Below are 138002 nucleotides of genomic sequence, written 5' to 3' on the forward strand. Positions count from 1 at the left end.
GTCTGATCCCCCAATAAAATCCAAAAATGCAGTTAGGTTTACCAGCACAAATCAAACAGTTTTTGTATAACAGAGTGTCCATATTTCTTGCTGTGAGATGGAAGTTACCTTTTCCAAAACAGAGTCAAATATTCCAATATAAAACCTGCTGTTATTGCTAATGAAATACACAATAATACTTCAGTAATATGTTATCTGCCTGAGCTCTCCAGTTTGAGATAAGTGACAAATTTAGATACACATTTAGCTACAATAATGCCTCTTAAAAACCAACTTATGGCCACAGAATATAGGGGATTCCAGGCACCTAGAAAGGGGTGCTGGCCAGTGGGGAGCTCTGAGACTCAGCTCCACAACTCCTGCAAGGAACTGGAATTCTGATCTGCTCTAAAGAGCTGAGGTGGTGCCTGGCTGTCTCTTTGTTGTAAGAATCTGGGAATTTCCTGCAAAGCATGGAATATGCTTGAGGCATCAAGGGGGGGGTTTTTTTTTACATTTATTTGCCAAAAAAAAAAAAAAAAAGTATTATTTGGCATTTTTCCATGGTGACTTAATTCAAGGGCTATGAACAAAATGGAAATGGAAAACACCTTTCAGTTACAAAATGCCACTCACATGCACTCTGAAGCTTGATAGTTTAAACCACAATAAGCACTGTAAGGACCAAGATAAAATCCCATAGGGATTCATAGGAGTTAACTGGAAGCATTATTAAGCTAAGCCCAGAAGACCCCATTAGTTCAGTGACAATGGGGTCAGAGTGGAGAACAGTGGGGTTTGTCCTCATGCTCTGATTCTGGAAGAAATAACATCCCTGAACCTTGTTTCATCTTCCCCACCACAGGCAGATAAAACATCCCTACCCTGTGGACAAAGAGGAGACAATATAACACATTATTGCATACTTATTTTATCTCAGTTCCTGTGTTTAAAGTTTCTTATTGCCTTTTCTAGGGTTACAGGATTCCTCATTTGGTTAAAAATAAAAATATATGAAAAAACAAAAATTTCAGGCTTCCTTAAGCTGTCAGGAAGGAAACAGAAATGTGGCAACATTATCTAAAAACTAATCTAAGAGTCTGCCTTGCTTTGAACACAGAGATTGTAATTCCACATACAGGAAAAGTAGTTTTGAAATCCCTAAACGAACCACTCTAGAACTAAGTCTTTTAGATATTTTTTTATTTTGTTTCTTTGTAATTTCTTTGTGCTGAACTTGAGATATCTGAAAGTACTAAGAGGAGCAGCAGAGTGTTTAGCTTTTCCCTTTTGTCACATTGCTTAGAACAGACTCCACAAATATGGAGCATTGTTTCTACCAGTAATTTTGACACAAATCTTGGTCCCAACTTCAGTTCATGTTTTAACAGACCTAAACACTGCTAATCTAAATCTTACACTACACCAGGGTAACCTCAGGAATGCTTCTAGTTTGGTACAGTCACCTGTCCACACTCAGGCCAAACACCACAGACAGTCCTTGAAACCTTCCAAAGCTCTTTTTTCTTCACTTTTTTAATTCTGCAAGGAAGGGAAGAGCTCATTTCTCTCTTTTAAAGGGCTACTTTTCCTAGACCACCAGAACAAATTGCTTTTGGGGTGTTTTTTTGGTAGCATCCTTGAGGCTGAAATCACTATATTTGTACTGGATTTAAGTAAAATAATATTAATTAGCTACTTCTATCCAGATGTGGAGGTTTTGTTGTTCAAAGCTGTTGTTTTGAACACTGTTGTGCAGTGTAGGGAATAGGGTGGTCCTGTCACACTCCTTCCCCTTGGCCACCCTGAGCCCTCATCACTTCTGTCCTGTTTCTCAGACTGAGGGTTTCTGCAGAGGATGTTGAGACACCAGCTCTGTGCTCTGGTGAACCTTTCACTCATTTTTTTTTTCATTTTCAAAACCTCTTCTCAACAGGTATAAGTGTCATGAGACAGCCAGAATGCCAGCAGGGCAGTCAGAAGCAGAGAGTAATAAGCTTTTTGGGAAGCCAGGATGGATTTATTACTTGTTACTGCCAGAATTTAAGTGTGAATGTTGTCTTGAGGTGATAGATTTGGAAGATGAAGAGTTCACATGTGGCAATAGCTAAACTGACCAATAGATAGCAAACAAGGGGAGATCATCCAAGATCAAGTAATGCTCTTCCAGTTGCCATTTCTATTTAATTCCAAGTTCTGATATAAGGCAAGCCATACTACCCCATCACACACACAGACAGCCTACATCACTACACAATGTTGTAGCAAAATGCTACAGAATTTTAAATAAACTATTAAATTGCTGTTGTCATTGTCTTGACTTTTATTGTCTTGTATTTCATACAGCCAGCTGATGTTCAAATGTGTTTTGTGATTTTAATCTTCTCCCTTAGGCTTACCCACAAAACTCTACCACATACTTATTCAGCAAATTAACTAAATTATTTCCTTCCCCAAGAAAAGCTTAGATCTTCATGGGGAATGCTGATGGGTTTTGGCAGAAAAGGCTGGAATTATGGAGTCACTAACTAACTGTAAATCAGCTACAACCATGGATCAAGGAAGTGTGGATTCAAAGAAGGCCATAGTGAGACAAATCCTGATTTTGTTTATAATCTGTAACTTCACTGGCATCAGCTGAACACACAATCAGACTCCTTCACAGTGTCATGCCCACAGTACAACCAGCTATACATCTGCAACACAAAGTTTATTTTCACCACCACAACCAACCTATCAGGTCAACTTCATCCCTTTTATGTCATTTAAAATCCAGAGTATAAGCAATATATACTTCAAAGCAGATACATAACTTGTAGGGTCTTTGGAACAAGCCTTGTGAAGTTCAGTACATACAAAAGCCAGAATAATTTCTCAGTCAATATACTAGTTTTTAAGTGCTGAAGACTCAGAGGGGGTCTAATTAATATAAATATATGTATAAATATATGTACAAATATATGAGGGCTGAGCATCAAGAAGGAAGGGGCAGCCTCTTCTCACTTGTGCCCTGGGATAGGACAAGAAGCAATGGATTCAGGATAAAGCACAGAAGTTCCACCTCAACAGGAGGCAGAATTTCTTTACTCTTAGGGTTACAGAGCCTGGAACAGGCTCCCCAGAGAGGTTGTGGAGTTTCCCTCTCTGGAGACTTTCAAGACCCATCTGGATACATTTCTGAGTGACCTGTCCTACTTTTGGTCCTCCTCTGGCAGGGGATTGGACTCAATCTTCAGAGGTCCCTTCCAAGCCAGACATCCTGGGATTTTTCCCAAAGCCATGAGGTACAGCAGGTGAGTCTCAGACTTGGAAGGGAGACACTCCACTGGTCAGCCATGGACATGCCATGTGGGCTGCCTGCTTTCCAGACAGAAGAGCTTTATTTCCCTTATTTCCTAAGCTGATCCCCACTGATCAGTCACATTGTCTGACCTCAGCAGGGTAACCCACTCTTAGTCCTCTAGAAATAACAGGGACCCGTGCTGCTCCCAAGCCAAGGGTGCAGAGCCTCTCAAGTTAAGATGCCCCTTTCCCTGTAACCTCCTTCCCTTTTTTCTCAGACTACTGACAGCTCTGGGTAGGACTTGTGGGACTGGAATGAGCTGCATGAGTGTGGATCACTCCTTCTAGCAGTGGCAGGAAAGCCACCTCACTGCCATCCATCCATCACACACACACAGACAAGGCAAGAGGAAGGATGGGGATGCTGGGGATCACAGAGCTGATGAGACCTCACTCAGTGCTGTACCAGAAGCTCTTGGCTGCAGGCTTGTGCCTTGGATTTCAGTGTCTATTGCTCTGCAAACCTACACATCTCCTGGGTGGCCTTTTAGGCAGATGCTAGAGACTGTCCCCCATCACATATCCCAGAGGAGAGATTGCCTCCCGGGGCAAGCTGTCTGCACCAGTGCTAGGGATGATGATGGAAGGCCTCCATTTCCTTCATTCGTAATGGAGGGATTTGAGTGGGATCTGAATCCTGTCAAGCTCTTCCTGTCCTGCACACACCCTTGTCAAACAGCTCTTTGGAGAATAGAGAAAGAGGATTAATGCTAATAGCTATCTGCCTGTCATTTGAAAAAAATCTCAAGCAGCACTTGCTGGATTTTGCTCATGAATCTCTAATGCACAGTCCTGCCAGGGCACCTGAAAGGAAACTTTGCCAGAAGTACTCACAGCAAGCAACAAGGTGGACAAGTGACCCTGGAGGGGATGAGCAGAGATCATAGCCTAGACACTCAATGTGGTGAAGCCTTTTGGAGAAGGAAAAAAATAGGGTTGTATTTGAAGCAGTTTGGTCATCAAAGAAGGTTTCCCTAATTCATTCTTTTCAATCATGTGCTATAATTCATTCTGCTATGCATTTTAGAAATAGTCACCCTGGGACTGCATTCACTTAGCATAGTTAGTAACTTAACACTCTCCAGGCAGCCCTCTTCATCCAGCACCACTTTTTTTGCCTTGACACTCTGCAACAGACTTTGCATTTCTTAGACCAGCTAAACTCCATTGGTCAGGCCCCAAAGAAGGGTCCAACCTTCATCCTGTAGGAACGATTTTTGACCCTCAGGAATTCTGAATGGGTTTGACTTAAATAAATAAAATCACCAGAGCAGTGGCATAGCCTTTGGAGATGCTGCATGTAATTCTTGGAACAAGGCAGCAGAAGAAAAACACAAGGTGGAAAGAATTGATAAGATGACCAAGAGCTCCCAGGCTGATCGGGCACATTAGAACTCAGCTCTCCAAAAATGAAGCTGCCATCCAAAAGCCCTGTGGATTACTGACATGAGGAGGGAAGGACACCCTTCTGCAATGCTTTGGATTAGTGTCCTTCACTTTGGCAAGGTAGGGATTGTAAGGACATTAATGCTCACCTCTTGAAGAACACCCTAATGATGCAAAAGGAGAAGTTCCTTTGGTTCCAGAAATAATTCCTGTAGAATCTGTACTCAGCCATCTCTTATCTGGAGCTACCTTCCTTTCCCTCATGTTCCTCCAACACTTTCCACACCTTCAATGCTCTTCCCATGCAATTAAAAGTTGTATGGCTTTTGCAGATTGTGCTTTTAAGTGCATCAATTTTAACATGGAAATGCAAGAATATTATAAAAATCAGCATCTCAACAAAGGTGTCAAGAAGGAGAAAATAGTGCATGGATATAATTCTAAGGCATTACTAAAAGTACAAGTTGTACTAAGTAGATCAGTTGGATATGAAGGGGAAAAAGTGACTAAGCATAAATTGTGAAAAAAAAATGGACTATTCCAGCTGTGTCTCTGTAAAAATAAATAAACCAGCAGAGAGCAGAGAAACTGGCTGGGCTTGTAGCTGGGAAGGCCAGTGTTCCCTGCCAGCCCCAGGCAGGCAGGCTTTTACTCTTTAATGGCTTCATGCCCTCTAATTATGGTTTCCAAGTACAATCCCCTTCAACAAATGTTTACATTTGTCTTGTTAATTCCCATTACTTAATAATCTGCAGTTGCCTCAACATGGGGAAGTTGAAACCAAAGCTGTGATCATATCAGGGGTTTTGACACTGAAATACCTGATTTTCAGAAGCATTAAAGTGAACACCTGCAGATGTAAAAAAAAATAAAATAAATGGATGAGCAAAACTGACCGTGCAAATTTAAACTCCAAGTCTGAAAAGACAACTTGTGGGATTATAAACTATGGTAAGACATGACAGTGTCACAGTGTCATGTAACACATTATTTAGTGCTTTCTAAAAAATACCTTGCCTGATTTTTTTCTTTAAAGTTGCCTTTTCCTTATGACAGATGGGACTGGATATTTAGTCAAATAAAAGAGGGCAGCAGCACTTCCCTATGTCACCAGAATGCTGTAAGTGTGCAAACCCTCAAATAGATGTGAACAAGTCAAAGCTGCATTGGGGGAACTACAGAAGCACCTGGATCTAGAGGCAGGAAAGTCAGGTTAGGAAAGCCAGCCAGGGAAAGACCTTCTTGTTCTGCATAATTTCTCTCTCTTGAGAGGGCACTAAAAGCTGTGTCTCTAAGAAGGAGAGCAAAGACGTACAGACAAACCCAGGTATGTGGGAACCACTAACACTGGTTGCTCAATTTTTCATTTGTGAGTTCTTGTGATGCTGGGAAAAAACATTAAAAAAAATAAATCATTGTTTTGCCTACTTTGAATAAAGAAAACCAAACCCAAACAAAAGATAAAAGCAGAGACGAAAGACAAAAGATGCTAAAGGGGATGGAAAATGTGCCATGTCATTGCATGGGTTGAGGGTATGGATGTGGAGCCATGAAATGAGTTGGTCAGAGGGCTGTGTTCCAGCAGATGTGGTAACCACCAGTTCAGACCAAAGCTCCCTTCCATCCGTCCCCTTCCATCCCTTCTCCACAGCAGGTGTAACTTTACTCCAAGTCTACCAGACAGGGCCAAGCTACAGTCTTTTCTTCAAAAAAATCACAACGCCCACTTATGATTTCACTTGCAATGCGTTCTCACGTTTTCCCTCCCTCCCATCTTACACCACACACCTGCCTAGAGCAACGTTTTATGGACAGATATAAAATTTAGATAATTAAGGTTTGCTGTAAAAACCCTGGCACAACTCTTAAAACCATGGGACAAACTGGCACCACTATAATTAAGCAGACACTTAGATGGGCAGTTCAGTGCCATCATTCAGCAGGATGATGACCAGCTGGCTGCACAACTCCTAAGCCATTTCTCAACACCTCATGCTAGCACCTTCTCCAGCTTTCACCACTAAGGAAGTGCAGCAATTGCTTTTGCCAGTAGCCAAAAAAACCCACTGGAATTCTCATGTTCTTCTCACATGCTTCTGCTGATCTTTACCAGATGCACCCCTGGCTGGCTGTCCTTGGCACTCATGACACTGAACAAGTCCTTCCTCTAATAGCAACCTGTGCTATAACTGTGTGTAACACCCCCACCTATTTGCTCCTCCTTCTCCAGAGGGCCTCTTTCCATCTTCTCCAGGTAGGATTTTCTGATTCAGCAGCTTTCAGCCATGCCTACAGTAATTCAGCTCTGCCTGATGCTGGCAAGAATACCAAAGCCCTCCAGATCCCAACACCTGGAGGGCAAGGTGGGCTGGACCAAGAAATCCAGCTCTTCTCCATCCAGCAGGAGCCACAGCTTCCTGGGATATATCAGGTACCAACCTTCTGGAATCTCAGTGCCACCAGCATGAGCAGCATGTGTTATTCTGATGCATTTGCTCTACTGGTTGGAAGAGCTTATTTTGGGCTGATTTATTGGTTCAGTTCTTCCCTCAAAGTCAGACTGCAACTGGTCAGTGATCAGTAAGTCTTAAAATAAAATCTGTGAGGGGTTTTTTTTGTTCATTTTTTTGTTAGCTTTTTGAGGAGGAAGGTTTTAAAGTTCTGAACCAACTATAAAAAAACTGTACGGACTGATTTTATGTTTGCTGGAAGATCCAAAATAGACTTTTCTCCACATAAATAACATTATTTTTCTTACTGAAAAGCTGAGACAAGAAAGAAATTTCCTGGCCTGAAACAATGTCTTGCTTGACTTGCAATTTCTTAAGCCTTTTGACACAAAACCTGAAGCACAATATTTTTGAATGGTCTTAGAAAAAAAAACAAATCCTTTTACAATGATTTTTTTTTAAGCAACCAAAGGAGACAAAAATCAACTCCTACAATACTAACTGGCATCACTGAATTCCAATTTGATGTACACAATGCACTTCACTCTGCCCTGCAAGTGAGAGCAGATGGATTTGCTACATGCCTACATTATTTCCTCCACCAGGTACTAATATAGGTAAGCTCAGACACTCATATTCAGCCTTTTATCAGGTGGATGCTCTAGGGGATCAAACAGGCAACCACCCATCTTTAGACACCTTTTTTTTTAATGCCACTTCTGCATTTGCTTTCTTGGTTGGTTCTTGATGAGCTCTACCACTTTTTAGTTTTGGCATTGTCCCTTTGACTCTTAACAAGCAGCTTCTCCCATCCTTTTCTCTCCATCCTCCTGTATTAAATGCAGTATGCAGCTCAATAACCCAAGGCAGCATATGGTGTTCATAACTTCTTACTGTGCAGCTCTAAATCTGTCCCATCCTCAATTTAACTGTCCTGAACTTTGCAAAAGTCTGAACCATGTGGTAAAGATGCAGCTTCAATAGCAATAGAAAAAACACCCCAGAGCTGTACAGCCATCCAAGAGTCAGAGGCTTCACACATGGACCAACTGTGAAGGGCATGCAGAAGAAAGGATGCCCAGCTTGACTGGAAAGCACTGAGCCTACCCTGTACATGCAAACCAAATTATTCCCAAAGCCAGAAGAGTTGGGTACAGGGGCATAAAGCACAACACAGGCAGGACAGCAAGAATCCCCCATAACACAGCCCCTTGGGTAACACGGCCATGGGAGAAACTCTTCCTTCTCTCTCCTTTGGGCATCAGCAAGGAAGGAGCAGTAACAAAAACCCCCACCATAAGAATAGTGGAAAATATTGTCACTGACACCTTCAGATGAAGGAATCCTCTCCTCAAGGCAACCATTGGGTCTGACAGCTGATTTAATTTCTAACACCCAGAAAGCAGCAAATCTGGCAAGGAAAACAAGGCTGCTCAACCCACTCCCGTGTTGTGCTTGCTGGTGCTACCCAGGTTATGCTGGGAGCTGGATTAGCATATGACCTACATTTTTTAATTAATTTTGTTCTCCTGTTAGGTGTTCAGGGTTGTGTTTTTCTTTCCTCCTGCAGGCAATTGGTGCTATTGTATGTATATTAATATATATCAGCTCTACCATGTGTTTCCCCTCCCCTCCAATGTTTGCAAGGGAGGTTTTAAGTAGCAGGGGGAGGGTCTTCTCCTAATCAAGGTCCAGGCATTGCTGACTCTCCCATTCTGCACACTGCAGCACTCATGTCAGCAAAGCAGCAGCAGCAACTGAGGAGTGTTCACATGGGACCACTCAAAACTCCAAGGACAAAGAATAATCTATTAGAAATGGAGGAGGAGGAAAAAACTAAATGAGAAGGCAGAGTCAGTTAAGGTTTGCAAGGAAAAAATAAAAGGCTATAAAAAAAAAAAAAACAAACAACAAAAGCAAAAAAAAGGAAAAACAAGTTGATCCAAGGTCAGAAGAATGAAAGGCTTCTGCAAGTATATTTAAAAGAGGTAAAGCAAAAAACTGAAAGTTGATATGAATAACAAAAATTAACACACTAGATGCTTTTCTGAAATTGTCTAAAAAGGAGCAGAAGCTTTGAATAAGTGGGGAGTAGCTTTTGATTTCTGTTAATTTATTTTGTAGGCAAGGTTACATATGGAAATACTACAGGCTGGAATGACATTTATTTTAATGGGTTTGGGGAATTATAACATGTAGACAATTAGAGAACCTCTGAGAAACACTTTAAAAGAGCACTTGGGAAGTGGGGAACTATCAGGAGGAAAAGGCATATAAACTACATTTGAAACAAAGAAGAATGAGTGATTACAGCAACTGGCACCCAGAGCACTTAAATTACTTGGTCATTTCAGGCACAAAGAAAAAACTACAGGAATTAATACTGGGTATCAGCCCTAAGAGAAAAAATACCCCCTAGATCAGTACTTCACAGGACACTACAGAAGCTAATAGAAGCTGAAATAGGACACATCCATCAGAAATAAATCTTTTAACTGAAGACACACCCATGCCCCTCCCTATCTGGGAAATGATGCTTCAGGGCACCTTGTGGCACTTGCATTGCCTGTTACCAGCTGTAGAGAATTCAGGTTCTTCATATTGCTGAAATTAATAAATAGATGCTTAAATCATCTTGTTTCCCTTTATTTGGTTTGAGCAGAAGTTATCTGGCTATTGTGCCTCCTTCAGTGAGCCCCAGACAGTGCCAATAACCCTGGTGAGGCATTTTCAAGAAGATGAGGGATGGCTTCAGAGCTGATATTTTTAGGTGCTGGTTGCCTGCAGGACAATGTTCTCCTGGGAACTTGGAATCCTGCCTGTCCTGCTGGGACAAGGACTTCTCACTTTTGTCTTTTTTTGTGAAACAGAGATAGATGGAGTTTAGTGAATAAAGAACAGTCCCATCTATGGAAACCCAAACAGAAGAGGCAATGACACTGTTTGCAGTCTGTTTCTTGCCAAATTATTTAAGTATTTTTTTTAATCTCACATTTACAAATTCACAATTGATTTTTTTCTGAGGATGGAAGAGATTAAAATGTTAACATTGTTAGCATTAGCACTGAATTTAGTGGCTAGCCTATAATCAAGGTATCTGTTGGAATACACTGCCTCTGATAGTCACATTTGTGAGATCTACATCAGGACACCTCCCTCAGCACGTGGCCAGATGGGTACTGCTCACATTTAGAGGTATTCCACCTCAAATTGTTCCCCAGCCAGAGACAGGAAGGTCTGGGTTACAGCTCGTATTAGGCACCCTAAAATGAATGCACATGCTCCATCATATGGCAGCATATGTTCTCATGTAAGCAGTGCTCTTGTTTTGATCAAAGAGGAGAAGCAGGCCTGCCTGCTCCTGTGCTGGGACAGGAGGGAACTTGCAGACTTTCAAGGCAACAGAAAATAAAGAAGCAGGACCAAAGGATTGCTGGCCAGGGAGCCCTGGCACATCAGACCCACCCCACAGGCACTGGGATGCTATTTTCAGCCTACATCCTCTCCAAGTTGGGATGCCCTTGTGACCTATATGGTAGAATTTTTTATCTTCATTTTCTTGCCTTTTTTTTCCCCCTCAATGAAACTTGAATGATGTCCATGTTTTCCACACTTCTCATGGGAACTGGGAGTATTTTCTCTAATTTTTTTTCCTCGGTTTGGATAACTCCAGGATAAATTTAACAAGAAACTCCTTCCATAGTGCCCTCAGGATAAAAAGAAGAGAAATGAGGTTTAAAAGTAAATGAAATATGACAGCTAAATCTTTAAAATCATAGAAACACTAATCTCTTAAATAGAGTATCTCCAAATCACAGGAGTTCACTGATCAGAGCACTCTTTGTCCTTCTAGGTAGGAGAGATTCATTTTGAAAAGTTCCAGTGTGAGCCAGTGGTATTGTACTTAGTGGAAATAATTAAAATGATAACTGTAATCACTACAAAGAAATACTTACAATTTAATTAAAGGCAAGGAATCTTTGTCAGTGTCTAACTACCACTCTCTACGGATGCGATTTTCAGAAGCACTGACATTTCAGAGGGAATAAAGTAATTTTGGTTTTTCTTTAAGTTTCCAATTCAGGAGAAAGGCTGACAAGATACAAGTGTATCGAGTCCTCAGAGGGGATTTTTAGGTCATCAAATCCTGTCCCTTGCTCCAGAAATCAAACACATTGTATAACCTTTTCTGCAGACACATAACCCAAAAATCAGTGATACTACAGAGGTGTCCTTCAGCATCACTGGAGGAGCTGCCTGCTCACAGGTGGTGGTGCTGGGTCAAAGCTGGCCAGTGCCACAGAAGAGGGAAGCTGAAGCTCAGGAAGCTTTACTCTGAAAATCCTCCTTGAAAGCTCTGAAACAAATTGCCTTTCTCTGCTTTGCAACGTCAGGCTCAGCAGTGCAAAGCAGAACAAGCAAGGCTCCTGCTCTCCCCCATTATCATCTGCAGTGCTTGTCAAAAGATGATCAGTATCACTCCTATACAGAGGCCAATTGAGCATTAAACAAATTCAAGCTTTAGGGCTCTCTTTTTTTGCCAGATAACATCAGATATTAGCCACCATTTCTTGCCTCATCACACGCTGATCCCCCCAGTAATCAGAATTTTAATTACACCAATCTGTCTCGGGGTATTTTCTTGCATAACTACTGAGAGGCAGGGGTGTACTGAGATTGTGGCTGTAGTGGCAATGTGTGTGACAGACAAAATACAGAGTCTGGGTGAGGTTTTCAAACTCTCCAAATTTCAGATGTGCCGAGATCTATGGTTTCATCCCAGGGTGTTTGAAGATCTGGTTTCGTGGCTTGCTTTTTACTCTGGAACCCTGGAAAGAGTTTTGGTAATTAGAGACATCTGCATACATCTGCATATGCAGACATCAGCCTGCACTGGATGCAAGGAGATGTTTATGTTGGCAATTTGCAACCCCCTGGCTCTCTCCTTGGAAAGCTTGGTGCAGGGAAAACCTGACAGAGCGTCTGACCTGTGATCTTCAACTCCTGGCAGAGTAACTTCAAGCAGTTCAGAAGTCTGGTTACTTCTGATAAATACTCCAGTCTGATAGCTTAATAACCCCCATCTGGGAAACCTTCAGCCTGAACCAGGCAACCACTTGGGTTCAGGCCCTCTCACAAGTTTCAGCTTTTTCCCATTCACTTCCAAACAGAACTAAAAAGAGCCTGATGCTATAAAAATGACAGATAAACTCAGTTTTGTTGCAGGCAGAGCAGAGGCAGGGGTTTAATCTTTATCCAAGCACAGGGATTTTGCAAATCTCTCTAGAGGGCCTGTGTTCCCATCTCTTCAAGGCAGAGTGGGCTTTTTTATGGAAACATGGACAGCAGCTACTTGGGTAACCAACATCAGAACTTTACTTAGGGTATTGAGATATTAAAGCTTTTCTGAGCCTATGTAAGGACAACAAGAGAGACCACCCATTTCACCTACTGCAAGCATGAAAGCATTGCTGTTCCCCTGCTTCAGCACATGTTCAGATGCTGCTGCCATGAAGAGACACCTGCTTGCTTCTTTTATTTGTATGCCATAGGTGCATGCTGCACAGACTCCTTTCCTGTGACATGAAGGATCATATTAACTTACATTGATTTTTGCAGAGATTTAAGTGACTATGGAAAGACATTAAATAGCGTTTGCTATGGCTGGAGCCAAAATGGTTCCAGTCCCTGAGGCACAGGAGGCTCACTAGCATCCCATAGGAGCAGCTGACAGAATCCTGGGCTAGGAAAAGCCTGGAACAGAGCTGGACTCCAGACAAAAACATGTCCAGGGAAACATGTGATAGGACACAAGTCTCAAGCCCTTCCCACTACAGAAAATTTAGTACACAGATTAACTTCTCTCATTAGCCAGATTTTACTACCAAAGACAATATATGGATTAAATCAAGATCTCTAACAAGATAGTTATACATTACCAAAACCCTGGAACTGAATTAGGATTAAAAGATAGATTCAAGGGATGTGGGGTAGAAAAGGCAGACACCAATGTTTAATAGAGATAAATATCCCTGGTGGCAACTGAGGAGCAGAGCTGGTCACCTATTTTGCTGATAGAACTTGGTGACTTTGGAATGCAGCATATTGTGGTACAGAGAAAACAAATTCCCTAGCTACCTTCCCTTTGCTATTTGCAATTTTTTACACTTTCAGTTTCCATTATTTCTCTTTTCTCCTCCTCAAAGTGTTAAGCTCCTTCGCTTCCAGTAGTTTCACAAGCAAGAGTTTTTTGGGTCTTAACATCTTTAGGAGGGATATTACAGTAGTTGTAATTCCAAAATTTGGAAAAAAAAAAGAAATTTAAAGAGGTGAGGCTTCTAGTTTAGACCATCTGAGTCTCCCTGCTGAGAAGCCTGTTCCTGCATTCACTGCAGGGAGATTAAGCTCCTAATCAAAGCACTTCCAGTGCCTGAAGCCAGGTGATGCAAAACCTCCCTGTTCCAACACCTCTCCTGCTCCCCTTAGCACATCCTGTGTGCAGCACTCCAGGCACCAACTTGGAAGGTCCCAAGGAAAACCTTCAGTTTGCATCCAAAGCCAAGACTTAGAGCAACACTGAGGCCTTGCCAACTTGAAATCCCTGATGGAAAGGCAGAGGGACTGCTGGAGATCCCTCAGGGGCAAAGTTATGGGAAAAGCCTTTCACTGATGCATCTCCTGCTGCAGACACCTCTGCTTCCCAAGCAGTGAGCAAGGCAGAAAACACAACTCCCAGTTCTTCTGCAACAGAGCAGAGCTCAAAAAGGAGACAGCTTTGGGTTGCTTTTAATTTGTATAATATTCAACATGCCCTAGTTAGACACACTGCAGCATCTGACAATTAGACATGCTGAAGGATCATTATTTGCCTGACTCACAACCAAGCATCCCATCTCCACTCCCCTTCTCTCCCCTGAGTGGGAACCATTATCCTCATTTTTGCAACTCACAGAATAGCTGCCCCACAACCATAATTAGCCCACTGCTTGTTTATTTTAATAGCTGTATTTTCTAAACTAAAACTGGCATTCTTTCCTCAACAATCTTGATTATCTGAAATTTTTTACCCGGAATATTCTTTCCAATCATTTTCCCTCTACTTTTACTTTTTTTTTTGTGGGGAAAGGGAGGGGCTTAATTGAAGTTGAGATTGCCAAACTTAACTCCTGAGCCTAGGTATACTACAGGATTATGGCTTTTTAATTTTCAAACATTTCTAATCTTTTGCAAAAAGCAGAAGGGAAAAGGCAGCTGGAGAAAAAAGTATTTGCAGCTGTTGTTTTATAAAGCAACTCTATTATAAGTTTTACAGCTTTTTCCCAAGGCACTGAAACAATGCTTCACCTGTGACCTAGAGTAAAATTAATATAATAGAAGGATCACCAACAGTAATGTATATACAGCCAAATACTTGTAAAATATTTAACTGTTCAGAAACTTTGCCAGAGAGACAGCACGTGTAAAATGCAGCAGACAGAGCAAAATATTATGAAATGCAGCACGTGCAGAATAATTGAGGATGGGCACTGGAAAACTTCTTTTAAATGTTATTTTAAAGGATGTGATTAGTAGTAGATAGTCACCCATATTCATGCCAACCAATCTTCTCATGTCATCATGCAAAAAAAAAAAATTATTTACAAGATCAGATAATGTTGGAGAGACTTAAATTGCTTAAAATTGCTTTCTGGAACTACTTTTTGTCTAAGTCTACACTGGATTCGTTGCCATTAATCCTGCTGTGTGTTTCCCAAATGGCAAGAAAGAGATACTTATTTTGAAAAATGCCTAAAAATGACACTGCTTTAACATCCATCATCTTGCTCCTTTCTAGCCCTAAGGAGCTCTTGTGCAGTCCTTTGGGAGGCTTAGAATACCTATTGCTAGTAGCAGAAATATCCTTTTTTTAGATCTATATGCTTGTGACACATAGCTTCCTAAATCTAATTTCAGTTTATCCCTAAATATTTTTTTTTCTTTTACATCAGCCATTTTAGTATTTAGAGAGGCAGGGAGGAGAAAGAAGAAAATACTCAGGCTACAATTTCTTATCTGGGTAACTAAGTTCTCTTCTGAAGATTTTTCTAGTAAGTTCTGGGGATTTTATTACTGTAAAGGCAACAGTAAAGAAAGTAAAAATAAACTGTAAGCATAATTTATCACAAGAAGTTTTCCAAGCCAGACTGGAATCCACAGAGCATCAAAACAGAGAAGTAACAGCCTAGAAAATTTAGCATCTTTTCCTGTTAATTGAATAACATTAATGAGTTATTGTACATCTTTTGTCTTTGTACATCTTTTCTGAAGCTACCTATCTACTCAGCTCTGTCACTGCTCAGAATCCCTCTTCCTGAAGTCAGACAGAAGTTCCCAAGTTGCCAGAAATATTGTGAAGAGCAGATCAGCACACCCAGCCCAAACAACTCCAAGATGCCTGCTCAGGATACTTTAAAAAAAACCAAACAGGAGTGAGTTAAACTGTGGATTTATTTGGAAAGTTCAGAGCTTTCCTGTCTCAAGGCAGACAAACTATCTCATGCTTTCTGGAGAGCTCAAGAAGTTGGATCTTCTCAGGCAAAAGCTGGTCAGTGTGCCACAGCTGAGCTTAAACAGCTTAGAGCCTCCTTATTTCCTTACTCTGCCCACCCAGGCAAGGCACAGGAGTTCTGGGAACTGAAATCTGCAGGAATTTCTTCTCCAAGCTGAACAATTGTGTTGGTCTGAAGATCTGTTCCATTTTTGCTAACACATTCTTTTGAAAAGAAAATTTGTTGGTTTTTTTCTGTATGACTTATAGCAGTCATATCTGAGCAAAGATATGGTCTCCAAATAAAGCCATAAAAAAAATAAATCTCTAACCATGGACTACAATGGCCAACCTCAGAAAACTACAGCATTTAGTTAAACCCCACCTCCCCTAAAAAAAATAAAAATAAAAAAATAAAAAGAGGAAAAAAGAAAAAGTTCTGTGCACTACCATTGCAAATACCCCAATGGCACCAGGAGTTACACAGCAGCTTCTGGGTCATCCCCAGTTCCTGGGAGCTCAGCAAAGTGCTGCCACTTCCAGCTTCTCAAGGGTGGGGAGGCAGACAGCCCCAAGAAGCAGTCCAGCAGGAGCTCATGGCATCTGTGCTCTTATTTCTCCTCTGTGGACTTCCTGCAGCAGAAGGGAACAGGATGTTCATCCTTCGTTGGCCACCATCTGTAGTTAAAACATCAGATGGCAACAAAATAGGAAAAAGGGAGATGCTATTCTCTTCCAACACTATTTTTCAACAAGATGGGAGGGATATTCAAGACATGAAATGAAAGATGGCAACCATGGCAGAGTGAAATTTAAGTCTGCAGATTCAGGTAGCCAAATGTAGCCAAAACTCTTAGGTGGGCAGTCTCAGGGATGCTCTAGAGCCTATCCTTAAGCACTCCTTGAGAATCAGACACCAGAAAAAGCTGTATTTGTTGGCATATATAAAGTGGACGTTGATTGAGGCAAAATACATTTTTATAGTAGACATATCCCAGAATAAGATATGCAGGCAAGAAAGAAATATTACTAAGTGAGAAACTAATAGTGCATCACATTGAAACATCATTCTGAAGTTCCCCACCACTGAGGATCATAAAAAATAACTTTTTGTGCCCAACAAGTACAGATTTTTTTTTTCCTTAAAGATCACAGTAGCCAGTTCACACCACCATTTACTTGCCATAGGGGTTTAGTAACACAGTTTAATTTTGGGACTATTTCACATATTGGAAAAGACAGAGCAGAACAAACCTACAGAAAATACAGACTGGGTTGTATATTTTAGCCACAACCTGATGTTATCTGTGACATGATTGGATGATACATGTGCTCATGCACTAATATGAACAGAACTCTTCAGCCCCAAAATGAACCAGCAGGAAGACAACCAAGCACCCAGCAGCTTGAGCCCCATGTTCTCCCAATCCTATGCCAGCATCTCAGCTCTAGACTTCACTATGCCCTCTTGGCATAAGGAGGGAGGGCTGAGATGTCATTAATCAGTTTCTGGCCTCCTCCCTCCTGCATCTATCCAGTTGCTGCAAGGCTGCAGCTGTGGATTCACCTTTCCATCAGCAGGAACCTACTGGTTTCCAAAGCCCCATCTCCTGCACCAACCATGATGTCCAAAACCAATGCTTTCTGAAAGCAGCCCTGCCCTTGCCAGCACTCCATGTGCCCTTCAACCCAAGAAGTCCATTATAAGCTGGATAACAAACCTTACCTGAGCTATCCAAAGCCTATAACTTGAGGGAAATGCTATTTTTCCCTCCGTTTTTTTTCTTCTAGCCTGCTTGAGTTGCTCCTTTTTCTGAAAGGGCAACTAATTTGGTGGCTGACTTGAGCCACAGGACCCACACGTCTGCCCCCAGAGGTGGTGATGCCCACACTTTAGGAGCAAACTGGAGACCTGCCTGCTTGGGTGGTCATCCCTGCCTCCCAGGGGCTTTTCCTTCTGTTCTCAGAGCAGAGGGAGGATCAGCCCTTGCTTTCTATCCTTGGGAGAAGAAGCCTTAAAGACAGACTGTTGTGTTGCATTACTGAAAATCTCATCTTTCTGACTGACACACTAAGGTGTTCCTGCTTTCTGTGACCGTCCCTCTGCATGCTCTGTGTTCCACCTGATAGCATTGATGCCCACTAATGAGGACAACCTCTTCCTTTTCCTGGCTTAGGCTCTGGGACTCAGCAGAAGCTCCTGGACAAATAAACACAGTGGGCCAGATCTGCCTTGAAACAAGCATCCCCCTTTGGCACCCTTCTGCCAATGCCAAGGGAGCCCTGATGTGATGGTACATGTGGCTTTATGGTATTTTTGCAGTGCCAGGAAGATGGCAAGGAGCCTCAGCATTAATGAAATCAGGCCCAGTAAGGACAGAAATGCTGGAGTGGTATTTCTGTGGGAACTTTCCCAAAAGTCATCTCCCACTGAAACTCTACTGGAGACTGATGCTCAGTCTGCTGGTCACATGTGGCTTCCAGATCTTTTCTCTCAACATATGTGATGGCGTCTCTTTGTGATGGAAAAAAAAAATAAAATAAAAAAAGGCAAAAGAGAATAAAGGTGGCTCCACTTCCAACTCCACAAAGGATATGAGCAAGCTGTGTATGCTTCTGCAGCCCATGTCACTCAGTCAAATTAGTTCCTTACAGCCTTCTCCCTTGAAGAACTGTCTCTAGCTACACACCAGGCTGCACAGGGCTCTGTTAGAGGCAGGAGGGCAGCAGGAGAATGGTGAGAAAAACTCTGGCTCATCCATTTATGCCATTGCCAGGGCCTTTCCCAAAGGTGGTCACCTCCAAAAGAGAGCAGCAGTGTGCAGGCTGCAAGGGCTATGTGGAGGTATAATGGGCAAATTATCCTCAAGTTATTAAAGTATAAATATATCTACACATAGTGTTTTCTTTTTGTTATGACTTTCTGATGAACTTTTTCAAGCCAAGCACAGGAATAAAATATCTGCACATTCGTAATTATTTCTAATTGCAGATTCATGGCTTTGTTTCACTTGCTGGCTTGTGTTTGAGCTTTTAAGATGAAAGTAAATAGTCCAAGGTTAACCTGAAGAGAATCTAGGTATGCAAAGCTTTTGTTAATTCTGCCTACAGGGAAAAAGGAGGCTGCTTCTCTTCAAACCTTTAAAATAATGTTTCATACCATAATCAGTGCAACAGAATGAAGTGAATGATTGTTTGAGAAGGGCAAGAGGGGCTAATTTTCCAGAGATGGCCAATACTGTCTATGGTGTCTATGCTGAAGATTATAGACTCACAAGCCTTTTATAGCATTGCTGCCAGTCCATGCAAATTCCTTTGCTAACTGTTTATTAGAAACATTCCCAGTTATCTTTTTAACCTCTGTCTCTGTGCCCATTTTAAAGAGGGAAGAAGAAAATGCAGAGATCCAGGAGGCCTTCTATGAAATTTAAACTCCAAAGATGCCAGTTTTGGACATTTGTTAACATTGTTTTCCTTCAGATTACGACAAGTGTTTTAAAAAAAAAAAAAAACATTAGGGAAAAGCCTCCTGAAAGGGTTAATTTTTTTCCCTTACAGCTTCTCTAAGCGGAACTGATATTCTTAGTCTGACTTAAGGATATGGAATAGAAAGGCTGCCAACATCTGTTGTGGTCAGAGACAGATAAAAGAGACTAATTCAGAGCTGGAAGAACCCATGTAGAGCATTCTGTGTTGCGTTACCCTTTGCAGAAAAGCACGCAAGAGTATTTGATAGGATGGGAGATGGACACTCACCTAAACTTCACTTCAGAGACCCAGGAGTTTCACATCTATGTAGGCACCTCACCATCACACAGATGCAGAGAGAAAGAGAGCACAGGATGAAACATTTAACTTCTAACTGGGGAATTTCAGGCTGGTAATATTTCAGAAACACAGAGAATGTAATCAAGTTGCTGTATGATGGGAATGAACAAAAAAAAAAGAGAGTCTACCTGTGAGCTCACAGGTATTGGGAGCAATATTGATTTAGCCTGCCAACCATGGAAGAGTTAGAGCAAATTAAGATGCTGATTAACTTTGGATATGGGTTAGCCCAAACTAGTAAGGTACTCTGAGCAAGAGTACCCACATGGAGACTTGAAGTTAATGTGATTTCCATTCACACCCTAATTCAGTTATTAAACATACTGCATGTAGACAAGCCTTCAAATTACTGCAATCAGCAACTATTTCCAAGGCAGGCATTTGCATTAGAACAGGATATAATAGGCATACAATCAAAACCAGGTCAAAAATCTACAGCCTGCAAAGCTATTGCAGCCATTTGTATTCACTTTTGGGAGGACTCATCTCACTTTGGGAAGGGAGCATCAATATATAAAGTTAATTTCAAACAACAGCTATTTTATTACAGGAAGAGAACATTTTGCAGGCAGGCAGCTTTATTACACTACAAGACTGAAGTGACAGCAAACGTTTAGTGTCTAGATGGTTTTTTTCTGGTGCATCCTCTGCTCTCCTTATTCCAAAGAAGCACCCAGTGAAGTCAGCAGAACCTCTTCCCAAGCAAGGTGAACCAGCCTGCCTCTTTTGTTGGAGAAAAAATTAAATATTTGAAGAATTAAATAAAAAAAGAATTACACCTCATCTTCTGGTTGCATCAGGAGACAAAATGCATGTATGGAACTCGACCTCCCTGGCAGTGGGACCATGGTGTGCACTGCTGCCATGGGCAGAGGACAGAAGTGCTCACAGGGACTGGGAAGGGTAGAGCTGGAGAAGTCCTGCCTTTATTTCTTCTCCCAGGAAGTGCTCCAGTCCTTACCCCAATGGATGACTGAGCTGAGCAGTATTTCTCCCTACCTCTTACACCATGCCATAGCCCTAAAAATTACCTCCCTTCTTTCTGCAGAGGTGCAGAGAGCATTATTGGCATGGATCAGCTACCCCCATCCATTTTAAAAATTCACCTTGCACTTCTTGGTCTCATTAGGTTGGAAAGCCTCACCAACAACCATTGTCTTGATATAATTTGGTTGCAAGGGATCTACAACTACATAGCCCAACTCCTTGAGTGCTTCAGGGCTGCCCAAAAGTTAAAGCACTCCACTAAAAGTTGTCTAAGTGCCTCTTAAACACTGAAGCAAGCACTGACCACCTCACTAGGAAGCCTGTTCCAGTGTCTGACCACCCTCTTGGTAAAAAAAATGCTTCCTAACATCATCAGGAGAGGTAATGTCCTTGACACAGCTTTCTCAGATTATGTAGTGCTGCTTTGCACCCCCATTGGATCAATAATTAGGGATTCTTAACACAAGCACCAGGTTCTTCTCAATACTTGTCATTGTGCCTGCCTTTCACAAAACAGGTGTAAATCTACAAACTGGCTTCTTGAACTCACCCCCCCCATTGCCAAACTTTTAATTAAAACTGATTCTTTCTACTCAGTGCTCAGCTTATGTATTAAATATATAACACTATTAAATCATATTTATTGAGGTTTTACCACTATTAGAGACATATTTTGCAACATTAAAAGCTTCCAAATATGTTTTAAATTATTTATAAGTATTTATTTTGTCATACTGGGTTTTTGGGTTTTCGTTGCAAGTATAAATATGTTTTGAATAAGTGATCTTTACTTTAGATGCATGGAAATCAATTATTTAAAACACATTTTGAGGTTTGAACAACTAGACTATGTCTACCTCTTCCTTAATCTCAGGCTGCATACATCAAAAACCAAGATGCATGCTGCCACTTAAAGACAACTTGTTACAGCTACATGAAGTATCTCATGAAGCTCTTAGATCCCACTGCATGTCTCCCAGCTGTTAAATAATATGCCCAGGAGGCTAATAGCTCTCTTTGTGCAAAATGGGATCCACTATTATTTTGCCATCCAAAACTCACCAGCCTCTAGATCCATATGTCTGTGACTGCCACGGCAGCTCCCTGCAAAGCAGCAGGGTTTGGGCAAGGAATGGGAGGCTTTCATACACACCACACAAGTTCTTCATGTTCCTCAGTCCAAAATAGACTTATCTGGAGCCAATTTACTGGGTGTAATTGAAAGCAGACCCTCACTGGAATGACTTGCACTCTCACGGCTCCTCAGATGTGTATCCAATGGGGAACTGTCACTCTGGAAGAGTTTTAATACAGAGCTCCAAGGATTTAACACAGAGATCCAGGACCCAGAGACACCATGGGGCTTTCTACCTCTCCTTGGGAGAAGCCAACAGCTCAGCAGCTGGGCTACACACATCCCTGGGGCCTTGCAACAGGTACAGTCTGGGCTGTTTTCTTAAGATCTGACAGTGTTCTGCAATAATGAAAGATGGCAAATGGTTCTAGTGAGGTTTTCCGCTTCTTCGGTTTTTTAGCTGGGCTGTTACATCAGGATAGATCTGATCCTCAGAGATTCTGAGCACTTACCAGAAGAAAGGCACAAGGTATATACAATTTTCTTCTGAATCTGTAAGGCCCTGGCTGACTTTCCTAGTGTTTATGAGCATGAAATTCAAAAAGCACTATATAATACTCCTCTCTATAGACTGGGAATAGGACACAGAGAACCTGAGCCACCATTTATGAAGCAACAGCAGTGACCAAGGAGTCTCTGCTGCATGTGAAGGGGCAGAGCTTTGTAAACCATAGACTGAAGGTAAATCTCTGCTGCTCCCTGCAACCCAGCAGACACCAGGACTTGAGCCAACCAGTGCCCACAGCAGCAGCAGCCCAGGCTAAGCAGTATAAAGTTCACCAGGTCACCTCTCTGGAAACACAGAGACCCATAATAAGCAAAACTTAATTTTATTGCAATTATAATGCCCAGAAGTCCCTAAAAAAAAGTAACATTCTGTCTCCTTTTCCTTCCCAATCTTAGGAGCAGCTTTTGTGCGTTTCACTGCCAAGTTTTCTGGATCTTAACATACAGAAATGTGATTATATTCACCTGCAAGTACACCTCAGACCATAATAACATCACTGTGCTAACAAAAGGAGATTTTTAGCAGCCTTGCACCACCATTGTGTCCTCACTATGCCAATTTTTCATCAGGGAGGAGAAGCCCAATGTCACACAGACAATCAATAACCACAGTGATGAGCATAAATCTGTCATGTCCTAGATCACCACTCTTAATTTCTATAGCATCCTTTTAGCTTCAGCAGAAGGGAGGAGCTCTCTTGCATTGTGGGGCCAGCAGTTTCTGAACTGCAAAGCAAGACACTGAGCCAGCAGAAACCAAAATTAAAACGAGTAGATTTTTCATTAGCTAAACATGCAAATGGCTTATGCCAGGTTCATAGACATTTACATAGGCCTAACTAATCTGGGAAGAAACCAGGGCTCTTCCCTGACTATTTTCTGCTGAAGTATGTTTTTTGCCTGAATATTTAATGATAAAGTAGACAAAATTGTTCCAGCATCAGATAGTATATCAGTATTGAAGGCTCTCATCCTGCAAACCCTCAGCCACAGAGTGGTCTCAACCAGCTTTGACATTTACCAGTGATAAAGCTCTTTTAAATCCTCACAGGCAGAAAAAAACAGGGAAATGACCCCAACACCAGGGAAAAGGTAGAAACAGACCACAGAGGTGACAGTGACACAGCCCTGTCACCTGTGCCCTACAAGGCAACAGCAAGACCAGCACAGAGGTCCCAAACCTCCTGTGCCACCCCCATCACCTTCTGGAGCTGGAGGCACAAGCACAGCCCAACTCAGCTTGATGAATTTTAGTTAGTGCTGCTCTTATGTATCTGCTCATGTCATTGGGCACTGAGGAAAAAAACACCACAACCAAACCGCCCCTGGCTCAGGATAAACCTCTGCCTCATGTACTGGCAGCCTGCCCCAGGCTTGCCAGCCACAATCTGCCAAAATTTCCTGCTGGGCAGGAGCAGCCACCCCTTCTCTCCATCACCACGATGCAAACCATGAGACTTGCACTGAACTGCATCTTTTACACCTCAGCAGCCAAGGAGCGGGGCTACTGGTTCCTTACTTCAGCATCTCACTGGTCAGGAGCTCACAGATGCCTGTCCATGCTGAGGGAGATGTCAGGGAACAAGCTTTAAACACAGCTTGAAATCCTTTTCTGAACCCAGAGGGATTCGTGTTTCAGATTTAAAAAAAATGCCTGGTGCTTTACTGATTCAGACATAAAACCACCAAAAAACACCACCAGAGGAAGCCTGGAAGATACCAAGGAGAAAGGACAAGGCTGGATTCATTATTATTTTAACAGCCCACCTCTTTCAAATTATTTGATACTTCTGAAGGCTGTTTTGAGTGGTAGAAATGTTTCTAGGCTATTAAATTGGTGTAAGTATTTACTCTGAATAATATTTTGTGATTCAGCTGCCAGATCTCTTTTATCTGCAGCAATTTCTAGTTAGTAGGTGTCATTTGCACCTTGCTTCACATATATTTAAGATTTTATGGATTAGCTCTGTGTATCCCAGCTTTCCAAGACTCTCAGAGGAGCTGGTTCCACAGTGGGACACAAAGTATCAAATACATCCTGGGCAACAAATAAATATTTTGGTCCTCACAGAGTATCAAAGGTGTACAAACTATGAGGAAACTGGGCTTTAGGAAAATGGTAAATATTGTAAAAATAATATTGTAAAAAATGAGGCAGCAATGGGGAACATGGCTACAGCTTTCTGTGGATTGTCAGCAAACATAAATATAAATAAAGAAATAAAGAAATGCCTTTTCCTTCTCCAGCCCTCACACTCAGGGATTTTAAAGCACTTTTTACAGCCCGCTTCCCTCAGCGCCTCTGCCCGGCACCAAGCAGCCCCAAAAGAGAAAAAATCAGTCTTAAAAGGCTTATAGCTTAAAAACATGAGGAGAAGTTACTTCAAAAAAACCATTATGTGAGATCAATAAACATTATGCTCCAATTTAGTGGATAAATAAGACTTTCTGTCCTAGGTTTAACAAACAGACGCGTGGCCTACAAAAAAAAACCCCGGTTCGAGCAAGGCCACGGATGGGCACAAGTCAGAAAACACAGAGAGTTTGCCTCTGGTATTCAACCACACACTTCAACAACAGCAAAATAATTAATATTTCTAGTAGTAACAGCTTTCTGCTAGCTCAGATATCTTACCTCCATCCTCCTTGAAGGCCTCAGCTTTCTCCGTGATGCCACAGGGCGGGCGGCAGCCTCTGCCCACAGCCCCACTGGGAAAATGGGAGCTCGCTCGCTCCCTCCCTCAGCCTCTCAGTCCCTCAGCCCCTCAGCCTCTCAGTCCCTCAGCCTCTCAGTCCCTCAGCCTCTCAGTCCCTCAGCCTCTCAGTCCCTCAGCCTCTCAGTCCCTCAGCCTCTCAGTCCCTCAGCCTCTCAGTCCCTCAGCCTCTCAGTCCCTCAGTCCCTCAGCCCCTCAGCCTCTCAGTCCCTCAGCCCCTCAGCCTCTCAGCCCCTCAGTCCCTCAGCCTCTCAGCCCCTCAGCCCCTCAGCCCCTCAGTCCCTCAGCCCCTCAGCCTCTCAGTCCTTCAGCCCCTCAGTCCCTCAGCCCTTCAGCCCCTCAGCCCTTCAGCCCCTCAGTCCCTCAGCCCTTCAGTCCCTCAGCCCCTCAGTCCTTCAGCCCCTCAGTCCCGCAGTCTCTCAGTCCCTCAGGCCTTCAGCCCCTCAGCCCCTCAGCCTCTCAGTCCCTCAGTCCCTCAGCCTCTCAGTCCCTCAGCCTCTCAGTCCCTCAGCCTCTCAGTCCCTCAGCCCCTCAGCCTCTCAGTCCCTCAGCCCCTCAGTCTCTCAGTCCCTCAGTCTCTCAGTCCCTCAGCCCCTCAGCCCCTCAGTCCTTCAGCCCCTCAGCCTCTCAGCCTCTCAGTCCTTCAGCCCCTCAGTCCCTCAGCCCCTCAGTCCCTCAGCCCCTCAGTCCCTCAGCCCCTCAGCCCTTCAGCCCTTCAGTCCCTCAGCCCCTCAGTCCTTCAGCCCCTCAGTCCCTCAGCCCCTCAGTCCCGCAGTCTCTCAGTCCCTCAGTCCCTCAGCCCCTCAGTCCCGCAGTCTCTCAGTCCCTCAGTCCCTCAGGCCTTCAGTCCCTCAGTCCCTCAGCCCCTCAGTCCTTCAGCCCCTCAGCCTCTCAGTCCCTCAGCCCCTCAGCCCCTCAGTCCTTCAGCCCCTCAGTTCTTCATCCCTTCAGTCCCTCAGCCCCGCAGTCTCTCAGTCCCTCAGGCCTTCAGCCCTTCAGCCCCTCAGCCTCTCAGTCTCTCAGTCCCTCACTCCCTCAGCCCTTTAGTGTCTGTTTTGCCACCTGGTGTGAGACACAGCTGGGATCAATCTTCCAGAATTGCTCCACCCAAAACACAAAGCTCTGTAAGTCCCCCAGGCTAGCAAAGTGGGACCAGGACCTGACCTGACCTATCTCCCATGGCTGTAGTAATTTTTTTGGTGTTTTCCAGAGCGAGTCCTGCAAAAGCTGCTTGCAAAGGTCCCTCAGAAACTTTTCTGCAAGAACAAGCTACTCCCTCTCCTCCATCACAAACATCTTCCCAGTGATGTGCTGTTCACAGTCCAAATGGTACTGGTGCTTTGTTGACACAGACCTTTCCAAAAAAACATCACAAAACCACTGGAGAGCTGTCAGATGATGGGGAAGTGCCAACATCTCCCCATGGCAAGAGAACGAGCTCTCAGCAGCAGCCCGAAAAGAAAAGGGTTGGGTTTTGTTTATGATACTTGAATGTGAGAGCAAACTGGGCCACCCATTTCGAGCTGGATCCTGCTCCCTGACTGACTGCACAGCTATTTTTAACTTCTCTGTTTTTGTAACAAGCCTGGCTATGAACTTTATGCTACAGTTCCTCGTACAAAGAAAATTCGCAGACTTTCAGCAAGACTGACGTATTTTAGATTAGATGGCAATTTTGTTTGAAAAGTAGCAATGAAAAAAGTGGCTTCTCTTACTTGGCAGATCTGTGCCTTGTGTGTATTTGATTGTAATTTATTCAGGCTGGTGATGAAATACATTCCCCTCATTTTCACCCAGCTCTGCAGAGCTGGTGGAGCTCAGATAGAAAAGAGGACCCAGCTCTCAGGGTTTCTCAGAGCATATCTGTGTGAATCTTGAAGGGTTTGTGTTCATTTTTTTTTCATTTTTTTTTTTAATTTGGCTGGAATTTCCATAGTTAGTAAGTGCTGGAAGATCTGCCCTACGCCTGCTCAACTACTCACGTGTGTCCAGATACATGTCCCACAAGATTAGTCAGCTAGCAGTAGGTAAAACATCATGAAACTGATTATGATATTAAATTTCTGAGATTCTCCCATAAACCCTCTACCTCCAATAGCAAGGGCTTTGAGCAAAAGTTGAGAGATTTATGACAAAAATTACCAGGTGTATAAAAATGCTTTTAGAATTGTTCCTGCAAAAAGGGATATAGAGAGGACAGAGGAGGAGGGATGCTCCCTGTCCAGGGACATGTGGGACAGCCTGGGTTTGAAGACAAGCAGTGCTCCTACCACTTGTGTTACAGACATTTATTTGGTGGTATTTGCAAGGGTTTTCCTCAAAGTTGATGACCAGGTGAACAAGACAAATGACACATACTCAGCTGCAAAATGGATTCCCCCCCAGTGGCTCCCTCCAGAGTCGAGCTTTCAGCTTCCTGAACTTGAGGGAAAAGTTTAGTTTGAGGGAAGGTGGAGGTGTTGGTGATTTGTTTCTTTTAATTTCTGCATAATTTCAGTAGATTCCATCAGATAGAAAACTTTAGAAATCAAGCAGCCAAATATATAAATAGAATGAGAGAAAAAGAAAAAAATAGAAAAAAAATTGATGTCACCCTCAAGCAGTTCCATCAAGGGATGACATTTTAAATCACATCATGTCTCACACCCATTTCTTAGTGCAAAATAAATCACTTGAACAGAGTGCAAGCCAATTTTTACTTTAAAAAATGTTGTGTCCTAAGGCTCTCTTCTTGAACTTCAAAAGCATACTTCATAATTACTCTACCTATCAAAGGAAACTCAGTATTTCACCTCCAACCTCCCTCCACTTGTGTTATAATTTTTTAATTGTTAATAAATTATATTTATTTCAAACTGGTTATTCTCTCCTGAAATTACATATTTCAAATGAGTATGCAAACTTATTTTAAATTAAGATATTTACCTTAAAATTATATTTCAGTAATTGTTTATGGCATTTCTTCCCTGTTAATTCTTGGATTTCAGTCTTGGGTTACCCCACTTAATTCTATTGGATGCTGTTGTCTCAATTTAGGAGTTATTTGTTTCATACACCTTGAGATGTCTGGAAAGCAAATATTTTTCTTTTTTTAGCCCATTTATATGGTTTTGTTTGGAGGCATCATTGTGCACTGCATGGGCTTTTCTCATTGCAAGCTTAAGACATGGGAGGAAAATTTGGAGGTCTTATTTGCAATCTAAAATCTGCTTTTACATCTGCTTGCAGACACTGTTAAAAAATATACCACATCATTTTTCTCAGCAGGGATACATCATTTTCTTTAGCTAGCAGGTATTTGACCTAATGCCCAGTCCTTGGAAATACAGTCAGGAAGGCCAAGCACAGCAGGCTTCAGGTGGGGTATTTTCTGTAAAATCAGGGCTCCTGTGCATCTCCAGGCCTGATAACAAAAGCTTCATTTCTCAGAGTCAGCATTTAAAAGTTCTTACTGGTTGTTCAAACCTGTCACACGCTAAAATGGGTGAGTAACTATTGCAGCAATTTTTCTACTATGGTAAAAAAAAAAAATAAATGTCACTACGCCAGTGCCAGTCTGACAGAAATCAATGCTCTTAAAAACTCCAGCATGCAGGAATTACCCTCATAGCAGGACCAGCCTGCAAAGTCTTGTGCTTGAGAGTGGCCTGAGCTGAGAAACAGGCAGAGAAGATCAGAGCAAAGCAATGCTCAGCTGGGTTCTGAGGATCTCAGAGTGGATCAAGGCACACTGGAGCACACTGAAGGAAAAAAAGACACATCCAGTTGGTGAACTCAACTACATAGCTGAACAAACAATTCCCCTGTTGAAAGGAAAATCTTCCCAGAGATGCTTTTGGGATTCCTGGGCAGCATACAAGAAAGAAAAACAAAGCAGAGATTGTCCCTGGAGAGTATGTTGTGAATGTTACATTAAGAGCAGTCTCTACAGGATGCTACTCAGTGCCAGGTGGGTAGTCCTTAGTCTGCAGGATGTTTTTTTAATTAAAAAAGAGCACTGGCACTGTCTCACCATCCCAGTAAACTACAGAGCCACATACACAAGAGTTTTTTTTCCAAAACATCAGCAGACAACTGCAAATTGCCCTTGCTAGAAGTCTGGCTGTCAAAGGTGTGAGACCATTGGCCTGTATCTCAGATTGCTGCTCCATAAATCTGCCACATTTTGTCATCTTGCCCTCATTCCTCTTTATGCACAACAGTCTTCCTGCAGGAAAGAAATCTGGGGTTTGCTCTTCCTGCAGCCAAACTCTCTGCTCACAGTCAACAGATTTTTGTGAGTCCTGATGACACCCATCACTGGTAGATCACAAGAGAACTGAATCACAGGAAGATGGAAGAAGTACAAGCACACCAAAGAAGAAAAGTTTCAGACTAAATTCACAGTCTTGCATAAATCTCATAGGACATGCTCCCAAGTCCCAGCTCATCAAGATGAAAACATAGTTCCTAATCCTTCCCATATGCCTCAAACAAAATGTCATGAATGAAAGATGCCTCTTCTTCCCAGTTGTTCCCTTCCAGCACATCCCAACCAGCTCCGGATTAACCCACTTCATTCTAGTTCCATCTCCTCCACGTGGCCAAAAGCAAAGCAGGGAGCTGCACCAACAGAGACATTGGGCTCTTTGTGTCAGGTACAAGGCAGCACGTGCTGGAAAACTCAGATGTCAAAACACGTTTTTTCTCCAGGAAAATGAGAGAGGAGGGGTCGGGGGGAGCCAGGCAGTGGAGTTTCCCTCTTTTATGTCGTGAGAGCTTTCCAAAGAAAAAGTGTCTTTCAAAGAAACCTGAGGCATGTGTGGCTTTTCCAAATGTTCTCATTATTTCTGATCGTTGTCTGCAGTGAAGGAGCAACGTGTTTTCTCTCGAGTCTGGCATAGCCACTGGCTGAAGCAACAGATGTGCCACACTGACAGTCCTGGAGCAGGAAAACACATCTGTCTGCAGTAGCTTTTTCAGACTCTGAGGACTGAGTGTGTAAGCCTGTGGGAACTTCACAGGCACTTGAAGTCCTAATTTATTCATTGGTGATTTATTTACATACCTTTATGTGAGAGCTTTGGTGATCCGCAGCAATGTACATAAAAAAGTTTTAGCATATAAATTGCATTTGTTCCGCATTTTAAGATAGAAAGCAAAAAAAAAAAAAAAAAAAGAAAAAATTAAAAAAAAACCAAGAGGCTTTATGTATCTGTGAAGTGTCATGTCATTAGGTACTTGCATATTGAGGCAGGCATCAGGCGTTTTATAGTGTACACAATTGGCACACCTGGGAAAATGCATACACTGCCAGCTAAAATGCCTAATCTCTTCTTTAGCACATTTGTGGTTTAATTACAAAACCTAGTGAACAATTAAAATTCAGGTCAGCACACAGCAGCAATACCAGCCTTTGATGTGGGGTCAGCCTTGGTCACAGTCCTGTACTCATTACATAGGTTAATCAACTTAGTGGAGTAAATACGACAGGACCCACCAAATTTCTCTGTAATTACCATCGCTCTGAGAGCACTGCCAGCAGTGCTGCTTTATTTGTTTGATACATGAGTGTTATTTCTTCTAAATAAAACACAGATCTGGTGTTGGATACACAGATACTGGAGCTGGTAGCCTGAAGCAGAGTGTTTCTTCCAGGAGCATCCCCTCTCCTTGCTGCTGCCCATCCCACGCGTGCAGGGTGTGCAAACCCCCTATCTGCACCCCTGCAAGCCCAGCCCCACACACAACAGTCTCATCAGTGGATTTGGCCAAGTGATTAGTGCTGGTCCAGCAGCATCCCATGGCCCACGGATGATTATGCTCTGAGCTGGCTCACAGAGCCACCCTGCAGCCCCCTCTGCCAGGTACTGCACCCATCTCTTGTTGTCTGGGGAGGAGGAGGAGATCTGAGTGGCAGTGGCACTGAAATGGGCTGGGAATAAATGGCAATATGTATGTTTGTGACTGCCCCAGCCATCTGCACCCCTTAGTCCAGCTCGAGAGACCTACATTTTATTGTCCAAGCAAATTTCTGGGCACTTTTCAAAGAGTAACTACTCAATAGAAATGGATTTTGCTACAGCCAGATCAAATATTGCTTTCTTTTGCCCAGATGTTGATCACCCTTCACCCCCAAATACAGGAAACCCATCACAAGCCTCACCAGTCATATTCCATCCATCTTCAGGGATGTAGCTAAGGGCAAAATGTCAAAACCCTCTGCACTGGAAAAGAGAGGTTCCTGCTGGCTTTTGGGCAGGATGCAGAGTGCTTGCTTCCCACCCCAAAAGCCAGGAGTTATCAGACTCTTCAGCTTGGGATTTTCGCAATAGGCACCCAATTCCCCCTGAAAGGAGAGTGACAGCTAGGAGGGTTGAGCTGGGATTTTTGCAACAGTCACCAAACTCCCAGGGAAATTCAGTGAGAGCTGAAGAGTTTTGATCCCTCACATGAAAGTTGATAGCAAATTAATATGCATTTCAGTGGGGGTAGGAGCAGGTCTGGGTGCCACACTCCCATAAGCTCTTTTGAAAATCACAGCCTTAAATGGCAATATTCTGATATTCCAAATATGTGGGGTTAGGTAATTTTTTTTCTAATTCTTAAAAACGTATTAGTCATAATTTTCTTCTGCCTTTCCACTCCTGTGAGATAAAAGGACCCTGGCTTTACAAGCAGCAAGATTTACCCAAATAGCCCCAGAGGAATTGAAAACTATTTTCTGCAGTATTTCCAAATTATTTCCTTTTTGTTTGTTTGTTTGTTTGTTTGGGGGGGTTGGGATTGCTGTGGTTTTGGAGTTGTTTGGTTTTTTTTGTAATATGTGTACCCTACAGTGTGTAGGACTGTGGGCACCATCCTGGCCAAACATTTTTGGGGGCTGACATCTCCTGTGTGTATGTTCCATGGATGTCACCTGAGCCCAATTGATCCTCTTTGTGGCATCTTCCCTTGGAGCAACCAGCAGGCTGGAGGTGACAATTAACCATGGGCAGAGGCTTCAGAAACAAGCTGGGGAGTACACACTGCCATAAAATACGTGACAACACGAGGAGAGAGTGGTGTAGCAGTGGCCTGCTGTGCTTCCATTAGGGTGTGCTGAAATATTAAAATAGGACAATAAAGAAGAAAATGGTTTCTTGCAATAAACCACGGGCTGTCCCTTTTAAAACAAAATCTTAATTGCAGAGGCAAGGGCTGTGTCTCCTTCTGCTTGTTTCTTGGTGTCTGTATCAACAGCCTCTCTGTGCACTATTGGAATAACAATAAATAACAGCCCCAAAGTGCTGTTACAGTGTTAATGCTGGGTTAAGAGGGGTTGATGAACAGATCTTTACTGCTTATTTTCTCTTTGAGTCCCAGTCCCTCCAACACTCTGCTCTCTCATTTTCCCCACCCACTGCATTTAAACGAACAAACCAGGTTTTCTTTCTGTCATCTCCATCCATCCCAAGAGCTTTGATCACTAGAGGGAACATGCCAGAGCTGGCAGTGTTCTCATTCTGGGGGAAACGTTGATATTTTGAACTTATTTTTGCCGTGCATCTGAATGACAGCAAGAATTTTCAGTTGTTTTAGTTTTTCAAAGAAAAAAAAAAACAAAAAACCAAAACATTCTGGTCAGGATGGCTTATTTTGCTTACCACTAACACATCATTTATAGTTTGAGTTATTTTTTAAGATGACTTTTTAACTGCTTACTAAAAAAAAAAAATTCTGAAAAGTAATATCTCTCTATAGCAGCCTGGGTAGTGTCAGTCAGCAGGGCCATACCCATCACCAGCAGCAGAACTGGTTCCATCCTTATCATTTTTCTTTATCTCAAGAAACCTTGCTTGGATTCCTGCTTTATTCTCAAGCTTGGAAAACAGGCACAGTCCAGGAGCAGTGCAGTGCAGAGCCAGCAGGAGGTGCTCCTTTAGCAAGAAAATCCATCTAGCAGAATAAATCATAGATAATGTGGCACCAAATTTCCCTCCTGCTATAATATCATCAAGGTTTGGCATATTCAAAAAAAGGGGCTTTAGCAGAGCAGGGAAACCAGTTTGAGTTCTCCTCCAGCAGAAACCTAGACAGATGCAATATTTTTCTTGTTTTTAAGTTACTGTAATCAGGCATATTGCAAAAGAGGGGAAAAAAAAACCTAAAACATGTTATTAGGTCCTGGTAGACTTGCAGTATCTGAATTTCTTTTACACATGCCCATAGAGTATTCCATCTTTATCCTCCCAAGTCACTGAGAATAACACATCAAAGAGCATGTTTGCATTTCTATACTAGATAACAGCATTGACATAAGCTTCAGGGTTCATACAAACTATAAACTGAATTATCAATCTCCTATCTCACATATTTATAAACTCTAAGTCAAGCCTGGAGAAAAAAAAAAAAAAAATTCCAACTCCAGGTGAAATAATTATTCCGGAGCTTTTAAAGAGTCACTTCTGACCTGCAATCTGAGTTCCAGTGGATGTGAATTTATCACTTGGGTTTGTACCAGCCCCAGATGCCAGACCAAGAGCCAAATGGTAACCTGGACTCTGCTGGCTACTGAAGCAGCAAGGCTGGCACTGCCATTTCAACAAGAGATTTTGTAAAGGCAGTGGTCTCTCAGCCTTCCCTGGCCAAGGAGGGAAATTATTTGCTGCTGACATGTTCTTGTATTTCCCACAAACCCTGCATCCTCGTGGGAGCCAATTCTCCTGGGATCTCCTGAGACACCAGAGCCTCAGCAGACCAAGCCCTGATGGCCCAGAGCTTTTCTGTACAAACCTGGAAGCATTACGAAATCATGACACCTTCCTCTTCAAACCTTAAAGGGGAAGAATATTATTCCCCTTTTATCTGTTAACCAGAAAAATTCACATAGAAAGGGCCCTTAAAAAAAAAAAAAAAAAAAAAAAAGGCATCTTCCAAGATCCTTTGATGCCACAGCATCACTAAACCAGGGGACCTTGGTCAGTGCAGCAGACAGACAGCTTCCACATGGAACTCAACACTATGCATGTCCCTGACAAGGACTGCACTGGGAAAAGACCCCAAAATCTGCTTTCCCCTCTTGCCAGGGTTGCAAGGGACTCCCTCAAACCACAGGGCTGAGACCACAGCTCTTGTCTTAGGACACAGGTTGGTGAAAAAAACACAATGTCTGGAGATGTTGCAAGTCACCCAGGCAGAAGCTCTTCATGCAACCACATTGAGGTTTTGAGCACTCTGTTGTCAGAGAGAAAAACAGAGTAAAAAGTTAAGCACTGCTCAAAAAAAAAGGCTGCCATGCTGTGTCAGGAAAATATCTTAAAAGAGAAACCAAAACCCTGCAGCCAGTGCCGCTTCTGGAATGCCAGGACCAGTCTGAGCCATCAGCTCCTTGCCATAACTCCCCAAAACATCTCTGCTGCTGCTGTTCAGCATGCCCAAAAGGAGAAGAAACAATAGGTGTCTGTCAGAGAAAATAATGGGGTAGGATTTGAGGCAGGATGTTCTTTTACTGTGTAGTTTGACAGAGACAGATGAGAGAGAGCCCAGGGTGGACACATTTGCTTCTAGACCTCACACAAAAACAGGAGACACATTTTTTAACATGAACTTCTCAGTAGGACACAAGAGTATGATACAACAGAATATAGGTATTTAAGATACACAAAATTAGGAGAATTTTGTTACTGTGGAGTTTTTTTGAGAATTCAGACCTCTCTTCTTAAGGTCAGAAGAAAGTATCTCACCAGAAATAGCTCTTAATTTTCATCTTAGAGACTTTATATCGTGGCTCCTTGATACAATGCAGACAGGAACAATCCTTTTCCTTGCACCATATCCTATTGCATTACATAAACACTGGAGATCCATTAAATCCAATGTCATTAACTATCTTGTGACTGAAATCATCAACCATTTTTATCTCACCAATAGGACAAAAAGCTTTTCTCTAATGTGCTACTAATATACTCATTTAAAAACCTTTTCTGATAGACAAGACCAACACAAAACCTGACCAGGTAAAACATACCCAAAGTTTTGCTGCTTGGTGACAAAACCAGCCTATAAATCACTTTCTGGAGATTCTCTGAGTCTCATCAGCATGATCAATCCTTGCTCCTTTGCTACCACACCAGTAAGCACAGAGTTGGCATTAGGATTTGGGGTTGGATCAGAGAAAGAATTGTGGTGACAATAGCAGCATTCACAAGACCTGTCAATGCAGCATGGTTTATTTAATTCAACAAACACTTAGCTTTGGCGACAGAGAAAGGCAAAGCAATGCAGACAGAAATATTAAGGCAGAAGTGCAGAGACAAAAAAACCTCCTCCTGGCTAGACCATGTCTAGATTCAAAGGAAAACTGAGGGGGGAGCAAAGGAATGGGATATATATACTTTTTTTTTTTTTTCCTGGGTTGTGGGTTTGGTTTTTTTCTGAAACAGAGTCCTGTTCTTCTGCTGCAAGTGGCAGAAACATGAGGTGAGGTTCATTAAGTGATGAAGGCTCTGTGGCTGCCAGATTACAGGACAAATTCAGCTCACTTTCTTTAACCTTGCTTCTCTGTAAATTGAAACACTTATTTTTCTCATTGGAGAAATTATCTAGGAGAAGCACACGTGTCAGAAAAGCAAGTTCAGCTTTCTGAGAAACAGGGGGATGAAGTAATGAAAAGATACTCAAAAAGGCACTAAAAAGTACTTGGTTCCTGAATAGGTTAGTATTTAAAAGTTTGGATTGTGTAAGTGAGAGCTGAAAAACTGTTCCAGTAGAATATGCTACAACACTTGAAAATGGAAGTTTACAAACAAGAGCCCCTTTGTTCCGTGGCGCCATTTCGCTTGGGGTTTGGAGGCTTTTTTTGTTCCTTTCTGGCTACAAATGGCCTTAATATTAACTAAAAATAAATAAAAAAATAAAAATAAAAAAACACACAAGAAAGCACATGAACATGATGGGATGGATGTTTGACTGACTCTCACTCGGTCAAATGATTTCCCAATTTGCTAGCAATAGAGAAGTGGGTCAGACCCTCCTGGACACCAGAGAAATGGCCAACACCAGCCCAAAACCTGAGGTTGTTTGTTAACACAGAGGTGAAATCACAGAGTATCCCTGATCCCTCTCTCTTAGGTGTCTAATTTTTTTCCCTCCAAGTGGCCTGCAGCTTTTCTGCTTGCTCTGCTCTGCAACCATCACAGAGGTGTCTGACCCAGGTGAACTCTGAAGGAGGAAGAGATCCAGGGTACAGCACTTGCTGTGAGGCTCCTTAAGCTTTATGGAGAGCTCTCCGTGATGCTTTCCCAGGACAGCATCAGCAAAGGCTCTTCACACACTGCAAAGAATCTATATCAAGGATGCAGTCAGCATAAGGGGGTTTCTGAGGGTGGAGCTGGGCTTGAGTGAGCAGTTATGTGTTCTTCCAACAGTTTCATTTGGTTCAAGCCTTACAAAATGTAGACAGCTGCCCTTGTGTGGTTTTTTATGCAAATTAAATAAATCAGCATTCCTGTAAAATTCCTGCTGATAAAGGAATTACTCTGATGTGTCTGAATGGGCAGCCCTACTCAGTGTTCCTAAACAGCTGGTGAATTCTTGACAGAAACTCTCCTAGGTTAAGCAAGTGTGGTTAATGGCATAGCCCAGCCACCCAGGGGAACAGAACAGGTTGTGTACATAGCCAGTAACCTACACAGAGGAAAATCTTTCATTGGAAAGGAAAAGTGTAGCCAAAAAACCAGCCCAGCTGGGGTGGTTGCATGCTCTACGTGCATTGCCCCACAGCTACGTGAACTCAACCCAGGCAAGGAGGTCACAACAAACAAAATGCCCTGGTTTGGCAGCTTCCTGGGTTTCCAGGGAGAAGGATGAAAATTTCCCCTCAGCAAAACCAAATATTTTCCCTTCACAGCTTCCTAGCATGGACATCTATTTGGAATAAAGATTTTTTCAGGCCTCAGAAGCTAAGTGGTACCTCACCTTATGTTGTGCTGCTGCCCCCAGAGGTCCACACCAGGCTGCCACCACTCAGCTAACCAAGGAGCTTAAGTACCACTTACAAATTAAAATAACACCTGTGTTCACAGAATCACAGAATGTGATAGGTTGGAACAGACCTTTGAGACCACCCACTTTGACCGACACCCACTAAACCATGTCCCTAAGGACCAGGTCCAAACACCTTTTAAATGCTTCCAGGGATGGTGACTCCACCACTGGGCCCAGCACCATCCTCACAGGCACTGAGTTATATTTCATGCAAGGACCTAAATTACCCAGCAGATGAGGCAAACTCCCTTTGAAAAGGCTTCTGAGGTGCCACCTGTTTCCCAGGTCAGGGCTTCATGTTTTACAAGATCCAGATCAAGTGAACAAAGTCACATTAATGGGAACCCCTGCCCTGCCCCAGCACTGGGCATCAGGTGCCTGGTTTGAAAGTAAGAGTATCTCCCAGGGGGTGATGCAGGGGGAGATGTGCAGCAGTACCAAGGAACACAGAGGTGTGACTGAGGGGAAAGGGAGCTTCTGAGAAGGAACCAAAGGATAATTCATTTCCCCGGATGAGGATAATCCAAAGAAGTTCAAAGATAGGAGCTTCCTGCAATGCAGAAACTCCTCTGGGGCAGGGACCTGCATCCTCTGCACAACAGAGGCGCCTCCACAAACTGGGGGAGGAGCAGGTGATGATTCTTGCTCAAACCAAACCTTCATTTGGACCCACAACATCAAACCCACCAGCACAGCTTGGGGTGCAGATAAAATCAGAGCAGCTCACTGCAGCCCTGCACAAGAGCTTGGGTAAAGCAACAGGACCTAAACATCCCCAAAAGTTGCCCTGCACTCTCCTCTGGAGGCTGTCTCAGTATTTTTTTTCAAAATGATGTAGTAGTTCCTAAAGCATCAACATTTTAATACCATAATACAAAGGTGTGTTGTGTCTAGTGAACCACAAACTACCTTAAAAATGTAACATAAAATTAAAGAATTCACTGTTTGTAGCACCAAGTAGGGAACCAAGTAATTAATATATAGCTTAATCTACAGCTTCTGCTATCCTTACACAGCTCTAGTGCTTTGGCCTGCAGCCCCTTTGTTTTAATTCCTCTGGCTAAAGATAGAACTCTTCCAATGCAAAATAATCTGGAGAATCCTACACCTAAATCCTACCCTAAATGCAGGGTGCATAAGAGAAGAAGAGAGCTCAATAAAACAAAGTGTTTGCTTGCATTCAAGGGGAAACAGTCAAAATTATATCCTATAAATTAAATTAAATCCCATTAAAAACTAATTTTCCTAGTTAACTAATATCATTTTTGTTATGGTGAATGTACAATTGATTATTTTTTTTGTTAACATATAATGCTGAGTCACAGCCTGTCTGCATGCCAGTGAGACCCTCTTTAAAGAAATACAAACACCATGCAACAATTCTGATCTTTCTTGCACAGGGATTTTTTTTTTTTATGAAATGCTATTTAGATGCTTTATGGCCAGGAAACATAAATAAATGTTATAAAAAGTAGCCTTGGATGCAAGAAAGGTCTAAAAGACTGAATTCCTTGAAGGACAGATGGGAAGTTTTATTTCATTATCAATATAAGAGAGGCATGGACTCATCAGCTGGTATTAATTCTGGTTATAGCTTGAGACCAGTGACTGATGGCATGTTGCAAATTCAAATTCTGGAAAAAAAAATTAAAAAAAAAATTGGTGAACCTCTCCATTGATATGTTACATCTCCTTTTTAATTTAGGGTTGCAGATATGTGAGCCTTCCTCCACAGCAAGTGTTTGGGGTGGTTTCTGCAGTTTTCAGTTCCCCACTCCACACTCATCCACTGTGTTACCTTTCTGTGCAGAGGATGTCTGCTTGCAATTGCAGATTCAGGGACTTTTTAAGCTGGAGGTGGTGTCTGACCATTCATGTTTCATAGCCAAAAGGAATTTGTCTAATCCTTCTCTGAATCCATTCATCATTTCAGCCTTCATAACATCTTACGGGAAGGAGCTCCATAATTTAATTACACATTGTGTAAAAAGGTACTGAAATTAGTAAAAGTTATTAAAGTCTTTTAGCCAAGAAGAGTATTATGAGCTGGAGCCTCTTGTTTTGTTGAAAAGCCCTTGCTGAGTGGGGAAGGACTGTCAGTTCTATGGCTGGAGGTTTCCCCAGGTACACAAGTTTTGCAGCTATTCTTCTGGACAGCACAAAGCAGGAGAGAAAGTAAGGAAGGAACAGAAATCAGTGCTAGCTGAACAATCATGGTCTAATGACCTGACCTGGCAAGTAACCAACAACCACAATCTGGACCCACAAATCATCTGGTTGCTCCCAAAAGGAGCTCTTCTGTGACAACCCAGCCACACCTGCAGGACTTTTACTTCTCTACTTCCCTCAGCCATAGATACCCATTCTGAAACTCTGGATTTCAAGCCAAAGCCACCCATTTTCTCAGGACATGGACACAGCAGCTCACAAGACCCATGCAAAGGAGAACAGACCTGAAGGTGAAGTGATCAGCTGTAACTTGGACTGCTCTTCTGACTGCTCTCCCCATAGGTAATACCTCTCTGACTTCTGTCAATGTACAGATGCCTATTTTTGGGTTGTTACCAGACCTGAAAGTGTGAAGGTGTGACTCTGAGATGACAGGGCTCTGAACAATAACCTAGACTCATGCAAACTCCTAATTGTCTTCTTCTGGCACTTCCCTAGCCAACACCACTGCCTTTGACTGGCATTCAGCTGTTACTGTTTAATATCTCTGCCAGGCAACTTAATGGCAATTACTTCCCTGGGAAGCAAGAGATGACACTTTAAAATAAGACACCTCCAAAAAAACCTCCCTAGCAAGAAGGAAAATTCCTTGTGCTACTTGTGCCACACATTTCTCCAGGCGCAGTGAGATCCCTGGGACAGCCCAGCTGCTGTTCCCTTCCCCATCCAGCTGAGTATGGATGATGGACTTGGTCAGACAGAGGTCAGAGAATAAAAAATAATAATTAAAAAAAAGTAAGTAGGAGTCATGCACTGGGAGCACACAGTGACTGAATTGCTGAGCTGTCTGACTAACCCAGGAGAAGCCTCCCACACTCCCATGCCGCTGGGAAGATGCCCAAGGAGCCTCCCACCTATCTCAAAGGACCTTGTCAGGAGCTTCCAGGCTTCTGCTAGCAATATTTGTCCACTGTCACTTAAAAACAAGAGAGGGATTACAAGATGGCTTTGATTTTGTTGGGAGACCAGAAAGGGAATGGGTCACCATTTCAAAATCCAGGAGGAAAGGCTGGTGCATACTTCTGGGGCTGCAGATACTGATTTTATACTGTACAAGCAAGCACCAATGGAAATAAATGTTGTCAGCTTGAGGCTTCCGAGGCTGTGGGCACAAAAACCCTGGCAAAAGTTCCTTGGTGCCTTTCCTTGGTGCATCCAAGAAGTCCAAGTGTGAGCCATGCACCAGCTCCCTGGAGGAACAGCAGCAGGACTAGGTCAGAGGGGCTTTTAAAAACCTGCCCATGGACACTGCTCCCAGGCACAGCACCCTGGCTCTCAGGGATAGAGAAAATCTCATCTGTTCTGGGACACATTTAGTATTTATTTATTCAGAAGCAGCACTTCCCCCTCCCAGAAATGTTGACGTAAATGGGCAAAACTGCTACTCTGCAATTAAAACACAATTCTTTGGTTATAATCTCTCGTATAAGTAGTGTCCAACAAAACTACTAAAGTTTGGATTTTCAAAGGCCCCCTCGGGGATGTAGTACTCTATTCCCTTTGAACATCTCTTCGGTCCTTTCAAAAATGCCAGCCTAAAAAATCCCTGCTGGCGGGCAGCACGTTGCTGTGCTCTTTTCAGATCTTACCTTCAATACAACATTAACCTCACATTTTGCATTCTCCCATGTGTGACTTTCTGGGTTTGGTTCTGACCAAATTTATCCCCACACACTCAGATTATCTGACCTGAGGACTCATCAGTAATAATCCTGCAATGGCACTGCTTGATGTAAGGGTTAGTTCACAAGCTACTTTGTGCCAACCATTTGTTTGAATGAACCGTGCCACTTTCCCTATATTTTTAAAAGAACTTAAAGAATGAAGCAGCCCCCAAACTGCTTCACTATTTTAATCTCAAAATAAGATAACGTAATATATTTGTGAGATCTGAGCCTTCCTCTAAACAAAAGCTCTTACAATACAAAATGTGCTGGTGAGATTTGTCCACTCAAATCCCATAAAGCCCACGTTGTCACAAGGGCTAAGAAAACCTAGCTCTTTAAACAGAGTAATACTGGGCTAAGAACATTAATGGCATCCCAGAACTGGAAAGCTGGATGTGTAAATTAAAAATCAAAAAAGCACATATAGACTCTTAATATCCTAATACCTATTGTATGTGATCTCTTTCAAAGTAGCTTTAAATGAGAAGTGCAGTTACTCTTTGATATAGCTGCTAGAAACATAACCAGGTTGCCCTTTGTTATAATTTTAAAAAATGAGTCTGTGTTTCATAAAGACTCAGAATAATGCAGTTTTCAAAACCAGAATACATTATTACCTTTTTGTTTTTTCCTCTATTCAAAGCACAAATCTGCAGCTTTTCCCTTCACTCAGCAGCATCTTCTTGGCTTTACCTAACCACAGAAAAGAAGCCCTTTTAGTAGCCATGAGGGAAATTATTACATGTGTGGTGAGAAATCCTTCCCCCATCACTCCTACCTAAGTTTTCATGAGGCCACTAGGGACTGGCATCACTGCTTCATCATCTGGGACCCAGCAGCATGTGGAGACCACAGCAGGCAACCCATGCCAGCACCTGGATGTGGGGCATGGGACTCTAGGCCACAGTGACTGCAACCCAAGTCTGCACCCAAGCCCAAAGCCACACCAGCTATCTGGACCCCATGTTAGCAAAAACAGTGAAAAGGGACTGAGCTGCCACAGGGATTGCCTGGTACAACACAAGAGTGAGGGCACTTTGGTTTTCACCCCAAAACCATCCAGATCTGTTATTTACAGCTTTTCCTACGGCATTCATCAGAGGAACAGAGCGAGCTGCTTATACACAGCAATCACACTTATTATCACAGGGTGAAGAAGAGGCTTAGAAGTATTATCCTTGTTTTAGAGGCAAGGAACAGGTCTGTATTTCTAAATAAGTTCGTGCATCCTGAGGCAGCCTGGGGGTGGCTCCCAGGCAGTACCAGTACCAGCAGCAGCACACGCAGAAGGCAGCAGTGATAATGCTGTAGAGCCCAGGGCTCTACATCCCTGCTCAGGCCCTGCTCACTCCAGGTCCTGGAGAAGGATGATTTATTTCCTTCAGAAGGAATTCGGGGCTTCAGCCTAAATATTCAACTTGCACACACATCACAGATGTTATCTTCATAGGGTGGCAAACACAGAACCAAGCAACACCCACAACTCAGTCACATTGCCTTGAAAAGACACTGTAAAAGCTTGATTTGAGAGATTCTTATCCAACTTTTTTTATATATATATATATATTTTTTATGTTTTGCAGCCCTGAGGGAACAGCAGGAGCCCAGAGGTGGGCGGCTGTCTCCAGGGGCCGGTGCAGACAGGGTGTGCAGGGCAGTGCTTGGCCCCCTCGGGGCTCCCTCCCGCACCCCAGCTCTGCCACCCGTGCACCTCAGGAGCCCGGAGCACGCCAGTCCCGTCGGGGAGCCGCAGGGCACTGCGTGGGTTGTGCCCGCCCCAAGCGCACCCACGCCTCGGGGGACCACCCTCGACGTTTCCCTCTCAGAGGAGAAAAAACCACGGAGGGTTTGCCTGAAAAGTGTTACCACCAAACTGGCACTGGTGTCTCGGGCGAGAGAGACTTTTTACCACTCTTTGCACCTTTGTCGGTCAATATAAAGCATTTCCCTCTCCGGGGCCGCTCAGCCCCGGTCCGTACGGGACAGGAGATGCTCAGTGAGGCGGCAGGTCCAAAGGGAGCCTGCTTGGCTCCACAGCCCGGTGGTTCCGAACAAAAGGGTTTCGGGTTAGTTGGTTTTTTTTCCTGTTGTTGTTTTCTTTTCTCCTTTCTCAGAACCGAAGTGCAACCCCCTTTGTAAAAATCTTTCTAATTTTTTTTTTTCTTTTTTTTCCCCTCTCAGGGAAAAGCAGCTCCTACCCACCCTATCTCTCCACCATGTGCACAGAGCTCCCCCCGCGCCTCCCAGCTGGCGTGGGTCCAGGCCGGAGGGTTGTTTTGTTGGTTTGGGTTTGTTGGGTTTGGGTTTGGTTTTTTGTTTTTTTTTTTTTCTCCTTTCTTTTTTGTATTATTTTTTTTTTTATTATTTCATTTTCTTTCCACTGCACATTTCATCTCCAGCTCCCCAAACTCTTTGATCTCCCCCGCTGTCTCCTTACCCGGAAGAAAACCCTTGCCCGCTCAGCTGGGAGCTCGGCGCACACGTGGGCGCCCTGGCGCGACTCCATGCTCCTGCCAAATTTAGTCACACAAAGGGGATGGAGGGGGGGGACAGGGAGGGATGAAAGGGGCCGCCGGCGGGACATCAAAGACTCCACCGCCCCGCCCCACTCCCGCCCTCTCCTATATAATATGGGGGGGAAGAAAGGGGGGTTAGCGAAAGGCGCCTCGCAACAGAGGGTACCCCCCCCCGCTTATAGCTCTAAAGAGGGGGAACCCCAATTCCCCTCTTTTTCCTGTCAGTTCCCCCTGAAACTCTGCGGGGCTCTTGCCGGGGCCCAGACCCTGGTGCGTGTTCCACCCTAGGGCTGGCGGCGGGTTTTCCCTCCCTGTTCCCCCCGCCCCAGCCCCACGGGGATGGGCGAGCTGGAACGGCTGTCGGGGAGTGCTCGAAGTACGGACCCCCTTGCGCCAGTGCTGGGGGGAAAAAAAAATTATATATATATATATATATATATAAATATAAAAGATACAAAAAAATAAAACTCCAAACCCGCTCAAAGGACCAAAAAAGTTAAACTGCAAAAACGACCAAAATGGGGGGGGAAAAAACAAACAAAAAAACCACCACAAAACCAAACCAAAATCCCCCCCAAAAAAACTACGCGAAAATACAAAAACACACCAAAATGAAAGGAAAAAACTTCACCGATTTTTTTTTCCAAGAAGGAAAAGAAGGCTATCCCAGGTTTATACCCCGTTAAGGCACCACACCGAGAGGCTGCCGGTGCGGAGCCGGGTGCGGAGGGGTAGAGCGGTAGGCGCGCTCCCGGCGTCGGGGTCCTGCCGGGGGCGCGCCTCCTCCCACCCCTTACCCCAGGCCGTGTTCCGCTCCCCAGCCCCACGGACTGCGAGTGCGAGCCCCACGGCAGCTTTGTGCTGTCTCCAGCCAAATCTGGCGTTGGAGTTGGACGTTTCCTGAGTTTATCCTCTTGTCATAAATCATTACGGTCTCCACCTCCCCCATCCCCCATCCCAGCCCCGCCGCCTCCACGCCGACCCTTTTCTGCCTTCAAAATCTTTCCACTAAAAACTAATGCGAGAAAAACTCCTGCCCACATGAAGGGGGAGACCCCCGGACGGCGGAGGGGGGGGGGGGGGTGGCTGCATTTCCAGAGGGATCCGCTAATGAAACAAACGGGGTGCCGGCTGTTCTGGTGGGGATCACCGCCTGTTCTCGGGTCGGGGCGAGCCGCCCCGTCGCGGGAAGCGGGATGCAACTTTCGGACGCTCTCCGTAGGAGAGAGTTCCCACAGGGACCTGCCTGGGAAACCTTCCCCCGGCCCGGATGCCGGTGCCCTCCGAAAGCCGGGAAGAGGGTCGGGAGTGATGCGGCGGCATCTCCGCCAGCAAACCATCCCCGAGTTGCCGTTTTCCAATCAACCGCTTCCCGGTCGCCTCTCTCCAGCCGCCTTCGGGAGAGAGAGGTTTTCCCTCCATCCAGGGAGCGCTGCACAATTAAGCACCTTCCCAGGGTTTACATTGGTCATTTCTTTCTGTCCATCCCCCGTTTCCCACTACCTGATCCCTTTCTCCGGGGTTGACAGGTCTCATTTTTCAGCTGGATTTTAATTACTCGTTCGCGGGCAAGGCTGCGGAGCCAAGGAGCGGCGGTGATGCGGGAAGCCGGGTTCAGCTCGCCCGGGTCCCGGCCAGCTGTGCCGCCGCGCCGAGACCATCAGCATCTGCTGAAAACGGATTGAGCATCCACATGTTCCCGTTTCTCCGTCTCCCAGCGCTTGAAGGTTTAGCAGCCTCGTGGGGCATGTGCAAAACACGAACCGCACTTTTCCGATGCCAAAATCACGGGAAGTTGTTTCCTGCGGAATGTGCGCCCATCGCGTTCGCAAAATAAAAGAAGTTGCGGATCCTGACGTTTGCCAAACGCAGCCGCGGCTTTTGTTTGGATGTGGGTTTGTTGATTGTTTTTTCTTTGTTGGTTGTTTTGCTGTTTTGTTGTGGGGTTTTGGTTTGGGGGTTTTTTTTGTTTGTTTGTTTTTTCAAATGTACTTGTACCCTGCTCCGGGGCGATGCAGTGTCACCCGGGAGGTAACGGGGCAGAGCGACTGATGAAGGAATGGGACGCGGCGAGGGGTAAATCTGTGTTGATGCTCTGGCTCCATTTACCCGTTTGAAATCGGGGCGAGCTCACCCCGGCTCGTTTTCTCCCCTTTCGCTCGGGAACTACTACGCATTCCTGCCCGGCACTTGCTGCATTTTATGGCGATGTGTTAATTCTGCCCTTCGTCCGAAGCGGCCAAATCTTCGCGCACTCCCCCCCGCTCCCCTTTCCCGAGCAACACCATGTGGCCGCAGCCCCCTCCCTCTCCTTTCCCGGCAAGGGAAGTCTCAACAAAGCAGCCCTAAAAACGCAGGTCTGTCTGTCTGGGGATGCGGTGAGTGCCTGTGCCCCCCTTGGCAGGCTCCTGGCTGGGGAGGGAAAGGAGCGGCAAGTGCCCCGGCGCATCTCCCCCGGTGCGGCACACGCAACGTGTACATGTAGAGAGAGATACACGCACACACAGCCAAGAAAGACAAGCACAGAGACAGACAGACACACAGAAACACACGCACACAGCCTGCTCGCCACAGCCTGAGCAAAGTTTGCCCGGGGGCAGCCTCGCACCCTTTCCCTCCCCTTCTTGAGCCGCCGGCCCCAGCCCCCTCCCCGCCCCCGCCCGGCCCCCCTTCTCGGGTGCGGTGTCAGTCACGGCGGCGGCTCCTTTCATCTCCACCCCGCCCCGCCGGTTGAGGGAAGGAGGGAGGGAGGGAGGGAGGGAGGGAGGGAGGGAGGGAGGGAAGGCGGGTTCGATGCTGAAGTTGCTCTGCTGCCACTCCGCACCCCACCGCTGCCCCCCGTCTCACCGCCCCCCCCCCCCTGCCCACTTCCCCCGGGGCTGCGGCAGGCGGCCCCGCGCCCGGGGCTGGGCGCGGGGGCGGACGGGGGCGCGGAGGCGCCGCGGCGGCAACTTTTTTCCCTGCCCAAGGGCGCGGAGGGAAGCAGCTCCTCTCCGCCCGGTCCATCCCTCCCACCCTCCCGGGGCTGTTTCTTCCTCGCCCCCTCCCCTCGAGCCTCCCCCGTCCCTCCGCGGTGCCCTTGAGCCGAGCCCAGCCGTGCCCGGACTCCCAGGCGAAGCGGTGGACAAAGACCCAGTGGGTGCGGGCCGTCTCCCGGGGTGCCCCCGCCTCCCCACCCCCCATCACCCCCCCCCCAGCCATTTTATCTCGGGCCCGCCCGGGTGGCGGCAACTTCACTCGGAGGCGTCAGGCGGGTTCCGCTCCCCTCCGTGTTCCCTCTCCCCCAGGGTGAGCCGGGACCCAGGGGGGTGGATGGGAGAGGAGGGGGCTCCTGGGGGCGGGCCCCGGAGCCGTCCCCAGGGGCGGGCGGGACACAAGCTGGTCTATTTCGACTTATTCCTGCTGTGCGGCGCGACCGGGAGAAGCTTCCCGTGGGGCCGGTGCCGAGCGGGAGCCGGGGGTACCTCGGCCCCGAGGGGGCGGGCAGGCGGGTGTGGGGTCTCCAGCTGCCGAGCGCAACCCCGAGGACTTCACGGGATTTTTCCTTCTTCCCTCCTCCTCCTCCTCCTCCTCCTCTCTCTCTCTCTCCTCCTCCTCCCTCCTCCTCCTCCTCCCTCCGCTGCTCCTCCCGCTCCCGCTCCCCTTCCCGCGGCGGGCCGGCGGCCGCAGCAGACGCCGCGCTGCCGTGAGGATGCCGCAGCTGCCGGGGGCCGGGGGCGGCGGGGGGGACCCGGAGCTCTGCGCCACCGACGAGATGATCCCCTTCAAGGACGAGGGGGACCCCCAAAAGGAGAAGATCTTCGCCGAGATCAGCCACCCCGAGGAGGAGGGCGACCTGGCCGACATCAAGTCCTCCCTCGTCAACGAGTCTGAGATCGCCCCCGGCGCCAACGGGCACGAGGTGCGCGGCCGCGGGGGGCTCCGCGGGGCAGCGCGGAGGGGCGGCGGGGACACGGGATGCCGGAGGGCTCCAGACCCTGCCGCAGGGAGGGAGAGAGGGAGAGAGCGAGTTTCAGTGGGGCACTGGAGAAACCCATAGTTTGCCGGTTTTCCCCTGTTAAAAAGAAAATAAAGAAAAAAAAAGAAAGAACCCCCCAAACCATCGCGCCCCAACTCCCATTCCCAGAAATGCGGCAGGCAGAGCCGGGCCGGCTCCGCACCCGGGAATGGGCTGGGGTGGGGGGGGTGGCCCTCTCCGCGCTGCGGATCGGGACGAAAAATGTTCCCGCGAGTCCCCCGACGGTGCTTTGGTGTTAGACCTCAAGCAGCCATGAAATTTCCTCGGTAATATCAGCGGGGTCGGAGTATTAGCCCCAAAGTCTTTTAAGGGATTTGCATAGAACTGTTTGGGTAGAAATTCCCGATGCTAAAACAACTTCAGGGAGAGCGGGCGACCTGTTTGTGGTTTTTTTTTTCTTCTCGTTCCTTTTTCCTTTTTTTAAATTTTTTTTTTCCTTAAAGGTCTGGCAATGCGGACAACCTGATTTTGATATTTTTTAAATTGTGTTGGTTTGGTTTGGTTTGGTTTTTTACCGAGTGTCTTGACTCCCGAAGCTCCAAATATTTTCCAGAAATAAGACCTTTTTTTTAAATGCGGGGTGCGACGAATGCTTGCCAAAGCCCCGTAGTTATTATCATTGTCATAAAACGATCGTTTACACAAACGTTTCTGGTACAGTTGTCTTCCAAGCGGGTTAAGAGGGGAAAAGAAAGATGCTTATCTCTTGCCCTAACTTTTTTTCTTTCTACAAGAAGCTGCAGCGTCGTGATTGACAAATGAGCATCCATGCAATGACTTTTCTTCTTGTTCTTTTTCTTTTCTGACGGTGGATTCCCTGCGGTCAGGTTTCCAGGCAGACTCAAGCACAGGATTCCTACCATGATAAAGGCAGAGAGCACTCCGAGGAAGGTGAGAAGTGCAGTGCCCTGTCTTGTGATACCGTCCCACTGTGAGCCTCCAGACTGGAGTTTGCTTTCTTTTGGGAATCATAAATTTAGTATCTTTGGGGGAAGTGAGATGCCAAGGTGCTTTCGAAGTGCGTTCAGAAAGGAGATGAATGCACAGCACATTTATCTTGAGTGACCAAATGGTATCTCAGTTGTTTAGAAACTGATAAGTAGGCCAAATGGATCTTTGCTGAAGAAATAACTATTTTTAGGATAGCAGTTTGAGCACATCTGTCTCCTCACTCATACAGTGCAGCCGAGTTGTGTGTGTTCAGAAACTCCTGGTGGTTTTTTCCCCGTAACCAAAGACTGTTGCTTAGATTTCCTCTACCAAATCTAAGCATGAACACTGCTTTCTTTAATGTACCAGCTGGTTAATTCTGATTGAGAAGGACAGTGGAAATAACAAGAGTTCACTGAATATCACTTAGGAAGCTGGACACACGTACAAAGAATGCACCCTGGGAGTGATGGGAGATTATGTTTAAAATGAAATGCTTATCATCACAAACTAAACCAGATCATAAATTCCCTATAAAGACAGACACAGTTCAGTCCTGCTTTCAGGGACAATCTTCCTCCAAATTGGTCATTAGCCTAAAAGCAGTAATGGCCATGCTCATAGCATTTTGGCAGTGAAGGGGAGGAGGTCAGCTGTATATAGTTGGGGTTTTTTTTTCAGCCTTTCATTCTCTTTAAATCTCACCTTTGAGTAGTATCATTGTCAACAGTGATTTAGGTGGGAGACCTGTTCACCCCCCTTTGCGGGACCTGGACTAAAGTTTCTTTATTTTGCTACAAAATAGCCTCTCTCACTTGGCTTCCCTCTTAACTGTAGTACTATGTGTGCTCAACAGCCCACTCCCCCAAATTGTGAGGGTCTCCTTCCAAGCCAGCTCCTGCTCTCTGTTTGTTTCTGATGAGCATGGTCGGAGTGGATTGTTTGCCGTATGCAGTGGCTCACCAAGAGAAGGAAATTATTATATCTTGTTATCATTGCTCTCTTCCCCCCTTTCCTAACAGTTATGCTGGAAACCTGTACTGGCAGTACTTCTGAATCCACAAATCTTAGAGGGATGTATAAAATGGGGGGAAACTGCTAGCTGAGAAATATGTCACTGGTGGTGTTTCTGCCTGCTTGAACAGGGATGAGGAAAACAATTAGGTTATTCTGAGGCTATTCTGTGTTTTAAGCATTTAGTCCTCACCGAGAATTCTTGCTCCTTTAAGAAGTAACCCTTCATTAAAAAAATGTGGTTACAAATTGCTGTGGACCACTTTCTGACAAAGGTAATTTCCACAAGTAAGGAAACAATTTGCATGCAGAACATTTTTATGAATGCACAGTACCTGTTTCAAGTGCTCTGACTTAAAAGAAATGTCTATGTGGGGAATAATGTAATCATTGTTTCCTCTCCCATAGGAAAGCATCCAGACAGTGGCTTATACAGCAAGGGACCATCATACTCTGGTTATTCTGGGTATATCATGATGCCAAATATGAATAACGACCCGTACATGCCTAATGGATCTCTGTCGCCACCCATCCCCAGAACAGTGAGTTATCTCTTCCAAAGACTGGTTATGGCGAGCTGGCTTTCCTCCTCTTTGGTTTTCTAGTGTGTGTTGGTGCTGGGATTTTCGGGGTAGCTTCTTTTATGGTGAAGGTTGCAGTGATGCTGTTCAGAGCCTCCGTGCAGTGGAGTTTGAGAGGTGTTGGTTGCAATGGCGTTAGAAAAGCTGAGAGAAGCGTCTGCGATGTCTGACGTCCTTTGGAGAGGGTTGGGGGCTTCAGAGGGGGAGTCCTGGTTTATGACTGTGGGATAATGTATGTCGGAATGATATAAATGCTGTCTTTGTAGTGACTGGGACAGATGTGAATTTTCTGGCTTTTAACTCTTCGTTTGTTGAGGAAAATCGAGGTCTGGCAGCAGAACTGCTAAAGTTGCTTGTCAGGAAATGAGAAGATTGGACTCTTGTTTTTTGTTGTTCCTACTGATATGGTTTGCTCTTTGCTGATTGATGTTTTCTTTCTGCCATCAGTTGCTCTGTTGAAAGGTTTATGTATCTGGCAGTATTGATTTGAAACATACTCTGTATTGTCAGCCACAATGTGTGAAATGGTTGGTTAGGAATTAATATCAGCCGTGATGCAGTAGTTACAGCTTTCCTTTACATTGTGGCTGGCACTGATTCTTACAGCTTTGTCCCTCTGTTTCCCTTGGTGTAGATGAACACTTGATAGGCTTTAATGTACATTTTATTATTATTTATTTATTGTCTATTTGGAGAGTCAATTCCCATTTATTTCTGTAGACCTCTTGGTATATGTATAGAGAGATGTGGAGGCAATGGGAAAATGGTAAAATTATATCAATACAACCAGAGGTGGAGTGGGAAACAAATTTGCTTGTAGGCATCCTGCTGAAAAAATGCTGCTGCAGTTGTGTGTGCTGTGATATGAGAAGCTGGATGCTGTTATTTCTCTCTGATAAAGCAGTTTTCTGTCTGCTGGCTCTTAGATTTTTTGTTGGCGGTCCCTGTCAAACGACTTGAATTTTTCTCTCTCATGTTAATGATTTTTCCTCACGTTTGTGGCTTTTGATTTCAAAAACAAAAAAGAGAGGGGCCCTAATCTGTATTGTTAATTTGACAGTAGCAAAGCGTGTTAAATTAGTACATGTTTGGATTCAGAATGACAGGTCAGTTTGGCACTGGGAAACACACAGATCTGCCCTTTTTATGTCTCTGTCTGTGTCTGAAAGATGCAGAAACTCGTGCAATATATTGCCCTTTTAAAAAGGACCTTGTTTGTTTATAAATTACAGTTCAGAGGCCTGCAGCCACTTAAGATGAAGCCTGATGATCACAGTCTGTTGATATTTTTCGTTGTAAATGCTGCTTTACAGAAATCTTCAGTTCTGATGTAGCCCTGGGAAAAGGGTGCAGCTTCTCAAGAGGGCACCAAGACTCAAACCTGCCCCTTTGAGGAGAGGGAAACTTGAGACCTTTTTTAACCCACTCTTTCCCACGTTTCCTTCCTAAGAAAGTCCCTAGTGCTGATGCAGGGCTTTGAATAACAGCATCACTGTAATTATTCACTGAGGATTTTCTCCTTGTATGCATGCCGTGGGGCTGCTCTTTACTGATCTGACACTGATGCCCCCAGAATATCTGCTTCTCACCGAGGCTGTCAGCTCAGGTACTTGAGGAACCCTCCTACCTGGGTACATGTGAGGGGAGGAGAGAGGGAAAAGGCATCTGCCTTCTGATTGTAAAGCTGCCTGCTGAACATCTGAGGGGCTAATTTAGTTCAGTGTTGCTCTTGCATCTTACAGCAGCACCACTGTTACGGTCAAATAGTGCTTTTTGCAAGGCTGCAATCTTGACATAAACCTGGAGTTCTTTCAGTTTAACCACAGGGCTACACGCTCGAGTTATAAAATAATTTTTTTTTTTTTTCAATTGAACTATAATCTTTGGCTGACAGATGGGTTTTAATGTGCACGGGATCAAAACACTGCATCCAGGAGGTGACAGGCTCGCTCTCTCCACGGCAAACCACAGCTCCATCACCCTGCGATGCTGCCTCTGCACCTCTGCGGGGTCCCAACCACTGCCCTCCAGGTTTGCTCCCCCTTTTCGGGGGCTGGAGGGGAGAGGAGATCGGCAAGCTCAGGAGGTGAAGCTCTCCCCTGGGGTGTCAGTCCCTGGCCATTTGTGCGGGGAGCAGCCCTGCGGTGTTGTACCTGCACCCTGCTATTTGCATGACAAAGCCGCTCCTTGTTGCTGCATCTGTTGCCTGGAGGTGTTAGGCAGGATTAAAAAGCCACCCTGGGGCGCTGAAATCTTTTTTCTTTGCTGCCCAGCACAAACCCTTGAAAGGACCCGGCTGCCTGCAAAGGGCTGGGGGTGGAGGGGGGGGGATGCACTCCCGGGGAAAGGCATCCAGAGCTTGGAGCAGGGATATCATCTCTGTTGGAGATGGCCTAGGCTTGCAGCGCCGGTGCAGAGAGCAAAGATTGCTTGGAATGGGAAAAAAAGTTACTTTTGCCAACATAGGTGGGGAAAAAAAGGCAATCACCTTACGTTCTTGCTCCGTAAAATCAGAAATACAAATCTGTAGTCAGACCCAACACGCCTAACAAGCCTTAAGAGAAGAAAACTAAAGTGTAATTTAAATGTGGCTTTTGGAGGAGAGAAGGTGGATGAGAAGGATTTCACAAATTCCTGAAGATGCTATTGCTAGAATGGTCTCGTATTCCCTTCTTCCCCCCTTTTTTTCCCACTCCCTTTTTTATTTTACTGAAAACTGATTCCCCTTTTTAAAGCTGGATTTGTTGGAGCAGTGTCAATTTTAAGTTCTGATTTGAGCCTCATGCTGCAGTGCATATTCTTATCAGATAGCTGGGTAAGTAAAAAAAGGCAAAGCAGTTCGTTGGGGTAGCTGCAGGAGAAGTGGCACATGATGGTACTAAAACCACACTGACACCTGGTGAAGGGGCACCCTGTGTGCCTGAGATAGCTTTTGGTGGGTTCTCAGCATTGTAGGGGGATTGAAGATGGGAGATGGAGACAGCTGGTTCCGTGTGGGGATTTTCTTACTTCGTTAAAGACACTAAGTTTGGGGTAGCAAATCTTTCTCATCTCTGTGCTGGGAGCTTGGGGAGAAAGCAGGTGACTGAGGAAGAACCATTTCTCTGTGCCTTAAATTCACCCCAAAAAAAGATTTGTCTTTGTTACTCCTTCCTACCCAACGAATTAAACTTTCCATGGGAAGATCGAGTATTTCTGCAACCTCCCTTTTGTCTTTTCTTATCTGTTGTTGGGGTCTGGGTTTATTTCTTTGTGGCTAAACCGCTTCTTTGCAGCAGCTGGAGGAGCTAAGTAGGTTGGAGGATACAGAAACCTTAGGGTTACTTGCAAAACACAGCATATCCCTTTGAAAACAAGGAGAAATTCTGCTAAGAGAGCCTGAAGCAAATGTTGCCTGAAGCAACATTTATATGCAGGACCCCCCTACCCTGCCCAAATTTTTGGATATTCCTTGTGTGCTTCTTCATGGCAAGGGGTGTGGAGGTAGCTCCTGTGTTGAAGAGTTAACACCTCAGGAAAAATTGTGTGGCTAATATGGACAGGAGGAAGGATGAGGGTAGAAATAGCAAGAACGAGTAGCTACAAAGCCTTAGGAAGAGGATTTCATTTCCCTAGCTGCATCTTGCTGTGCCTCTGAAAGCAGGCTGGTTCACTTGCTTGTGGGGAATTTTTGGGACTCCTTGGTGAATGTACAGGAGTGTTAGAGCTAGCATATCCATCTGCAGAAGGACATAAACCTTATTTTTCATAATGCTGTCTTTTTCTGCAAGTCATCTTTTGCTGACTGTGCAAGTTGTAGGCACTTGCTTGGAGCCATGGTCAGCTGAAAGCTCCCTGGCCCAGTATTTAAAATGGGCTTTGTTGGGGCTCAATTCCTGCTCCTGTATCACCCATCAGAAAGCTTAGCACTAATTCCCAAGCTGGCATCAGAGCAGGATGCTACAAGGGCTGGAGGTCCTGTCACACGCCTCTTTTTTTTCTCACTGCACCCTCAGATCTGTGCCTGAGGAAATGGGTTGCACTGGGTCACCGAGGGCCAGAGCAGATCAGCTGCCACCAAAACTCTTGCTGCTTCACCCTCTGCAGCTCACATCTTCTCAATGAAGTTGAATGATGCTGCTCAGCTTCTTAAATAACTTCAAAATGAGGCGCAGAGGAGCACGAGGCTTCCTGACTCTACGGGTGGAAGGCTTGCCAGGGTTTATCTGTGTGTGCACGGAGAGGAATTTTAGCACTCTTTTCTGAGGGGCTCTGTGAGTTGCACCAAATGGCAGCACCGAGGGGGGAAGAGGAATCTGCTCAGTGCTAATAGAAGGACCCCAGCACTGCAGACACGTCTGTCAGCTGCTCTGACTCAAGTGTCACAGCTGATCAGTCTAAGATGCGAGCCAGGTCTCTCTGAAAGACAAATCCAAGCCATGAATGGTCATGGGCTGAGTTTGAGTGGTGCTTTCTTTCTCACCCTTGGTAAAATGAATTCTCTCTGTTAGGAAAAGAGGGCAGAAGAAGTTACTGCAGTGCCTCCAGGTTGGCTTTTGTCCGCAGCCTCATCTGGTTGCTTGAGATAAGATGGCACGATCCAGGCAGAGTCTTCTGTCTGTGTGTCCATCGTGAGGGGGTTCTTTTGGGTGCTTACTGGTGAAGGATGCAGCCTTTCTGCTTTCACTGTTTTCTCCTCAGGATGATGCAGTTTAAGAAATCTGTGTGATTGGGAATGGACAAGTGGGAAAGAAAGTGTTGTCCTGACCTCTGAGTCCAGAGGCAGCACTTGTGTGTCTGTCTGTCTGTCTGTCTTCAACGAAGACATAATAAAAAACCCCACCCTTTACAAGTTTCCAAAGTTGGAGCTTTTTTATACCCAGGTGTGTGTATACTCTATGTCCTAAATCTCTTTTTCCCTATACATCTAGAAGCTGATTAAATATAAACTGTAAACAGTGGAGCTGCCACTTAAGGACATTTCAAAGCAAAATCTCATTCCTGTTGTTTTGGTGCCATGCCACCTCTCGTCCAACTTAATCCCAGCCTAGAAAATAATTAAAAAAAATTAGTAAGAATAGCTTGTTACAGGCTGCAAGTGCCAGGGAGGATATGGCTGAAGAAGAAAGCCTGAAGCTCCACAGGTTCAAGCATCAAAAGCAGGAAAGACTTTTTCCAGATACTTGCCACGCTGCATGGTTGCAGGCATTGAAAATCCTGGGTACCACAAGACTGGCTACTCCTGGGTGCTCAGCTTCTGCTTGTAGTTAGGAAAAAGTCCTCCTGTTATGGGAGGGAAATGTCCTCTACAGAAATATTTCATTCCTGCTGTAATGTTTCTGAAGTCCTATCAGAAGCGTGTGGGTTTTTTGCTGGTGGTAAAACACTGTCTCTCAGAGGAAGACAAGTGTGCCAGAGCCTGCTTTAATACAGACACTGAACATTTTGCAGACCAGGGTCTGTGTGTCCTGTGGCCTGATGAATTCTCCTACAGGCACTGATCCAGCATGTGGCCCATCCAAGGGAAACTGTCCCACAAAATGGGTGGTCTGAGGGTCCTTAGGTGGGGGCAGGGGTGTGTCCTGGGCAGCCATGAGCTGTGATGCTCCTGTTGTGTGAATTACTCCCATTTAACTGCCCCTGTCCTGGCCATTGGGCAGCTCCCTATAAGCTGCTTTTGGTCGTAAGGCATGTTTGGCATGAAGACACTTCTCATCTGGCCATCAGGTTTGTTCCCTTCTCCTAGGACACCATGGGGAAGGCAGCACAGCTGCTGGGAGAGCTGCTCCTGCCCGGGTAGTTTGAGGATTAGTGTCTCTGTGTTCCTTTGGTCCTTTCGTAAGCATTTGATTCACTTCAGAAAATTGCATTCAGAATAACTTAATCTAGCCACCCCAATGGCTTCTATTTTGAGACTTGGATCTTGTGGATATGTTTATTTAGTTTGGGTTTCCCACTTCAAAGGAATCTGTCCTCTCAGCAAGAAAGTGATTGAGCACTTAAATAAAAATGTATTCATTGAATCTTTGGGATTGAGCTAAAAGTACAGTAGGGAGTTAACACGTGTGCCAACCGTGCTGATCAGCCAGGGATTGCCTGTGCTCCTTATGGGGAAGAAAAATGGTCTCAGCTGCCTGGGGAGAAGTGGGCTGCCTTCCCCTGCCTTCTGGCCCTGGTTTTGCTTGGTTATGCTTCGGGTTGAGATGAAGGACCTAGAATATCTTTGCCAGTGATCTTCAAAGTTGCCAAACCCCTGGTGTAGAAGAGCATTTTAATGGAGCTGAAAGGTCAACTCGACATTTGTTTATTTTCTTTAAGTGACTGTGGGTATAGGTAAGGTTGAGGCATAAAATCAGTGGGACGAGCTTACTCAGCAAAAGCTGTGAGAGTAAAGCTATGAGGCTCGGATTGAATTTTCATAAAACAAGCAGTTTAACTTGAAAAGTAAGTGTACTGTTGTCACCAGCTGTAACACATGAAGCAGAGGAAGAGAATCCCTTTGGTCAGGAGTTACGAGGCAAACCAGGGAGCGCTTCATTCCCAAAGGCATCCGTCTATCCAGGCGCTTTCCAGACTGCAGCCCTGTGCTTCAGACAGCAGCACACAAGTTAGCAGACAGGTCTGCTTTACCTGGGCTGACAGAAGAATGAGAAATCCCCTGGGAGCCTATGATTTCATGCATGTATTTCCCACCATCCACCTTCTTGAAACGCTTGGAAGGAGTAGGGGCGTGTGCGTGGGTACTTGCGGCGCAGGTGAAGCTCTCGTGATGCTGCTTCAGCAAAGGGCAGGAGAAATCATTTGTTTGCTGCACCTTTTTTCCTCCTTGCTTTCTGAGGAGGGAAGGTTGGCTGAGGAGGGCTGCTGCTGCAGGTCTAGCATAGTGCCAGGCACTGCCCGTGCTCGGCCACGAGCAGTGGGAGCTGCAGCGAACCCCGCGGCGGCTGCACGGGGAGTGAGATTTCAGGGAGTTGAAAGACATGATGCTGAAATCCCCCTGATACTGGTGGCAGCTCAACTTGCCCTTTAGCTGGCTTGAACAGGGGTCTGGATGGCGATGCAGGCATTATCCAAAGAACACCACTCTGGAAATGGTCTGATTTGTCATCTATATCCAAAAAAAAAATGAGGGAAAGGGAACATAGGGTTTCTGGTGAGCAGCTGGCTCAGAGATTGAGAATGATGAGCTCTAAAAAGCTATCCCTGTAGGCCCTGTATTTCTGGGTTGTGGTCCTAGTGACATCAGCTGCTCAGAGCCAAAGCTCTGTCTCAGTAACTGGTCACTCAGCTGTGCTGTAAGGCTCAGTTCCTTCCATTTTCTGCCTCTTTCTGTATTTCAGAACCGCCTCAGAGATTTATCTTTGTGACCGTCTGTTGTCTCTCCACAGTTCTGGCATATCTTCTTGCCTTGATCTTTCTTCATCCCTCCTAAATCTTGCACTGGCAAGCTTTGTCTAGCATAAAAAACCCCCTACAATATGGAGGTGATGACTGAAGGTGTCAACACTTGTCAGATGCAGAGGGTGCTTGAGGAGAAGGCCTTTTCCCTGCCGATGTGCTACAATGCAGATAAAGTGTGTCCAGCCATGCAGATGTGTTTACTTTGTTAAAATGCCACAATCCCCTGATTCCTTCAGGGTCTGAAGTTCAACTGATGCTGCATCAAGTTTAGGAAGCTGCAGTTAAAAATGGTAATTGAGTTTTTTTGTATCCTCACCCCCATTCCTGTACTGCCTTCATTGCAGCTTCATGAAACTCCAAGGTACCACCATGGTGAGCAAGGCTCCTGCCACTGACCTGTGGTACATCCCAACATGCAAAACAGCACTGCAGAACCTCTTCCCACCCCACAGCTTTCTGAATTAATTTGTACTAAGTGACTCCCTTCTCACATCCATCAGGGAAGGGATTGGGGCAGCTTGTTCCAGCTTGAGGCACTCCTTGCAGCCAGGTTGGCAGCACTTCTGTCTCTTAAAACAGACATCTCATGTAAACAATAATATTAGAAGGACTGGACCAGATGACCCTTGAGGTCCCTTCCATCCTGACATTCTGTGGTTCTATGATTTTTACAGGAAAGTTGAAGTGAAGGAGGAGGGTAGCCAGGCTTGACACAGTGCTGGGACCCCTCTGAGATTGGGGAGACTTCAGTTTCTCCCTTCAAATGTCTGCAGGTAAATAAGCCCCCATAAAGAGTAAAAATAGTCCCTTAGTTCACATACAGGTCCGCCTCACTTAAATGTAGTTGCATGTGGAGGTTCAGCCTTTTGAGGAGCTGGGCAGGAGTGAGCTGGGTGGTGATGCTCAGGTGTAGGAGCCTGGGATGGTAGGGGAGGTTGCAGCATCCCCAGGTCCCCTCCAGGCTGTTGGAGACTTGGGAAGGAAAAGGAGTTCACTGGGATATAAGCCTAGTATTGGCTATACTAAAATATGTTTTGAAAACCATAAGCAATTAAAATAATTTACCCTAAAGCTTATTGTTTTGCCACCCTAGCATACTGGGTTCTATTTAGTGCCCAGTTTCCTCCTGCACACAGCTGAAATTCAGCTTTAAAACTAAGTTGTAACTGAGTATGTTGGATTTGAGAACATTTGTTACTGCAAACCCCTCAATCTCACACATTATTTCATGTCTTAAATACCTCTGGTACAGGAAGAAAAGGAAGCAGTGTTGGGTTTAAAGGAAAAAAGAAATAAAAGTTTCAAAAGCTTAGCTCTTAAGTGTGTGGATTTTTCTGGTTTTGTTGTAGCTTTTTTTCCCCCCTCTCTTAGTTACTTTGAGGGTGTTTCGAAGCTAATAGTGTGGAGACTCTATTTTACTTGTAAATTTCAGGAGGAAAACTCAGAATAGGAGAACTGCAAAAAAAAGCTGATTTTTTAGGCAGCTCCCCAGACAGTGTGACAGCACTATTGCAAACACATTTTTATTTCAAACTGGCAACTACTAAGCTTCTTGTCAGAGTGACCTGTGAAAGATTACTTCCTACTTCATAATAAGGAAATATTAAGAGACTAGGAGAGCTGGTCAAAAAGCTGTTTTGCTGGAAATTTTTTAATTCAAGTGACCTCCTAAGATGACTTGTGTAGAAAGCTTTCCTTCTTCCTTTCAAACTTCAAATTCTTCATTTTTTTTTTTCCTTTTTCTTTCCAGAGATCTGTGTGTAAATATTGCAGGCTAAGGGGGCTGAACAATAAATGTGCAGTTGGGAAATGTGGTTTAATCACAGTTGTTTCAGAAACCCCTGTATGTGGGGCAGAGGCAGACACTTCTTAGGAGGTTTCAGAAAGGGTGTTTTGAAGCTTGTCTCCCAGCTCTGGCTCCAGGAATGCAAGTAAACACATTCTGCTAGTGAAGCAGTTGTGCTCACTGCCCCCAAAAATGCCTTCCTCCATTAAATGAGTCTTTCTGGATAACATCCTCTGGACAAAGCATTTTTGCAGAAGTTCAGTCAGCAGAAGAACCAACATGTTGGTCTTGTGTTTCTCTTCTGGAGGCAGCATTTCACAGCTCTGCAGTCATCTGTGGGCTGATGGTGGCCTTTCCAGGCATCTCCTGCACCTTCCCTGCTCCAATGGGCTCACTGGGTTCTCCCAGGAGGGGATGGATGGGTAGGACAGCAGCTGAGATTTGAGCCCAGGTTTGGGAGAGCTGAAGTAACACAAGTGCTGCTGGTAGGTTGTAGCTATTTTAGGGGTGGAGCAAAAGATTGTGTCTTGTGCAATTAAGCATGAAATAGGTAAATTCTGTGTATAATTACCCAACCTAAAGTCTGGCGTGAGGATGTGACCCGTGGAAACCACAGCTCATCAGTGGCTGCCAGTAGATTCCCAGGAGGTTATCCCTGGCTCCCACACTGGCAGAGAGGGGGTCATGTCCCCTGCTTCCTCTCACCCTGCTTCCAAAAGCAGAGGCACAGTCTGGGAGAAGGCTGCTGCAAATGAGGACCTGAAAAAAGCAACTTTTGTTGGGTGACTTCAATGACGGCAGAGTTGGGAACAAAATCCACATTTCCAGAGTTTGCTTCAGGAACCCACATTACAGCTTGCTTTTAAAGAGACATTTCTTGGGTTGTTTTGTCATTTTTCATTGAAAACAAACCAGAAGCCTGAGACAGGAAGGACTGGGATGTGCATGAAGAGGATTAAAACAAGTGCAGGTAAGAAGTTGGTGTCAGTGCTGGCTGTGGCTGTGTTTAACACTCTGTTTCAGTTGAGTACCAAACAATCCCACTGAAGTTTGTAACTAGAGCAAGGATAGGATTAAAAAAATTAGCTTAAAACAATTTTTGTCAAAAGCAGGCTTTTTTTTTTCTTTTTTTCCCTGCCTCACAACAGCACCCATATCTTCCCACTCTGTTTTGTTTGCTCTCTCCCTGCAGTGGAGGGGGCAGGCTCATCATTATTTGGGCCCCCATACTTTTATCTCATTCCGTCTCAGAATTTCAGCCTACAAGCAGTTAGATAACCCATGCAGTGCTCTCCCTGTCTCAGGAAGCTGCCATCCATTCCTGGCTCTTTCACATGATGCCCTGGGGATGGCTGAGGAGGGTTTCTCGAGCATCTCCCCCGGGCACCAGTGGGGTGGGGCTTTTGTCATTTAACAAAATGCTGGGAGGACCTTGATCTGCTACATCTTGAGGCAGGTATTTGGGATGGCATCTGGGCAGTGATGGCATCTGTTTTACTTCCTCCAGCTGTGGTTGGGAGCCTTCCATGACCCAAGGGATGTCTGTGCCCTGCACCTTGGTGGCTTCCAGTGGGGAGAGGGCTTGCAGAGGAGATGGTGGCTGGTTTGAAGCAGGAACCTTTAAATTCCTGGGCATTCTGAAATGCCTACTGCTTTAATGCTTTAACATGTGCCCAGGCTGTGCTCTCTGGAGTGCAGCTCCCAGCTCACTCTCCGTGCTTGGTGAGCCATGTGCCCCTGTGGCATCTCCTCCCCAGGGTAACCCAGGTCACCGGTGTCCTTTTCTTCTGCCTTCACAGCTCTGTAGCTGCATCCTGAACATGGTGGCCACAGCTGGTGGCTGCACATCCCCCACTTTGCCCCAGCCAAGCCCCAAAACTCAAGTTTGCTGTAGTCACGTAGGTTGGTGCTTGGAAAGGGTCAGGATTTAAGGAACTGGTGGGGTTGTTGAGAGGTTCTCCAGCCCTCCTCTGGCAGGGTGACTGGGAAAGGCTGTGTCAGGAGAAGCTGTGCTGCTGCTTGGGCAGACTAAATGATGTCTCTTAAATTTCAGTGAATAGTGAAGAAAAAAAAGTTGCAAGCTTTCAAGCGAAAATACCAAGTCGCAAGTAAATCTTCTGCAAATGAAGCAAAAAAAGTCCCTGGAAGGGAAAATAAGCAGTAATTACTGTAAAACATACTTTTTCATCACAGTAATGGTTTGATGCTGGTAGGCAGGGTTGCAGCATGGTATAAAAGTGACTTCACTACTGCTGTTTCTTTATAGTGGGGAGTGTTTTTGAGACCTTTGCAACACTGTGCGTGTTGCTTGCTTGGTTTCTGGAGGCTGGAATTCATTCCCAGAAACTTGGGGCTCCCCGTGGGCTTGGCAGAAGTTTCAGTAGCTGCCCTCCCAGCACGGCAGCAGACACCTCTGCCTGCAGTGTTTTGGCTCCCTTGATCTTGCTGTTCTTTCCTCAGTGCTGCTTCGTGAGGATCCCTCTGGTTATCAGAGTGGGCACCAGAGCCACAAAGAATTAGTCCCGATTTAAGAAAGCAAGATATGAAGAGGAAGTAGTGAATTTACTGGGGATGGCAGGAGAGTAATGTCAGGGAGAACCCCAAAACACTGGATTAATCACAGAAAAGACTTCTGTCTTAATACTACAAAAAAAAAATACAAGCTTTTGCATCTGAGCTTGCTACGTTTGGCTCCTGTTTCAGCCTCGGTATGGTTGGTGTGTTTAAGGATCAGTCAAAGTAAAAATGAGACAGTTTCCCAGCCTTGGAATGACAGGGACATAAGCCCTGTGTCCATAGGGAGGAAGGGCAGATCCCTTTGCTGTTGTCTTTGAGTCAGGGTTTTAATGACTGCAGGGGAAAAAGGAGTGTTAGAGCAGCAGAAGAAAAATGAAAGAGCTAAGAGGAAATTATTGTTATTGCTAATAGATGGGTGCTTATAATGTTTAATTCTTTACAGCTTATAACATTTAATTCTTTGCAGCTTATGCTTTATTTGCACGTTCTTCCTTCTTCACCACTCTGCACACTGTAGAGGCAGCTACCACATTTCAAAATTACTGCTCTTAAAAGCCCCTGCTCGGTGATTTGAGAATGAGTAAAAATATTTGTGGAAGCAGCAGTGGTGCTCAGACTGGTCAGTTTGCAGACACAGGGTGAGTGGTTCAGCTGCCACACTCTCCCAGGCTCTTGATTTTTACATCCTCCTTATTCTCCCCACCCTTCCCACTGCTAAATTTTAAAAGTTCCTTGGAAATATTTTTTTTTCAGGGCACTGTAGACGTGTGTTTAATCAAAGTTCAAGGCAGGCTCTCTTGATAGAGATTTACTTTTGTTTTTGCCAGCAAAGCCAGATGAGGAGAGAGGAGGAGCGTGGGAGTGTTTGATGCCCCTGAAAACAATAATGTGGCAAGAGTAGTTTTAAGGCAGCCTGAGAGTTGTCTGTGTGAGCTGGGGAAAAGGAGTCTTAGAGGAAGCTTTGCGGTATTTTACACTTTTAGATCCTTATTTATCTTTTTAGATAACTAATGGGGATTTAGTGTTCGTTTTGCCATGTGTCTGGTTTAGGGTAAGTGAACCGCTGACAGCTTACTGCAAAGAGCTGCAGAGGGGAGGCAAGAGCCTGGGCATCTGCATTATTTTTGCCTTGCATCAGGTGCTAAAAGTCACTAAACATACCGTGAGTCACAATATTTTTTCCCAACTTGACTCACTCGCCTAGTCGAGTCGTATTTTACTTCAGCCCATAGGCTTGAAAAAGCATGTGCATAATCAGTTCATTTTGTGTGGTCTAGGCTATAAAAATGCCCCCTCTGTTCTTCCCATATGAAAAACGTGTTTTTAATTTCGGGGAACTTATATAATTTTCTGTGCTTTCTTTTGTATCCCAGATTAAAAACAAATGCTCCCTTTCCCCTAACTTGGCATGTTCCAATTACGGAGTTGTGAAAATAAGTCATCCTTCAGCTTTTGTTACTTTAAAACAGCTATCGGTGATGTCAGAGTCAATACTAAAAGCATTAAGAATGCTGGCAGAATGTAATGCAGCTGCAATCCAACATGATGTTGGAAATGGGGTTGAGAGCATAAAGGCTTTCCATATTCCCAGGGCGCACAACTGCTCGCGGCCTTGGCTTTGATCTCTTCAAAGGCTGCTGCCTCCTCCTAGATGGGGAGACTTGGCTGCCACTCGCTCGCATTGAAAAAAGGCAGAGGTCTCTATTCAGGCAGAAATCAATCACTGTGCAGAAACAATTATGTGTAATTCAACCATCATGAAAACAGGGCGAGATTATGGGTTTGTTACCTGAGTGACTGCGTGGAGATGGGGAGCGGCGGGCGCGGGAGTCCTGCTGACACCGCCATCTTGGTGACAATTATAGACACATGAATGATGTGGCGGGCGGGGGCGGCGAGATGACAAATGCTGGTCACGCTGTCCAGCAGAGCAGAAAATGAGGTTACAATTGAGAGATAATGTTTGCATATGTAACCATATTTCAGCAAGCTGGGCAACTTTCGGGGGAATAGCGGAGACGGGAGAGCGTAAACAAAGTCGGTGTGTGTGCCATGGCCCTGCCTGTGTGCAGGGGGAAACCTGGGTGCCACCTCCTGAAGAACTGCTTGGTTGAAACAGCCTAGCAACATTTTTTTTTTTGGAGGAGGAGGAGGGGAGGAAAGAACTGCTTGGGAAAAGGAGAAATCTCCCAAGTTTGGCCCTCAGGAGGAAGCCAACAAAATATCCTTCTCCGTCCTGCTGTGTCTGGGGACAGGGTGGCATTAACGTGGCAGTGAGAGATGGCAGTGAGAGATGGCTGATTCCAAATGGCACTGATGAGCACGTCTCACATCTCCTTCCCCTCCCAACGGGGATTTAGGCTTGCCTCGTGGTAGTGCCTCTCTGAGCAAGAGCTTTTTTAGATTTGCATGGTAACATTTTGGCTGCAGTAGGCTGTCGGTAGTGTGACGTGATGCTCGAAATATCTTCTGATGTATAATGGCCTCCTTTAATTAGGAACTTTTTTTTTTTTTTTGGTTGTTTTGATTCCCCTGAGTGGTGAGCAATAGCTGACTCTCTTTAAAAAGAGAACTGGCATGTGCAGTATCTGCCCTGAGAATATTTATTTAAAGTATTATTGCCTATAAAGTCTTAAAATAGTTTTCCTCCCAAAAAGGCAAAATAAAACACAGATGACTGATTATAAAATGGTATCCCTGCTCAGTTTGGTACACAGGACAAGCTCTACCTTTTATACTGCTCAGGCTTAGACATCAGAGGCGCAAGAAGCTGCTTTGAGTTACAGATCTTCAAACAATAAGTCAAAACAAAAAATCAATCCCTCCAGTCCCTGGGTGCAGTTAGCGAAAGATAAAAGAGAAAAATAAAGTTATGCTAAAGCAGATAGAGGAAGGGAACAGATATGCCAAGGAAACACGGAGGACAAGTGCAGAGTTGAAGTGGGCCTAGTGTGAGCCAACATCAATGAATTTTTATCTTATCAAAAAGTTTTAAGGTTGCCAATTCTTTTCAGACTGGATCCACTCTGCTCTGAGGCTGCCTGAAGCATTTTCTTCAATGAAAGTTGCTTCTCCCTACCCTCCTCACACCTCCCTCTTACTCCTCCTCTATCTAATCACACACAGGGGTAGGGCTGCACCTCACTCAAGGTAGGAAACTTCACTGCAGACTTCAACAGTAAATTAAGAACTCTGATAATCCCTTGTTATTACAAATATGAACTGAGATTTCCTTTTCCAGTATCGGGTGAAAGACGCATAATCTCAAAAAAAAGGAAAACTGTGCCTTCCAGTGGTATTTCCCCCCTCCCTCTGAGTCCAAATAAATTTAAATTTCAAAGAAATTTAGGAAACAAAATAAAATTTTTTAAAAAGTGGAATTTTCAAACCCTTTTTCTTAGCTGACTCATTAATTTTTTAATCCAAATTAACTAACTTGTTAATCAAGTACACGACTTGTGCCTTAACCTGTAAAGAAAAAAACATCACACCCCAGAGTTGTGATATGCAAGCTAAAACTCCTCTGTGTCCCTCTTCAGGATCAACATTTCCATCTTTGGAAAGTGGTCTATGGGGCTTGAGCTTCTTTTGTTTCTGTTGCATCTTTGAAGGCATTTATAGCAGGGGCCAGGACAGCTTTGAGTCCCATCAGGAGGAGCTCAAGGCAGCTGTTGCCATCCCTGGCTCAAGAGTGATAGCACTGGTACCTGCTTCAACAGCAGGAAAGAAAAGTCCAACCAAAAAGTGATTAAGGCACATGGATACATAGATTGTGTGGAAAAATACCTGGAATTGCACTAACGTTTGAAGGATTTGGGAAGGTCTACTTGGTGTAGGACTGCAGGCCAGTAGCTGACATCTCGGGGTCATAATATCCATAACATAGCTGGGATAACAGAGCACATGAGGAAGAGTACAGGATTCAGGATATGCAGATGCAAGGAAACTGAGGCAAGGGTTTTGATGCTGTCCTGCTCTTCACTGAGAATTTCAGGAGATGGTTTCAGACATCTTGCCTGGTAACCTGGCGCTGGCTCTTCTCCTTTCCGGCTGCTCAACTTTGCTGCTTTGAGAAAAACAACTCACACTTTTCTATGTAAACAATTGCATGAGCTGCTGCAGAGGTTTTTATGGGATTACAAACTGAACAGGAAAAGGGTTAGTGAGTATAGATGTTACCACGAGATACAGCAGAGAAGATGTGGTTCACAGTGTGAAAAAAATACCTCCCAGTCTGTCATGTTGGTAAGGCAGGAGTTACTGTAGGTAACTCAGAAGAAATGTTCCGTCGGTTATTGCCTTAAAAAAAAAAAATTAAAAAAACCTGCAGCTTGATAATGATTCCCATTCATCTCTGGGTAGATTGCATCTTAAAGATAATTTTTTAAATTGCTTTAATAGTTCTCCTTATGGTTGTCTTCTTTGAAGTGAAAAGCAGCAGCATGGCATGATACCTCTCATCAGGAGCGGCTGCACAAGAGGCTGAGCTGAAGCTGGAGGCTGCCCAGCTACAGGTGGGTGGTGCAGAGCCACTTTCATCCTTTACCAATTTTTGTTTCCTCCAGTCCCAGCTGTAGGTGAACTCTTGTCAGCAGTAATTGTCAGTTTCTGGAAAGAAACTGCAGGCAAAACGGGGTCCAAGGCTTGGAACTCAAAATCCTGGCTGTGGGACATGCTGCGTACTGACTGGTTTGGTTTTGTAAAAGGCAGTGGGGAAAAGACCTGTGGTTCCTTGGGATAGCAAATGCAGAGCACAGATTACTGCAAAAGAATAAATCCTGCCCAGAAGAGGGGCCGTGCAAGGCATGTGGTGCATTGTGATGCTTTCTGTGTCCTTCCTAAAGGATGCTAAGCATAAGATCCAAAATGGGCTGTTTTGAATCAGTATGAACTGTGAGACTTGCAGGGCTTAAATAACTCAGTCTGAAATGGAAAGTGCCTTAACTGAACTTACAGAGTGTTTTGGGGTTTTTGTGTTTGTCTGAAGTGTGTGTTCAATGGAAACAAAGGATGGAGTGGAGGTGAATGGGAGCTGCAGTGCTCTGCCTCTCCTGCCCTAGGAAAACAAACCCACACCTGATTGCTTTGGGAAGCATCAGTCTCCCTTTCCCGTTTCAAATATGTTGATTAAAGTACTGCAGATGAATCTGTTGACTGGGCCTGGTTCCTCTCGGCATGGGGCTTTTCTTTCTTTGTCCATTTTTTTCTTTTTCTTTTTCTTTTTTTTTTTTTTTTTTTTTTTTTTTTTTTTTTTTTTGATCTGGCCTATTCGAGCATCCCCGCAATAGCAGCTAATTGATTTAGCCTGTGTCAACTTCACTGCGGTACAAGAGACTCGCTGATTTCAGCTCTCCCAGTCCAGCCTGCAGGGAATAAATCCAGCAGCCAAACGCGGTGCCAGGATGGGCTGGAGGAGGGACCCGGTGGGGAGGTGCGTGGTGAGGACCCGCTTGCTCCATCCTCTGGAGAGCCCCCGGGAAGCCGGAGGTGGGGGATGGCGGGGGCCAGCCGTGATTTCCCTGTCCTACTTAGCCTCTAAAGTAAAAACCAATTTGCGGTTACCAATTAGAGAGGGAGCAGCCCAATAACGCCGAGATAACTTTTTTGTTAGAAACTCTCGTCGTGCAGGGCAGCATTTAACTTCGTCTAATTGGGACGCTCGGGTTGCGACAGTCGCCTTGCAAGGAGCAGGCAGGCAGCCTGGAGGTGCCAAATGATTTGTTTGACGCCTGTGACAGACACACACACAGCCCATGCCTGCCTGGGGAAGATCACCCCGGCTGGGTCCTCCTGCGGGTCCTCTGGGGGATGCTGGTTGCCGTGAGCCAGTACCTCTGGCAGAGAGAGGGGGGCAGAGCCCTCTGGAGACGGGAGTGGGAGCACTGGGGAAAACTGGAGAGATGTGAAGTCGATTGCAGGGAGGAGGGAGCAAGGAGTGACCACCCGTCCGGGTGTATTTCTGCCCTGAGGTCACTCCGGCAGCAAGGAGTCCTTTGTGGATGCTCGGGCTCAAAGGTCTGCCCTGTTGCAGCTTCTGTCCCGGTGGAGCTGAGCCTTAAATAACAGGCAGATTGTTTACAGAGCGGGCATTATGGAAATCAGACCAGTCATAACTTGACTGCTCTAAAATAACGCGCGTCTCTCTTCAGAAGAGTGGCAGCTTCGTTTTTTTTGGCTGGAGGCAGAGACAAATTTGTGTGTGGAAAGCAGTGGCCTGTGTGGGGTGGCCGAGGGCCAAGCCGGGCCATTCCCACCCCTTGGGGCACTCAGACCATCCCGGGGCAGCCTCAGTCCCGGTGGGGTTATTTGCCTGCTCTGCTTGGGGCTGCTGCAGCTGCTGACTCCTGCATCTGCCTACATGGAGCAACTTTCATGTCTCTCCACTTTCTTCCCCGGGGCTGTCTCCCACCAGCTCCTTCCCACACCCGGAATGTGTGGGACACAGCTCCTGCTTCTGGTGCCCCACATTGGTGGGTCCTGCTTGGAAAGGTGGAAACCTGCAGCAGCCTTGCAGGGTTGTTTTTTTTTTTCCCTCATCGTGGCAGGTAGTCAAGGGGAGCACTGCTTTGTCTTTGGTGGTTGCACAGATCTCCTGCAAGGGTAATTAAGTGTTTAAAATAATCTTTAGTCTTGTCATTGGAAACTTATTTCATTTTTTACGTTTCATGCCTTTCTAACTCTCTGTCCATTTGCATCATCCTCTCTCCCAGAGAAGGTGTTGGGGTAGGAGGAAGGCTCCTATGGCAGCCTCATCAGCTGGACCTGGAGAAGTACTGAATTAATTTTATTGTGCTGCTGATTTGAAGTCATTACTGGTGTAAGCCGATGCAGTTCCATTATTGTTGATGGGATTGGAATTGGGCTCAATTAACCAAAGCTGTGGTCTTAATTAGAAGCTCACTTTCAGTGGCTCCTCCTGAGTGCCAGAGGTGGGACACCTCACCCCTTGCCTCTGCAAGTGACCAGGGAAAGGTGCCATTTCATCTTGTACAGTACCCATGGGGACCACCTGGCATCCATCCCCTCCTCGTGCTGCACATCCCCGTGTCTTGACTTTGGGGAAACCCTGCACAAGGCATGAAAAGTGCAAAACCACCCCTTCGGCTTCGCTGGTGTGGAGCCCAGTGCCTGTGTCACGTTGCATCTGGATCTGGCTCCACAGCCTAAGCAGCCCAGCCAGTAGATGGGTGTTTTACTGTTTCCTTGGAAGATGGTCAGTCAAGGGTTTTGACAGATACTTGGCTTGACAAGCTAAGCAGGGGATTTTGTGTTTTCACTAGCTGACAAATTTTCAGTGGCCCTTATTAAATATTACTTCCTGCAGCCATGCCTGGCTCTCCTGAGTGCCTGGATGGAGCAGAGTGTCTGCAAGTGCTTTTTGAAGAACACGATGCTCATTAGCCCACTGACACAAGCAGAAAAACCCAGGGAAGGAAACATCCACTCCTGGGACAGACGAGCAGCACAGTTCCAAGGGAGGACCAGGCTCCTTACGCCCTCTTGACTGCTCTGGAGCAAAGGGCTTGCAGATGGTTTACTGGAGACTTCTTTCACCTTTCTGGAAGAAAATGTGGCTCTCTTGCAGTACACTCGTGCTGGCTGCTGATCTGTGGGAACATCCTGAGGGCATGCCCATCTGCCTCACCCTGCTGCTGGAGGGTGCATCAGCCCTCTGGAGAGCGTGCACCCTTCTGCTAAATATAGCATTGGTGTGGGTTCTATTCTTGGTGTGCGTTTTCAGTGTGCTTTTCAGCCTGAGCAGACCCTACAGCTGGGCTTCCCAGGGCCTCGTGTCCTTTCGCAGTGAGGAAGGATGTTCTGGGGACAGGGAGCTCACATGGTGAACTCACACCGTGTGCTCACCCCGCCGGCTGCTGCAGAACAGGCGGCCTGGCAGCTGATTGCTGCCTCCTGCTCATTCAGAGATTCTTCCTCTGATGGCTGCTGGGTTGTTTTTTTTTTCATCCTTTCTCTCTCTTCTTGAAGTTGCTGGGAGTGTAGCTGCTTGGAGACCTCTCTGCCCTGCTCAGGTATGGCTGCAGTTGGCCACTGTGCTCCAGAGTTAGGAAGGTCTAAGCCATACGTGGCCAAAGCTTGTCTTAACCTGAAGTAAATCCCTTTCAGAGCACTTCCCCTGTTCACATTAGGATTTGGTACCATTGCTGTTGCACTTCATCCAGTTTCTGGGGCTCTCTCTAGATGACAAGGAGAGGGTGAGAAGATGAAGACTTCGGTGGCAGGGGAAGGCTCAGTGTGCTGTGGTTTAGGCTTCTTGCATGGGACCAAATGGTTTTGAGCTGTTTTAGATGCTCATTTATTTAAAGTTACTGAGGGTGGCAGCTTTCCTTGGGCCAAGCTGGATTTTGCACCCACCAGCAGCCTGAGGGTCCCTCCCAGCTCCATGGCTGTTTGGGTGACGGCTGCTTTTTCTGGTAGCCATGAAAGGACTTTGAAATTCCCTAAGAAGTGTCTGTGTGCCAGGTAATGATAGGTGACCCATGCTTAGCACCTCTGATTTTGGGATCTCTAAAATACACTTGTAGCTGCACACACTGGCAGTGCCCTCCTGCATGTGGCCCGTACCTGAGGGAAAGAAAGGGACTGCTATGTTTGTTCCAGCAGTGGTTTATGATGGTTGTTTCCTTGCCTAGATAGCTTGCAGTGGGTGGCATTCACATCAGACACTACCCCACACCCAAAAAACCAGAAAAACAAACAAAAGCTGAGATAAGCGGTACTTTAAGGAAGATCAAAAACTTGTCTGCCTGTTTCTTCTTCTTGGGGGAACCTACAAGCCTACTGACAGATCAAATGCAGGTTTATGTATGTATACACAGGGCTCTCAGTGGGCCCTGTTGCTTCCTCTAAAAGTAGCAAATGAGCAGGATTACTGAGAATATGTGACAGGTCAGGTATCAATCATTCCATCAGCATGCTCAGAAAGTATTCTCCGAAAAAGTTGGTTTTGTCCCCATGTAGACGGTCAAAAATTGCTGCTTTTCAGGTGGCACTCACACAAAACACACTTCTACTTCCTTTTTCTCCCTAACAAAGTTGCAGAGGTGCATGCCATTGCTTTCCAAGCTTGCTTTATTCTCATTTCAGCTCAGCTTTTCGGGAGCAATCCTTGCTTGCTCTCAGCATACCACGTACCTCTCTCTGTGTGTTTTCAGCCCTGTTACCTCAGCTGGGTCGAAACCTGATGGCTGAATAAAAAGCATAATGTTGCTGAGCTGCATTTTCTTGCTGAAGGTTTAGGTGCATCTTCATTTCCCTTGCATAATTTGCATATGTAGGTGCTCCTGTCTGCTCTTTGTTGCTGTGCAAAAAGTCATCCTCCAAACTTTGATCCGATCCATCCCCCTGAAGATGTGCAGCACTTTTTTCTCACCATCATTGCTAACAGGCAGGTTTTGTTTAATTCACCTCAAAGATCATCCCTCAGTGCTCTCTGGTGCCTGTGTTTCTTTGGGTTTTGCCTTCCACACCCCTGCTGCAGTAGTGGGTACCTGGCACGCGTGGCTGTGGGAGCTGCCACTGGTGTTTCGGAGGGCACGGAGCTGACTCCCTCCTCTGATCCAAGCCAAATCCTGTGCCAGCTGGGTAATGGGGAGAGATTAATGACTGCCTTGGAAGCCAGTTTTCCAGCATACTGGCCGGAGGGCAAGCATCATGATAGTTGTAGCAGCTGGTTTGGAGAGGAGGGAAATGAGGGGAAGATAAAATTGCACGCCCAGAATGCCAGGGTAGCCTGTGTCCATGCTTTGATGTCTTCTCCCTCCACACCCTCCTGTGGGTTAAAAATGAAACTAGACTGCATTTATAATGGGTGTGTGAATATCTGTATTTAGCTCCCGAGAGCAAGATCTTGGACTGGGTCCTTGTATGTGGAGAGATACAGTTTGGCCAAATGCAAGAACTGTATTTTCTGTGCCTTCATTGTGAGAAAGAACAGACAGAGATGGATGCAGACACACACCTCATCTCATCAACTCAGACATCACAGCTTAATGCATTCTGACATACTTGTGAATGCTGGGTTATTAAAGGAGATGAAGAGAGATTAAACATCCTTTTATTCTTCCTTAGTGGTCCTGAAGGGTGTAGGTCAGGGTGTGGGTTTCTCCTACCCTCCATCACCACTGCTTTGGGGTTAGGACTGTGGGGAAATGACCCTATTCAGGGGCAGTGAGGCACGGGCACCACGCAATAAGCAAATGTAGCTGTAGACCAGCCTCAAAATCTCTAAAATCTGTTTGTACAACCTGAGAAGGGGGCGGGAGGGTGAGCATCCTCCCTGTGATGCCTGTCGGAAGGAGCAGGACCTGTCCTGACACCCTCGGGAAGGCCAGGGTGAAGGATGGGTTTCCTCCAAAAGTGGGAGGCAGGGTGCACGTGTGGAGGCAGGTGGGAGGAATCCAGTCTCCCTCCTGTTCCTGTGCTATACTTCTGCATCCACTTCTGCACGGCGTGCTTTAATCAGCAGCCCTCCCCCCATGGCCCCCAGGCCTCGAAATTCCACAAAACCCAATTAACAGAGATGAGAGAGCTCTAGCATGTATACATATGAAATTTCAGAAGGCTGAAAAAGAGACTCTTAATACCATAAAGCCTGCCCTAAAGTAAAATTTGCATCTGAAATCTACATAGTTAAACCCCCGTGAGGAAGGCGGCATAGCTAAGCACAACTTTTTTTTTTTTTTTCCCCCCCCAGAGGGGTAACTTATCCAGGTCTGCTCAGTTTGGCATCAGCCTCCTTGCAGCTGAGGAGTGCTGCAGAGGGAGCCTCACACCTCATGGGCAACCTGCAGAGAGCACTGAGGAATCGGTACCTCCAGCTTCAGAGGCCATACTGGCCCGAACAAAAACCAAACCGAACCAAAACAGAGCAACCTTAGCCTGAGAAATTCATGTGAACTTCTCGAGGCCAAAAGCAAGGCGGGTGGACGTAGTGGTTGTGCAGACTGATTAAAGAGGTATTAAAGACTGATCTGTCACAGATTCAACACATTCAACCCAAGACTCCAGGTGTTTCACACTTTCCAAACCTGCTACTACACTGGTTTGTTTAAATTGCCCGTGGTGAACTGTCCTGACACCTCCTCTTTAAAATAATCACAAAAAACCAAAACAAAACCCCACCAAACAACCTCAGCAAATCCATCCCTTTCTGTGCAGGCTCAGTGTTCTGAGAGGAACTGGGGGATAAAGCTTTATTCTCCTTCTCTGCCTTTATCTCTTTTGCTATCTTGTTTGTCTAAGATACAAAATTTCTCCTCCTATTACCCTACTAATCGCCTGCTAATTGGAGACCAGACTGCTGCTCTGCTCTTTTTAATATGTGCACCTTCTGTAAGAGTGCTAGCAAGTACCCCTTTACTTAAGAGAAATTAAACAAGAACTCAAACTCCCCCCACCTGAATGTTTTATCTGGTTCTCCTATTTGACAGCAATGGGTTTGGTGGCTTCAGAGGGGCTGGAGAGGGCGGTGGTGGGGACTGGGCAGTGTGCTGGGAACGCAGGTAAGTATTTCCCTGCAAAAAAAAAAAAAAAACAAACAAAACAAACCCCAAAAAACCCCACCACGAGGCCTCAAAGCTGCTTTTTTTATTACCTCCGGATTCTGCAAAGGGCTGGTTATCTCACGCTGTGAGCCAGCATGATCAAAGCCCCGGGAAAGGTCAGGCATTCCTCCAGGAGTGACACTCGGCTGCCGGCAGCCTTCCTCCAGCCCACAGCTCTGCCAGCCCTGCACTGAGATCCTTTATCTCCTTATAACGAGGGAACCTACAGCTCAGCCAGCCTGGCCTTAGCTTGATGGTGAGAGCCCCTAACACCTGGCCTGGGTTTGCTGAAGAGGAAAGGTGTTTTCGGTTTGTTATTTGGGGGAAGGAAAAAAAAAATGATGTGGGGGAGGCAGCATTTCCTTCCTCTGACTTAGTGCAAGAAACCTGAATGCTGAGAAAAGCTGTGCTCCAGCTCTGCTGCCCCAAAGGAGCTGCTCCCCCCATATTCTCAGCTCTTGCTTCTGTGCAGGCGATACAAGGGGTGAGTTCCAACATACTGGGAGTATGAAAAATTACCCACAAAATTATTTTCAAGTGTTTTCTCACTTTTTTTAAAAAAGTCTGGCATTTAATTACTCATTTTCAGCCAGCTATCCCCACGAGCAGCTTGTGAGTAGCCAAGGAGTTTTGGGGAGGGTGAACGGAAGGAAGAGATGCTCGAGACGAGCAAGTCCTGTCTCCACCTCTGCACTTGAGATGCTTTTATTTTTGCATCTGTGCCCCTTGAGCTGGGGTGGTTGGGTTCACCTTGTAGCTCCTGGTCTCACCTCTGGCTGTGGCTGAGTGCCCTGACCTGGTTTGGTAGCATGTTTTTATTTTTGCCAGCTTTGTCTTCAGACATGGGTGCTCAAACTACATGAAGGGCAGGGGGAAGTTCTGCCTGTGCTTCATGGTGTGATGGCTTCCTGGCTGTGACCCTGTAGCTGTGAGATGGTGGGAGCATGTTAAGAGCCTGAAATTTGGGGTAATTTTTATTTTTAAATGAGTTTAAGGTATTCTGATCCTAGGTATAGGATAGGGGAGTGGGAAGGAACTGGAGCAGGGAGGATAAATAACAATTTTTATGCATTTTGGGGCTGCCAACCTTGGCCATGTTCCTGGCAAGTGGTGGCAGCTGGAGTAGGAGCATCACTGGCTGGGTTTGTCAGCCCATAATGGGTGCTGCAGCAGTTTTGGGGTTCACTACGCTGCAGCAGTGTGGGTGCAGTGGGCAGCTCTCATTTAGATACCTCGTGTACCCACCCCAGAAAAGAAAGGGCTTAGCATTGCATCTGGGCATCTCTGGCATTCTCAACCCTGTTAGCAGTGGAGCTGGGAAAGGGGCTGAATGTTTCCATGTGGTTTTCCTGGCACGAGCTAATTTTTTGCCTGATAAATTGCTTTGTGGTGTTTTGCAGAACCTAACGTGGCTGTATTTCTCCCAAGTGCAGCCTTTATTGCCACGGAAAGTACTGGGGAGGGATGTGGTTATGATAAGAAATTGTCAAGCTCTTCCTCTGCCTCACTTCAGGGGACAATTAATTGCACAGGGGAGCCCTAATTGCATGAAAAATCAACCTGTTGGCAAGGATGGGGTGAGAGTAAACTTTGGAAGTGCCTCTTTAATGAAATCAAGCATAACTCCCATATAATGCTTGTTGAGTTTAGGAGGATTGAAATATAATTGCAGGGTGACCTGTTGCTACTAGAGGAGCTCTGTGTGCAGCCATAAGCCCATCTGGAAGGGTGATTTACTGGAGGCTTGGGCAATCTGGCAATTTAGGCTCTTTTTTTTATGATGTTTAGACTTCTATCTGTGTTATAAAGTGCAGCCCAGGGTTTTTATGAGGATGTAGGTGCCTGCTGCACAAAACTTATGTTATGGGCTGGGTGTGTTTTTTCCCTTTTAAGAGTGATTTCTAAATTTTAAAGGGCAGCTCTTGAATGGAGTAAAAGAAAAAAAACAAACAACAAAACAACCAAGTCTAGCAGCAGGCAGAAATATCCTATACAGGATTTAAAAGGTATCACGTGTGTTGTGCATACCCTTTTTTAAGCTTTGTGGCCAACTGAGGGAAGGAGCTTAGTACCAACATATCAAATATAGTGGGGTGGGAAGGGGGAGAGCAGGTGAATCCCATGTTTTTCCCCATCTCCCCCCATCTCCCAGGCTTCCCAAGCTGGGTCCACCACTGGAGAATCTTTGTGTCAGTGCCTAAGATGTGCCTGCATGGGTAAGGCCTCAAAACATGTTTTTAGGGAGCCTGAGGGTGCTGTGAAGTGCAGTAAAATGAGCCAAGAAGGGGCAGGGGAATCCAGGCAGCTTCCTGGGGCCAAGCAGAGGGTGGTGGGGCAGAAGGCAGGGTGGGCAGAGAACAGGGCTGGAGCAAAACCAAAGGAGAACCAATGCCACCAACCCTGGGAAAGATGCTTTTCAGGTCCTGCAGACCACAAGGGTGCATTTTGGGAGGATAAGCAGCTCTGGGAGGCTGATCTAGCCCCAAGGCCAACGTAGGAGCATCCCTTCAGGACTCCTTCCTTGACTCCTCTCTGCAGCTGGAGGCAAAGGGCTGCTGAGAGGTTGATGTGTCTGCTTCTTCAGAGCTGGGAAAAAAATCTTTCCCAAGCTGCCCTGGGAGACAGCAGGCATGGAGATGTGTCACTCCATCTTTTTTTGGGTAGCCCTTTTCCTTTCCTTTTGCTGTTACTCCTGTGCACAGGCTGCCAGCTTCTTCAGGTCCATTATTGCCATATTCCCCTGATCTGAGTAATCTCCCTCCAGCAGCCCATGGCTGGGAGACACTGGTCCCTTTTTTATGTCTTCTGAGATCCCAGCTGGCAAGCAGGACTCAAAATACTGAGCATTTAGATTATTCTTCAGTAGATCAGTGTCCAGCAAAGTTTTGCAGTAGGTTTATTGGCCCTGCTTACACAAAGAATCCAAGTGAAACAGTTGGCATCGATGGCTTGGGCCAAAAAAAGTGTATGCAGCCCTGCTCCCTTTGAGCCTGTGCCATGCTCTTTGCTTGCCCTTAGCTGTATGCTGTGATTATTGTACTTTAGCTAAATCACATGTAGGGCATCTTTTTGTATCTCACTGATGCAACAAACCCTCATGGGACTGATCTATAAAATAAAGTTAGCAGCTTTTCAACACTTCTGTTTGTACTGAAACCTTGCACAATGTGGGAGAGAAATAATTCCTGTTGTGACTTTCTACTGATGGTTCAAATAACCTGTCTAAGAGACATCCTGTTTCTGGAGGGCCCTATTGCTTTAATTCCTGTTAAAATTGGTTTTGCCTTCTGTGGAACAGTGCTGCAGAAATTAAGTACTTGCAAATGCGTTTTACCTCCAGATAAACGTTGCAGTTTGCATTTTGAATCTTAGTGAAGCTTTAGCAGACTGCTTCTTTTTGGCCTAAGAATTTGTACATTTTTAGGGATATATAATGTTTTTTTTAAATGAATATTTTATTTTAAGCCTCTGGACCATCTTGCCCACATCCAATGATGGATGGCTAATGAGATGACTTTTTACCTCCACTAAATGGTTGTATTGTTTGCACTGATGTATGCTAAGACTTGATGCATTAAATCGTTGGTCATTAGCAGATGCCATTAGCAGAAAAATCCAAATCACTTAGAGCTGGGACTTAAGACTTTTCATTAAAACCTAAATTTGCATGTTATTGGATAAATCTGTTAATACGCTTTAGCTGGACTCAGAAGTTTGGTGAAAACTTTTTCCAGTGTGTATGCAGGGTCAGTTGTGCCTGGGCACCTCGAATGGGGAGAAATTGGCCCCTCTGGTGCTTCTTTCATACCCACAGATATGAACCATGAGCTCTGCTTTGATCCCACCCATGCACCCAGCCCCAGCTGTCAGCCTCGGGCTTCAGGCTGGGCAAGTGTCTGCTCCACCTGCCAGGAAAATTCTCCTCAAGTGGCTACAATCCTGTCAGCAGGGCTACTTGCCTCCCAGCAAAGCCTGGGCAGCACTTTGGGACCAGAGTGGTTTGGCCTTGGTGGGGATTTCCTCACGGGTGCCTTTTGGCATCAATGGCATGTTGGGGACCAGGGCTTGCCATGAACAAGGGCCAGCTGAGGGGTCATCAGTGTCAAATTCATCCCTTCTCCTTCTTCACATCTGTTTCTCTCTTTCTCCCCTCTACCCTATTTTTTAGAAAGCAGATAAGGCAGCAGCACTTCCAAAAACCATCAGTCACATTGGGTAGCAGCTTGAACTCTGCTTTGTTGTAAGTAAGCAGTTGCTGCCCGGTCAATCTCTTAAGTTGCAGATTCAGGTGAGGTGAACAGAGGTTTTTTGGACACATAATGGTGTGTCAGGGGCTTGCACTGTCCTTTGAACCCTTGTCCTCATCTTTCCATGAGACAGAGCTCAGATGTCTGCCCAATGCATGTCATGCTCTCACATGGTCTTAATGGAGAACATTTCTGTCCAGTGCATCTCAAAAAAATTGCTTTTCAAAGAGAAGTTGACCCGTTTCTCAGTCTTCTGGGGCTGTCATGGTCTTTGTTGTGGCATCTGGTGTTGAACAGACTGCTACATGGACTTAATGTAAATATTGTTACTGGGGGTATTATTTTCAAGCAGTTTTGATCCCTCACCTGTGTGCTGCCAAAAGGCACCTTCCTGTCAGCAGGGTGCAGGATGAAGTTTTTCTTGGTTTCCCCCAGGAGCCTTAGTCCTTATCCTGTGGGACACGTTGAGACCGATGAGGAAGAGTCTTCCCATCCTGTGACGCACGTTGTCTGCCAGAACAGGAACACCAGGCTTCAGAGGCTGCTGTCTCCCTGCCTCCTTTCACACCAAACTCCTGTGCTTGTGTAGTAGATGATGGCACTTGCCTTGCTGGAGATGTTTTTGGGCTTGATTCAAGTGGGTGCTTGAGGTGGGTGCAAGAGGACTCCTAGGTTTGAATACTGGACCGAGGTGCATCCCTTTGACTGAGGCACATTAGTTTGTGGGTCTGAGTATCCTGGAGAAGATGCCAAAGCTTTTGTGAGCAGGGATGCAGATAACCTCCAGGCAAGCAAAGCAAGCTCCTATCTTTGTCTTAACTCAGCAGATGGCACTGGTGACAGAAACCAGAGCAGTGCTGTCCCAGGGGGAAGGAGAGCTGAAGATGGCACAAGAGGTGACACCAGGATGGACTCCAGCATCTTTCCCTCCACCCAAACCCCCTGGGGCTCCCCAGCACATAAAGCCCCTGCTGTTCCTCCCCTGGGCAAGTGGCCAGGCTGCAAGGCACCAGTTCCTCTGATGTCCTGCAGGCTTCCTCTGCTGGTTTAGGGCAGCAGCTCTTATCGGCAAAGCAATTAATAAGCCAGAACAGTGCAACTCAGAGGCTTGAGCTTGGGTTCGTTAAAATACTGGGGTGCCTGTGTTCCCCTTGGCTAAGAGAGAACAGAAATGGCCCTGGGCAAGTCAGGAAATGACAGGGGGAAAAGCTTTTTCAGCTGATGTGCCTTTTCAGCTTGCGTGTGGCCGGGATGCACAAGATGGGAGCAAGGATGCTGCGCAGGGTAAAAGCTGGGGAGCAACAGCCCATGGGGCATGTTACCATTTGGATAATTAAGACTTTCCAGGACTGGCTGTCCCATTTGCCAGGTTTAGGGACTGCTTAGCAACCTTTGGGGTGGTCGAGTGTGATTTGTGGCTGCAGGTTGCCACTTGCTGGACGCAGGCTTTGTGGTGCACCTTATCAGGAAAAAGATTAAATTTTTCGGGGTGGGCAAGGTTAAAAGGACCATCATGTGGGAACCAGAGCTTCAGATGAGCAAAGTGTGGAACGTTTACTGGCAAATAATGGCTGTCACAGGGGACCCAGTGCTGAGTTTGGAGAATGAAGCAAACCACTGAGAAGTATTTTAGCAGGGAAGCCCTTCCCTGCAAGCATGTGGCTTTGCTGGCAATTTAATGCCCTATCAGTGGTTAGTACATGTTTCGTAAAACTAATGGGCTGTGCAACACTAAGTATAATCTGTATGGGAATAGAAATGGGCTTGTCCTCCCCTGGTTGGAGCCTTGCAAGACCTGCCTGGCTCCCTGTGTGGTTCACCAGCATTCCAGGTCTCCCAACAGCCTTCCTGAGCAGGCGAGAACAAACAAATTAAGAAGTCACGGGAGAGAAGAAAACTGAGATAACAGGGGATTTCTAATCAAGCTATTTTAATACTGGGTGTGCTTTAATCACTTACTTAATGGCAGCGCTTAATGAACACTTGAAATAAAGCATGTTTCTGTCAGAGATTCAACACCCATGTTTTTAAAGCTGTCTTGAGGGAACTCAAATGTTTATTACAACTTTTTTTCAGCAAAAACCTGTCACAGTTGTGCTGTATTAATTTCAAGGTTGAAGGGGGGGGGGGTTGGAGTAAGACAGAAAAAGACAAGAATGTAGACAAGCCATTAGAGCAGTGGTTTCTCACTAACACTGCAATTAACCTGAATCCAGTTACTGATTGTAATCCGTCTAGATAGATGCTTATCCCAGGCTTTATCAAATCACATGTATTCTTTTCTTTGCAATGCTCCCCTGGCTGTTGTACTGGAGTTATTACTGCACACCGACCCTTTGGGCTTCAGGCAGAATGGTTTGCACTGACTCTTCTTGCTTCTCCTCAGACACAGCCTGTGTTTCCAGCCCTGACACCCCATTTACTTTGGGTCCTATCTTCATGCCCACAGACCACAGCACACACCACCATTGACTGGGAAGCTGCCTTTCCCATGCATTGAAGCTGCCTTTCCCATGCATTGCAGCCCCAGCTGCTTGCTGCTGGGCTTTTCCAAAGGGAAAGCAATCTGGGCAGCTGGGAAAGGAGCACAGACTTCCCTGGCTCCTGAATAACCACAGGAAGCTGTAGCAAGGACCCTGGGTGCATCCCGTGATCACTGATGGGCTGGTGGCTTCTACTCTCCACCTCCTAGGGGTCTCCTGAGCTGCTGTGGCTCTGTGGTTGCCTGATGCAGGATGTCCTGGGAAGCTCTCAATCACTGACTTAAAGTAACTTTCTTGTTCTCCCCTTCCCTGGCTCCCAGCATTAAATACAACTTAATTACATGGCAAAGCACTGAAGTGCAGGACGTGAAGAAAAAAGGGGACCAGGTTTGTTTTGGTTTTTTTTTTCTGGCTTCAGCAGCACGGTTCACTCTCTGAACCATGGAATTTCCATTCTAGATCTGCTCTGAATAAGTGTCAGCAGCTGCAAAGCTGTAAAGCTTCACGTCAGAATGGATGCAGCATCTCACTTTACCTCCTTACTGTGCTGAGTCCCTGGGGTGTCACCCTCACTCTTTGTTAGCAGGAAAGGCCACTGAGATAAATGGGCGCCTGCCACTGAGTTGTGAAGCAGGGTATGAAGCCTACACTTCTCAGATTTAGTTTTCATAAAGCACAATATTCCTAAGCCCCTGTTCCCTGTGAGTGGGGTGTTCCTGTGGGTCTGCTTTTCCATCTCTGTTCAGTTGAGCTTCAGGTGAAGCTAAAAGTAAAGCTACAAAGCTACCACCTGCTATATCATTTTCCCAAATGAACTCTCTAAGGATTGGAGAAGGTTTTTTTAAATTAAGCACAGGATGATCTCTGCTGTCAAGAACCTAGAAGGAGGTTGGACATACAACTATTTGTTCCAAGGAAACGGTGGGGACGGAGGGGAGAAACCTGAGCTCTCTGCATATCAAGCTTGCCTCATCTCTGCAGAGATTTTTTGTGGAAAGCTGTTGTACCACAGCTCCCAGGGAGGTGGCAGATTGTAACTGCAATTATTGTTGGTGTTGATGAGCTTGTTTTATATACTGGTAACTAGTTCTGGCCAAAACATGGTATTGTTACCAGCTTTTCTTCCACCTCTGGTCCCCCTTTGCTAAAGCTTCTCTGTAATGAGCCCAAACATGTGTCTGGTTGTGACAAAAAAGCTGTATTCTTGGTCTTGCATTTTTATGCCACAGCTGGTCAGCAAAGACAGAAATACAGAGTTAGTTTAGCCATTAAAATGCTATCACTCTTCTCAGAGGACAACTAAAACTGATGTCTTTGGGGTTTGCAAAAAACCTTCTGTCTAAGGATGATTTCAGGGCTCTATAACCTACACTTTAAATAGGCTAAAAAAGGGATGAATTTTTCTTGTCTCTTCAGGTCAAGGTATTCTCAAATCCTCCAAGTCATTGGCCCTTTTATTCTGAGGTGCTACTGTAGCAATAGCAAAGGGTTGGTTTTCTTTTTTTTTTTTTGGACGACCTATCATTTGTGTTTTCCCCCTGAATTTAACATTTGCTGTCAAAAGCTTGCAGCCATGTTTTTCCAAAATTACCCTCTCTTTCAGGAACAAAAGAAATGCATGAATTTCTCCATCCTTAACTTCTGATATATATATATATATATATTTTAATTGGCTTATTTTAGTCTGAATTGAGAAGACCATCTGCTAGTCCCTGTACCCAACACACAACTTGTTGACAGGAGAGGAAAAGTAGACAGGCTAGAGCCTTTTTAGGCTTTTTAGAAGCAGCTTTGTGTTAAGAGAAAAGAGGAAAAACAAAACTAAAATTAACCCAGCACCTCTTTTGGGTGCTGACCTGAAGATGCTTGGGTCTTGTGTGCATGGGCTCGCCTGCTTGTGGTTCTCCATGAACCTCCCTGTTGTCTGCAACCTCCTTGGTAGATGTGTGTCCTTTGAAGGGTTGTAAATTTAATATCTTTCTCTGGACAGCAGCTGGAACAAATGGTCCCCCAGCTCCAGCAGGAGCTCCCAGCCACTCCCCTCACCCACTGCTGACCTATGGGCATTTTTGCCGTGTCTGTCTCAGGCTTTTTATAGTTTTTGCACACTTGTTGCATATAGGATACCTTCCAGGTGCAGGCCTTTGCTGAAGCACTAACTGGCTGTTTGGGGAGGGCTTAGGTTTTGGTGGTTTGGTTTGGTTTGGTTTGGTTTGGTTTGGTTTGGTTTGGTGGGGTTTTTTTGCTTTTGAAACGCAAGGGAAAATTTCCCTGGATTCAGGCTGAATTTGAGATAAAGCCATCGACTCGCCAGAGGTTCTTTGATTCTTTAAAGAAGAAATTCTTTAAAGCAGAAGTTCTTTTATTTGAGGGTGGTGAGCCCCTGGCACAGGTTGCCCAGGGAAGTTGTAGTCCCAACCTAATCCATTCAGTGATTCTGTGAATCTGAACTGTCTCAGTGTCCACCTGGGTATTTTAACCTTCCTTACACATTTTGTAAGCCACAGGTCCTCGTTTTTAGATAGTCACTTATTTTTTCCAAGTTTCAGAGGTGGAACTATGCTGTATTTTCAGTTTGTTTTACTTCCCAGGTTATGTGAGGAAGCTTAGGCCCAGAGTTTAAAGAAGGTGAAGAAACCAATGTAGTGTGGAAGTGCACCACGTACACTGCATCAGGGCTGTGTTAGGAATGGTTCCAATGAACATCCAACTTCTTCAGGTTGAAAAAGTTCTCTTGAAAATGAGAATTGTGTTCTCTTTATTTTTTTCTAGAGGCTCCTTAGGTACCAACTTGCACCAAAATACTACATTTTGATGGGTGGATGGTATGAAGTTTCTGTGTACTGAACCACTCACACAGGACAGTGGATAACAAGGGAATTGTCTCATCAAAGGCTTGTGGACTGGCCAGGTTTTGTGGGAGAAGATTTTTAAGGCCAATCTCCTCTTGTATGTGCCCTGGCCCAGGGGTTAGGAGGGTGGAGAGGGCAGCAAGAAGGACATCCAGGTCTGCACATGAGGTCTTGGTCTCCTGCTCTGAACTCTCTCTGGGAAAAAGGCCCAGATAGTCCCTCTGGATTGATTTGTGGACATTGATGTAGTCCCTAGTGCTTATGGAAAACATCTCATCAGGCCTTTCTCAACCATCTTATGGTTTTGTTTTGCATGGGTCACCCTGACTCAGTCACTGTGGTTGTCTTGGTGGGGCCAGAGGGGATGGAGAGGCTCACTCAGTGCCCACCATGTCCCTGTCTGGTGGCACATCTGAAGCTCAGCAGGATTGGGGTTGCCAGAACTCCCTGGGTCCTCCCAAGGCTGTGTGGGGCCACCAGGCTGGAGAGCTTTTTATATTTGTTACTATTTATTACTTTTTTTGCCACTCCCTCAATTTCTGGCTTCCTAGACCTCCAAGTGCTCTTAATAGAGATGTGGCCTGTTTGTATGTTAATTTTAAGCCTTTTCTCCTGACTTCTTTCTCGTGGTTCCTTTGCCTGTTGGAAGCTGCTGCCGTGGGCTTAGGGGATAAGGTGCTGAGAATTAGAAAATAAAATGGAATCTGCAGGATGCTGGGGAGCAGGATGGTCCAGGGATTGGCTTGCTCCAAGTACACATGGGTGATTTCTGAAAGAAAGTAACCCTGATACCAAGGGCGTGCATGGCAATTGCGTTCAGCACAATGCAGAATGTTAATTACCAAATTTTGAGAAGGTAATGCTGATTAGCAGCTGTGTGTGTGTGACCTAAATACATCTATTGCTTGATCTTTCTTCATAATACACAGTTTATTGTTGATAAAGGAATTGCTGAATGGTGGGCTGGCCCACAAGCCTGGTAGCTGAAGACTGAGGCCTGATGTGTAAAGCATCTGAAATTAGTTGGCATCTGTTTTTTTTTCTTGAATTTATCCTGACAGGGAAGATGAATAGCAGCCTGAGCTATCCCCTTTACAACTCAGCACACATATATTATTGAGAATTCTTATTGCTTTTATGATTTGGTCACAAAAATGGACCTAGTGCTTGTTGGCTTTAAAACACCTACCAGAGCTGCTTTCTCTCTCCCATCTTGCAAAATATAAGACAAGGCCGAAGCTTAAATTAAAATCCTCAGGTTCTTATCTCTTTCCCACAGGAAAGCAAATCTGTGTTGAAAACCGTAAAATTAAGAGGAGAGTAAGGATAGCATAATTTAGCAAAAATTCATGGCACCAGATTCTGAGCTATATGACTGGAGGGATAGGTCAGACATTAAGAAGATACTGCCTGCTAATGCAAGTTCCTTAAGGTGGTGCTCTGGAAACAAGGCAAGCAGAAAATGCTGCACTGGATCCCATTTACTCCCTTTCCTCTACTCCTACCGGCCTTAACAATAAATTGAGTTGTTCATTTAATAACCCTTCTGCTTCTAGAAGTTCAGAGAAATCCTGGGTTTGTATTGTCCTAACATCTGTTTGTGCCAGGCTTTCAATAGTGAGCACACAGAAGGTTTATTTCATTGGACTCTTTGTTGTTTTTTTTTCCTTAATTCTTTATGTTTGACAGGTTATCCTTGCTGAGTTTTGTCAATGCTTCTGTTAGAAGGACAGCTTTTTTTTTTTTCTTTTTAATATATATATATATATTTAATTTTATTAAAAGCCTGTTTGTTCCATAATTGTTTCTGCTAAGGGGCAGAGCAGAGAGGTGGAGGACAGATGAGAAGTCCCTGTTACTTGCTGGCATCATCAGTGTGGGTGATCTTGCCATGGGAAGAGCAACTTGTGTTTCAAGCAGCATTAACAGGGCAGCATTTCACTGGGACAGACGAGCCCCCTTGTCGGGCAGCCTTGATCCAAGAGTGTGATTTTGGGTGGTGTCCCTCTGTCACACCAGGTGTGATCCCCTGCATCACCCTCTCCCTTGTGCCTCAGTAGGAAGGGCTGGTTGGTGTCAAGCATGTGTTTCGACCCTCATGGGCATGGCTTTGTGGCACTCAATTCAGGACCCTCTTGGGTGTTTGTAGCACTTTGATTTCTCCTTGAAATCAGGGTTTTAAGGTTGGCTTTTTTAGTTATTTGCTACTCAGACCAGAAGATCTGTGTCAGGGGAAAAGTTTTCCATACCCTCTGGAGAGGCTGGGGGCTTGTCCTTGCTGCACCACGCCGTGGTCACACAGAATGATGGAGGTGAGGAATGAAGCTGGTGAAGCTCTTGCTGCTCTTAAGGGCTGGAGTTGTGGCAAACCTTCACTTAAAACCTTTTTTGTTTTAATGCTGAGCCTATACCTGAAGGGTTTCTACAGGGCTCCTGCTGGCTCTGCCATCCCTTGGTTGCAGCCCTGGGTTCTGCAACTGATGCTTCCCCTTTCCTGTCTCTGTGTCTCCCAAACACTTTGCCACTTGCTCCCGACCCCCACCCATTTCCTGTGTCCCTTCAATGCCCTCATCTCTCCTCAGGCACTGGTGGTTTGAGAATCTCTCTTCTGTCAGCAGATCTGGTTGTCATTCACCAGGCTCCATGTTGTGTCTGTCCATCTCTCCATTTTCTACTCATTCCTTTCCTCCCTCCCCTTTCCAACTTCAGCAATACAGATGAATGTATGTCAGAATTATCTTTCTAATTTTTTTTAAGAACCTGCCTTGCTAAAGCAATTTCATTTAATGCTTTTTTTTCTTTCTTTTCTTGCAGTCCAACAAGGTGCCAGTGGTACAGCCCTCTCACGCGGTTCACCCCCTCACCCCTCTTATCACATACAGCGATGAGCACTTTTCCCCGGGGTCGCACCCATCTCACATCCCCTCAGACGTCAGCTCCAAACAAGGTGAGCCCATCCCAAGTGTCCTGGGGTTACAGAGCAGTCCTGGTGCTCCCCGTGCTGCTGACAGCAGCATTATTTGCAATATTTTTAGAGGGAGGGTTCCAGGAGTGCGTGCCTGCTTCCGAAGGCTGTAAATTCTGCTGTGGTACAGATATTTAATTTGGCTGTTTAAATTCCATGCTCTTTCTAATTCGGCAGTTTGGGTTTGCTTTATTCATCAGAACCTTTTATAATCTCAATAAGCAGCAGCCAGACCCCACCATCCCCTGGGGTGCGCCAGGTTTGCAGCTGTGGGAGCAGGGATCATCCCTCACCTTCCTGAAAACGAGGGGAAGAGAACTTCAGTAGCAGTGTTGTTGAAACCTTTTCTTTCTTTCTTTTACTCAAAATTATATTTTATGTCCTTGGATTCTGGCTTTCTGAATTCTTCCATAGGTTACTTGGTGTAACTGAAGCACAGCCCATAAAATACAGCTTTGAGCTTGCACAGGTTAAGGCTTTGCAAACGTGACATTTTTTAACCTTCTGATGCCCTCCTGCAGAAGCACTGTTCTGGGTGCCATAGTCACAGGTGTTTTCTCCACACTCCTAGGACACCTTAAAATGAACTAAAAAGCCCAAGTCCTCATCTGGGAGTTTCATACCAGCCCTGCTCTGGGTTAACTGGGAAAGCACCAAGGTGCCAAGCTCAGCCTAAACCAAGAGCTCCCTCTCAGTGCTCCAGGAAAACCTCCACAGGAATCCCCTGGGGTTGTTTGCTTGCCCTTGGATGCAGGATCTGGGGTTTTGGTTTTTAGGAGTTGGTTTTTAGGGGGATGCAAGTAGAGGTCTGACCCCAGATGGCAGAGGTTTGAGGAAGCAGCCTGAGGAGGAGAAGCCTGCACAGAAGATCCGGTGGTGAGGGGGAAGAAGAGGGAGCAGAGGGTTTATGAAGGTGTTTGCTGAAGTTGGGGTATCAGCGAGTGGATGGGAAGTCTGGCAGTGCCAGGACTGGTCCTGGAGGATGCCTCTTGCACAGTTGTCCCATGTATCTGGAGAGATGTCTAGTCATGGTTGTTCAGGGAAACACATGTTTTTTTCCTACTGAGACTTTCCCTGAATTTTTATTTCCACCCAGCTATGCTGATAATAACATGGGCTACATCCAGAAAATACCATGGCCTTGCTGCTCTCTGTGTTTTTGCTGTTTGTTGGTTGTTTGGCTTTGTTGTGTTTTGTTTTTTTTTGGTAAGTGGAAGTACAAAAATCACACATCCTGGAAAGCCTGGCCTGTAAATAATATGTATCATGTTTTTTTCAGAGTTGGAAGAAGCAAATGGGAGACCTCCTGTCCTCATTTGTCTTCCTCCTTTGCATCAGTGCCCAGTGGAAGGATTTTCATGCTTATTCCTTGAAATCCCAGGAGTGGCCTGTGTTAGAGAATGGGATTTCCACCTCTTGCCCAAGCTGGCTGCCATGGCTGGGGCACAGCCCACTGCTGCAGTTCATAAGCAAAAGAGGTTGCATGATGGGTTAGCCCTCCTGCACCCCAATTCTTTGCCTTTACCCCTGGCTTTGTTTTCGTACTCCTCTCCTGTAGACCTAAATTGAACATCTGGTTTGTTGTTCCTGCTGCCCATCCTCTCTTCTGCCTCATTTCCCCTCTTCCCTTCTCCAGCCCTGGTGCATCCCACAAGCCCAGGGAGAGCTTCTGCCAGGGGATGGCTGTGGGCACGTCTGGCACAGAGCTCATGCCCCTCCAGCGTTCCTGAAGCAGGCTCTCCATCCCTTTGCTCAGCATCTGGTGAAGATGGGGATGGATGACACAGGCTGGAGACTTCTGGTTTGGGCTCTGATGGTCTCCTTGATGTGTGTGGTCTTTCCATGCTCCCCGTCTGGGCGCCGCTGGCGTGTGGGAGCAGCCCCAGTGAAGTGGCCCATGCAGTTGCTGCACAGAGAAGAAGAGATTTTTCCCTCAGGTCCTCTGCCAAATGCCTCCAACCATTGTTTCTGTCCTCGCCTCCCACCACGGGTCTGGAGTGAGGCACTGCCCTGATGCCAGGGTGTTTTTCTCCTGCCAAAATCCCCCAGCCAGGAGGCCTTACAGCAGCTCGCCTGTAGTGCTGCCTCTTGGACCTCAGACACTGCCTAAAAGGCAGTCACTTCTTCTAAAGGCAGTCACTTCTTCTAAAAGCAGTCACTTCTTCTAAAGGCAGTCACTTCTTTCTTCCCCTTCATTTTTTTTTTAATTTTCTTAACCCTTCTGTGAGCAAAGGCTTGCTTCAGAAAACTCTCATCACGTGGTAGCTGTGTGCATCCCTGCTGGTAGCTGAGAGCCCCCCCAAAAGGGGTCGTGAGTTTTGGCCTACTGATAACATCCTGTGCAGGAAGAGCAGCAGCATTTGTGCAGTCAGAAATGCAGATTTTGGGTAAAGAGTGGTGCAGCCCCTTGTGCAGAACTTGTTCTGGCAGGGGCAAGGTCATGTCATCACTCCCAGGAGCATCAACTCATCAGTTGTCACCAGAGTTGCAATGCTGGGCATTTTTTGCTTCTTTTTCTTTTTTTTAAGCTGCTCTTAAAAAGCATTCCCTCTCATACAGAAACTCTGGGAAACATCCAATTTCCAGATGTTTTACACCTTTGCAAAAACAACTGGCCAAAAGTGCAATCCTTGGGGTTTTTTTGTCCCAAGCCTGAGAATTCAGCTTTTTTGAGATGGTAACACCACCAGTCGTGTTTTTCAACCTTTTTTTTTTTGTGCACAATCCCAAAAGATATTCTTCAAATCTTCTAATTAAATTCAGAAGATTTAAATCCAAACTAGGGGGGAAAATAAATGAGTGGCATCAATCTATAAAGCAAGTCTCAAGGTAGCACACGCTCGGACCTTCGGAGTGTCACCACATAAATATTTAATGCCCTTTTAAAGCAGCTGATTTAACATGTGAAGTAGACTTAACAATTCCTTCTGCTTCAGCCCTCTCCTCCCCAAACACATTTAAATAAACCGATGTCTTTGTGGCCTCTGCAACCATAATTCCATGTCTCCCGGGGGCACGAGGTTTAGGTGAAGAATGGAGACCACAGACCCTTTTGGGACAAGGATTAGCTTTAATCTTGAGGTGATTCTTGCAGTTGTAGGACTCTGTGTTCTGGGGAATGTGAGCTGATGGATCATTTCTGATGGGACTCTTATTTTTTCCATGAAACACTACCAATGCAAAACAGATTGACCTTGGAGCCCACAGGAGTCAACTTGATGAAGAGCTTAGTTGGAGCTGGAGTGACAATTGGAAGCCAAATGAATCATATCAAGTGTGACCATTACAGGCCTGAAAATGATTCTTAATTAACCACTGATCCTCTGTGGTAGCAAGTTTCCAAAATCTGTGAATCCATAAGGGAACCCGTGAAAATGTACAAGTAGCAATTTACCTAATCTAATAGCTCTGCTCTGCTGCCTCTCTGACAATGCTTTATTTTCCTCTTGTTTTCATGCTGTGTTAAAAGAGGTCCTTGGGATCTGATCAGGTTTGGTGGAGCCATCAAGAGGACAGAATTACCTAATGTGCTTGACTGAAGATCTAAACTTGCACAGGCCCTTGCCCATATGTTTATTCCCTCCTTCCATGGCTTTTTTCCCTTTGGATTGCAGTATCATATGCAAAGTATATATTATTTTAAAGGTGGCTTGGGTAGCCTTGTTCTTTTAACACTAGAAGGTGGTTGTTTCTTACCCAGAGCACTAATTCCATTGTTAGCTGTGAGCTGTAGCTCACGTGTTGTATTTTGAGGGGAAAGTCATTCATTCTTCTGTGCTCTTTTACAGGCATGTCCAGGCATCCTCCAGCTCCTGATCTCCCTACCTTCTATCCCTTATCTCCAGGGGGGGTTGGACAGATAACACCACCTCTTGGCTGGTAAGATTTTATTTTTTTTTTAACCTTCTTTTCAGACAAAGGTGCATGTTCACACCATTTGCTGTTGTTGAATCAATCACAGCATTTACAAACAAAGAATGTCACTGCAGTAAGCAATTACTACATTATTTTAGTTGAGAAGATCAAAACATTTCCATCTTTGAAATGAATTGAATCTGGTTTTTGAACACAGAGAGAAATTGAGGAGTGCAGACTTCACTTTGAAGTCTGTGTGTATTTCTTATGGCTCAGATTTGCGGCTCTTGGCACTTGGAAAGATAGCAGAGAGCAGTTCTCAAGGAATTAAATGTAAACCTTCTATAAACATAATTGCAGTTACTGAGGGGAGGGGAGGTAAGGCGGGACTTTGAAGTGTGTGTGTTTGGGGAAATCTTGAAACGGCACCAAAACGGAGAGCAAACTTCTGCAGTCTGCTGCTGCTGCTGCTGTGAAAATGTCTGTAAGAAGAGGAGCCTCTGTCACGGGGAGATTTTGCTGCTCTTGCAAAATACCCTCTCAGGATCTTTCTGCCACTCAGGGTGTCATTTCCCATTTGGGGGAAACACGTGCTGCTTTCGGGGTGATCAGTTTGGCAGGATGCTTCATGTCTGCTTGGGGTAGGTGGGTACTTGCCCTCAGTTCTGTTGGAGCAGGGAATAAGGAAACTCAACAATTTCAGTGCTTTAGAATCTGTTGTTTTGGCTAGGCTGTGCCCATGCAACAAGCAATGCAGAGTTTTTATTTTTATTTTTAAACATGCCTATGGGAAATACATGATCCGGATGGCAACAGGCAGAGAAAGTAGAGAGAAGATGGTGAAATGCTGTATTTGCTGGCAAATCTTTCAGGAAGTGCCACATGCCTTTTTTGGAATAAATTGTTATCAGATACCATAAAATATGGAAGTATCTGACTGTTGGTTTGGTTTTTTTATTATTATTCCTCTCTGCTCCCCATTTGCTGCTGCTCAGCTGACTGTCTCCACCACCACCAGACAGTTCCTGGCATTCGTTTTCCAGATGTGGTCAATCTTTTCCTCTGAATGGTTTCTTGATGCAGTCTGGGGGGAGGGGAGAGGGAAAAGAGAAAGAAGAGGAGAGACAAAATCCAATCTTACAAGGCTTGGGAATGTGTTCAGAAGCCCTCACTGACAGCTCAGTGGTGTACCCAGCCATCCCTTAGGCTACATGGCTTCCAGCTGCCTTCTTGTGCAGTACTGCTGCTGAGATGTCCTCCACTTTTTTTTTTTTTTTTTTTCCTAATGTCCACTGCTATTTAAGCACTGCTCATTTCCAGTAATGTTTCCAAGTATGAAACCTGTATCCTGAACCTTACAAAGGCCAATATCCCTCTTTTTCCTCTCTGAAATGCTGATGTGGCAGTCAACTAACTGGTTTTAATAGAATGGATGTGTTCAGTGGTCTTTCTGGGCTGGTTCAGATATTTGGGCTGAACTGGTATTTGTTAGCATTACCATAGCATGCTACTTCAGGGTGTTAATTGTAGTCACCACCTAACTGTTGCTAACTTGAATGCAAACAAAATGCAGTGATGAACTTGGGAGTACAACTGACAGGCGGGTGACAAAATATTCCATGGATGTGGGAGTATAAAGGAGCCAAGAATTTCACACAATTTTCACTCTTACTGGATTGTAAAGTTTGAACTTTAGGTAGTTAAGACGGACTTGGTGTTGCTGTGGGCTTTTAGGAGGTTGTGCTTGTTTTTTTTTTATCAAATAAACTTCTACTTTCTTAGAAAAGCTGGCCACTTATAGAAGGTGCAAATGGAGAGTCCTAAGTTTTCAAAGACTTACTAAAACTGATCAAAAGGTTATCTAACTTAATAATTCACAGTCTGGTGTTCTTGCACTATCTACAGTAGAACTATTTGGAGTAAGCTGGTTAACCAAATCTGATTCCAGTGCTTTTAAATTAGGTGAGAGAGGGGCAGAGATTGAGGAGTGTGTGTGTGTGTGTGTGCATGAACATTTGCTCTGGCAGAGGAAGACTGCTTGTTCTGCTTTCCTCCCCAGTGGGAATCTTTCAGTAGCAAAGGAGAAAAATCCAAAGCATTCAAGTGTAAGTTAGCACTGAATGCAGCAGAACTCCTGAACATTTTTGCCCATTACTATTCATTTGTGACTAGTGCTGTGTCCCCATCGAGTGCTTGTATCTCTAGAGTAACTACTGAATACCATATCATGTGATTGATGGGTTCCTCTCTTCTGTGACCTCAGGCAAGGTCAGCCTGTATATCCCATCTCAAGTGGATTCAGGCAGCCCTATCCATCCTCACTCTCAGTCGACCCTTCCATGTCCAGGTAGGTGTAGGAGGTGAATGACTGACTGGGGAGTAACTGCTGGCATTAGAGGGCAAGTTGCTCTTCTGCTTGTGTCTTGGTCTGCCTTTGCTTGCTTTTCAGTCAGCTAAAACTTTACGCATAAATTTTTATTTAACTTATTTGTGTATATGCAGTTTGCCTGGATCCCACACTGGTCTCATTCAGCATTTTCTTGGCAGTCTCTGAAGTGTTGCAATTAGGTGCACGGGTGAATTGTAAAGAATTAATTGAGCTGTCTCATCTGAAATGAGTCCTGAGTTCATTTCTAGATGCAATGTACAGTCTGCATCCTTGGGTTTTGCTCATGCAAGTGTGCAGCCAGGTGGATTGTCACTCTACTCTGCGTCCTCCAGTTCTAATTTCAAACTTGTTGGTAATGAGTCTTGAATCACTGAGGTCTCACTCCATGTGGAAACTTGCTTACAAGTAGGTATTTCACAGCCCAAAGCCACTAATGGCAAGGGATGCCAGCACAGTGTGTGTGTACTGGTGTGTGAATCAGGCACTGTGTTTTTATGTCTAAGTGCAAGCAAGCAATGCTAATTGAGACTTGGCCATGACACACTCCAGACCTCCCCTCCTCTGCTTTTGCACTCTAAAGGCAGCTTCTGCATCCTCTGCTTGGTGTACAGGAGGTTGCAATGTACCATTCTTGGGGGCATTTGTTGTGTGACCTGTAGAAGACACATCCTCTTGCAGGAGGATTTCAGACAAGTGGTGGGTCCTCTTGCCTCTCTTTGTCTGGGCTTCTTTGGATTGTCACTGTCCCTTCACTTCTCTCCAGGGGAATGATACGCATGTGCCTGTCAGGGTGACTGGGAAGAAAAACCCCTTCTTTCTTCACAATAGAATTACTTGATTTGGTTACAGGGCTTTGTGTTTGGTTTATTTGGATGGCATGAAGGAAGGGGGCAAGAGGACTAAGGAATGGAGGAAGGAGAGGTTGGGTGCCATTCCTTAGCACTCATTCAGCAAACCTTCTGAGCATGAGCTTGCTTTTGATGTTAATGGTGCTTTCCACCAGTACAAAATAAAGCATGCAGGTTTTCTGCTGCACTTGAGCTTGTAATGCTCAGCACCTTCAAGTTCCATCCCAACTATCCTTGAGGATGACCTGGGTTAGTAGGGTGGGACAACTCAGTTAGTGCTACTTTGGTTTTCTTTTGCATTTTATGTAGGCAACTTCACTTATGACAAAAGCATTTCTCTGTCTTCCCCCCCACCTTCTTTCAGGATGCAGGATTTTTAAAATTTAGTTTTTGTTTAAGCATCTGAGGGAAGGATGGTGAGTTCAGGTGAAGTGATATTAAAGTTTTTTAGCTTAAGTACCTTGAAAAGTAAGATTCCTTAGAGAGAGATCAGGGACTACTTGAAAAGATTCTTCTTCTTTTATTTGTTTCTGCATGGCAGTTCCCTCCTTTGCATTGGCTGGTGGTGGATATTTTAAGAATGTTTATATCTTGGTGTGGAAATACAGTTTTTGGTTAAGAAAATTGTATTTTTATTGCTAGTCAGTGCAACAGTACAACCATTAAATGTTTCCTGTCTGCATTGCTAAAACTGTTTGCCTGAAAGGTAATAAAATAACTTATTTACAACCAAAATGTTGACTGATCTGTGTGTTTGTTTGTTTTTTTCTTGAATAAATGGGCTACCATCTGTAATCCTTAGCCATGTATTTTTCATGCACTCTTAAAGAAGTCTTTTCCATTGCAAACGCTGTGGCATTTGCATTCTTGGGGCATCCTGCTGCTGTCATCAGTGAGGTTTCAGACCCTCCTTTCTTTTCTCTTTTAGGTTTTCACATCACATGATTCCTGGTCCTCCAGGCCCTCATACAACTGGAATCCCTCACCCTGCTATTGTAACACCTCAAGTAAAACAAGAACATCCGCACAACGACAGTGAGCTAATGCATGTGTGAGTCTGACTTTTTAATGCCAAGGACATTAAAAAAAAAAAAGTGCCTTTCATGACCTCTTTGAATTTTAACTCTTCTCTTTAACTGAAACAAGAGATGTGGGCTACTGTTTGGGAGGAGTAATGAGACACAAAGCCACTTCTCATTCCAGCCCAGCACTATTTAGCTATCAGCAGCAGTCACCTTGAGCCAGATATAATCATGGACCTGTCCACCTCTGAATGTTGCTTGAGAGTGAACTCACAAATGTGTGCTGGAAAAGGTCCTAGCTGCTAAATTTACCAGTAAAAAGCAACCTTAATTCTTGGTACTCAAGAGCAAAAGGCTTAAGAAAGGAGTGGATGAAGAGGGGTCCTCCTGCTTGCAGTGGTGGTCCCCTAGCCTCTCAAAAAGAGAATTGAGACAAGTAATGAATTTGGAACAGATTCACTATCAAATGTTATTTGCTAGAGATGTCACCTCCATGACAACTAAATTAAGACAACTCTCTAAAAAGATAAGAAAGATGGAACAAGACCACTGAAATTCTCATTGTTACTGATACTGTAACCACAGGCTGGTAATTTTCCATCGGATTTTTGTTTTTAAGGCTGAAAGTAAATGGATGCTTTTCTTTCCCCCCCCCCCCTCTTTTCCCTTTCCCCCACCACGTTTTAGGAAGCCTCAGCATGAACAGAGAAAAGAACAAGAGCCAAAAAGACCTCATATTAAGAAACCTCTGAATGCTTTCATGTTGTACATGAAAGAAATGAGAGCGAACGTTGTAGCAGAGTGTACTCTGAAAGAGAGCGCAGCCATCAACCAGATTCTTGGCAGGAGGGTATGTACAGGAGGGTGTGTGTGTACTCACATGTGCTGCTAATTTGTGTGTGTTTCCCTTTAGCTGTGTGTGATGGCTCACTTTCTGCTTGAGGTGCTAACTAATGTGCAACTCTCAAATTAGCTAGAGGAGATAAAACACACGACTAAAAATAAAAGCAGTCTCTGGATTTTCTTTTTTCAGCATTAGCAACATCATCAAGCTGGTGTCTGTTCCACTCATGTTATGGTGTCAGCACCTCGGGCATTAAATTATCCTCATTCACACATGGAAGGACCATTTGGACCGTTCTGGGTCCTCCCTTAGGCTGGCACCCATCAGAGCAGGAGGGGATCATTCAAAGATGAACACTGGAGGCCAGTGGAGGTAGAACTCAAAAGTGAACATAATGTGGCCCAGTTGTAAAGTCATGTAGGTCAGGAGGGTCCTGTGGAGGTCATTTAGACCTACACCTTTCCAAAGAAGGTATAAATGTATATAGAAGAAGGTATAGATGTATATAGTTACATCAGGTTGCTCAGGGACTCGCCAAGTTTTGAATATCTCTAAAGTCACCAGCTGGGTAGTGATGATCCCAGTTCATGTCCCAGAGCCTTGCTGAGAGCTGTTTGTTTCTGTGGCATTGTGGGCATGTTTTGTTCTTCCCATGCAATGAAAAAAAAAGAAATAGATTCAGGCCAACCCACAATTACAAACTTTATATTCATTGTCAGTGTTGTTCTTCCAAGGGAAAACTGTAAATTCCCATTTTGCCTTTGACTGTCCCAGAAATGAGGAAAAGGATGAGTTTTGTATCAGTCTGAGTTTGAGTAGGGATTATTCAAATCCTCTTGCCAGGTCACCCCTTATCTTGACCACTGAGGAAGGCAGTATTGAGCAGCACTGCAGCCTCTGAAAGCCCCGTGCTTCAGATTGGGATGTCAGTGCATGACCTTAACTCCTGCCTCTGTTACAACCTGAAGATTGCAGTTCCCCCTCACTGCCCCAAACAGAGCAGAAATTGCTTGGTACTTGCCCCAGCTCCTGCAGCATTCTGCCCTCTGATGTTCTTGTTACCTCCTCTGGAAGGTGCTTTGCCGTTTCTGTTCTTTCGTGTGGGTCTTGAGGATCATGTTTGCATTCTCACTCCCTCAGTAATCCATCTTGGTTGCTTAGTACCTCAATCTTTTCTTAGCCTGAAGGAGGGCAGTGCCTTATTTATCTCATTTTAATAATGAATCAAGCCTCAGTGCTCCATTGCCCACTTTTTCCACAGCTTGCACTCCTCCTTTCGTGTCACTGTTCTCTCTGGATGTACCTCAAACTCCACTCCCACCGTGGTACAAGGAAGGCATCAGCTATCCAATATAATTGCTTGGAGATGAATTATGATCAGATTTGGTGTTCAGTCATCCTGCTTCACTATTTACTATACTCTGGGCCATTCTGCAGCTGGAACCACCTCTGTTCTTCAAGAGCTGATGCTTTGGATGCTGCTGGGCTCTCTGATGCCACAGCAAAACATTCACTGCCTTCCAGTTTTGCTGTGCTCTCAGTAACACATCAAACTTGGCAAGTCAAGGCACAAGCCTTTTAGTTCTGACACGTAGCAAAATGACATGTTAAATCACACAAATGTGACCTGAAGTTCTGGTTCTGTAAATTATTCTTGCGGGAGTGTCTTAATGATTTCATGTCTGGTTTGGGTTTGGTTTTTTTTTTTAAATATCTTCTCTCCTTGCCCTCCCATGCATGGTGTCCAAATGCAACAAGAAGACATGTCCAATGCTGCAGCACTGGAAACTGATTCTAAATAAAAGATCTTTACTCTGTTGGGTTCAGATCAGGTGTTTCAACAAGACAGAACTTACTAGATGTAGCTGTGCCTTTTCAAATGAGCATGTTGTGAGGGGTTTTTTTTTTCAAAAAAACTATAAAAAAACCCTCAAGTTTATCTCTACTTGGCTACAGGTCAAGTCGTGTAATTTGGAAGACTACCTTTCCATGGTTTTGTACCTTAGAAACTTTTTATAGTTGCCATTTTCTCTTTTTTCTGTTGCATCAGTAAGAAACCAGAAAGCAGGTACCTTGAAGCTCAGTACTATAGAGGTGGAGCTTGGAATAGCAGCCTGCTGGTTCTGAGAAAGCCCTTTGTGCTGGGTCTGAAAACTTGCATGTAGCTGATGCTTAAAACCAATCCCCATTATGCTGGGGAGCTTGCTGCCCTTTAAAAGCAGCCCCAAACCCTTCTGCTTTATCAGGAGCTAAAGGATAGGGGTTTGGGTTTGGTTTGTTTGGTTGGTTTTGATTTTGGTTTTTGGGTTTTTTTTTTGAGGTTGTTCTGGGCTTGTTTTGTGTAAGTTTTTTTTGGGTTTTATTATTTTCAGAGCTCTGTTTCCATAAATGATTTTTTGCCTTGCTGAAGGCACTTGGCAGTTGCAGTGCTGACAAATGCCTGCAAGTTGGTTAATAAACACGGGTGCTCCTAATTACTAATGAATTTCATCTTTCCAGTGGGGAAGGACTAAATCAAAGTCACAAGAACACTTGCTCATGTCATCTGTTGCTTAGGTATGAGTTATTTCCTAGTCTGATGCTATGTTTATTTTGTTTCCAGTGGCATGCTCTCTCCCGTGAAGAACAAGCAAAATATTATGAACTAGCTCGTAAAGAAAGGCAGCTACACATGCAGCTTTATCCAGGCTGGTCTGCAAGAGACAACTATGTAAGTTGCTTACTTGAAGGCTTTTTTTTTTAAATTAACTTGCTTTTCTTCCTTTTCTTTTTCACCTGTGGGAAGTTCTGGATGGAGGAATGGTGGACAAACATAACATAAGCCTTGTATTTGTTTGCACTTCAAGCATTCAGAATTTGAGATTTTGGTGGTGGTGTTGAGATGCTTCTTCTGAAAGTCACAGGGTTTTTGGGGCAAAAAAATAACATGCAAAGATTTCTTTCTAAGACAATGGCCTGAAAGCTTATGTTCTGCTGTACAGCTGTGAAGTTGCCTTAATTTTCTATTCAATCACTTGCTATTCAGAAATCTTATTTACACCTGAGCAAAAAAGAAAAACCAAAAAAAAACCAAGGGGAAAAAAGGGTGTCTGCCTTTCAGGAGAACTGGATGCCCAGTACACAAACTGAACTTTAGCTGAAAGTAATTTAGAATGGTCCATCTCTGAAATCAAGCCTGCAAAATGTGTGTAAGGGAACTTCATGATAAATCCTGCTTTTATAGCATTTGGTGAAGCTAAGAAGTTTTCTTACAATTCCTCTTTCTTTTATAATTAAATATCAAACAGGTGTCAGTAGCACATTGCAGAGCATGCCCTGCAGAGTTACATTCTTGTGCTTACAATGAGCTGTCAGGGTAGTCATATGTCAAGTTATTTATCTCACAAGCTGCAATGCTCAGAGACTCACCCTAGCCTGAGCTTTGGGCTTCTTCCCACCAGCTGGGACATTATTCACTGCCATGAAAGGTACAAGCTACACGTGGCTCAGTTTTCCATGGGTTTCAGGTGGGCAGTAGTATTTCTCTGCTTCAGTGATGCTTTGTGGACATGGAAAGACTATGAGGCACCTAAATACAGTGTTAACAGAAGCTGCAGAAGTACCCAACATTTCCAATCCTTCAGCTGTTAACAAAAATTATTGTTCAGCTTTAAGAAAATCTGCATTGGAAAGTACAGTCTCCTAGGGACATCTTTGGCACTGACACGGAAACTATGTGATCATCTCCAAAGCAAATGGCTTGGTCTTGGTGACACCCATGCCCAGTTCTGTTAGCACAGGCAGCACTGTAAGCTCTAGCAGCTTGTTTCTGCCAGGTTGGTACAGTCATCTTTCCTAGCAGATGAGCTGTCATGTCCTTACAACAGGTAGGGTTTATTTCCAGTAACCAGACCCTGTCAACAGAGCAGCCTTAGAATATATCTGGGAACATATTGTCTGGCTGACAATAGAGGACAAGACAGAGAAGTGATAAGGGAGAACATCAAAGTGGTTATTAGGGCAATGCAAGAATTGGTTTAAAATTTCAAATTAAATTTCAAATTGAATGTCAAGGTGTAAAATTTTGAGTGTAAATCAACCTTTTTGTTTCCTGCAAGCTGCCAGCTCTGGCCTTTCCCATAGATGGGGGTGCAGGAGAAGGCTGAGTAGATGGGTTGGCACCATGAGCCTGCACATGGGCTGGTGTCCATGTGGTGTCCAAGCCTGATGCCCATTTCTGTCCTGCACCTCAGACATGTTAAAGGTGCTCTGCTGCACAGCAGTCTGCTTCTTGCACACTGCATTTTCCAGGCACAGCCATAGGAGACTTGGCTTTTGTTAAGGTATGAGTGTTACCAGGATACAGTTTTAGTTGTCTGGTTTGCACCCTGGGGACATGTCATGGTTGTCATAGGTACTTTCAACACTCTGCCTGCTGTTGCCATGTATGACAGTGTAAGTATCTGAATGTGTGAAGGGTTCTTCTAAGAGCCATGAATTATGATATCAACATATGTGTCAACAGATTATTAAGCGAGAAGTCTTTTAGATGCTCGTGGCTGCCAGCACTAGTTGAAAAACTGCCAGAAATTGTAATTCCATGTGGATATAAAGATGTGTATTGCTCATATTCTCCATAGATGCTGAGAGCAAACCCTGTTACCATTGCAACAGTTGGAAGTGGGTTAAGAAAAGGTTTTTGTCACCCTGAAAACAATTGGGTTTTTTTCCTAACCACTTTCTCAGTGGCCAGATGGCTCTCATTTCTATGCTGTGAGGTGGGGGAGTGACAGAAACAAGCTCTATGCATGTAATGGTATGGTAAAATGCTCTGTTTTTCAGGGGAAGAAAAAGAAGAGGAAGAGAGAAAAGTTGCAGGAATCAGCATCAGGTAGGTGGTGACCAGCTCTGACTTCCCATTCACCTCAGGTATATTTTAGAGAGCAGGGCTTGTGCTGTTTAGTTTTTACCTGCTTTTCTCTAACACTTGCTTCTGACAGATGTTTTAAGATACTTCATCTTGAATGCAAGCTTGGGAAAGTGCACGCAGCACATGTCTCTATGCCCTCACACCTTTCTGTGCAGCAGTCCTGACAGCATCAGTATCTTTGGCTGAACTTACACCTGGCTGCAATCTCTGTCCTGCTTTGCCTTTGCTTTTCTCCTCAATCAGTGTTGTCTCATCCTTAAACTTAAGCACTCAAATACAGTGTGGGATTGCTGGACACTGGAAGCTCTACACTGACCTCTTTGTAGCTTGAATATTTTTTTATGGCTGTATTTTACATTTCTGTGTACACTAACAGCTGCCTAATAGGTTGGCTAAAAGCATCAGTGAGGTTTCCTTATCTCCTATAGAATAGATACAAAGAAACACCCTGTTTCCCCCAACAAACATGGCTGGTATAAGAACCATAAAAAACCCCAAACCAACAACAAAACCAAAAACACATTAAAAAAAAATATCCGTGTGATACTGTAGCAAACAAACTTATTTGGAATGTGCAAAAAACCTCTGTAACAGAAATTTGTTAAAGGAAAACAATCTTCTACAGGTACAGGCCCCAGAATGACAGCTGCCTACATCTGAAGCATGGTAAGAACATCTCTAAAGCTTTCCTGATGATAAAACTGAATTGTAAAATAAGCTTTATTATAAATTTTATGCAATAACATGAATTTAGCAAAAAAATTGCAGAAGTATCATGCCCCAAAGCTAACGTTAACTTTGATGACCTGATGGTTTTTATACCGGCTATCCATGAGGTGTTCACCATCTTACTTCTTAACCTTAATACTTTCAAAATGACCATATACCTCACTGACTCGCTGCAAGTCTGCCTGTGAAGCACAGGGATGGGTTTGGTAGGCAGTGCAAACCCTCTCAGCCAGCAGAATCTCACATCAGAGCAGGTTAGATGCTGGCTGCACAATACAATTTAGGTGCTGACATCTACAAGATGCTAGCTGGCTGGGTACACTTTAAAAAAAAAATTATTCATCTGTATACTAACAAAACGTGTTAAGAAAACGGGACTGTATTTCAGTTATATCAAGTATTTCTACCTCAGTGGTACAGTGGTATTTCATGTATGATGCAGATTGGGGGTTTTTTTGTTGTTGTTGTTGTATTTCCAGTGTGTGTTTTCTCTCTCCATGTATTATCTGCACAGAAGGTAGAATGAAAAGTGATTACACATACCCAGTAACACCATCTAGTCTTGTCAGTGCACACAGTATCACCACTGAGATCCTCATTTCTCAGTGTTTGTGTTAGAAGGCTGGTCCCTTCGTTTCCTACGTATTTTCTAGTAGGAATTACACTCATTTGCCATAGTAGTTGCTTCTACACCATCTAATTAACCCTGACTGCTCTTGGGAGATCCCTGAGAATCCCAGGAACTGTGCAAAAGTTGAATCAGGAGAGGTTTAGGTCAGATATTAGGAAAAGGTTTTTCAGCCAGAGGGTGGCTGAGCAATGGAACAAGCTCCCTAGGGAAATTCTTAAAGCTCCAAGCCTGACTGAGTTCAAGAAGCATTTGGATGATGCTCTGAGGCACAGGGTGTGATGCTGGGGGTGCCCTACACAGGGACAGGAGTTGGACTCGATGATCCTGATGGGTCCCTTCCAACTCAGCAGATTCTGTGTTTCTATGAAAAAACAACCCTTTCTACACTCACCTAAACCTTACAACAGAAATGGGCTCTTCTGTCCTCTCCCTCTGCCCTGCTTGGCCACACGATGCCTTTGGCAGTCAGAGAGCTTAGCAAAGCAGTCTCCTCTTGGCCCTCTGCTCAGACTGCTGGCCAGAGAAAGTCAAGTGAAGTTTGCTCTGTGCAGTCAGGATGATTCAGGCCTTTTTTTCTGTAGTTACATCATTATGCTTGTTAGTCTAAACTTGGTTGGGCTTAAGGCTTAGGGGTTGTTTTCTTTTAAAGCTGAAGTCAAGTGAAGAGGGAAAATGTGTGCTCTTTTTTCTCTTCCTGCTAAGCAAAAGTTTTTCAGGCAAGCAGACTGCCTTGCCCTTTGGAATATGTCTGAGTGATGCTGATTTTAGGTGTGGATTGCAGCATTTGGGCTTTGTAGCCTACACAACAAATGTAGCTGTAAAGTTATGTTAGTTACAGTGACTGCATAAGTATTATACTTATTTAAAAAAAAAACAACAAAAACCATATTATAATTGATATTTCAGTTTAGTTGTCAAGGTCCATGATTTTTTTTAGCATTCTTCTCCCTTTGATATTGCACCAGTAAGTAAAACACAGTTTTATCCAAATGGACACAGAGCACTCAGTGGGGACTGGCACACAGCTGAGGTTCAAGTGACAGTTAAAAACAGGAGGATATTTGGTTTCTTGGATGCCTTAAATTCTAAGGATGGTTGTCTTGCCTACACTGAAATGTGTAGTTTTGAGCTGAGAAACTTTTGAGTTTCTCTGTGTTTTCAATATTAGAGGACAAGCTGAAAAAGCAGAGGATGTGTGCTCTGAGTATTGTGGGTTTTCTTTTTTTTCCCTTCTTTCCTTCCCTCTCCCTGTGGAAACTGCTGGTAATACCTCTCTGTCTGTCTGTCCTGATGCAATATATGTAAGATGGAGTGTGAGAACAGCAGGTATCTTCTGCCACTGAAGAGGGGTTGTGCTGGGGACTCCATACATGAGGCAACCTCACTAAATGTTGTGTGCTGAGTGAGTGCACTCCACTGGAGCCACACAGATGTGCTCTAGCTTGAAGTAAATGCACAGAATGATTTAGAGAACCTGAATCAGCCAGACTTCAAAGCAAACTTCTGAAGGTTAAGACTCTTGCCCTTTGCAAGCCTAATCCAAAAAATGTTTTGCCTACAAGCGTAATATCTTGCCAGGCCCACAGCAGAGCTGTTGTAGTCTTTACTGGAGGGAGATAATAAGTTTGGGAATGCCTTTCAGTCAGGGCTGCAAAGAGCTCTTGAAGACAGGAAAAAAAACTGTCTCTCTTGCTTGTATGGATGGTGCAAGGAAGAGGGGGAAGGAGGGTGGGAGGTCTGGGAAGGAGACAAGCCTTCTGTTATCTGAGAAGAATCAGAAATGAGTAGGTGGCAAGACCAAAGAAAGAATCTCGAGATCAGCACAAAGGAGATCAGCCAGGACTGTAATTATGGTGATGTAAGTGAGAAGGATGAAATGGTGGGAGGGTTGTGTGGTGGGATGTTCAGAAGAAAGTAACGGAAGAGACACGCAAACAGAAATTATTTAAGATACTGTGAAAGTTTTGGGGTGTTGGGTTTGGGTTGGTTTTTTTTAGTGGGTTGTTTTGGTTGGGGTTGTTTTTATTTTTTTTTTTTGTCCATGAACACTTCAGCTCAACTGATTTTTAAGATGGATCTCTAACCTGCTTTTTGGCTTGGACATCATTTGAGTGGAGAAGTCAACGTGGTAGCATTAAGTTGCTCCCTTCTCAGGGTCATAGACAGCAGCAGGAGTCTTAGGGCTTTGCTGCTCAGACTTTAGCTGAGTTCTGCTATTTCCTCCAGCCTGCTCAATGTCCAGTTTGCAAAACACTTTATAGTGTTAGAGTGCTTTAGTACTGTGACCTGGTGCTCCAGTCTGTGCTAAATTATCCTGTGGTACTCCAAAGCATCTCTCCATTCTTGAAAAGTTGTGGAACTGTCCCCAGGCAGGGTTTTGTTTTCAGTTGACATGGTTGGAGTAATTTTTATTTGCTGAAGAAGTAACTCATTGATTCTTTCCTTTTGAAATAAACTGAGAGTGGCAAGAGACCTCATAATGCTAAAATGGAGTTTGGGAGAGGCCAGAAGGGACAGGGAAATGGAGAAATCTAAGATTAAGGACAATGTAGAGCTCATCAGTTGAGCACCTGTCAGAAAGGTGGGTGCTTTCTTGTTACTTTAGGCACAACATTCTAGAAGACTTGTAAATGGGAGCAACTTTGTGCCAGCAGTGGAGATTCCTGATTTCCCATCCAATTTGACTTTTTGGAAGGAATTCTAGCATCTTACAAGTACTTTTAACACAGCAAGGAAAAAGAAGGGTGCTAAGGAAAACTTCTGATTGTTCTGCAATGGGGAAATAGTTAACTTGTTATGACTTGCTGTGTATAATAATTGTAAAAGACACATCATTTGACACGTGTCAGGATGCAGTTGGGAAGTCCTCACAAGCTACATAATTTAGCATTGTGTTTTGGCGTATCTTCAAGGGCTAAAAGGAGTGATAGAGAAGCTCAGCAGACATTTGAAAACCTGTGAGAAGTGTATTTGTGGCTTGCAAAATTCCATGACAATTAGTATTTAGATTAGCAAAGCTTTCAAAAAAATGAGAAAAGTTGACTTTTACTGATTTACAATCAGAAGCACTTAAAAGGATCAGATGAAAACTGTTTAACTGTAAACAATGAATTATCTATAACCTTTCAAACTTCCTACGGGGAAATTAGTGCCAAATTTCAGTGCAGAAGTCGTTTTTGAATAGTGTTGTAACAAACAATCTGTGACTGGATTATCTTTTCCTTATTACTTAGAAATAAAATGGAGTGAGGCTGTGAAAGCAGACTATAAAGTGGACCAATCCACAGCCAGAACACTGAGGAAAAGAACTGTCTGATGACTGTGGTCATGCTTGACCATGGCTTTCTGGCCAGCATCCTAGAAAGGAGGTACAAAGAGGATGTGGTACCTTGCTTTCTCAGGCATGTGTTTTCTAGCCTGGTTTGTCCAGTGCTCTGGAAATTGCTGCTGGAGTAGTTGCAAATGAAACAAACACTCCATCCCTTTCCACACCCCATGACTGCTCAAATATAGAGAGCTTGGAGGATTTTTGCAGAAGTTCACATGTTTGAATTTGCATTGATGGTGGTGCAGAGACATGTCCTCGTTTTCAACATTATGTTTCCTGTGTCACCTATGGTTCTCTGCTCCCTCTCTTGCCTATGAATGGTGGCCTTCAGTGTAGGAAAGAGGGACAGAATGAATAAAAGAAGATTTGCTGGGTTGAAACATTTCTATTACTGAACACTTTAGTTAACTTCAGCCTTTTTCACATATGCACAGAAATTTCCAAAGACAAAGGGTATAGCCCCTCAGACAGATTCCTGCCTGCACCTTCATTCTGACCCAACATTGATCTTGCTGGGTTGAAAGATAGAAAACCTCCTCCCTTTCAGGCTTTCTGACATCTAGAGAAATGTCAAAAAGCAAACCTGAAGCACAGCTGCTTCCATGAGGGTGGCTGCTCCTGCAGGGCGCTGACAGCTGCTGGGGGAGATGCAGCAGAGCAGAGCGAGTGCCCAAATTCCCTTTACCAGCCTGGCACAGGAGCTTTGTGAAGTGCAGGAGGAAAGGAAGGAAGGAAGGAAGGAAGGCAGGAAGGGTATAAAAGCTATTTTGGGTGCAATCAGAGACTATGGGAGGAATAAGGGCAAGTCAGGGTAGGGGCCAAGCGTAGGTTTCCTAAATAAAAACCAGCAGAACGCTTTCAGCTAGAGCATCAGCATAGATACTGGGAGAGGGAAACAATAAAAAGTTGTAAATATTTATATGTTGGTGTTATGTTAGTGTTTTTGCAACCAAAGGGTGTAGCTTCCTAGCTGACCTTCAGCACTGCATGTTTGAAATAGACACTGACAAAGGGCAAAAGTAGATCATTCTGGAGGTGAACATCTAGAACCTATTTATTCTGGCAGAGGTGCTTGAGCTGCAGATGCTGCTGTGGATTTAGAAATGCCTTATGAAGTCTGGACTCAGCCACATTTACAAGTGATTAAAAGAAAGCCTGTACTGTTTCATTTCTGAGGTGTTAGCAGGAGGCAGCTTGGGTTAGGATGAAGAAACAGTGGGACAACTATTGTTCTACCTCTTCCTGTGGGATGGGGTGGGGACAGGGAGTTGACGACTGGTGCACTATTCTTCTCTGGATGAAAATGGTATATTTTAGTGGATTTAGTAAATTGCCACCAGACTGAGGATTCTAAGGTCATTTGTCTGCAGAAACAAACCTTTCATAAAGAAAACCTAAGATTTTATAATGTGGTTTCATTTCCAAGTGGATGAAACCCTCAGCATTCTAGTGTTCATCTCGGGTCTGTATTGCATTTTCTTTTTTTTTTTTTTTCATGTATTTACATGAAAAATTTCAAAATGAGAAATTGATACTGTATTCCTGAACAGCTAGAAGGCAAGTTGTTATGACATTGGTTAAGTCTTTCCCATTTGTTTCTGGAGACCAAGTTTGGGTGAAATCTGTCCCCAGATTTCAGCGGAATTGAAAGCTTAGCAAACTCTTGCACTGAGTATTTGTTTCTGTCTGCCTCTGACTTTTAGAGACTATGATTGGATTGAAGAGGTCTTCTGATACTACATGAATACAAAACCAGCCATCCTGAAGACAAAAAAACCCACAGAAAAAACAAACCAAACCAAAAAGCCTAAATTTGATATTGCAGATGTCCCTGCTCCTAGAGCTAAGCTTCTCATACCAGGCAATTCCTTAATCCTCCACTTTAAGACTCTTTATGCAAGTCATCTATTTAAATCTCTGATCCTTCACCAGCTTGTTAAGACTGTACCATATGAACAGTTTTGTAAGATTGGAAAGCTGTACAAGGAAGGGAGCTCACAGCAGGGCCAGCTGAAGCACCAGTGTAACCAGTTAAATGAGAGGCTGGCAGCCAGTTAGACATTGTGTGCCTTAGTGTCACCTCTTGGGACACCAGCTTTCTGCTCTTGGTTCCAATGGCTGGAGCAAATGTTGGAAATATTTCTGCAGTAAAGGTGCCTTTGGGGTGTAGTGGGGTCGCAGGGTGAAAGGCAGGGAGGGAAATGGTACCAGTGGCCATCTCTCTGAATTAGTGGTCCTGCTTAGGGATGAGGGGGTAAAAGAACTGAGGAGGCTTAACTGAGCAGAGGCAATTTTCTGAAGGTGCTTCCTCCTTGCAAAAGTAAGATACATGTTTCCTCATGACTATTTAGAATCAGAAATAAAGTCAGGAGTTTGAAGTCCCTACCCTTCACCTCTGGTATACTTGAAATTGCGTGAGGTGAAATGTTACTGCCAAAATATCTCCATATAATTAGTTTTATGGTGTGTACATTTGCCTGACACTAGGTAAGATGATGTTCTGATGAATAGTTGAGTTGCTTCCCATGTGTGTGTCTTCTGAGGTACACAACAGGGGACTTGTGTATTTCAGACCAGTAGAAATTTTCTGCTGAGGTGACTTCATTGTGCCAAAGTGAAGCTGATGTATGGGACTTCTAGAGTGGTTTCTGTTTATCACTGTCTTGCACTGGGAGGGCTGCTCTATGGATGTGTCTGTAGAATTGATGAAGGTCAAGAAGATAATTAGCTTTGGTTTCATGAAAACAACTAAATTATTCCATGGATTAGGAGATTTCAATGTTCAGATTGTCTTTCAGAGTAGAGTGTAAATTCTAACCTATGTTTAACTGAGGCAGAAAACATTATATACAAAGAAAATTTCACCTATGTAATTTCTTGCTTTAGAAAGAATTGCTTTCTTTAGAAAACAGATCATGTCTGATCTGTTAAAGCAGGTGAAAACTAAAGCTACAGTTTCAGTGCCTCTAGAACTGAGGCATTTTTCCTCACAGTTAAAATAAACAGTTTTTAAATAATATTTTGAATAGTTACGATATGCCTTAAAGATATAAAAAGGGGACAAGCCTATTTCTTCCTTCCTTGCCAGATCACTTTTAGTATATTATTCCTCTTTGAGAAGTTGCTAGAGGCAGCTGCCTAGAAGTAATCTGTTTTTTATTATAAGCATGGAACCTCTCTCCCCTCCCACTCCCAACAGGAAAAAAACATCCTGGGTCTTCCAGGTGGATCACTTTGAAGATCTTAGCTCAGTGATAGAGCTTCTAGTTTCATACTGCCTACACTGAGAGCTTTGATAAGAGCCACACCTGCTTTGGCATCACTGACTTCAGCTGCACAAAATGGGAGCCCGAAAATAAAATACCTGGGCGTTTCCCATCTTGACACCAACCTGCTCTGGAAAAAAGTCTCTGACTCAAGGGCTTTGGTTGGGTTCACCTAAAGCATGTAGGAGGCCAGAAGTTAGGACCCCAGGCTCCACCTGTAGTCACTGGAGAGGTATTTTCAAGGATGCCTGCTTTAGGGCTTATCTAAACCAGCAGAGGATAGTTTTTTATTGGAGACTTGGTTACCATCAAAGGGCTGAGGCTAACAGTAGCACAAAAAAACCCCAAACAAATAAAAAATTGCCACTAATATAACTTGACACTCTCAGGCACATGGTGTGATGCTGGGGGTGCCCTACACAGGGTCAGGGGTTGGACTGGATGATCCTGATGGGTCCCTTCCAATATCTGCATATTCAATGATAACTTCAACACGACAGTATCTGCTGCAGAGTTAGGATACAATTTTATGCTGTTTCTTTGGCAACAAAAGCAGCTTGAAAGGTTTCCTCTGCTGCCTGCTGGTATCCAGCTCTCACAGAGAGGGCTTTTTCCTGTCTCCTGTAGGTCCCTCCATCCATGTGCTGTAACAGCTTGTGGGACCCTGCAGCAAACTGGGATTTTGTTAGGAGGTGGTTGGGTTGGGTTTTTTTTTTTGTTGTTTAGAAACAACAAAGGTTGTGGAGTGTTTGTTTTTGTTTGCCCAAACCATTTCAAGGATCTGGTTTAGGCTAAGCCCACAAACCATGGCACAGCTGGGCAGGAAGAGGAGCAGACACCAGCATCTATCTGCTTGTGCCTGAGAACTCCTTCCAGCTCTGCTGCTAAAGAAAATACAAAGGGGCTTCACAAACAGCATGAAACTTTCTGATAAATAATGACCTGCTTTTGCATACCCGAGTTGCTGGAGGATTGGATAAACCCTAGCAGTAAGTCGAACATGTTCATTTTGGACTTCAAAAGGAAATGTCAATTTCAGCTGCTGGGTCCCCGAGTTTGCCATGTTGTTTGAAGTACTGGAATAAAAGCCAGGTTTGGAGACTGACTTTATATATATATATATATATATAAAAAAATGCCTTTAACTGCAATAATATGCTTTCTTGTCTCTTCTTACAACTGTATGAAAACCTCTGGTGGGGAAAGGTGTAGGAAAAGAAGCACCTGGTTTCAAGTTTTTACTTTCTTTTGTCTCCTATGAAGGTTTAGCTCTCTCTTCTACCCTGTGCTTACTCCTGTACCTGTACAGACTCTCTTGATGTTCTTCCATAACTGCTTCTGATTAGCATGACCTGGATGAAGCTGCGTAGTCCTTCTCTCTCTTGTTCGAGCAAAATGGAGATGAGTTAAAGACTAGAGGAGCACAAGGCCCTTGTGGACTCACCCTTCAAGCCAGCTCATTCCCAAGCATGGGAAGGATTTCTGCTCCCCCTCGGATGCTCTTGCCCTCAGCCGTTGAGCCCAGGCTTGTTAGAAAACTTTAGTTTTACAGTAGTGATTCCTGCAAGGCAGTTGTATCACTTCAGTGGTAAAGCTTTTCTTTTTGACACTGACTTACTGTTGAATTTTTGTTTCTGTTTCTTATTTCTGTTTCTTATTCGAGGTGGGGGTGATTTTTTTTCCCCTTTTCCTCCTGCAGTCAGATGTACACTGCAAATGGCACAGACAGTGCCTCCTATTGTGGCTCGGGCTCAAGACTTCACATATGTAAAATGTGACTTGCAGCACTTTCTTTGAAGCCTAACCACAGCCAGGGAGCTGTAATTGCAGTCTTTGATTGCGCCGACTTCACTTGTGGATTGGGCTTTGCTAGGGCATGCCTGGCTTGGCCAGACTTCAGCTCCAGCCCCCCAGTGAAGCCTTAGATGTGGGAAGTCTTCAGTCTCCTTAGCACATGCCTGTGGTTTCTTGAAAAGAATCCTGATTTGACCTGTTTTATATCTGTAAGGCAACACCATCGCCATTCCAATTTTTTATTTTTTTTTTTTTTAATTTTTTTAGGTAGTACTTGGTTTATCAGCAGTAGAAGCAATTTCCAGCGTGTAGCTGGGGGGGAAGAGGGCAGGGTTCTAGACTGTGTTTTCAGGATGGCTACCCTGTCATTTGCTGCAGAAATAAAAATATTCCAGGCTTCGGGGTGCCTGACCCCTTGCAGAATTACAGCAGCATCTGCAGCCTCTCTTTTGGAGCAGGGGTGAGTGGGTTCCAAGAGGAGAAATGGGAAGGAGAACGGAGGTGCAGGAGCTGCCTTTGGGTCGAGGAAGCCGCGGTGGCTGCTGTTTGAAAAAGCTGAGGGCCAGGGCAAGGCCATGGTCGTTGTTTTAACCTCCTGACTTCAAAGACAGCTTGCTGGTAAGGAAAAGAGGGGGGGGGGGGGAAAGGGGAACCATTGCAACAGAAGAGCATTTCATTTCCCTTCAGTGCAGTAGACATTCCTGGCTGCTAATGGGGAGTAGCTCTGAATCACAGCGCTTGTATCAGGCTGCTGTGAACTACTGGCCTGGCGCCTCAAGGCCATTCCTCAACAGGAAGCTGAATGTTTTCATGTAAGACTGAGAGGAAAACCTTCCCAGGAAGAGCAACCTGGACCAAACCTTTGAAAATCTGGGATGAAAAGGCGCAGAATAAATATAAAGCTGCAGGGTGCTCTCCCCAGTGTTCCTCTGCTGTTTGCTTGGCCTCTCTCTTTCGTGCTCCTTGGAAAGGTAGAGCCCTTCGTAGCTCTTTGATCCCCATGTGTTATGGAGCACTCTGCTACTTTATAAAAAAAAAAAAGGCAGGAAGCTCAGAAGGTTTTTTTAGTTGGGACTTGAGCTGGTTTTATGAGGAAATAGGAACTGAATTAGTCAATACAGACCACCTCTGTTGAAACCACTGGTCTGTCAGTGGACTTTCAGCTGTGCTGTTTAAGAGGCCACAGTGGCTTGAAATGTCCTTTTGTGGCTACCAGCAGCAAGTGAGGATTATTCATTATGTATGAATAATGTATGCATCTGGGGGGAGGGGACAGTGTCCTTCAAATTTAAGCTATGCAGTGCAGTTTAGCATAAATCTGTGCCTCTTCTTCCTATGGCATCTGTAGCCAAACGTCAGCATCCTCACTTTTCTCCTAAAACAATGGTCACATGGGTGGCCCCTGATTAGAAGTCAGCTTGTTCAGTAAGATTTTGGAGCCTCAGCTGGTTCAAAACCAGTTTTGGAGGCTTTCTACCCTGGAGTACATTAGCCTGTGTAACTCCCTCTTCAGAAGGAACCAACCAGTCAAAATGCTTTGTATTATTTCTAGTGGTTTACATGGAAGCTCTAGCAGGTGGGAAGTGAGTGCCCAGTTATAAACTGGTCCAGGTTTAAATACTGCTGCTGTAATATTGCTGATTAATTCTCCATGTGGCTCTTAGAGGCTCGAGCAGTCTGTATATTAGGATGAGTCTAACAGAAGTTTGAGTTGTGGTTTCGTCGACTCCATTTCTTTATAAACTTGTTCTGTCTTGCCTTGTGTGATTCAGGGTGCTGGCAGTGTATCCTTCTTGTGTGACTAAGCATTTTTGTTTCATTTAGTGAAAAACTCAGTCACCTTCTCCACTGAACTGCATTCCTCTGCTAATTTTGGTCATTCTTAAAAGCTCTGCTCATTGATTCCTCTACTAGTTTGGCAGCTGAGTAGAACGCAGAGGCCTAGAGGTTAACACAGATTTTTTTGAGATGCCAATAATCCTACCATTGCTGGAGAGCATGTGTCTGTCTGTGGAAAATGCCTGACTCATTAGACAGTCTTGGGTGGAGTCCCTGTTACAACCCAGTTGTCTGGGTTAGAAGGGCAGGGGTGATGGTTGAGTTAGCAGTTGTGTAAGAAGTCAGCTGATATAACCCAGACACCCAGTGATGAAGAACTGTTCCTCTCTGGATGAACAATACAAGTCAGGTTTCTACTGTTGGTCTTTTTGCTTACTATAAGAACATAAAACCTTCCCAGATCTACTGAACTTTACTGCTAGATTACAGCTCTTCTGCATCTGGAAGGCATCCCCTGTCCCACTGAAGAGCAGAAGAAGATCCTCCTCAGTCATGTGGATGCATGGTAGGGTCAGTGTTCACACAGACCTCACCCCCCACATTACTCTACCCAGCTGCTTACAGAAGACAGCATTTCTTTGTTCCTGCAGGGAGTGGAAAATGAGGATCTGAAGTAGAGGTTTAATTGGCCTCAACCACTGTGGGACCAAAGCCTGAGGATGTCTGGTTTTGTAACATATATCTAGGTCAAAAGTTGTATATAAATGAAATCCACTACAAAAGGGAATTACTTCTGTAATATGCTGAATGTCTACATAGCTTAAACCCCCACCTTTCCAGTTGGTGCGGACATCTCTTTTTGCTTCCAAGTACACTCCAAGCAAACTTCAAGCAAGAGCAAATAGCAACACCCTGCACTTGGCTTTGACACAAGTGTATTAGTGCATTTGTAGTGTCAGACTTACAGTGACCCATCACCAAGTTTCTTTGAAGGATTTTGAAAAAAAAATAAAATCTAAAAGGCTACCTATAGTCCTTATCTCTCTCTTTCTCTCTCTCTCTCCCCTCCCTGCAGGTGGGAAAAGAAATGCTTTCTCAACTTGCAAAGCAAAGGCGGCGACACCAGGACCCCTTCTGGAGATGGAAGCTTGTTAAACCCTAGGTGTGTCCTTCATCCACACAGACCACCCCCCCAAGGAGTCTGTCTCGGATGTCATTCACCCTGATGTCACTGCTAGAGACACTGAATCATAAAGACAATCACTGCCAAATTCCTTCACTATCACGAGGGTCCAGCCCTGATTATAAATAGAGCAAACGAGCTCCTGGATCAGCAGAGGAGCTTTCTTTTTTTTTTTTTCTTCACTCCACCTCTACCTTGCACTCTTAAGCCCCCATCTCATCTGTGTCCATAGCAAATCAGCACACAAAGTAGTGTGGCTGTCACTGCCTGCTTCAGCCAATGGAATAATGTAGACCACAGCTGCCCCATACAGCCCCTGGAGGAATGGAATTTGCCTGGACCAGGATGACACACTCGACCTTCTTTTTATTTAATGGTGCGACAGGATCAATTTTGGTTTTAGCTTTTTTTAAGAAACTTGAATGCTTTTATATTTTAACTTTTAGTTTGTAATTTCTTTGGTGTATATTTTACTAGGTATGAGCTTTTAAACAAGTGTCGGAAATCTGAAATACTTTTTTTTAAAAAAAGGGGTGGTTTTTTTGTTTGGTTGGTTTTTTTGGTTTTTTTTTTTTCTTCTGCCAGAGAAAAAGCCTGTATGAAAAAAAAAAAGGTGGCTTTTTTGTTAAACTATTTGTAACAAATAGTGTCCTCTCAGTCTATATAATACAGTGTCCTACAGAACTAAATAAGTGTAACAACAGTCAGCTGGTCAGTAGACACAGGTCAGTCTTGCATTATCTACTCTGTAAACATAAGCAATACATCCAGCAAATCTGACTGCAGTGAGTTCTCCTTCTCACCCATTCCCCTTCTCCTTGTAAAAAGCCCAGCACTTGAATTATTACTTCAATTGTTCTGTATTTGTATCTGTTTTTGTTAGCCTGTTAGTGGGATTTTATGCCAGTTGTTGAAATGAGCATTGATGTACCCATTTTTTAAAATAGTAAGGCACAGCCTTTGCCAAAAATACTGTCAACTGATTTTTTTTTTTTTTTTTTTTTTTGGTCATTCCAGTTTGAGTTAAATGTGCTGAGCATTTGTTTTTTAATAAAAGCTTTGTAATAAAACTAAAGTCAATTGTCTGGCTTAAAAAAAAATGAGAATGACTTGTGCTTGATGAAGCTGAGACCCTCAAAAGTAGAAGGAAGGCACAGTAACTTCTAAGGCAGAAGTCTTTTAGCCCAGCCTTCCCTTGTAGGAAATGCCATGTGTCTGTTGGGCTGTTTGCTCACCTCACGCCAAGTCATTTGGGGAGATGACTTTCCTTTTGTGCCTGAAGAAAGCAGTTTTCTCTAGTTTTCCTGTAAGCAGAAAGGAAGGGCCAGGCTTGGTGCTCCCTTATGCTGCTTAGTTAAATTTGGCCCAAGCGGAAGTACCAGGGTCTCTTATCCTTCCCACCCATTTTTGGTTTCCTACTAAAACCTCAGTGAATGCAGCAGTGGTTTTAAGCTTATGATTAGAAATATGGATTCCCTTCTTTCTGGATGCAGTCCATGCCCACAAGAGGGGTAGGAGCCTACCCAGGTAAATTATCTGGAGCTGACTGCAGGAATCAGCTGGGGAGGGCTCGGTTTCATGCTGCCAAATCCCTAGAGTTGGCATTGCCTGCCCTCTGCACACTGTGAAACTGAAAATACAGGCATTTGTGTCTTTCAAGCCCCAAACACTACCAGCACCTTCTCTGACACCTTTCCCCTTTTGTTCAGAGTGGTATTCCACAGCTTTGAAAACCGGACGCAAGCTGCCTGACTTCTGCTAAAGGAGCTCAAAAGGAGGAAAAAACACCAACACTGTAGCCACAGGTAAATTATTCCAATGGTTTGTGAGCACCACTGCAAAGGAAATAATATGACCTGTACATTGAATTCAGCATACCTTGTATTCTAGCTCCCAAATCTTGTTTGGTGTGAGGCTGGACTGAACCAAGCTCAAGCTACAAGAAGCGATGGAGGCAAGTTACTGCCTGAGGAAGCTTTGTGATGACATTGTCTATAAGTGACCCTTAAACTCTGTTGCATAAGAAATTTCATAATTAAAAATGTTATAAAACAGCTTCCTCTTAGACCAGCACGCACTGTACACAAACCCAGTTGTAAGAATGCAAGCAGTATATTCATTCTTGCATTGTTTATTTCTAGCAAAACGAGTGCCTGGTGAAGGAAGGACCTGGGGCTTTTTAGTCTGGAGAGGAGAAGACTGAGAGGGGATCTAATGGATGGGTATAAATATTTGAGGGCTGAGCACCAAGAAGGAAGGGGCAGCCTCTTCTCATTTGTGCCCTGTGGTAGGACAAGGGGAATGGATTCAAGATAAGAGCACAGAAGTTCCACCTCAGGAGGCAGAATTTCTTTACTGTAAGAGTTACAGAGCCTGGAACAGGCTCCCCAGAGACGTTGTGGAGTCTCCTTCTCTGGAGACTTTCAAGACCCATCTGGATGTATTTCTGAGTGACCTGCCCTGCTTTTGGTCCTCCTCTGGCAGGGGGTTGGACTTGATGATTTTCAGAAGTCACTTCCAACCCCTGATACCCTGTGATTCTGTGACCAGGCAAGGGAATTCTCTCAGATGGCAGAAGAGACCTCTTAGAGAACAGCAACTGTATACTGAAGTTTTGCAAGACTTTACTCTGTTTCTATTCCAGTCAATTATCCCTGCCTTTGCTGGAAACCTGTCTGTTTTCTGGTTTGGGGTTTGGGTTTGTTTTTAAAAGGGAAAAAAGCAAGTACTTTAGTGCAGTAATTGCTCTAAATCAAGAATTACTGCAGTGTGTTCTGTAAATTACATGCTCCAAAGATAACAGTTCTTTTTAAAACACAACTACTTTATTTAGATATTTTAATGACTATTTAAAAAGCCACTTACCCATTTTGCAAGTTAAAATTTTCCTGGTAGAAGGGCTAGCCTTATGGAGCATATTGTCCCACATACACTATTTAGTGAACAGTTGCCTGTCTTAAGGATGAAAGGTCTTTCAGCTCAAATAGTGAAGGAGAAAAAGAATTCAGGAGCTAAAAATAACATCTCTACTGCTAACATACAGTGAGCAAGCACCATATGTTGGGCTCATTCATAGATCAAAGACCTTTCACATATAGCAACTATGGGAAAGTGTAACTAACAGGCAAGGCTTAGGATGCTCCTGTGTGAGTACCTGAACTATCCTGGAATGCCCTCTGTGACTTGGGTCAGTGTCCATTCCTGCCCCACACTGCTCATCAGCATTTATTCTTGTGAGACTGAAAAGGGTAATTCAGCTGCACCCTCACTGATGATGCCAGCTGGTAAAAAAGTGGCCATTGATGATGCTCTTACCCTGGAACTAAGATTTAAATGTTTAAATCCTTGTGATACTGAATAAATTATTCCAGGTGAGACTCAAAAATGATACCTAAATTCCTGAGGTGCAACTTAGGCAGAAGTCAGCATGTAACCATGTCCTGGGTGCCTGAGGAGGTGATTACCCTGCATTTCCCACAGAAAACATCTTTAAGGATTTAAATGCTCCCAGCTAACTCTCTACATCCATACTTCATTCCATGCAAAACCAGGTCTGTGCAGATCACCATAGAGGTACAGATCACTCATGACAGAAGATAGTCTTGTAGCTAGGAAACACATATCCTTCCCACCCTCATGTAAAAAAGAAAAAAACCAGCAAAGGGCAAAAACACAGAACAGGGCAGTTGAGTCAGGATTATTTACAGCTAATCAGGCCAACATCACAGGATGGTTTGGCTCCTCAGGCTTCTGGATCACCTGGACCAGAGCCATTTCCCCTCTGTTACATAAAAGAACAAAGCTCCAGGCTAACTTTGGCTTTTTGCACAGTAAGTGATGACAGATTCACTGGTTGTGCTTATAGGGACTCACCAGCTCTAGAGAATTCTCTTCTGTTGTAGTTTCCACTCTGAATTAGCTAACAGAAAAGGCTGTCAGGTTTCTGTACAAGTGATAGCTCCATGGTTACATCAAGTTGCAGGAAATGTGGGGCTTTTTCTCCAGTCTGGAGGACACCACAATCTGGAGCTTCGGGCATGTCCACTCCTTTGAAACCACTGCAGCACACCAGGCTTCAAAGCAACCATTCCCTTTTTCCTGATGGCCTCCTGATCTACATGGCAGCTAATTAGGGTAAAGCAAGAGAGGCAGAAAATGAAGGACAACTGCAGAGGTTAAGAAATGCCCACTGACCTCTCCAGTAACACAACTGCAGTTTGTTCTCATGCATTCACAGGGAACATGCCAGGAAGCCTCTCCTTCAGCATCAGGACCTAATACAAAGTAGAACATCATGGGGGAAAGGAGCAGCTCCACAAATACCAGAAGCCTGTCAGCTGTGAGCACATAGCTTCATTCCAAAAGAGCAGCTCAGCCAAGAACTCATCTGCCCTGTTCACTGTCCTGAGAAAAGGTAACGACAGCAAAATAAAATCTTCAGCAGAGTAAGATAAAGAACATATTTCATAACTTAACTGAGGTCAAGACACTTGCAGGAACAGCTCTCAGAATTGGGAATAATTTCCTGCAGCTAAGAAAACTGGTTAAACATCCTGCAGGATATTGACTAGGTTGAAGCAGGACCACCTCTGTGTCATCAGGGAGAAGGAACAAGCCACAGAAACAAGGACTCAGATTTTGACAAAGCAAAATGCTAAAAAAGTGAAGTGCTGGCTAACAAAAGAGGAGACAGTACATACCACAACATGGCAGTGGAAATCTCTCTTGACTGAGATGGAGTTTCAAAGCCCAGCTGGACAAGATACTTAAAATCTAGTTGCTGAAACACTGAAGACCAGGCAGCACTTTCTCACCCGTCCCTTTACTGGATTTGATCTCATTTTTTTCTGACATGACAGCCAAAACTTGGTTAAATTAAGTAATCTATAGATATTACAACTCCTAAACAGGACATGAAAGCCTACAAAGTTCTTCATAGCATACACTGGTTGGTTTGGCTAATTCACAAACTGAGATCTGTTCTGTTCAAAGTTATCTGAAGTCCTTTAACATGCTGGATTTGCAGCTGACATATCAAATATCAGATTTTGTTAAATCTCTATTCCTCAGCAGGTCCAGCACATTCTCCAAAAGAACTTCCTTCCACGCAGAAGGCAGAGAAAGTGGCTCTCCTTCCCTGACAAAATTCACATGCAATATTAGTGAAAAAAAAAGCAAGCTTTGTGGGCAAGTAAGACTTAACCAGCTCTTATATCAGGACAATCTGCCATATGGGCACTGCTCTTTTTTTCAAACTTATTTAATTCAATTATTTGGACTGATTTTTAGATTTTAATTCCCAATTTCAAAATAAATCAGTTGTAAGTTAAGCTAGGTGTTTGCAGGTTTGCACGACTCTCATAACATGAACTGATACCAGCCACAGCTAAGTCCAGTCTTACCTGTCACTCAGACACTAATTAATTCCCTAAAAACACAATAAAAGTGATTGTCCAAAAATCACATTTTTCCCTGGAAACTTTCCTCCTTGTAATGTTAGCTGCCACTCTAGAAAAGGCTTTGCCCATTGTCAAAAAGCAGTGAGCCTGTGAGTGAATATGGTGTCTATTGTAAGACCATTTGACATATTCATCATTTGCCATTATTCTTCCCTTCCATCAGCACACTACTTGAAATACCATGTGTCAATAGGCTAAGCAACAATTCCAGCTTGTAAGCCTGTGCAAATGATCTGTGGAGTATAACTCTGCCCTTGAGGTAAACTCTATGCTCAACTTTTATTCTAAGACAACTAAATGTCCTTACAAATTTAGATCCAAATAACAATACTGGCTCCAGTTCATAGATTTGCCAGCTTAGCATCAGCTTGGGCAACAATAGCTTTCAGTCTTAGCCAAAAATAAAATGCCAAGTTTCTAAGAAAAAAAACTTCTTCCCCAGTTCCAATTAATGCTTTTGTTTAAAGAAATTAAAAGGATGGTATCAAGAAAAAAAACTAATGTGAAATTAACAGGATCTTCCCACCCACCTCCCATATTCTCCCCCCTTTGCAGGAGAAAAATTCCACTTTAAAAATCTCTCTAGTACTGAATAAATTCAATTCTCCAAGTATCTTCCCTCTCATACTCTAGAGTAAGCTATTTAAATTCTTATCATAAATCTCTCTTCACAGACACTGCCATTTTCCTAAAAGCATTCTAACTGGGCTTTAGAATCCACAGCCTCTGAAACCAGCTCTCTCTCACTTAAGTGTTTTCCCTGTAGCCCATTTCACCCAAGCAAGGACTCACAAAAATTCTTTTAGGCACTTAAAACATTATTTGGGTGCCTAACCTTCACTGGTCATTCTCTAACATTAATGTCATGATAGCACCCAGAGAGCAATCCTTAAATAGATGTGATGACCTCTTGGCTCAAAAGAAAGTGAAGAGGGAATAGTGAAGAAATCAGGAGGCAGCATTATTTTTTTTTTTTTTTGAAGCATGGTCTGATTGCTATTGACTGAAATTATTAACAAGAGCACTTTTGTTCCAGCAACTGATCATGTTCAATAAAGTAGATACACAGCAAACAAAGATGGAAAAGGATTAAAACTGCTGTTTTCTTTCACAATCTGAGCAGCATTTTAGTGCTGAAAAGAAATCACTGGAAGCTGGATGCCTCACCTGCTTAGACATACTGGTAAACATCACCAGGCTTCCAACTGAAACAAAAGGGGTTGTTTTGTTGTTTTTTGGGTTTTTTTTTAGAAATCCCACCCTAAATTGCAAAGAAAAAAGAACTGCAACATCAGCTGTAAGGAACCTAATGGCCCTCTTGTGTTTTCCAAGAAATAAGGATCCCAAACATTTTACCTTTTACAGCTTCTATAGAGAAAACCACCACCTAAAAACATCACAGAATCTAAAGACAGTGTATTTTACTGCTGCTTATGCTTGCAGCTTTGCAGGATTCAAAGCAGCAGTCTCAAAGTTTGAAGATCCAGAATTAAAGCAAGGGCTTCCAGTGGCTGCAGTGCTTCAGTCTGGCCAGGAGCATCCCTGCATGCCAAGGAGAAATCAGGGCACAGAGTGGTCCCCACCAACCTCTGTGCTGGCCTTGCCACCAGCAGAGCAGACAAAACCCTGAGCACAATCAAAACCCACTTGTTGTGAACGTGTGGTTTTACCAATTTCTATTGCACAAACATTTAATAGAGCCATTTGACTAGGCAAGGATAATTAAGCAAAAAATGGGGGGGATTTTATTTGGTGCTAATTCACCACATGCAAATTCCAGCTGTTTACTGAAGACCTACCACTGAGCATACACTTCTTCCCACAGCTCACTGGAAAGCCTCTCACTGGTGAAAGTGGTTAATCCACAAGATTTTTGTTACTGAAGCCAAGACTCCAAATGGGGGGTTTAGGTTACTAATGACAAAAAATTTGCATTCTTTAACTAGCGAATACTGTAAGGGTTTGTCCATTTACAGAAAACCACCCTAAAAGTGGTTGCTGGCAGGAAAACGGGACCAGAATAGAAGAAGCTGTTACCAGGCAGGACAGACATGCACCAATGAAAGCAACAGCAAACAACAGGCTAGGAAAAAATCCTGTTATCTGGCAGCATGGAACAGCCAAAGTAAGCGACAAGTTCCTCAGTGCCCGCCAAGCCAAAGCCTTGTGCTAAAATATCCTCCTGGCCAGCTTACAGCATCTGACCCAAGGCTGGAAACAAACCATGGCCTTCTGCCTCCTTCTGATGCCACATGACAAAAGAAAAAGGCTCCTTTAATACCTAGGTTTGGTGTTTTGTCCCATTCCTACCTCAGAAGCAAGCGAAACACCCAGGTAGCATTAGAGCTTCATGGTTTCTCTGCAAAGAATGCATTGCTGAGAGGTATTTGCAATTTATAGGAAGCCAAAGAGAAAATATCTAAGGGAATAAAAGAGTGAACTGAACAAGTGCAAAGCTGCTCCATGGGCATACAAACCTAAATCTGATTAATATATTATCAGTAACAACCCCAGACCTCATTTCTTACTGTTCTGAGATCACATATATTTAAGACTCTGGATAGCACTGCATTTATAAATGGGAAAGTATACTGGATAGCAAATGATACATAAAAAGGGATTTCAGTTTTAACTTGAACTTTTGAGAAGATCATAAAATTCAAGACAGATCATTCTACAAATCATCTTTACAGTTACCCAATTGTGGCTCTACTTAACCCTTCTCTGACAGAATTCAGCAGCAGCACTTCCCTCTGGCTGTGAACAACAGGAAAAGCTCCTGAAGGAATATATAAGATGAAAAGATCTAGCTCTCAGAAGAATCATAGCATCTGCTTTTGTTCCTGGTCTCAGCTCTTCCAAAAAACACAGGGAAATAGGCATAATTCTGGCCAGTTTTATAATTGCTCATGTGGTTGAAAATTGCAGTGAATAAAAAAAACTGAGACGTGGTTCACTGCTGTGGTACTAGTTAGAAGAACATAGCACCATGGCTATACAAGAAAACTGCTGCTTATCTTGAGAAAATTAACTTCAAAACTGTCAGCAATAAATTTTCAGGGAAAGTTTGCCATGATAAACAGCAAAAACTGTTCCAGTTTGCCCACATCTTTAAAGCCAGTTGGTAATGTAAAGTGGCTTTCTCTTGATGCAAGAATAACAAGCACACATTATACTTTGGCAATCATGTGTTGACAGGTTAATAAAAATTATTAATCTAAACACTTTCAGTAACCATCAGCTATAAATCTATCCAAACATCACAGGCTTGAAGAGCACTACTCTAGGACACAGAAAACATTTCTTATCTCATGATGCTCCAAAGTGGGTGCTTACATAAAGAACTTGCTAAGAGAACAGGAGGCATCTGCACTTTTACAAAGTTCTTCAGTTTCACTGCAAACAAAAGAATTTTTCATATAATACAAAGTCATAATCACTTATCCAAAGCAGGAAGAGAAGCAGCACATGCTTTTTCAACACTGATCATGCTTTCTTTTCCCTCTCAAGGAAGAAGGCATCACCTTTTTACTACTGTGCTGCACACCCCCAAATGACACTGTACTCAAGCATCTCAGACCCCAATACTATTACAGTACTATACAGTACTTGCTCTGCAATCAAAGCACAAAGCAGCACAACAGAAGTTGTTTGCTGGTACCTACATCCTCTAGCACCCACCTTTCTGACCACAGAAACACATGACATTGAGTTAGCTTACACTTAACTCACTTGCAGATTTTACTGACCAAAGCCTGGCACAAAGTTAGGAACACACAAGACCTTTTCACACCAAGACAACCACCTTCTGGGTGGGCAAACTGCAAATGCCATTTTCAGAAACTTATTTCCAGGGGTTAAACTTCATCAGACAACTAACATACATTAAATTCTTTGACAATGCTGTTTTCCCAACTAAATTCCTACCAATGGGATATTCTACACAAACCCACAATGAAGGAAGAAGGAAGCAACAAACTTCATTTTCCATTCCAGATTCAAATCCATTCTACAAGTTGATATCCCTGCCTTCTGTGAAAATTACTATCTCCTACAGTAATAGAATGGAAAAGTTCAATGGCTTTTGCAAACCCAGATGCAGATTTAGAAATTCAGGACATTTAAATTCAACAAACATTATTATGCTCAGTGCCATTGATGGAGAGCATTCAATTTGTTAGAGCTAAGACCAATTTAACTTCTACACACATAATTCCTCTTCAAATCAAAATACATTGCTGCCTCTTGCACTTCACACTTCCAGAAGCCACTCGTGCACAGCATCCTCCTCCAGGCCAAGCAAGATTCTGCTTCCAGCTCCCTCTGTAAACTTTGCTGGGCTCCTGTCTTCTCCCCAGTCACACCAGCAGCCAGGGTGACCATAGATGGAGCACGTTTGGCAGCTGAAATGACCCAGATGCTGAATCTGGAGCCATCTTCCCAGCTGCAGGAGCTGGGCTCACATCTGACTCCTCAGCTCTTGGCTGTCAAGCTGCCCTCAAGCTGTGGCAACTCTACATCTCAAAGCTGTGACCAAAGTGGGACAAATGCTCTAAATCTGTAAGGCCTGCTGACAAAAAGGATAATAAAAACTAAAGGTTTTAAAAGTAGGCACTGAGAGAAAACAAATTCCTTTCTCCCTTTCTCTTCTATCCCTTTTTTTCCCCACTATCTCTTTTCCCCTATTAATAAAAATTCAGGAGGAGCTGACTTTTGAGGGCAAGCTGAATCTATCATCCTAGCCCAAAGTACTGGCTAGCAGGAGGTTCCTCTTCACTTGTCAACACTACATACAGCGGAATGTGGCCCACGTACCTCTGCAGCAAGTCACAGAGATAGCAAGGGCTGGAAAATCATTTTTATTGAGGGAAAGGTGGGGACAGATAATTACTTTGTTTCACTACTCATTCTTTAAGCCACCTACACATCTTTAAGCTATCAAAGCCACTGAAATACTTGTACAAATCAAGAACAACTATTTAGGTTCTGACCAATTTCATCAAACTCTTGAACCCAAGGGACTTCTACATTCTCCACATCTCCTCACTGAGGAGTGAAAGAAAAGGTTTACCTTGATTCAATGGCCTCATCATTAAATTATGATAAATTATGATAATTATAATAAAATTCAATTCCTTGTGTTCTGATCTAGATTTAAAGAAAACTAATCAAAGTTATGGCCCTTTACCTCATCTCTGCACACCCTGGCACATCACTGAAGTACCTCTGCATGTACCCTTTTTGCTACTGAGAAAAAGAAGTCTCTTCTGAAGTAACAACCCAAACTTACAAATACCTCTTTCAGGCATTGAGAGTTCCTGAAAGGAAACCAGTGTTTTAGAGGAAGCTTGTTTTTCTAAAATATCGCATTTAATAGTGAAAAATAGCTTGCACGTTTAAGATTAAATACCCTATGCCTTGCTATAAACATAAGCATTTCCAATTTAATAATAAGGACCATTTTCTGAGTAAAGGAAGCAGCATCAAGCCAGTTCTGCCTAACTATTTTTATAACAAAAACAAGCAGCATTTTTAGAGACACAAGAGTAGCACACGTTTCCATTTTTTAATTACTAATGAAAACCACAGTTCTGAAGCCTTGCAGTTACTACCATGAATTACAGGAACTAAGAAACTTAAAGTGAAACAGACTTCAGATGCAAGAAATGAGCTGTATTTTAGGAAGGGAATTCAATTTAACCATATATTAGTATAGGAAAGAGACTGCCTTGACGAAAAACTTGCAATCAGAAGATCTGTACTTAGGAGCCAGGACCAAATAAACCAATAATTTTTATTTTCCACTCAAAGATTTCTTGTGTAACCATGTGAAAGGAAAGAAACATCTGCAAGGTTCAGTTTCTTTACATACAATCTGAATTTGATAGTGGGGGAGGGAGGAAGAGGCAGCTTAAGAGCAAAAGAACTATTTGTAATTTCTTCAGTTAAAACATATATATAAGCACTTGGTTTGCAGATCCAAAATACACAGAATAAAAGAAGGCTATGGAACTCCAACCCTCATGCCCACCTGGCTTGACAGTGTTCAGAGAAAAGCAGGATTTGCAGCACTCCTGAGATGATTCTGGTGCCCATTCTTTTACAACACAGCTTCCAATGTCAGTCCTCCAAAATACTCAACTACAGCAGGAGCATAGTGTAAGAATGACACTTTACATGAACAGCCAGTAAATAAAGCCAATTTACAAGATTCTAGAGAGCAGACTGAAGTTTTCACCAGCTACCTAGCTCTGTTAATTAAAAAACAAATCTATGTATTTGGCCCTTCAGAATAGAAACTACCTCTTCATTATGTTCCTATGGTACCTAGCAGAAGAAGGCCCTCAACCAGTAATTGAAACTGTCAGAAAATCCTGACACAAATAATGAATTCTGTTTTTAAATGCTGTGTTGGGAACCTTCTGTCCAGCTCACAGCCTGCCACAGCAGGATTTTAAGTGCAAAAGTAACTCAAAAAAGTATTGTTCAAGGCACTCTTAATTTACACCTACAGATTAGCACTGCACTTAAATTCTAACAAAACCACTCTACTGCCTTTTGTCACTGCATTTCCCAGACTGAAAAGAGACTGCCACCCAGTGGACTACAACAAAGCACCTCGACTGCAAGCCATGACATTCAATACAGAATTGTTGAAAAGTTTATTTTTAAGAAAGTGTGGTTATTTTCAGGATTTTTTTTTCCCCTGTTAAATGTAATAATGCTTCAAATATATAAATTCACTTCTCATTCTGTCCTGCACCTGACAAATCAACATTTGCATGAAGGCACTGTATATATAAAGCTTTTCAGAATTAGAAGAAAATAATAAATCTACCAAATCAAGCTCTCACCAGAGGAATAAACTAGTGCAATCACTCATTCAGAAGGAGTTTATGTTCTAAAATGCAGCTTCTGCCATCCTTGGGCAGGTTTAAACAGAATTCACCAGTAATATGGCAATGCTGAATAGCATACATAGTTTAGCACCTCTTGAGGTTTGGAGTTCAATTGTATTTGTAAAATCCTTCTCCAGTCTTTTTACCCAGCTTCTTTTCTTTTACCAGTTTATTCAGCAGTGGGCTGGGTGCAAAGAGAGGATTGTTGGGCTCTAATGAATGCCATCCTGGGGGAAGAAAAGAAGTGGATGAATTAGTAACAGTTCCATTTACACCTCCATCTCCTCAGAAAAATATTAAGAGGTGAGAAAACTGAAGGAAAATTGGAATTTTAGATTCCCTTCAACACAGCTTCATAGAGCACAAATGTGAGCTGATGATGATGTCTTTATAGTCTTTAGGCACTGTCTACCTGAACACCTCATAATCTCCACAACTGATGATTTACAAATACTTCAAAAACTCATGAGAACTTTAAAAATACAGTTTAAGGACAAGGAAATAAAACAAAGGCTATGCCAAAAAAAAAAAATTCAAGTGGAATTAAACTTGGCATTACTTTTCTACCTGTGAAGAGCTGGGCAATTAGAACAATATAAAACAACCCAACAGCACTGGCTAAAAGCAAGATGCTGCCCTGACAATGCCATTTTGAAAATTACATTCTGCCTCAGAGAATATTTCAGCTGCACTTTGAAAAATAATACACCCATCAACAAGCCATCAACAGCTACGTGGGGTTTCTTTGTTACTGTGCTGATATTCATCCACTTTTCAAATTAAGTGAAAGGGAGATGGTATCATTGCATCTTTAAGGTATACACTGGGTTTCCTATTAATTGATAGTGAAGATATGGCTGGCAGAAAAAGGACAGGGAGTCTCCACATTCATTGCTTTTCATCAGAATTTCTTACATTCAGCACATGTCCCTTTCCTCACTGATGCTTTTTAATTATATAAAGTTCCAAATTTTTTCCCTGGAACTTGATGAAATCAGCAAAACCACCACTGTTCTGTCCCCAGGTACAGAGGGCACAGGCACACAGTACAAATGCTGTATTTGTACAGCATTTCAAGCTTCACTCTCATTCCTTTTTTCTCCTCAACTGTTAAAAGGCTATGTCAAGAAACATCCAGTTTAAAGTAATTAAAAGTCAGATTTTTGTTAGAAAACTCATCTACAATTTGGCCAAAATGGAGAAAAAATGGAAGAAAATAAGCATGCAGTACCATCTATAATGTATTTACTGGTATCCAACCCAACATAATCCAGCAGTTCAAATGGACCCATGGGATAACCAGCCCCAAGCTTCATAGCAACATCAATATCTTCCTTTGATGCATCTCCTAGAGAAAAGATTGACAGTTTGATGAACAGAGCAGATTCCCCATCTACTTGGTACCTCTTATAAATAATTAACAGGGTGTTATTTCACCCTGGTGCAGCTCTTCACAGAAACCTTTGCACATTTCAGAACCACAAAAACTGGAGTCAGCATACACATGCCAGAGTATAAAGCTGAACCTCTCTCTCACTAACACACAAAAATTAATAATAATAAAAAATAAATAAAGCCCCGCAGGCCTGCTTTCCATTTTCCTACTTTCCTCTTGCATTTCACTCTAGATCACTATGCTACTGATGGAGCCACAGCCACCATGCTCAATCTGCCAGGCAGAGTGGAGGAGGAAATTTTCACTACAAAGAACCAAGAACTGATTTTAGAGGCAGCTGAAGAGTGCAAGTAAGGAAAGATCTCAGTTTCAGTTTCATGAAAACAGCAGCAGCTTTTGAATGATGCACAGGACAGTTGTTCTTACTCTACAACAGCCAGGAGGCCAGTGATGCCCAGCTGATGGACAAAGCAGACATGAGGAAAGAAGCAGTAGCAGCTGGGTAACATGCTTGGTTACAGCAACTTTCACTGGAAGGTATCCACCAGAATCAGAGGTGGCAGATAGGAGTGACCTGAGACAGACAGCAGTCAAAGGAGGGGATTCTGCCCCCTACTCTGCTCTTGTGAGACCCTACCTGGTGTCCTGTGTCCAGTTCTGGAGCCCCCAACATAAGAAGGACACAGAGCTCCTTGAGCATCTCTACTAAGGAGCCACTAAGAACAGGGCAGTAGAGACCACCAGACATCAATATTTACACTATGCCCCCTGCTTAGTTCACTGTTAATATACTAAAGGTATTTTGCCTTGGCAAAGCCCACATTTAAAGACAAACAGAAGGGCTGACCCAATAAAATGATATTTCAGTGCTTGGGTTTACCAGGTTTCATACTCATTTCAGACCCAGTTTCATACTAATATGGATGATGTAGGTTTCAGATCCAGTTTCATACTAATATGGATGACAATCTGGCTCATGTTGCCTACTTTGAGAATGCAAAGAAAATGATACAAACTTAACCTGATACAATTGCCATTATGAACTAGAAGACAGCCATAAAGCTTTTCAAAACAATAACCAACTTTTAAAATAGATTTTGGTAGAATTAAAAATTCATAAATGAACTTCAGCAAGTTTGGAAATACACTGTTGAGCAAAATACATACAGAATAAAGATGGAATCAAAATACTGTTTTGTTTAGGCAGCAAGTTGATTTTAACACACAATGTCAAGGACTGGTTTCTTCTACATTAAATTAAAAGTGCTACTGTCTTCTGAAACACACACAATGATGCATGTCACTTAATAAAGGCACCCCTTTAAACACATTGGAACAACCCTACACTTTATTTAAAATTGTGACTTATTTCTAAGAGAATAATGCCCCCTTGCATCCATGTCTTTGCCTTTCAAGTCACTAAATTTGCTCTTTTCTCCCTTTGAGATGTAATTAAGTACATCTGTTGATGGATAAACAAGTGTGTTGGTTTATATTTTTTTTCTGGAGATCAAACCATCCCTTCCATGTGCTATAAAAGACATTTTTAATATTTAAAGCACATTTGGTGGAATTCTTATAATGGAGTGCTTTCATCTGCAAGAAAGCAGTGATTTCAAGAACAAAATGTTTCAAATTACATTCTTAGTAGCACAGAGCAAAGCTTGAAATAAAAGCAATTATACTCCATAATTTTCTCTTTATCCACTGCATTACTGGGTTGTTTCTTTCTCAAAACAACTATCAATGCTTTGAAATATTCATCAGATCCTTGGGGATTCATGATTATTTCTATCTACCCTCAGCATCCATATAAAGGAGACCATCAGTGAGATGGCAGTTTGTAAAGAACCTTATGTTAAAAAAAAAGACACTGAACAGGAGGGCTCATAGTGCAATAGTTAAACCAAACCATTATATGCAAGTACCAAAGTGTGACCACTTACCTCATCTGAAAACTGGCATTTTATTTCACAAGCCCAATGTAAGTGAACTCAGGAAAACCATGCTAATGGTCCCATTCTGGGATTTTCAATTGCTTTCATTAATGCCTCTTGGGGTGATTAGCTGGAGTGGATATTTTTACAAAGCCACTAAACTATCTCCAAACCCAAAAACATTCTCCACCACCAGAAACTTCCCACACAAGCAACCAGTGCCCTCTGACTCTGCATACACTGACATTTCAAAGCGAGTACAAGGGCTTTCAAAATCCCTATACTGGCTCATAGTTAATGTTCATTATTCATTTCCAGCCCTTAAGGCCCAAAAGTTGAGGGAACCCCAAAGCTTTTCTGAATGGGATGTAACATTTTGCAGTGTTATATGTCAGCATTCCCCAAAGCCAATATCTCAGCCAGTACCTCTCTCAAAGAGTCGAACAGCTTCCAGCATATAAGGCACCAAGAGACGATTCACAATAAATCCTGGAGTATCCTACAAAAAGAAAAAAAAAAGGATTTTGAATAAACATTCTTTATCAGTACTACACTCAAAATGCTGCATGACAAATTGTAAACAAGTGGATGAAGTCCCCTGTTGAACCATCAGCTTCTGGTACTCTCTTAAACTTCATTTTTCATCTGATTTATCTGCTCGGTACTAGAACACAAAAGATGAATTTCACAAAGAAGGAATGGCAAACAAATATTCATCATGACTGAGAACAATAAATTGGGTTAGGCTTTAAACAGCTCAATGGGGCCAGTTGGCAAATGCCTTCTCTTTAGCAAAATTCTTCTGAGAGAGTTTCCTGAAAGATAGGAAAAGAAGTTTTTCCCTAAAGGTTCAGGCATGGAGACTACATTACCCTTCACACAAGATAATTTATATAAATAATTCACCCAACCTTCTGCATATTACATACTGCAAAATTGTGACAGAAACAGGAGAAATGTCAACTAAGGCCACAGAGCAACTCAGCAGTACAGCCAGAACTAGTGTCCAGCATCCAGACACTGAATTACTGGTAACTACTGGATTACAGGCTCTACTTTTTATGGCCAAATGTCTCCTGGGGGCTGTGAAACTCAAGGCAATAGCTTGCATGAGGCTATCCAGACCACAACTTAATGGATTCCAAAAAAGTGTGCTTAGAGTGTTCCTCTAGAGAAAAAAAATCAAAGCTGCAAAGCAACGAAGATTAATATGGGTCTGGTTACTGCAATCTTGAGAAAAATGAGCACACACCATGGAGGATTCAGCCAACTGCCTCACAGTACAAGAGGTATCAGTTTTGTCTCTAGCATGGCTAAAGATAAGCTCCTGACCAGGCTTCTGCATGACTGGAAGTAAAAAACCAAAAACTGTAAATCCTGGTATTTGTGAGTCTTGCTGATCTAAAGAAGAAGCCTAGAGTCACTCTGCTTTGAGGAATTTTTGGTAAATCTGTGTGTTTTCTTTGTCAACAGGCTTTTAATAGGGAGGAAAAACTGGGGAAAAAAAGCAGCCTGGAAATTCATGAAGAGCTCTTCCATCTACTGAAACCTACCACCTTAAAACTAGCAGTTTTCAAGAACAGAACTTCTGAACACTGTGCAATCAAAACATACTCACCTTGCAACTGACAGGACTCTTTCCTACTGCTTTACTGAATTCCATAAGTGATTCAAAAGTCTTTTGGCTGGTCATTGGAGTCTTGATGACCTGGGCAGAGGGAAGATGGGGAGAGCAAAATCACATTTACAAGCAGAATCACTCATTTGCAAAGAGCACAGCAATGATTAAACTGTGACACAGAACATTATTCCAGAAATTCACACAATATTTGTAGTGCAAAAAACAGCTTCAGTGGATATATATGGATCAGACACAGAAATCAGTTGATCAGATACACTGTTAAGTGTACTTCTTACTTTGCACTGCAATTTCTAGTGTTACTAGAAATTGTATGATGTAGCCAAAAGAAGTATGTTTAGAAAAGACATCTGAAGAGTTGTATAAAAACTTTTTTTCACATTTCCTTAAAGGCTGGGGAATACTGGAATACTTGCAAACAAATCATCTGGAACACTGAAACAAACATGACTGACTTTATTTTGAAAGGCAGAAGGGAGCAAGATTTCATCTCATCCATTTCTACACTGGTAATAATCAGGTTCCTCTGTCAGTCATCAGATGATTTGGTTTAAGCTGTCAGTAGTTCCTTATTTTGCAACTTGCCCAAGCACCCGAAATGAACACAGCAAGTGCTGGCAGCTCAGTGGAGAACTTCAGAGCCTCAGACTTTGCCTCTTCAACCTGTCCCTCAACAGAGACTGCACCCACCACCCTCTTACCACTACAGGCAGCTTATTCTGGATCAAAAGAGCTGCAAACCAAGATCTGCTTCTCTCATCTAACAGAACAATTGCACTGCTGTGCCACAGTGTGTGTTATGATGCTGTTGTAAGACATGTACCTCCACAAGCTTCATCAAAGGCACAGGGTTGAAGAAATGGAGACCACCAAACCGGTCTTGCCTGGTTGTTGAATTAGCCAGCTGTGTGATCTGCAGGGATGAAGTGTTGCTTGCAAATATTGTATGCCTGGAAAAAAAACCAAAAACATATGGATTGCATAAGTGACAGCTATTTGCCTGACAGTAGGAGACTGGTGAACATAAATAGACATCAGTGGCTAACCAGCCACACAATTCTCAGAAATATCCCTGCAGGTTATCACAGCCCCTTTGCTGAGGGTCTAAGTACAGCAATAGTGAGATAACTACTGGAGGGGCTGTGTGAGCTTCTGAATCCCAAATAACTATGGTGAATAGTTATGCAACAGAAAAAAAGACACTAAGTGGAAGAATTTTATTTATTCCCCAAATCTATTCCAGGTAATTCCTTCAGCAATCCTACAAACGTAGTAGTATTTTTTTTATAGTTAATCCTTTAAAGATCTACGGAAACCAAATCATTTGCCAAGTCAAATATGGGTTTGTGGAGCCTTAAGAAAAATTTGAACTCTATTTGGATTTTTATAATGATCAGTGATGGCATCAGTGATCAATGTGATGAGCAAACCTACCACCAGAGCAAAGAGCTGATGTAAAAAAGAAGTAGAGAAAACATAAGAACTGCCATTCATAGGACACTGCAAAGGGTACACAAAATCACACAGATCTTAAGACATAATCTAATCATGACAGGGTAATCTGATAATTGCCAAAGGCAGCTGCTTACTTTTGTCTGTCTGACTAAGGGTAATGGCAAGTTACCCTGTGCTCATGGCATGGCTATTTGTGTTCATCTGTTGTTTGCATAAGTACCTAATTATGATTACCAACCATATGAGACAATCTGAAAATCTCCCCTGACATCAGCTGACATGAGCTGATGATAACATATTTTCTCCCCTGACAATCTAGTGAAGCCTCAGCTTGCCTACTTTCTTAGTTACACAGTCTGGAACACCTCTTAGCCAATACCCCCAAACTTAGCTGCACAAGTTAAAACCTCAACCTGCAAGCAGTCAAGGTCTTGTGATCCTGAGTCATCCATTACAAGGATCAAGCTGCTGAGACTGCGTGCTCAGCACTTAAAAGCATTTTTGGGTTTGGATACAACTCAACAATAACTTCCAACAGTTATAAAATACGGTTCAAAGAACGTTCCAGGGACTGTAAGAAACTGAGTGAGTGCATGCAAAGAAATTATTTACACTTTTACCTCAGACAAAACAGCCAGCAGTGAGCTATTTCCAAACTCTTGTAACATAAACATAAGTCACTGTTGAGCTGATTTAGGGCTAAGAGGTTGAGACTTAAAACTTGACCAGATCCAGCACACTGCAAACAAAAAATTGATCATCCCAATTCCTTACTTAAATATCTGTCACCTTTATCACCTAAATCACCTTTATCCTAGCCCAAACCAAGACAGTATCATAACACAGAATCTGCTGATTTGGAAGGGACCCATCTGGGTCATTGAGTCCAACTCCTGTCCCTGTGGAGGGCACCTTAAGAATCACACCCTGTGCCTGAGAGCATCATCCAAATGCTTGGCTGGCTTGGTGCTATGACCACATACACACATGTACAAATATATATGAAATATATATATAAAAATATGGGAACACATACATTCACCATGTGTACCAGAGTAAGCTTGTTCTACTGTTATGCATTTGCATTTGGATTTAGATTTGAACCAGCTGAGCAGCTGAATGAAATGTATGCCTAAACATCCCTGAAAACACATCAAATGAAGTAATGAAACAAGTAGATAAACACAGTGAACACAGCTCAAAATGTTTGTAACATACACATCTGGTACAACAACTGCTCTGCACCACTTGATGATCTGGAGTCTAAGGGAGAAAAACACTTGTTTCTTAAAAACAAAACAAAACAAAACAAACAATTGAGAAAATGAAGAACTAACAGTGCAAGAATACAAAACAGAAGATACAAAGGTAACAGGAAAAATACACATACTCTGGAGCAAACTTATCCAGCCTCTTGAAGAGTTCATTTTTAATTTCTGGGTTCTCCACAATGGCTTCTATCACCAGATCTGTGCTGTGGACCACTGACAGTGCATCTGTGTTAGTAGTAAGGTTCTTCAAGGTCTTCTCAATGAACTCAGCACCAGCCTGAAACATTTCCAAGAAGTTCAATTTATTCTCATATGAAAATCCCCTATGTGCTGTGAAATGGTTTTAAGACTGCAAAATTCTGGCAGTCTGCCACATTTCCAAATCAGTGAGAAAGTTCTAAATATTTTTCAATGACAAAATTATCCTAGTAGCCAATCAAATCAGTTTTGAAGCAAACAGAAGACCTCTTCATTCATTCCTTTAGGGAGATTATTTGCTGCAGTCCAAACCTTCAGCATAAGAGTCTCAGTAAGCAACTGGTTGGCCAATTAGTAGTTTCTAAGATAACCCAGACCTGCCCTCCAAAAGGGAACTTTTTCAGTCTCAAACCCTTGTACTGTGTTCATTCAGTGATTATTTGGTTTCACCCCTATGAACTGTGCATGTTCTAGTTCATTAATACTTCAGAAAATTAAATGGCCTACACTCACTATAATGAGAGTGCAAATGCAAGGAAAAAAAACTGCTTTCTGACTAGCAAGTCTGCCAATCACTGATATAGTTTTTGAGGACAGAAATCAAGCAGAACTACAATACTTTGGAAGCATGCTAGAATATAATATCATATATAAAGTCCAGGCATCATGTGGACAATTTTATTTTGGATTAAAAGATGTACCATAATGATGTATGTATGCTGTGGTTATCCTGGCATTGGTATATTTTTGCTTCTGTACTCCCTCATGCTACCAAGCCTTTTTTCTTTCCTTTTTCTGCTGCATCATTCATAATGGTAACCATCAACACCAACATATATATTATATTTGGCAATATGAATCAAAAGAAAAATTGAAACTGTTGTGGAATTTAAAGAAGAAACATAGTAATAAATAACCCTTAGGATTTAGATATATCAACTGATCCACAGTGAGTATCTGTATTTAGTTCATTTTATTCCAGGTAGTTACACTGGATTCTCATTTTCTTTGCAGTAATCCTGTGCACAAGTGTTGAGAGGAAAAAACCAAAAAGATTCCTTAGTCTTATTAAGTCCTTATAAAGACAATTTTGTTACTATTCACTTTTGAACTAACGTGGCACTTTACAAGGTTAAGTGCTTAGAACTAGACTGCTATTAAATTGGGATTAATAATTTGGCATCATATCACATTTAGAATCTGTTTAAAAAGTTTTTATCTCAAGGCTCAAGTCTACAAAGGAAAAAAAAAATAAAGTAAGATATTTTGCAACCATCCTGAATCAAAGAAAAATGAACCCTGGAAAAGGTCTTCTTTTTAAGACAGAAAATTAACATGTACTATTATGCATAACTGTAAGCATTATCAGAACTTAAGTATAGTAGCTTTTATTCCCAAGTTTTCCTAGAGAAATAAAGAAGATGTCAACCTCAGGCTTATCTGCAAATTTCTTCTTTGTCAGTCTCTTCAAACTCTCTTCAATTCCTTTTTTGGACTTTTTAAGGATGTCATCTGACTGGTCTACTAACACCACAGTGTGGCCACTGGCTGCTGCAACCTGAAAGTTAAAACAAAATGATTCAACATTAGTGTTAACAAACCCACCAACCCTACTGATTTGTGCTGGGGCAGGCAATACACTAGGGAATGTATCAGGCAAAAGACAGCTAAAAGAACAATGAGTCAATATTTAGCTTCTTTAATGGAAAAATCATAAAAACCTGCATAGAGCTGGGGCAGAGGGTAAGGGATAAAGGAAAAAGAAATCCATTTTTCCTCAAAGCTGCCTGCAGAATGCTACCTGTGGCTGGAGGCAGCTGAATTCCTGCAGCTATGGCTAGAGAATAAAAAACTGTCTTGAAAGGAGCAAATAATTGTTATCCTGGGAGCTTGTAAGGAAAAAAGGTTTTGGGGACCAAAGCTGGAAGGCTGGCAGGTGACATACGGGATGGCCAACCCTGTGTTCCCAGGATAGGGAGTGCAACACAACTGTGCTGCTGGGCTGTCCTGGTTTGGGCCAGGATAAAGGTGGTTTTCTGTTTCTGTACTTTTGCTTTTAGCTAAGTCCCTTGTAAGTAGTTGCATTTGCTGAAATTAACAGCAAGTTTCTCAGACAGTGTATGTGCTTCTAGGACTGATAACACTTGATGTTTATAGTTACTGCTAGAGACTGGTATGCAGGGCCAAGGACACTGCTTTCTTCTGCTCTGAGGAAAATATTTTACCGTCCAGGAGGACACAGAGGCCCCACCTGAGCCCTCCTTTAGGGAGGATCAGACAAGATAGATGCCAGAATTGACCAAACAGAGTATTCCATCCCATATACGTCACACTCAGTATAAATTTGAGGCATCACGTGGGCCGAGCCAGATCTTTGCCAGATCTTTTCCTGCTTCCCTTCCTCCCTGGCATCCTGGAAGGATCCTGTCTGTTCATCTGCCTGTGGTCCTGATCCGTGCCAGCCCATATCTGTGTGTTCCTGCCTCCGGTTCCCGACTGCTGCCGACTCCAGGAGTCCAGCCTGGACTTTCCCAGGGCTGCCCTACAGCCTCGGTGGTGACGTGAGAGTTATTGGGGGAAAGGGGGAGGAATGTGGTTTCCATTTTCCTGTATATTTGTATATATTTAGTAATTTTACCTATTTATCACTACTGTTTTATTAAAGTTGTGTAGTTTAGTTTCCAACCCATAAGTCTCTCTCCCTTATTCTCTCTCCTTTCTTCATTGAGGGGAGAGAGAGATTAAAGAGAGCGTCTGTTATTCGGTTTAATTGCCGGGTCAGTGTTAAACCGTGACAGATTTATTGGCGCCCAACGTGGGGCCCGAGCTAATTGGCTCGAGTCCAGTTTAAATTTTGACTAAATTGCCTGAACAGTTTGAATTCCAACTCCAGTGAAAGAATGGCTTTCCTGAGCTGGAATCAGACCTTGTTCTTTGGAAATTTCACAGGGTTGGAGATTAAACCAATCGTGCCATATCTTTGGTATTTAGGGTATGCAATCTGTCTTTTCGCAGCTGGAATTGCTGTTACTTTGTGGTTTGTCTTTCGTAAGAGCTGCTTAAGAACCATCATTGCAATATTGTCCTCAATACTGGTGTATATCATGGTGCATGGTGCAGTAGTGTTTCATACAGAGATAAAAAACTTGGTTGGTAATTACACTCCCAGTTTTAATTTGGAAAATTATACCATTCCATCGTATTTTGGGCTGACTCCACCTGATTTTAGTAACAGTAGCATTTCATCTCTCAATCTTTTAGTGGGTGTTGTTAATCTCTCTCATATATTGGTGAGGAGTAACACAAAAACCACAGTAATGAGATTGAGTATGCCTTTTCGGAGGCCGAGAGTTGCTGTTCGGAGAGTGAGAGCTGCTCCTCGTACAGAGAGCACCCCCACTCCTGCCTCCCCAGCCGCTTCTCGCCCCCCCTCACGCAAGGGCACAACTCAGATAAGGCCGGCCAGCATCGCCAGTGTTTCTGCTTCAGCTCCAGTTGCTGTGTCTACTCCCACAGACACTGCTGCTGCTCAGAAAACAAGCCCTGCTGCTGCCACTGCTGCAGATGCCTCAGCCTCTCCCCCTCAGCCCACACAGTTACTTGTTAACCCCGTAACTAGGAGAAAAGGAAAACAAGGGAAATCAGAAACGAGCCGTAACCCTTCCAAGTCTGAACAAGATGACCAGGTGATAGAGGAAATAGAGGATAATGGCTCTCCTCCCAGACCAGGTAGAGCAGCTAGTGCAGAGTCAGATGAGGACTCAGACTCAGAATCTGCTCAGCTCTATTCCATGAGAGACTTGCGTACTCTGAGAAAAGATTTCAGCCGTTTTCCAGGTGAACCACTTCTCTCTTGGTTACTCCGATGCTGGAATGAGGGGGCTGCTACCATAACATTAACTCAGAAGGAAGCCAGGCAGTTGGGATCCCTGGCCAAAGATGCAGGTATTGATCGGGCATTTGGGGAAAAGGCTGGAACTACCAGCCTGTGGAAACGACTCTTGTCAGCTGTAAAGGAGAGATATCCCTATAAAGAGGAGATAGACTGCCCACAGATCAAAGCACGCAACCTTGGAAAAGCTATCAGGTATCTCGAAGAATTGGCTGTGCGAGACGTGATCTACAATAATGATGACATTGAAGATCCCTATCATGTACCATGCCCTAAACCTATGATGCAAAGGTTTGTGCATGCTGCACCACCACCTTTTAATCATACACTATCAGTAATGCTATGGGTTCCTGCAGAGACAGATACAACTGTGGGTGATGTGATTAAAACTGTACGAGAGTGTGAAGATGCTGTCATAGCCCCTTGTCGGGCCTGGGTCTCAGCTATTAAGAGAGCATCTGAGGAATGGCATTCACCCCCTTCTCCTCAGACAGACGGAGGACGCCGCATTGCAGCCATTAAGAGGAGACGCCCTCCTATGAGACAGAATCGAGAGAAACAGAAATCAGCAAGAGGGACCCTATGGGTAATCCTGTGTGAGTGTGGGGAGGACATGAAAAAGTGGGACAAAAAACCTACTGCTGCCCTACAGGACCGAGTGATTGAGTTGATAAGTAAGCCAAAGGCAAAAGGAGGTCCTTCTAAAAAGATGGCTGCTCAAGTCTCCAGTGTAGAGTTACCCAATCCAAAAATGCTGGTGACTCAAGATCCCTGCACATCAGGTGTGAGTACTGGGGATGCAAGCTCCAGTAATGCACATACTGACAATGCTGTATGTGCTCAAGCTTAGAGGTGCCCTGCCTCCAGCCAGGTGGAGGAGAGGGACAACCGAATCTATTGGATTGTGTGGATTCGATGGCCTGGCACATTAGAGCCACAAAAGTATAAAGCCTTGGTGGACACTGGTGCACAGTGCACCCTAATGCCATCGAATCAGAAAGGCACAGACTCCGTCACTATTTCTGGAGTGACGGGGGGATCTAAAGAACTGACTATTGTGAAGGCTGATGTGAGCCTCACTGGAATAAAGTGGCATAAACACCCAATAGTGACTGGTCCAGATGCTCCGTGCATCCTTGGCATAGACTACCTCAAGGGAGGTGATTTCGAGGACCCGAAAGGGTACCGCTGGTCCTTTGGTACTGCAGCTATTAAGACTGAGAATGCAGAATGGCTGCATACTTTGTTTGGCCTTTCAGATAAATCCTTTGTAGTGGGATTGCTGAGAACTACAAACCAGCGTCTGCCAACTGCTACTTCAGTAGTGCATCGTAGACAATATCGTGTCAACAGAGATGCTGTGGTCCCCATTCACAAGCTGATCCGGCAATTAGAGAGCCAAGGAGTGATCAGCAAGACTCATTCACCCTTCAACAGTCCTGTATGGCCAGTGAAAAAGCCAAATGGAGAGTGGAGGCTGACAGTGGACTATCGTGCCCTGAATGAGGTTACACCACCACTAAGTGCTGCTGTGCCGGACATACTAGAACTTCAGTACGAGCTGGAGTCAAAGGCAGCCAGGTGGTATGCTACTATTGATATTGCTAATGCATTTTTTGCTATTCCTATAGCACCAGAATGCAGGGCACAGTTTGCCTTCACCTGGAGA

At 44.0% G+C, this 138002-nt stretch overlaps 2 protein-coding genes across 4 annotated transcripts in view; one reads left to right on the top strand and one right to left on the bottom strand.

Moving 5' to 3' along the window:
- The first annotated feature begins 46964 nt into the window (after positions 1-46964).
- Positions 46965-113257, top strand: LEF1 (lymphoid enhancer binding factor 1). 3 transcript variants are annotated; one of them, XM_030449652.1, is made up of 11 exons: positions 46965-47174; positions 48119-48182; positions 49644-49777; positions 85460-85592; positions 89399-89489; positions 91729-91812; positions 93631-93753; positions 94412-94574; positions 97171-97278; positions 99390-99438; positions 112080-113257. In XM_030449652.1, exons 1-11 carry the CDS (start codon positions 46965-46967, stop codon positions 112157-112159), a joined length of 1239 nt encoding a protein of 412 aa, XP_030305512.1. In that variant the 3' UTR covers positions 112160-113257. The 3 variants fall into 3 exon arrangements, with proteins under 3 accessions (XP_030305512.1, XP_030305514.1, XP_030305513.1); XM_030449654.1 differs by lacking the exon at positions 91729-91812 and adding an exon at positions 100103-100143; XM_030449653.1 differs by lacking the exon at positions 91729-91812.
- A 10163-nt stretch (positions 113258-123420) lies between these two features.
- HADH (hydroxyacyl-CoA dehydrogenase) overlaps positions 123421-138002 on the bottom strand; it is a 19994-nt gene continuing 5412 nt past the window's right edge. The window contains exons 2-8 of the mRNA XM_030450275.1: positions 133871-133999; positions 132363-132520; positions 130341-130467; positions 129497-129586; positions 128305-128377; positions 125777-125893; positions 123421-124772 (exon numbers count right to left, since the gene is read on the bottom strand). Of these exons, the coding sequence (XP_030306135.1) occupies positions 124654-124772; positions 125777-125893; positions 128305-128377; positions 129497-129586; positions 130341-130467; positions 132363-132520; positions 133871-133999 (813 nt within the window). The 3' untranslated portion in view covers positions 123421-124653. The remainder of the gene's footprint in view (positions 124773-125776; positions 125894-128304; positions 128378-129496; positions 129587-130340; positions 130468-132362; positions 132521-133870; positions 134000-138002) is intronic.

This window comes from Calypte anna, chromosome 4A (genome assembly GCF_003957555.1).
Source record: "Calypte anna isolate BGI_N300 chromosome 4A, bCalAnn1_v1.p, whole genome shotgun sequence".
NCBI lineage: Eukaryota > Metazoa > Chordata > Aves > Apodiformes > Trochilidae > Calypte > Calypte anna.

Coding starts and splice junctions, on each gene's coding strand:
- LEF1 (XM_030449652.1), top strand. CDS start 46,965: ATGCCGCAGCTGCCGGGGGCCGGGGGCGGCGGGGGGGACCCGGAGCTC. Junction 48,183..49,643: donor CAGAGAGCACTCCGAGGAAG/GTGAGAAGTGCA, acceptor CCTCTCCCATAG/GAAAGCATCCAGACAGTGGC. Junction 49,778..85,459: donor CGCCACCCATCCCCAGAACA/GTGAGTTATCTC, acceptor CTTTTCTTGCAG/TCCAACAAGGTGCCAGTGGT.